The sequence below is a fragment of the Lichenostomus cassidix genome, chromosome 3 (assembly GCF_008360975.1).
Source record: "Lichenostomus cassidix isolate B80296 chromosome 3, HeHo_3.0, whole genome shotgun sequence".
In the NCBI taxonomy this organism is placed as follows: domain Eukaryota; kingdom Metazoa; phylum Chordata; class Aves; order Passeriformes; family Meliphagidae; genus Lichenostomus; species Lichenostomus cassidix.
Window position 1 is genome coordinate 40282173 of NC_139483.1, and position 144179 is coordinate 40426351.

Genomic DNA, 144179 nt, shown 5'->3' on the forward strand with positions numbered 1-144179 from the left:
CAATTAAAGCTCAGCTGTTATTGAGGATGTTTCCCAATACATTTCCACACTGGAAGAACAAACACAAATACCCAGTGTCTTACCAGCAGCAGAGGAAGCATTTGCAAGCAAAGCTTGGCACACTAGGCTGAAAGTCTTTTTGGTTATCCCAACACATGGTGGTATGATAAAGGAAGTCACGTGTTCAGTAACTGAAACAAATGGGGTTTTTTCCATCCCATTTAGACCTGCCCATTCCAGTGACAGTGAAGTCATCTTGGGTGAAAAGTACCATAACTGGGCCTTCGTTAGCCTTGGGCTGCTGATAGAACTTTCGTCTTTTATGTTCTATCACTCTGTCTCTTCCCTAAGAGAGCAGTGGGGAACCAGCCCAGACAGTGGGTTGTATGCCAAGTCAGCTGTTTGCTAGAAGACTTCAGGTATCCTCCTGAAGCATCCCAAGCTGAGGACTGTTCTGGATCCAGGTGTCCACAGTGTCAAAAAGCAATCTTTTATCAAAGCACTTGGTTAGCAGACAGGTGAACCACTTTAATTCCTCAAAAAGAGCTCTTGAACACTGTGTCAGGGAATCCCAGTGTGGGTTTCTGTCTGGATATGAGATCACAGTTTCTTTATAACTCATCAAAAAACTGGCCTCATGCCACCAACATTGTCAACTGTCCTTATCACTTTAACCAGGATGGGCTAAAATATGCAAAGAGCCTCTGTTCAGCCTCTCTCTGCAGTGGTCACCCACCTTTTCAAGCATTTCAGGAACACGTTAAGTCATTCTAGACAAGCTTTGCTATGCAGCTAAACAAATGACCCTTTCTGAGCATCAAGCAAAATAAGGGCTTGGGAACAATTGGAGGAAGTGAACCAAGCAGACGTTCCTGCAGTAATTATCATCATTCACTCTGGGAAGAGGGGGAGCAGGGGAGCACCCTAGCTAGGACCACCCTCTCCTCTGAGGCTGGGGTCTGCTCCCATTGTTCTCACCAGGAGCCATACCACCGCCTCCAGCAGGAGCAGGACCAGGTCTTTTAATCCCCATTTCCTCTTGGCCGAATGAACTGCAGTGTATGCCAGTGACAGCTAAATGAAGGATTCCTTTTTCCAGAGGACCGGCAACAGCTTTAAACTCATAAACTCAAGGTAATTGACATTACAAACAAGCCTTACCCAGAGGGACCCCAAAGCAGTCAACAATTGTGTTTTAATGAGTAGGAAGGGAGAAGGGGGGAAGTCTTTACACACTGCAGTAGGACATTCTAAGAAAAGCTCTTTCCCTTTTCCAGGCAAGGCAATGATTAAAGTCTATGCATGAAACCTAGCAAGGAGGGAGGCCTTGCTGAAAACGCCTTTCTTCCTGGCTTTCCTGTGGAAAAACAAGGGGGATGAAAAACAGTTATCGGGACTTAAGAAGGACAACAGTAGCCGGTTAACAAACCCAAACAATAAAAGAGGAAGCCAAGCTCAGATGAAAAAAGTTGAAAATCCCAGAACTGTGGAGTTTTGCACACAAACAGAATTCAAACACTGGTACAAGTTGCCACAGAAAGGCAGAGAGTGGGGTGGAAGTAGCTAGGGCTGATGTAACACCACTACCTTGCTAGCATTGTGCTTTAAATACAGTAAACCTGTGCAGGACAAATCAGAGACAAATTTTCAGTGTACAGACAGTTGTACTGACTGTGAATAAAACTGACTGAATTACCTAGGCCGGTAATATCATTTTGCTTGAGACCTCAAACTGAACCCAGACCACGTTCCCAACTTTGAAAGGCCAGTGCATTATCTGCTAAGCCACCCATCTACTGGAAAATCTTCTCCATGTTCATACAAAAGGAAAATAAAACCCAGGCTGCTCTGGGCTCTAAGCCAAGTCTGAACACAACACACACACTCCCCAACAGTCAGGGGAAGTGTTGCACCAAGGTTTGGCAATTAGGAACAGGCACCAATAGCTGCAAACTAGGTTTTGCCACTAAAGTCTTTATGCTGACAGCCTTGAGTATGCTCAGTTGTTTGTAAGCTGCAGGTACATTTCTTTACTAGTGCTATTGCATTCTTCCTAGAAGGGAAGGCAAGGCTGGAGTATGCTAGCCCTCAGTAGAGGAGAGCTATTTACAAAGAGACTCTTGAAATGCAGAGCACCGTCTTGTTTGTTCTTTGCCCTTCTACACTGTAAGCACCTTTGTTTTACCAGGACAGGCACAGAGAACAGCTAGGCACTCAGAACAAGATTTTCTCATATCTTATTCTTTGCTTTGAAATCTCTAGTCACTGCAGTCTCCTGTGAAAGCTGTGTCCTACATTCCATGACAGAAGCTTTCACCTAGCTGATATTCAGTTACTCTTCAAGAACATACCCCATGGGAGGTTCCATCACAGTGTGGGTCTGTTGCTACTTACACTTTAACAATTTATTGTTTTGTTCCGTATCAAAGCAAGGGACCATTTATTACTCTTTATCTACATGCCAAACGCCCCTTGAGGTGACTGAAAATGTGCCTATATTCAGGTGGTATATTGCAAATAAGCTGATAGAGCACCAATGCTTTGGTTATTGGTTCATAGTGCTAGGCTGGCACTCACAGCAATGGATTCTGAGGAAGGTCCCTGACTTTACTAGTTAATCCCCAAGTGGGAAGCTGAGGACTGACTTAATATCAAACAACAGCTGTGTTAACAGCCCAAACTGCAAGAACAAGGTAAATAATGCAGATCCACCCCAGAGTTAGGCATGAGGGTCATCATGGCTGGCAACATGGGTTTTAGTCTTCACATGAAGGTTAATGCAGGTATGTGAAGATGCCATTGTTCATCCCTGTCAGTACAAACACGGAGTCCCACAGCAACATCAAAGACCAGTTTCCCCAGGAAAAGTGACAGTTTACCAGCAGATGTGACATGCTAGGAGTCCATTTCCAAGGGTTATTACTGGATATTAATAAGGGATTCCCCCCCATTCTGCTTCAGAAAAACCAGGCCCCTTGCCTTTTCTAGTGTTATGTTCAAGGAAAACAGATGCAATGCTGGGAGGTGGCAACACTCCTGCAGGATAGTGCGGTGCATGGCACTAGGCTGAAGGCAGAGCTCTGCAAATGAACTTCTCCACTGGCACTAGGGGATACCCTCTTCAAGGTCACACAGCTACTTCTGATGGGACATTTTTATTATGGAAAGGCTTTTCCAAAAAATAAATGAGATGTATACACAGTGCTGTCAGGGAGCCTGACAGCATTACAAAAGACAGGACAGAGGGGTTATTTTTTGGATATATGAGTAAAGGCCAATAGAGACATGGAAAGAGCAGGAGCTATCCATGTCTTTGAAAGAACTGCAATGGTATTTCAAATTCATTATATTTACATTTATGCAGCACAGACATCCTTTGAGTCTTGAAAATTCATGTACAACATTGCACATTGCATATCAAGAAAGCTATGGAGCTGAAGTCAAAGTGCATGCAGCCAACAAGCCTGATTCAGAGAAAAGGAAATTTATTCAGAGTCCTTCTGAGTAAACCTCTACTTTCATAAGAAACACCATGAACTGCATGACTCAGCCACTTCTGCATAGCAAACTGCTCGGTTTATCTGTTTCAGAGTGGCTTAAGGCAGTATCAGTTTTGCCTAGATTTGTATCTACAGTTCCAGAGTACGGAGATAAAATAAATTTGTCTTTAGACCATGAAGCCAATACCCCTACTCCCTTACCAGGGTTCTTTTTATGGATCTTTTACTATTTAGGCATTGCATGAAAGAGATAAACTGACACTAGTTCACAGAATCACAGAATGGGTCAGGCTGGAAGGGACCACAGGCAGTCATCTGGCTCAACCTCCCTGCTCAAGCAGAGCCATCCTAGAGCACATGGCACAGCATTGTGTTCAGGCAGTTCTTGAATATCTCCAGTGAAGGACACTCCACAACCTCAATGGTTCAGAAACCATTAAAATGCACATTAGTACACAAGTGAGCATTATCACTGAGGCTGCAATTGTGGACTCCTGGGTCATACCAAAGGACCAATGTGGTGCTTTAAAACTTGCCAGGTGATGTGAGGTGCTTCCCAGACACTTATGCTTGGAAGGGGAGTGAGTTTGCACTTGGCAGAGTGAAAACCCTCCTAAGCCCTGGCATTTGGAAACACTGACCCCCAACCAGATTTCTGCTCTACACTGAGAAATCATTCATAGCCATGGGAATTGCCACAAACTACTCCCCTGAAGTTCAGTTACCATTGGGAGTGGTACCTTATTTGAATTTTTTCCGCCTTGGAGATGAAGTGTGCTATGAATGAAACTCATGTGGCCTTCCTCTAGCCACCAAATCTGCTTGGGCTGGGCATGAGTCCAACATGGATGCTCTGGGGTTTGAAGTAGCCTATAGCCCTTTGCCCCTGCCAAATCCCCATTCAGTGCCTCCCTCAGCCAGGCCAAGCTGTCATCCTGTTCCTGAAGGTACAGCAAGTGCTGCAAGCTGCTATGCCACTTGCATGTGCCTCCAGCCAGGCTTGAAAACAGTACCAACCCTACTGTGATCCAGCAACAGACTGCTGTAGATGGACATGCCTGTAAGAGAGGGCTCCCTTCCTTCTCCAAAATGTGGCTTGTTCCATGAGACCACAGGCAGGTTCACAAGACCACACATGAGACCACAAAGCAAGTTCCTCATCTTCCTAAGTGATTCTGTGGCTTCGTTTTCCCAGACCCACTGAATAGGCTCAGTGTCTGCTCTGAGTAATGGGAGCTGTAGGCACTCAGCATCTGAAACATGCGGATTTAGGAGCCTTTATTCCCCCTGATCAATCATTTTAACCCCTCTATGGTGTTCAGACTTAGCTGGAGGGGCATGTAGCAACCAGGGATCAGACTTCTGCGGACTGTAGCCACGTAAAGTTCTCATCAGCTGTGTAAAACTGATGCAGGCATTTGGAGAAAAAGAGAGCTGTTTGGGAAAAGCATCTTCCACTGGCCCAGCTGGCCCAGCACAGCCCTGGTGCACACCCTGCCGCCGCCCCAGCAGCCACGAGACGCACACGCTGCCCGCAGCAGCAACTGCTATTCATAAAGATGGAAGGAGCCATTTTTTTGTCATTAACAAAAGGCAGTGTCTATTAAAAAATAAAAGGCGTCACAAAACAAACAAAATGATTCATTGGGATTTTAGAACTCACCTCCAGACACAGCGGGAGGGGAAGAGCTTGCCATTACCCATTCTGGCTGCAGAATGGGATCAGCCCAAGAAAAAGCATGTTCCCACAGTACACAGTTTGAGCTTGTTTTGTCAGACACTGAGGTTCAAATGACCTTTCTTTTTTGGCACAAGGATTTTGGCAGCCTGGAGAATGCTGGTGCTAAATAACAGTAACACCAGCTTTTTCCTGGTACCACATACAGTAAACAATGCAAACAGTGTTTCAGGGGCTTGGTGGGCCTGAGCTGCCGACTGGGATGCAGAGACAGATCAAACTTTGGTTAGAGAACGAATAGCTCCTATTTACTTGCAATCTCCACCTAGGTGGGAGACACAGACATGCATGTGAGAGCAACTCCTTCTTCAAAAAGATTTTTCACCTTTCTTGTCTCTGTTCTCTGATTCTTCAAATATCTTCTTGGATGTCATCTTGTCAGCTAATGCATTATGCAGAAAAGGTGCCCAGTCACAGGAAGAGTATTGAGAAGAAAATGTACAGCATTAACAGCTAAAGAAAAAACAAACATAATCCTGAACTGCAGGTTTTCTACTTCAAGTTACCTTTTAATTCAGCTATTTGTGAATTTATGTCAATTTTTTGTTTAAAAACTATTGAATTCATAGGACAATTTCAATTAATTTTGGCAGAGGGATAGGGATATTTTGTACTTCACCTTCTAAAAAAGTTTGTGAAAGGCTTTATGAGGAAAGAATCCCTCTTAAGTTCTGATACAGAAGGACCCTGCTGTCTGGAATCTCTCAGTCATTATTAGACATCAAAGAATCCAAGCAGAGGCCAGATTCCTTCTCCAGACCTGTCTGGTCTGCATCTTACTGAACTGGACTCCACTCCAAAAGAGTGAGCATGCAGGTATCTACAGCTCCCTCCAAATTCCTACCAGGAGCAGACTTCTCAGAAGGGCAACAGAAGGCAAGACCAGGCATCCCAGTTGGGAAAAAAAAGCAATCCAAAAAGCTAAGTGTCATTATCTTTTGATCAGCTTAGCTCTAGATTCACTCTAGGCAGAAAGGTTTGCTGGGAATTCTCAAAGACACAAGAAAGGTATTGCATGGCTCAGTATTACGTGCAAATGTTTGATTTATTTCCTGAAGACACTGACACTCTCAAACGCTCCAGCAACTTTACTTTCTGTCTGGCTGGTTTTCCACTGCTCCACTCTTGACCTTGCTGCTAAAAAACATCTTTCAAAGTAAGTGTTTTACACATTACTACAACATTTAAATGCATCCAGGTGGTAGTTCTCAAAGAAGCTGAAAGTAGAAAGTCAGCCCCTCATTTCCTTTTAGAACTTTTGAAGATCCCATCTTCAACTTCAATCCCAACTCCCTGCAGCAGGGTGTGCAGCAGTTCACACAAGAAGGACATGCAGGGAGGGTGCAGTCACCCAGCAGCCCAAAAGATGGGCTGAGCTGGTGGTCATTATTCTCTCAGAAGGGGCTCAGCTGTGGTATCCACTTGGCAGGGAGCGACATCCGCTGCAGTCACCAGAAAGGATGCAGTGATGCAGACTGAGCTCCCACAAAAACATACAGCTGTCCAGGTCTCAGGCTGCAGGAAGTGCCAGAGTCTGGCACTGGAACTGGATGACAGCAGAGACAAAAGCTGTGTGAAATGAGACCAGGCAGATGATCTGCTCATCATGGTGGCAGAGCTAAGAGAGGAGGTGGAAAGGTTAAGAAGCATAAGGGACCCTGAGGAGATTAACTGGTGGAGCCACTCTACACCATCCCTGTGGAAAACGCACCAGCCGGCTGCATCACAAGAAGCAGAGGATCCCCTACCATCTCACCATATCAGGCAGAAGAAGGGGACCTCAGAGATGGGGGAGGGAATAGAAACACGTCCCTGCTAGAGGCAGCAGGTGAATACCCTCCCACAGACAAAGCTGGTGTGACAGTTCTTTGAAAGTGAAACTGCTTTTTGTATTGACCTGAAATATACTGAAAAACATCAGGAGGTATTTCCCTTCCTCTGGAAACTGATTATATTAGTTTTTTCACAGAAAGAACATAAATGTGATATTCCTTTTGATCTGTTCAAGTATAACAAATACTGCCTTAACCTCATGGCAACAAAGAATTTAAGATTGAGTGAAGAAAACCTTGCACAGGATCAAACCCTACTACATGCCAATTAACATCTATTCCTAAGAAAGGTACTTATCTTGCAATATGAAACCATTGCTCCTTTTCATAACAAAAACTATTTTTCTGAAAATGGTGGATGCTTGGAATTTCTTTCTAATCTAACTACAGATTATTTTTCAGTATATCTGTCTGTCTGTCCATCTACTTCTGTTCTCTCCACAGAGATACCTGTAACACCTCAAATGTAAAGAACTTCAATCTCCTCAGACAGGTAGGAGCAACACATGCTCTTGGTGAGGAATACCACTTTCTCACCAAGCAGGTGAGGTGGAGCACTGAACAGAAGCATCCTGGGGTCCCACTGTCAGTGGGAATCAGAACAGAGCTACATTAAAGAAAATAATTACATTTTTTCCTATTTGTTCAAAAGAATGCAGAAAAAGGAAAGGCCAGAGGCTATCTACAGGACCAGCACGGATCAACACAGCTAACAACAGGCATTTGATCACCTTAAGTAGAAATAAGTCATTTATATTTAGAAATATAAGCAAAAGTATCATCTGCTCAGAAAATATTTCCCTTATCTAGCTGTGGTGCAGACAATGTATCCACATAGATGCCACTGGCACAAATCCTATTTGCTTGTGTCTGGTCAGATGAGTCAGGAGTATGAACAGCAGATTTTCAGGACCAAAGGGGTCTTGGAAGTGGCTTGCTCAGCTACCTGAGTATTGTCACAGCCAATCCAAATTACAAGGGAGCTGTTAAATATTGCTTCCATTAAACTCAACCAACTGCTTTCCCCATGGGCAGATGGCCATACCACCCAAACCCAGCCTGATCCCTCCTGCAGCCCTTATACCCAGCCCTGTCCACACATCCCAGGCCTTTCCTTCCTCCCAAAGTTAGAGTTCTGCCTCTCTGCTTCAGCCTCAGCCCAAGGCAGACTGCCTGGCTGCTGCCAGTGAAGCTCCGAGACTGGAGTAGATGGCAACTAGAGCTCCTTTCTGCTTCTGCACTCCTGGGATGAAATGCCCTATTTTCAAATTCAGACAATGAAGTTCAGCACCCTGACCCTGCACCACGTTCCTCAAGTGTCTTTCACATTAGTAAAACAGGTATTTAGGGACCAGTGCACTCATTTGAATGTTCAGACACAGTAATTTGGCACCTGGTCCTGATTTGAAAACTGGGTCAACTGTTTGTTTCTGCTCTGATCTGCTTCCTTTCACTGGTGATAGTCAGCAAAGACTACTTTTGTAATCTGAGTTAGTCTTACAGATTTATATGGCAGAATATTAGCACCTACGTTGGAGAATTATCATCTATGGGGCTGCAAAACTATGTGATTCATCCTACTGACAAGGAAGGATCTCAGCAGCCTTTGCAGAATTACATCCTGAGAGGTAGTACAATTCTTCCAACAAACGGATGTGTCCAATGTGAGAGAGCTTTAATATGTCTTCAGTCCTTGAAAAACTTCCATTGGGTGATGTTGTGAACATGTTCAGCAGGCATAATTTGCAGCTTCCCCAGAGCAGATGCTCAGGCAAAAGACTATGTGAAGGGCAGCTGGAAGGACTGAACAGGGGACTGATTGTGAAAAACATATTCTATAGCCTGAGTGCATACTGACTTTATGTCAGTTTCACTTCTGGTTACCTATGCACTGACACACAGGGGCTTGCTGCTTACTTCTCCCTTTTTTAGTATTTTGTTGTGTCAATCCTGTACACAGAACTGCCCACAACCAGAAAGCTTGGGGTGCTATCTATTTCAATATAGAAATTGAGCTGTTGACCTCAAGCTTTCTGTTCACAAAACACACAAAACCAAAAGGCTGCAAATCCACCTTAACTCACTTGGATCAACTACACAGGAAAACCATGAAAAGACTGGGCTCAGCGTTTTACTAGGCTGTGCCACTCCTGGACCTCAGCCTGCTCTGTGGAGCCTGTGAGAAGGGATGACTGAGGCAGGAAAGCAAATCACAGAATCAGAGTCTAAATGCCTTTCCATTGGAGAGATCATGGTACCCCCACAGGCCAGCTTTTCTCACCTGAAGTTGCCACAGTCCTGGGTGAACACACAAGCACCATCACTATGCCCAGGTGGGGTCTTCAACACAGAGGCTACCTGGGAACTCAAGATGCAGCCTTATATCTAGTGACATCTTTTCAGCCTGACTCATAAATCACACTTCCTATACACCATAATTGTGGGAGTGATATAATTGTATCCAGCCTCTCTGGTTGTTGTCTGTAGCCTATCATTCCCTCTGTGTCATCTCGTGTGAACTTCTGCCAGTTAACCTTCATCCCAGCCCAAACCTTCTGTAAATATTAGATCATCCTTTCCACCACACCAGCAACACCAACTGTGGTGAAAACATCCCACTAGGTTTCAGCCCTAGTTGGTGCTGCATAAACCACCCTTGGTGTGTGCTAGCTCACCCTCAGGAACTGGACACTTGAAACCTCTGGGATCTCCCAAGGGAAAGAGATGGAGGTGATCAGCTCTTGATTGGCTTGATTGTAGCTTTGGGTGCTGCCATGATCTGCTTGCAGTGCCCTTGCCCTGGCTTCCGTTATTCTCAGCATGCTGGACACACTTTAATTCACATTCTCATTTATACTTGGTGTTTCAGTATAACCCTGCAAAATTCAAGTTCCTGTTTTGAGCAGCATGCTGCATGTTTATGGTGATAAGTCCAAAGACACTCATCAACAGATGCCTGCTGCTCATGCTGACAAATGATGCCTGAGATCATATACTGTATTTTGGCTATGTGTTTTTTTTAAGTTTCAATTCAAGACAATTTTTTGCCAGTTTCAAAGCACAGCTGAACTACCAGAGGGACTCACGCTTAGCTTGGATGTATTTACTATCGAGTGTATCATTACAGCACTCCTTTTTCTAATTTGACTGACCCTGTGCATTTCCCTTGTGACTATTTTGAAAGTGATGCTCAGGGGGAACGGGAGTTCCTCAGTGCTCTAGTGAGACTGATCCATCTCCAAGCCCTCTTACAAAAAACTTACCCTGAAGACTCTTGTGGTATTGGCATAGGCCGGCCCCAGCCATTCTCTCCCAATGACCAGGGCCAAAGCAGGGAGCTGTGAGTTCCAGCTGCATGGCCAAGAACTTTCAGCTGGTCACATCCAGCTAGTCACATTCCAGCCACACATAAAACTGGAAAATTAACAAAACATTGCATCAGCGTAGAGAATGCTTAAGTCTTCCAGAAAGTTTGTTTAATTTTATGATTCTGCTAATAAAACACAGGGAGGCTGACCTACTTCACATTGTTTCTTCTTTTCCTTACTGTTCTTCTATAATTTTCTTATCAGTTGTTCTTCCCATAAATGCTGTTGCTGAAGCAATGACGTTTTTCCATTAAAAAAAAATTCACTATAATTTCTACAGCCTGACCAGGCTCCTCTCTTTGTTACACCATGCCCCACTAGGAAGTGGGAGGATGAACTCTACGGCAGGACTCCCACTTTGAAGGCACCGGGATGCGCGTGTGCATGAGTGTGTGCGTGTGTGCAGAAAGGGAATGCGAGACAGAGAGAATGTGTGTGTCCCCAGTTTAATTAGAAAATTTAATTGGATGGAGTTTGGGTCATTTTTTCCCCCCCTTTCGAGCTGGCTACAATAAACAGACTTTTCTCTTTCCCTTTCATCCTTCAGTGGTTTGTAGTTCTGCATCTGCTCTGCTGGCATTGTCTCTGCTAACGGCCATACCGATCAGGAAGCCAGAGCCAGGAGGCAAATGAAGGGACTGCATTGATACCGCTGATCACTGAGCCCCACATAACTGGCAACTGTTTCTGTCTTTTACCTCTGGAGATGAGTTGAACAGATTGTGTAAAATTTGGTGGCTTCCAAAAAAGAAAGGGGGGTGGGGGAAGAGGGAGGGACATCTTACTGCCTCGGCCCTCTTGCTACCTGGTACCCAGGGGTCTGTTCAAACAACATCCTCAGCACAGGAAGCAAAAGTGAAAAATTCGTGGAAGTGAGCAAATCCGCTGATTTCAGGGAATGTTTGTACAAAAGAGTGAGAGACTAAACACAGTGCTCCTTTTTCTCTGTGGGCGGGTGCTACAGGCTTGAGTCCTGCCACAGAGCTCTCCACCCCTCAGCTTTGGCTCTGCTGTGGCAAGAGAGTAGGCAAAGCCTTGCACCATATGCTTGGGAAAGTGCTCAGCTCGGACACCAAGGAACCAGTGCCAGGAACAGTGACTAACATTCGAGAGAGTCTGACCATGTGGGACACTTCTCACAGATGCTGGCTTCCATTGCTCAGCAGCATCTCATCACACAGGATATGGGCCACAGTCATAAGGTGAGATGGGTATTTGTCATCTCTACCCAGAAAAAATGGCCTGGGCAAACTGACTGGTTTCTTGTTCTCCTCAGTTTGACTTTCAAGCAAGGTAGTAAAGATCTCCCTTACCATGTTCTGCCACCTTTCTGCATGTTAGCAGCTCTCTGGATGTTTGCTGTGTGTTTGACAATGCAGATTGTTTACATGGAGGTGGATGTTTGCCCATCCAGTATAGAGCACGATTATGACAAAATAAACCTCTAACAGAGGACAAATTTTGATGCAAACAGTTCCTTTCTCTGAATTTTAAGACGAAAGGGACAAGGTGGGCCCCCACCGTATCATCCTGCTGGTTCCTCAGGTGGATCAAGTTCAAACACAGGCATTATATGGTCCACACACCCTATAATCTCTCTTTTTCTTCTTGCTTTCCCCGCCCCCGCCCACCACATTACACAGTCAGGCTAGGATCAAATTCAGCTTACTTGAATGTATATAATTTCCAAGTTGAAGTCTAATCTGCAGCCTTGTCCCCAGTGAGATACTCAATTTACCACTCCTGTAACTAAAGCTCATTGTTACGGCTATAATAATCAAATGTATCACTTTCCTAAAGGATACTTCTGGTCAACATTTTGCATTTTTTAGAAAGTTCTCTATAAAACTCTTCTCTTTGTTATGTCACACGTAGGCTTCCTGCTCCATTCAACCTTTCTTTTGCTTTCTGTGTCCCATTCATTACACCAATGTAGAGACAAAAAAAAAAATTATATTTCCCTTGAAAGAATCAGAACAGTTCATGTCTATGAAAGAATAATAGCACAACCAGGGGACTACAGATCAATGTTATCCAGATCAGCACTTAAATGGAAATCACTCTGCATGAAAAATTCACGATGCCCTCTATCCTTTACATGGATAATGGGGACATCTGGTTACAGCAGACAGAATCATTTTACGTACATATATATATACATATACATATGTGTGTGTGTGATATACAGAATTGTGGGTTTTCAGTGTAATCCACACAATGACTGACATTGCCACAATTAGTTATTTTGTAACTATTTTGAGGAGACTAATAGACCTTCCTCTAATGAACACAAGTTCCTAATAGTAGCATTATCTAGACAAGCCAACGGGCTAGATAAGAACATTGATGAGATCCCGTGATACCTGCAGGCTTTACCTGCTTCTATTTTTTAACTGAAATTTTTCATATGGATAAAAGGAATGGTGGCCAATCTTCTTGTCCATTCATTTCTCCTTCTTTGGCCTCAGCCCTGGTGAGGTTTCTGCAGCCCTTGGACTCTTGGCAACACCTGCATTAAGAAGGAGGAAGTGTAGAGCCCCTCCACACTCCAGGCACTTTGCACACTTTTTGCCCACAGGTGTCCAAAGCAGTCTATGCCACGATGAACTCTTGGAGCAGCTAGGGGAAAACTGTGTCTTAAATCCCCGACCACCCTACTAAGGATTGTACAAACCACATGCTTACCTACCACCCTGGCTCCCCTTCTAAAGGCTAATGCCTCAATGCTTTATGTCCCAGGACTGAACAGGACTTTCGTAGCCTTTAAACACAGCTGGAGGACAAATGTCAGCAGCTCCTCTGGCCTTCTGATGTGGTGCACTTGGATTAGGAACACCCTTCTAGGAAGTGGAAAACCCAGCTTGGTCCCCTCCTCCACAGGACTTGATGCCATGCCTGCGGAGGGAAAGTCTTGAGGAAGAGGCTGGGAATGGGTGAGCAGAGAGGCAATGCCTCTGTCTCTTCTCCTACAAGAGGCCACTGCATGAAGACTTTAAGGGCTAGAAGGAGAAGCAGTGTTAAACAGAGCCCTGTGCTGCAGTCTTCACATTTAAAGGCATACATGAGTCTCAATTTCTCAGCCTTACTCCGCTGTGGATTTATACTTAACATGATCTGGTCTTTGGACAGAAGTTGCTCGTTTTGATTTGTAATGGGGATATCTCTGTCTTTAGTTAGGCTTTTGAAAAGAACATTAGGCCTATATTATATTTCTTCTCACAGAACTCTCACAGCTGCTTCAGTTTTGCCTGAAAACACATCAGAAGTTTAAAGAAATCAGTGAGCCTCCCTCCTCTTTCTTGGGAAAGCCAAGGGTCAGTGTGCAGCGTTGCACAGCACCCCACAGCCCACAGGGTGCATCTCCTGTCTGTGCCCACTGGCAGCCAAGAACAGAGGACAGGAGGGCAAGTCTGGGGTCCAGGAAGGAACACAGCAGCACCTCATCAGTGTGCAGTAACATGAAGGAAGGAAAAGTGGGCAGCAGTGCTGCTCTTAATTGCTGGGCATGAAATATAAAGGCAGAGGCCAGCATGGAGAGAAGACTGACCCAAATGATTCCAGGATATGCATACACAGAGGTGCACATATGTTAGCATTTGAGATTAATACTTGGAGATTAATACCTTATTTTATACCTGGAGAAAAGACATGAATAAAAGACACACAAGCTCAGCAATCCAGAGACAGAAATGATAACAGATGAATCAAGATTATCTTCCACCATAGAGGAAAATCAAATAGTATATTAGTTGTTCAAGTTAATGATATATCAGCATATGTTTTTATTATCTATATATATTTAGCTGTCTTGGATAACATAATCAGTTTAGATCAGCAGAAGAGGATCCCATACTACGCATTTATGTCCTAATAAATATGCACGAGAACTACTTCACAGGCTGCTCAGAAGCTGCTCTCTCCATTGCCATTAATATTGATTGGTGTTTAAGTGGAACTCACTGTCAGTCCATTGCACCAGCTCTAATGTGACAGCCATGGTTAGTGCAATTTCTAACACAGACCTTAACCTTCCTGCACTTTCTGATTCCCTCAGTACTCACTGTCTCCTCAGGTGCTGCCTCAATCAAATGAAGGCCCAAGATGTGGCTTACATTGAGGAGAATTTTTCATATATTAAGAGCATGAATTTTTTTCCCATCACTCAACACAATTTTAAACATTCAAATGAGGAAATTAGTGTTGAGTGGTACAGACTAGATCTAATCTCATTAATCCAACAATAATTGAAATACAGAACTTCCCCTGAGGCCATGGATTAATGACCAGCTAGGTGGAGCTGCTGATATGAAGCACAGCCAAGTGCCATTAACCCCAGCCAGGCACTATTTAATCCCAGAGGAAATGTCCTGTGCAAAACTTATTAGCTCTTGGGCAAGAGGAAGAGGGAGGAGAAAGGTGCACGTGGGCTGGGTGCGTGGAGGGCACCCTTCCGGCTGTCGCGCACGGGGCATCCCTGCAGACTCCCATGTGTCTCCCACGTCTCTGCCACGTCTGCCCCAACCCACGCTGACCAGTGGACACATAATTAAAATGAATTAATGATCTGAAGCAGAAACTGTGTTTAATGAAGCCCCACTCAGACTGGTGTGCTAATGCCAGCCCTGTTTGCAGACAAATATTTACTAACCCTCTGCACATAAAGTGACAGGCCACCTGTTCTCCCCTCTGTCTCCCTAAGTCTAAAGGTAGCACCGCCTGGTTAGACCTAAAACATTCAAGCCACTTCAGAGGCTCATAATCGTCTTCAACAAAGCTGAGCCAGATCTGCCAAGCTCTATTTGTTTCAGCCAGCCTCCCTCTTTTTTAACTCCAGCTATTGTACACTCCCTAGATGCAAACTCAACTAAATGTTGTTGCCTCTTTTAGCATAAGAGGTAATTTCCTGGCTAAAGATGCCCACCACATAATTTCTGTCTTCTCATCCAGGAACTGGAAATCCTTTAATCTTAATAGGCTGCTCCCAGCCTCTACAAAGAGCTCCAAAGATAAAAGCAATAAGCAATGTCATATTATTAGTTGTAATAAAAATAAGATACTAGCAATACTAATAGATGTAGAAGACATCATAGTCATGGCAGTGGCATTTAGCATCATTGTAATGTAATTAATAACAGTAATGGTTTAAGAGTCTACTCTTGTTTTCATTGAAATAGTTGGGAGTTTTGGGATTTACTTCAATGGGAACAGGGTCAGATCCTAAACAAGCAAGGGTTATCCTATAAAAAAAAAAAAAAAGGAAGCAGTATAGGATTAAGTCTCCCTCCCCTTTCCACTCCAAGTAAAAGAAAACCAGGAAAGATTAGAAAGCTGTCAGGGAGACAGACAAGCAAGAGACAAGCAGAGGTTAAAAAGCAAACAAAGCTGCATGCATGGCACTGGGTGGTGCCTCTATTCACACCAGCAGGAGAATGTTCACCTGAGCAGTCCCTTACCAACAGGAATGAGGGACTCCATACACAATTCCTCTGGAGGAATTAAAATGTGCCTCACATTTCACCTCTCTGCTCAGTGGTTTATGTTTTGATGCTGCACTAAGGGCTCCTACATGCTCGGGCTGCCCGCCCACCCCAACACCCAAGCGTGTGAAGTTCTAGGACCCATGGGAGGAGACAATCTTCCCTCACAGGCAGGTAACTCTCCTCCTTTGGCACACAGGATGGAGGTTGCTGCACACAGACAAGCCGACACACTGGGGTGAGCAACTGCAGCTTGGACATTCAAGTGACACCAAACACGTGTTTCTTTATAGCATGCAAAGTCTGAGCTCACAAGAGCCAAAGCTGAACCAAAATGTACTCTGTCAAAGGCCAGGCAAAAGAGCCCTACAGGCAGTCCTGCTCACGCTGCACTGTGTTCAGCACAGTTTTTGGTAAGCTAGACCCAGAGGGGCAGCTCTGGCCCTGAAGGTAGGCTGAATCATGCACTCCTGGTGGGACAAGGAAGAGTGGTTGTGAGCACAGATGCACACGACAGCTTTTTTCCACCTCTGCCTCCTCTGATGTGCCATCAGCCACAAAACTTTCTGTTTCACATCTGTATTTTTCTGGGAATGGCATGACACAAAGCAAAGCCCCACAGTATTACAAAGTCATGAAAAAAAGGCAACAAAAAAACCAAAACAAAACAAAAAAAAGAAGGTAGTGCCTGCTTGTTCCTCCATCTCACCACAGCCAAACATTAACAACTGAGTGTTCCTTTGTAGATAGTTGACTGCTTCCAGCCCTGACACGTGCAATTGCTTTCTGCTGTCCCACCCAACAAAGCACAGTGTGAAAGGATCTACACATGAAAGCTAGGGTAAATTCAAAAACATCAGTCCCAGGCTGCAAGGGAGCTGAATTCAGTATTAACAAAACATACAGGAATGGACAATATATAATGGAAGTGGAGGGGGACAGAAGGGAGGGTGTGCAGGGGGAGGGGATGACGTAAACATTCACGCATGAAAATATTAGATGATTCTTGTTGCACAGTGACTTGAATTCAAAGTATTTATGTGGTCATTTCCATTTCTTTTCCCAAGAGGGTGCTGGGACTGGCATGGCTGTCAGAGGAGTGTGAGAAGATGCCAGCACAGGCAAGCAGTTTCCAAGGCAGAACTACAGCAATGCCTGATATTGTATTAATGTGAGTGCTGGCCATCTGGCCATTAGGGACAAGCTGCTGCCAGGGTGTCTCTCTTTTTCCATCTCATTTCAGAAGCTCTGGAGCCTGGGACTGAGACCCCTAGGGAGATTCTGGCTAAAGATCATTCCAGCATCCACTCAGATGTTGTAGAGAAAGGGCCAGAGAGCTGATAAGGCAGGAGAATGTGCTCACACCCACACAGGAAAAAAAAAAGCCAACAGAGAATAACACTGAATGGGGGGGCTAAAGGCAGAAAGAAAATGAGAGCAGATGAACAGGGGAATGGTTTAAACAAATAAGAGGGAGGAAGCAGGAAAAGGAAAAGAAAAATAAGAGGCACAGCACTTACTCAAAGGAGCCTTTAAAGGAGGGGAGAGGAACAGAGAAGAAAAGGAATAAAAAGGGTTCAATAAGGAGAAATGGCTATCATTAAGGCGCAGGGGCTATGAAAGGACTACTAGCACAATGCACCTTTTTGGATTTTAACTACTCAGAGCTGAAGTAAGGGCTTTCAGTCTGCCCTCTTGAACAGTACCTTGTCCCAGGAGCCTGCTGAAGCCAGTGCTCGGGTTAACGGATTAGGGAGTGTGGGTAAAGGTGCCAAAACTTTGTCTTGTCAAAATAAATGCTCCTCCTTATGCTTGTTTATCTACTTTTTAATCACCATGGGAGCTGCTTAGACCAGGCATTTTTTCAGTGTATAGAAAGACAAGTACAAAGTTGGTTGTCACTATTTTATATCAGTATGGAAGGTTGCATTCCTGGAAATGTCAGTGGCTTTACCTGATTGCTGCTAAATCAGAAAACTGAAAGAAAGAAATGTGGGCACTCAATTCTTCTGTAAAGTACAGCAAAACATCACCCTGTAAAATAAATCTTGGCTAATGGGCAAGAAAATGTAATGGAAAATTGAGAGCACTAGAATGACAGCCTGTGAAACCTCACTTCCTGCAAAAACTGCTAAAGAACCAGCATTACAGCATGATTTCCTGAGTAAATTACTGAAAAGTAGGCATCATGTGCAACTGTTTCTTTGTTACTATTATTACTACACTACTATTATTTTGGTCCAAAAGGATCTGCAGGCAGGACAGGAAGTCTGAAAACAGGATCCTTTCTGAGATTTCCGATGCGTCTTCATTATAACTTATGTCTGTCTGATGGCATTTAAATTATCTTCTTCAAAAAGATGCTTTTGGCATGAAAACTGAGGCATTAACTCCACACAGAGGAGCCTAAGTCCATCTCTGGATCATGCCAACCTAGGAGAGGTAATCTGAACTGCACTGTGACACAAAGGACATTCAGGTCTCGGTGGTGAGTCTGGTGTGGGTCTCACAGTTTGGGGTTACCAGTAGGTCCAGAGGACATGGATTACAAGACAGGGGAGCTGAGAGGAGAATGCTTTTCATTGACATGGGGTCTCCCACATCAGGAGACCGACTGCAAGAGTGGTCAAAGAGGATATTGGTGTTCTGTGGGGCCTCTGGATTAATCTGGTTGAACAAAGCAAATGCAGAGCCCAGGATGAGAAATCAAGGTGTTCTCCCTGCAGATCAAGTGGAGAAGCACAATTTTCCCGCACCTCTGAGAAGCCTGTGACCATTACTAATTTCCCAGGGAGGTGACTTGGGGCACAGCCTGTCCTGGAGTAGGAGAATAGGGGATCCCTGTATCGTTCAGAGAGGTAGCACTCAGCAGAAGGCTTCCTTGGGGCACCACCTGCACAGGTGCACTCATGGTACTGCTGCTCATTCTGAGGCCAGGAGGCAGCCACCACTGCTCTGTGGCAATAGTCACACAGCTGGGGCACGGATACAGCTATTGGTTTTGCCAGGAGCACAAGCTCTTGCAGCTGTGGAGATGTCTTGCCTCATCTGCTTGAGACAGTGAGTGAAGTAGCACAGAAATGAGTAGAAGTGAGATGGAGGCAAAAGTCTGGGAAATCAGAGCAGGATACAGCCAGCACTGCCAAAACAGGAGTTTGCAATGGGCATTTCACAGAGCAACCTTAGAAATGATCATAAAACTGTTATCAGTGTGGTTCAGTGATCTTGGCTGGACAGAGAAGTGATGACACAGAAATCAATGACAAAGTTTCCCACAGTGTCAGTTACATCAGGTTCACAGCACAGGGGAAAGCTGAAGATCAGTCTGCAGGAAAGCACAAACCTCTATATAACAAGTAGTGTTGAGCCCAGCTTTAAAATATTTAGACCCTGTGATTATGATACTCCCTGGCTGGGAGAACAACTAGCTAGCAATAATGGATTACATGCACTGCTTGGGATTTGATTTTGCCCTGCCCTGTGAAGGCAGAAAAACTATGAAGGACTTATTATTCAGAAATAATATCATTCACACTCCAGAAAAATCAAATCCTAATGCAAACATTTAAAAATAAATATGGCCTTTTTCATAATATGCATTTAACATTAGAACATAACCTTGGCATGTCCTGATAGATCAAGTTCTTCCAAAACTAAAGGTTCTCATTACCTTTCAGGACCAGCCCTTTAACCTCAGTCTCTCCTTAATGTTCATACAGAACTTTTTTCCCTTTTTGGGCTTATTTTTGTTTTTAACCAAGAGCCAATTAGACAGATTTTGAATAAGGTCGGAGGACTTTTTGTTCAAATGAGAAATTTTTAGTCCCTTGAAGTGTAATGGGTTTTCAATAGAAATCCTCTCCTGCTGTGCATTGATCAGCTATTGATTGGTGAGGGTTTAAACTAAATTATCACTGCCAAATAAAAGACTTTCAGGATGAAGGAACTGAGCTGAGCACAGTGCTATATGAAAAGTAAGCCAATCTTTTGTGACGGAATCGAAAGGCGCTGGTCACTCTTGAAGAAAAAAAATGTTAATTGAAAAATTCCTTAAATAGGTAACAGCTCTGAAAGTCTGCTTTACATAAAAGATATGAAATCACAATCAGCCGGCAGAGAGAAAAGGATCCTGCAGCTCAAGTGGTTTTTCTCTCTAAATGGTGCTGATTACTTTCCCATTCATGGATGACATGAAGTGATGGAAATTAGTCATTTCAGAAGAAAGGACTAATGACAGCTGAACTTGTGGGCACTGGGGGAAGTTTGACGATTGGCTCCTTGAGACAGAAAGTTAAAACAAAAGAACTTCCTATTGGGTGGAAAGATTTATCCCAAACCTAGCAGGAAAACAAATATGCAAGCTTGGTCAGGCCTCAAAAGATCTGGAATTTAATTTCTGCTTTCATCAGCAATCACAGGAGTTTCAAACTCTGTGGAAGGAGCAAGGGAAAAAAATTGAGTTGACCACAAACAATTAGCTATTAAAAAAATAGTTCTCAAACAAGCCTTTTTCTTTACAATTTGGAAATCACAATAATGGATCTTGCAGATCACCTCAGATGGGTGTGGGAGGTCAGAGCTTTATCCAGCTGTTAGAACTTCAATCAAAGATGCGATCTACAAAGGCACTAAAAAGCTTCTGGTAACATCCGTGTTAGTTAAAAGGGACCTCAGTATTCTTAAAGTGAGGCCAGAGGAAAGATCTCTAAGGCGGTAACTCTAGATACCTGTATCTCAACATGGATTGCACTCTGCCAGAGTCACAGGAGCACTGCAGTCGCTCCAAAGTCTCCAAAGCTGCATCCCAATATTCTCGCTGGAGCATGGACGTCTTGCCTTGCTTACACCCATGACTACATTCAGCTCTGTTTCTGTGCTGCAAAGCCCACTAGCACCACCCTGGACATGGCTCTGCCTTCTTTGCTGAGAAATGTCTTTGCTGCAAGTCCCCAACATGTCTTTTCATGGGCCAGGTAGCATGTACTTAACACTGAACATTTTTCTTATCATATCAAAGGGTAATACAGAATAGGATCATTTAGTCAACACATTTAAGCGTGTCATTTTATCACAAGTGATAATTCAGCAGAACAAATCTATAACCCTGTTTGCAAGATTTCAGTACCTCAAAGTCCAGGATTCAGAACAATTTTTTTCCAATTTCTGAACAGTTGGCTCCACAACTCAATGTGAATTCCAAAACATCATCATTCAAATTTGTATTTACAGGTCTCTGTAGTGTCTGGTTTAGGGATTAGTTTAGTTTGTTATCCATGCCTCTGGAAGAGATAGGTCTGGTTCAGATTCCACAAAAATTCACTTTCAGTCTGGCACTTTGTGCAACAAAATCATGTGCATTTCAAGACTTCGAAGGTGTCAGAGCCAATATGGTTGCTCAGTTTCTTTTAGTCAGAGGAACCATATCTATCTGGTGAAAGCACTGTCTTTGATTATGCTACTCTGTAGATGTTTAGCTGCTGGTAGCTGCAAACTGAGTGCTTGCACAGATTGTAATACAAATATTTCCTCCAATAAGATCCCGTAGAGACCTGCCATATAGCAGGATATCTCAGCAAGTAACAGAATAAGTATTTCTCTCTCATAACTTTGCCAGTATTATAAATACAGTGGCCAAAGCCAGAGCCTTCAAAAGAATAATAAAATGTGTCATAAAGCCCTCAATATTGTAGCTGTCAATACCACAGAAGAGCCTTATCATTCATAATCAAAGACTGGATAACATTCATGTAGGTAATATTTCTATCCATGCAGGTCTCTACTGCTTTTTATTTATTTTATTTCTTAATATCCCAAAGCTGAGAATTTAATCAGATGATCACCTCTGCGTCAGGAGAGCACAAGCTGTGCTTTAGGTAAGCATGCATTCAACCAGGCTTGAGAGAAAGGTAACTGGAAAAAATGTAATCTTTTGTGATAAACAGGAGGTCAAACTAAATTTTCTAGTTGTCCCATCTGGCCCACAGCTCTGTGAAACAATTTAGCATAAAAAATTATTCCCTTCTGTTCATTTTACACCCTCTGCCTTTTAACAGAGAGAATTCATTTTTCATGTACCCTGTGTGCTAAAGTAAGTAGGAAGTAACATCTATTTCCAGTGCAATCTCCTGTTCAAAACACAGAATTCCCCCATTTTTTGCTAAATAATTACAACAGAAGAGTATACTGGATAATGAAAGCTCCATTTTTCTACCATTTTAGTAGTGATGAGTCACCTGGCCTTAGCAGGAGTAGACCCTGAGGCAAATTAATTTGATGATGCCGAAGATAGCAGTCTGGGAGAAGGAAAACATATGAAAAGGAGACAGCAAATATTTTCTTCCCCTTCTGGGCACAAAATATCTCCTTCTTTCTTGCTCATCCCAGCATATTTATGCAACAGACAGATTAATAAATTAAATTGTGCCTCCCTAATCTCCTGTCTATCCCCAGCATGGATAGGATGACTTTTAGAATTAAAATTAAAAGAACAACCTCTAATGAGGATGCAGGAGTTTATCATTCACATAGGAAATATCGACCAAATCATGTCAAGTTAAATCCAATCTTTTTTATTGGAGGACCTGATTTGACCCACAACTCATTGCCAGAAACCCTGTTATGTCTCTAGGGAATCAATGCTTTGGGTGGCCAGAAAGGTCCACTGGCCTGGAAAGTCAGGGTGCTGCAGCAATGCTGGGTGTCTTCCCAGAACACTCCACACAAGCCAAGGGCCAGAGTTTCAGAGAAGAAATTCAATAAAGGGAAGTCAGCTCTCACCTCTCCTGCACCTTGAATTTCAGAACCTACATTTTATGTGTCAAAGTTTCAGATTACAAACGCCTTGCTGTCAGACTTTGGCATCTGACACAACATGCCTACTGGGCATGTTTTTCAGACTCCAGAAACTCACTGGGCAAATGAAGAATAATTTGTTTAACCATCCACACTACTCCTTTGATGCGGGTATAATGAAAATGTCAATTTCACAACAGAGAAAACTGAGGAATGGAAAAAATATCACCTACCTAAGGTGAGGAAACCAGCATCACAGACAATGCTAGAATGCAGATCCTGTAATTACTGAACTGTGTTCCTCTAATTGCCAAATAAACCCACAACCCTAGTACTGGAATGATTACGCCGTCATCACCATCCTGTTTACTCAACAGTAATAAAGCAATGACTGGGAGAATATATACTTTGGTTTTGAAAAATTATCTCAGAGGTTTGACAAGTCCTCATGCAGAGACCTGTAATGAGTTCAAACCACTCTTAAAATAAAACTAAAATCTGAAACAAGCTTCTGAAAAGGAATCTGTGTCACTTTCTGAAATGAACTGTTCATTTGCATTCCTTTAATGATCTGACTGTATTGAACCCAATGCACTGAGCAACCCATGCAAGAAAGCTCATTTACACTTCCAACTTTGTTTTTCCAAGGGAGTTGTATTATTTACCTCCTCATTTCCTTTGGAGCATTTACAATGGGAGCTATAAGCTAAATGTTTCGAGCAATACATGGAAGATGAAAGGTGACCAAATATATTCAAACGGATAATAAACAGAGAGCATTTGTAGGTGAAAACAACCAGCTTGGCACGAGAGAGAGGGAGAGTGAGAGAGGGAGATAATGCAGTGGGTTTAATAGGAGGCTTTTAACGTTTCCTGTTCAGGATTGGCTGGCTTATTAATGATTTAAGCACAAATTGAATTAACCAAATATTGAACATATGTTCTTTTAAACTCTCTTAAATCTACCAGAGCCTTGCACGAGAGAGCTATGTGGCCATGCTGTTCAAGAGGGGGGAGGATGACAAGAGGGTATTGAGGGTGACTGGGTAAGTAAAACATAACCTGAAGGTGGTCAATTTAATGCTGTGTTAGTGGCCTGAACTTTCAGTTCCCAAAGGGAAAGGATGATTAATGCCACTACCAAATGTATACCCATACCTGACCCTGATCTCATCAAATCCTGCTGCCACCATCTGCTGTTTTTAATTCCTCTGCAATATTTGTATTTGCTACCTCCCTCCTACAAAGAGAGGGAGGAAAAAAAATGTTCCCTGCTTATGAATGGTGTGATCTGGTTGTACTGGCTGAACGCTGGCCAGGAGGCATCTGTTGCTTATAGTCCTGACAGCATCTGCTACTATTTCTCACTTTTCCCAGCATGCTGTGAGATATGGTTTCTCCCAAAGGTGGCCTTTGTATGCACCATTGTCAATTCCATCATTGTCTGCTTCAGCCTGTTCCCACGATGCAGTGGTAGTTATTACCACGCTGCAAAACCTTTTCTTGCAGGCTATCTGTAATCTAAGATATTGTGTGATTGAGTTATACAATTAACCCTTTTCCTATGCATCAAACCATTAAAATAAAAAGAAACACACTGGACCATTTTTGGTAGGAAAAGCTCCAGAGCTTGCAATGGATGGAAAAATGAAACTGACCCTTTTTTTTGCTTGTTGTTGTTTCGGTTTGAGGGGGTTTTTTTGGGTTGGTTTTTTTTTGCTTGTAAATTAATTACAGTTTGGCATTAAGTCAAGGTTTAAAAACAAACAAAGATACAAAAAGCAAAAAAATGTCCCAACTAGCAGTTTTAATTCCTTAAAAAATACTATAAAGGATGCATTGTTTTTTCTCCTGATTCCTGATACGGCTATTAAGCATTGTAACCAAATGTGTGTGAATGCTATTATTTATGTGTCTGATCTTTAAATACCCTCTGCTAGTGGGATACAGACTGAGACTTCTGATGGACATAGGCGTCCCAAGCTGTCATCTTGCCTTGTCCTTCTGTCAAACAGTTAGTGTGTCAAGCGCTTCTCCTGGGAACTTTTAGAGTAAGAGACTGGAAGCGCAGAATGGTCTCGTCTCCAGAGAGCCACTTTTAACTCACGACAATATCCTTGGTGTCAGCTCAGAATAGCCCACTATGGGGCAAGGAGAAAGAAAGAGCAACAGATGTTACTAGTAAAACCATGTTTCCAATTCTGTAAAGTTATTGCCCTTATGTACCTTCTGACCAAAACTCACTTAAAAGACAGCCAGGTTCCTAACGGTCGGATTTTTTAAGTCAATTCTGTTCAAATATATCTTCACATAGAGAATTGGTGCTATTAAAATAGACATCACATCTCTCACGCATATGTGTGTCACTCCCATTCCCCTTGAATCATCTGTTATGTGGACCTTCAAATAACCTAGTTATCACTTGCATCTGTATTTATGGCAATTTCTATATCCACATAAACCTCGTAAATATGTCTCCCTATAATACATAAATCACAAGTGATGTTTTATCTCTGCAAATGCATCCATGCATCTTTTTTGCTCTTTTTTTTCCTCTTCTTTTTAACTTTTCATTAATTTGGAGCTACTTATTACATATAAATTCACACCTAAATCCCCTCAGAAGTACTTTTAAAATTTCATAGTAGTTAGAGAGTAAGCAAGGTGGCCAGCCCTGGAAGTAGTAACAATAATTAGCCGAATTTTCAAATCCATTTTAGTGCTGACCAAAATAATGGAGAGGGAGGGGAAAAAACAGCTATGGAACTTGTGAAGAAGGCTTTTAAAACTAAGCCACTGACTCCCCAGATCATCATCTCTCCTTCTACTTAGTCTCAAGGAACTCTTAGGCAGTGCAATACAGCACATGGTGACAAAGCAGGTATTAGAGAAGCATTTACAAGACTACATTTGGCTACTGCTTCCATTAGTCTCATTTGTATTATATTTTGCATCACCTGTATTACATTTTTGGGGGGAAAATATACTGATGAAAGGAAAAATTGTGGCATTTAGTATCTCTATGATTCCATTTTAAATGAGGACTCGTGCTATTTCAACAGTGTTTTACACTGCCAGCTCCAATAAGGCCAACTGCAGCACCAGCATGGAAGGAATGTAAAGAACAAGTACTGCACAGACATACAACTCTTTTTAGCACCAGTTCACCTTGCATTCAAATATTTGCAAGTTATTTATGGTCCATTTTCAGTTTTATGATAAATTTAAATGAGGACTTCTGATTTAAAACTGGCTTGTTCTCTCTGTGCATATACAAAGGTAGGGAGAATAAGAGCACTTTACAGGCTAAGCCAGGTATGATGTTAGACAACAGATCTGCTGAGTTGCTGCTGGTTAAGACCATTTAAAATACATTGCTGAATCCATGATCAAGGTCCTCTCTGCAGCCTGAAATCCTTTTTCCAGAGACAACAGATAATAGAAGGAAAACCATGTCTGGGTAACTCGCAGCTTTTCTACCACTGAAATAAGATGAGCTTGGGGAAGAACTGAGTATCTAGAGCTGAACTTCTGAACTTTGAGTATCTAGTCTCCACAATGGTTACAACATCTGAACGGGCTCATTTGCTCTAACGAATGAAGAAATTCATTATTTCCTTTTTAAAAATGAAGACTGAGAAAGCATGCATGTGAAAGAATCCATAGGTACAAACTGTGTATGATCCACTTTTATAAAATTTTATATCCATAGGCAGAAAGCAATAAAATTATCTTAGCAGCCAGAAAACATGACTTGTGACATTGAGCAGGATTATAACATACGAATGCTCCAAATGACACACTTCAAGCTGCAGATTCTTCCCAGGCTGGCTGTGAAAGCTCAGTTGCTGCAAACCTAGCACCCAGCATTTCTGAGTCTGTAGTTCCCTGAGGCACGACTGTAACCTTTGCTATTGACATCAAGATACAGGATCCTTTACTGACAGCTTTTTTGCAGGAGGACCTGTGTGTTTATTATTTCCTGTAACAAGGTGAACCAGGGTAAAACCTACCATGAAGGGCACCATGACCTTCCCGAGATCTTCAACATAGTAAACCCCAGGTGTGATGTGAGGGGGCACATAAGCACTGCTTTCAATAGAAAGAGATTTGCACCCTAATGACATAACATGGCTTCAGTGAGCCTCACTGGTTATTTTTTCTAGTTTCAGGCCAACCAGACAAGACTCTGATGTTCTTCATTTTCACCACTCTCTGCTCCTGCCTGAAGTCAGGACATGGCTCCTATGAGAGGTGCCAGCCAGGGGCACAAGCCCCACCTGAGCTAGCATCAGTCAGCCTGCCAGCAGCTCCCCTGAGTGAGGAGCAGCACTGGCACATTTACAGAAAAGCCTGTATATAAATGTTTCCTTTGTATCAGGAAATATTGCAGGGAGGCAGCAGTGATTTTTTTCCCTGTTGTTCCAGCAGCAGGAACAAGTATGGACAAAATTCTTTTTAGGATGGGTGTGCAGGGTATTTAGGTGAGGAGCTGTTGTCTCTCCTCCCCCCTGCAGCATTACTGCCAGCAGATCGGTTTGCAAACTAGCAGAAGGCCCCTGCTGTGTGCAGGCAGGTTTGGATGGTAAGCGTGAGCTGCTGGCTGCCCCTGCTCACCCGCTCTCTGCTTGGTGTGGCTTTAGCCAAGCAGCTCCAGCTCCCTGGCTAACAGAGCTGGAAACAGCATAGCAGAGGCAGGAGAGGCCTGTACTAGATTGGGAAGGGGTCCCAAGAGGAGCACATCACGGGTGACCGGCCACCCCACCTCGCCCAGCTGCTCGCCCCAGGTCTCAGGGCCACAAGCGACGTCTTTGCCATTGCCCATGAGGCGTCAGCCCGCGGCCTCCGCCCGGCCACTGCCCCAGCGCCCAGCAGCAGGGCCACCTGGGATCCTATCCCCGCTGGGATCCTATCTCCGGCCTCCTTCAGCCTCCTCTGGCCTTTCCCGGACTTCCCTGGCCTGTCCCCGGCCTTCCTTGCCCGGCAACAGCGGGGCGGCAGCCAATGGGGCCATGGCGGGTCAGGGCGGCCCGGTGGCGGTGGCGCGGCGCGGGCCTTTGTGCGGGGTGGCAGGTGACCACGGCGGGGGAACAAAGCGGGGTCAGGGCGGGAGCCGGGGCCCTTTTCTCAGGCCCATGTTCTCCACTCCTCACAATCTGTCTGAATTTAACTTGCCATTGAGGGCCCTGCCTGTAGAAAACAGCTTTATGTCGACTAATCCAGGCAGAAGTAAGGGTAGATAGACACAGAGACAGGTTTGAAGGCGGGGACGTAGCTATTCTGCTGCCTCTTTTTTTTTTTTTTTCCCTCCCCCCTCCCTTCCCCACTGCCTCCAGTGAAAAGTTTTCTGAACAAAAAAAAAAAAAAGTGACAAGATTAATCAGCCCGTGGAGCTGAAACACATGCTTGACTTAAACAACCTCTTTGCTGTTATTAACAACTGCTCCAGCATTTCTCTTGTTATGCTAATGGTACAGATTAGAGTAAAATCTATTCCTTCTTTGCTGAACAGGCCAATTGATAGAGGCTGATCTATTTTCCTCCCCCGTTTTAATTCTTTTTTTCTCCAGGCACAAGTGTTTGCAGCAGCAAGAACAACAGAACATGAAAAAAAATCCTAAAAAGCAAAACTGCTCACAAGAGTGACTAGCCCTCACATTCACTGAAATAATTAATAAATACAAATCTATATCATTCTCCACTACAGCCTGGAAATAATGTCTGAGTGTTGTAAGATACTGACCACCAAAGACAGGATATTCAACATCATGTCTGATGTTCTGCCTTTAACACATTCTTTTTTTTTTAACTTGTAGACACTGAGTGCTTGCTAAAGGAGATGGCTTTGATTAGTTTTAATACATTCATTGGGTGAAAAATGAAGGAGAAGGGAGTGTTGCTGGCAAGTCCTGGAGAGGGCAGCTTGACTCAACACTACACCATGTGCTGGAGTGTCATTCGGATGGAAGGAAGCAATCCTGTTGCCAGCATAAGTTGCAAGGCCATTTGCTCTGTGGCATCAAGGGGAGCAGGTAGGAGCCGGCGTGTCAGTCTAGGCTTGGTGGTTTGTGCCTCCTCTTTGCTTGGGCCTGACCCTTAGTCCTTCTTAGTTTTACAATATTTCCCCCCACAGCTTTTTCATAATCAAAGACTGGGATCTGTGTCACAGGTAACAGCAAAGATGACATTGTAATCTATGAGTCTACAATACGGTAAATATTTAAAAGGTTAATATGTGTGACATGTTAGAGAGGAGCATTCAGCGGGTAATAGCTGCTGAATTTGGATGCACCATCAACTTCCACGTGCAGCATGTATAGTATTTATACTAAACCCTTCATCACTTCCTCTGGATTTGAATTGCTCCTATTTAAATTAGTGGAAATATCATGATCCTGATTTGGCATAAAGCAATGAGACTCCTCCCACTGATCTTGCTGATTTCTAGATTTGGCCTACCACTGTCTCTATCTGTATACAGTCACTGCCAAAAGGTAAACATCTGCTGCTGCCTACCTCCTTATTCAGCCTCCCCAGACCCAGTCACAGCTAGTAGATACTGTAAATTTATTCAATTTCAACATTCCATTACCTCAGTGAGTCCATCCGCTTGTGATACCTACATATATACCCTACAGTACCACCAGGCAGATCTGCCTGGGTCCAAAGACATTAAAGACAGTCCTGGGCTAAGCCTAAATTTGCAGGTCTGCACTTTGCTAGCACTAAATTTGATCAGACAGATTTCATAATTGCACAGATTCAAAGACCACAGGGATTTTCAAATCATCTGCTCTGACTTGCTTCATACCATATGTCATCATATTTTTCCCAGTTATTCCCATATTGAGCCTAATTACCTGTACTTGATTAAAACAGATCACCCATCCTGCTTTAATGAGAAGAAATTAAAAAAAAATAAAAAACCCAACCAAGCAAAAAACAAACAATAAAAAAACTAACAAAAAACAAACAAACAAACAAACAAAAAAAACCAACCTGCTACGTCCTGTGGTAGTTCGTGCCAGTATTTTAACAATTTTAAGTTTCAAAAACACATACCTAATCTCTCATTTGAGTGGGCCTTGCTTCCATGTCCATTTTTGCCTGACATGGCCTTCCTGAACCTGACATTTTCACCTTGTGAAAGTATGTAGATTTCTTTGCAAACCTGTGCCTATTTGTAATTTTTTTTTTTACAATATAAACTGGTTGAACTCCTTAAGGTGTTCAGTGAAAGCCACTACCTTGATCTTTCTTGGCTATTAAGTGAGGATTCACTACTGTTACTTGCAAATCCTGTGCAGGCACCCAAGGACTGCTTTGACCCCTTTACCGTAGTGGTGCTCAAGCAGCTTCTCCACTGTAAGTGCCACCCCTCTCCAAAATTGCCACATTCCAGAAGGAAAACCCACTTTTTCCAGGAGTGGCCCACCTACTTTGCTCCTAAGTATGCACCATTTTGCAGTTTTAAAGACATTTTGTTTGTCTGACACAGTCATGTTTCTCCATATGAATTGCTGTGTCCTCAAGCATTTTACTGATCTTTTTATGTCAGTTTATATTTAGAAGGGCAGTTTTTTACTCCAAGATGAGCAAGATGAGGCTTGCATCTGGCTGTTGTCAAGAACACTAGGAACAATCTCATTGAAAGGTAATTACCCACAGACACCTTTTCCATACAGGCCAATATCTAGCTATTAATCTGTCTATCACATGATCTATTGTGATATTTTAAAGTACTTTAGTCTTATTTAGTGTCCCATAGCATGAATGCTGTATGAAATATATTGTATTTCCATAGTTATCTTTAACAGTTGAACTTCATATCTCATTAAAGGAGTTCGCAGTTATCTGGCAAGTTCAGCTTTCTTTGGCGTCATTAGTCCAAAAAATATTTTCATCATCTAATTTTTTATTGATTAAAATCTTTACCAGATTATTTCCCCTCAGATAAATGGTAGGTTAATTGGGTCACTGTTCCTCAGATCATCCTACTTGCTCTCTTTGAATATTTTGCACTCTTTACAGCTGGAGTATCCTTGGTACTCTGAGGTGAATTTAAACTGAATGTCAACAAACTGAAGATTTTGTCGGTCAGTGGTTTCTGAATTTCTGGATGTAAGTTACTGATCCCTGATGTTTCATAAATGATTATCACTGAAAGATGTTGCTTTGTTTTTCTTCCAGTAATTCAGTGTCTGAAAGGAACTTCTATGAAAATGGGACTACATCAAGGAAAAAAAAAAGCTGTGAAATACCTATTATTCCACATCCATGTAATGCATTTTTTAAATCTTCATCTAATATTTTATCACATCATTAGGATTTCTTTTGTTCCTACTGTAGTTAAAAAATTCCTGTTCATTGTCTTTAGCAATTCCAGATACTGATTTACTGAACTTTGGCTTTCCCTTATCAGTTTTCTAAATTTTATCCCTTATAGCATCCTTCAGAAGAAGCTATTCGATTTTAAGGAGTCACCACATTGTTCAGCACTAATGCCTCTTATAGCAAAAAATTGCAACCCAACATAGTATTATAAAAAGGGACAAAGACAACTATTGTTGCAAATCAATGAGGAAAGAGCAAAAGTGGCTAGAGCTGTATATATTAGTTATATAATAATACTATTATTACTACTATTATTATTGCTATTATTATGTGTCATTTTTATTCCTAAAGCTTCAGCCAGAGACAGTGAACTTCCTCTCAGGAAGTTCCTCTCACTCTTCCTATCAGCAGACAGTCAGGAAAGCTGAGCAAAACTACAACATTTACCAGCATTCATACAATTTGCTTTGGTCAACATACCATGCAATCCCTGGTTTACCCAAAAATATCTTGTAGGCAGAATCTGTGCCTACAAATAAGCCAGCAAGGGAACTAAACGCAATAATAAAGAGACTTTGGTGATATGTGTACATTTTTCAAAGAATTGCACAAAATCTAGCAATAAACATTTTTTTCAGGCTTGAATTACTCCATCATTAGTTGTGTTGTGCACTGCCTCCTGTGTTTTTTATGTTTCTGTAGCACTACAGAGTCCTATTTGTGGACCCATTATATTCAGGCATCAGTACTCTGTTGAACAATACCAGATTTTGTGGTCTTGCAAACCAGCTACTGGTTGAAGAAGAAGTAATACAGAGTTGGGAGATTTTCTCTGTGTGGATGTTATCAGGCTTTCTGGATCAGAGACTTCTGACAGCCATTCACATTTCTGTCTGTCAGGAGATAACCTTAAACATTCACCTTTTAACTCAATGCACTCCAAAGGGAATATTGTCCATAAACTAGCTCCTTGGACAGCTGACAGTGTACTGTGCTCAGGCTGGGAAACAACTGGTTAGGCAGTATTTCATAAAAGCTCCAGGGGACAGAGTTTTTGAAATGAATCAGAACATATTAAAGAAATGCCTAGACTCTGCATCACTGTCTTACGGTTTGGCTGCAAAAACCTTTGTAGGCTGACACAAGCTCGCTCTGCCCACACTCCAGGCAAGCACAAACTCTTTCCACCCTAGTCAAAACCAAGGAAACTTTGTTCTGTTCTGTATCAGTGCTGCATGGATCCAAGGTGGTTTCTCCTGCATCTCTCAACAGGACTTCCAGGCAAATGCTCAGCATCCCTATAGCCACAGATTTCAGCTGGGGTCTGCCATGGATCCATTTACCTCATTGAACAAGCAGATTATCACACAGCACCATGCAATAGTGTATTCTGTACACTCTCGTGTGCATAAGAGATGGGCAAATAATACTCAAAAGTCCATTGCCTAAGACCTCTCAGCAAAAAATGTTACTGTAAAATTCATAAAAAACCTTGTTTCTAGAATTTGTTCTGGTTAGACAAAAACAGGTCAAAATCTTCTAATCTAGAAGAGAATTCTCCAGGAAAGAGGCAAAAATACCTCGTCTAGCAGTTTTTCAAGGGCAGAATAGTGTTCTTCCCCAGAAAAACACATGGTAAAGCCACAGGTACAGGCCCCATGCCAGGACTGTGCCAGACTGCAGTTGTTGTACACTCTGAATGAATGATGCCACTGCTGTATATTTGGCTCATATAAGAAGATATTCTGTCTATTTTCATAAATATATGTAATTTGATAATATATCTTCTATGCTATACATATATATTGACTTTACAGCAGGTTTTGTCAGTGTGTGACAGTCCTGTACTTAGATCACCCTTGGTGCTCTGTGCAAATTTGAGCTGTTGAAGCAAGATGCAAAGAAATGGGAGGAAACACAAAGAAGATGAGAGAAGGCTGAACAATTTTGGCTCATCATATTCAGAAAAGTCCAATTGCCACTAGGATAAGAGTCTTCAAATATGCAAAAGGTGTCCAGTAAAGAAGAGAATAACCTGCTGTCCCTATCCACAAGCTTATTCAGGCATTAGGAAAACTTTCTCAAAGTCATGATAGTGAAGCACCCAACTGGATCACTGGGAGTGGTTGCAGAATCTGTGTCACTAAAAGTCTGAAAGAAGCAGATAGAAAATATCTCTCAGGAAGGGAGATGATCCTGCCTTGCTATGGTACAGTGCTATGCTCTTGAAGACCTCCCAGGGTGCCTTCTGGGACTACTTTTCTGGTGTCTGTGTTTTCAGTATTACCACCCGAATGTAAAGGGCTGAGTCTCCATAAAAGAGCAAGAATTCTCCCTCTAAAGACCCAAAGACCAGTGTTAGCAAGCTCCAGCTTGTAAGTGCTAAAAGCTTCTGCTAGTGCGAGCAGATTTCTGTGGGAAAAATGAAAGTGTCTGGAGGAATTAACTACTGCTCATTCCTGGTTCTCAACCATCACCCATGTGCTGGAAATGCAACTGCAGACATGACAAAGAAGCAATTATCCCAACAAAATCAGTTATTACCAGTGATTCATATGGTAATTATGGTGGTGAGGATGATGATGGTACTGCTGAACTGTAGCGAGGATGATAATAACCAGTGTTTTAGGGGACGGATTACAGGTTTAATCAAAATGAATAGTTTATCACAGATAATGAATTTTACAGGGGAATATGGTCCTAGTAAAATGCCTTGTTCTGAATGCCTGAAAATTACATTGATTTAAGTAGTGGGCTACCATATTTGCACTATTCATTTAGGAGAAGAGAGAATGTAGCATTTTTATGTAGATATTTTTTGCCATCCTTAAAAAATGGGTATTAATGTCATGATCATAGCAAGGAGGATGACTGCAGAGTTCCACATCTTTATTGGGATCACTTTTGTAAGATCTAAAATTTTACTTGAGTCCCATTATTTGTTTTGTCCGTGACATGGAAAAAGAAAAAAACTATCAATGTGCTAACATAAAACTAAGATTTATGAGCATCTTGTGAATTTCATAAGCAACAATTCAGGAGAATGTTGAGGCTCCTATTATTACAGTGTGACTTAAGCACAAGCACAGATGAGAGGGAAGTTCTTTCTAACAAAGAATGAATGGAGAAGGTCTGGAACAGTATATTATCGCTAAAAAATTTCATTTCATCATTTCCCAGCATATGTCCTGTTTTCTAATAAAAAAGGAAGGTTAGAAACTTCATTTATATGTTGTAGGGGAAGGCTTAAGGAACGAAAAATGAGAGAGAATGGTGTGATAAAATAAAGAGTTGCCCATATTTTAAAAATGGATAGAGACATTTCAGATCCAAGAGAACATTGCTTTATTCACCATCAGAAGCAGGTCTGGGCTACTAGCATATCTCCTGTCCCATTCATTTAACTTTTCCTTGTGTAGTTTGCATGTTGAAGTCTCCGTAAGACTGGTCCTGATTCTTGTTCATGCTGTTTTGCTACCGTTGTTGATTTCAGACTAGGCTCTGCTTTACTTCACCAAGTACCCTCCAAATTCAAACAAGCTGCAGAAATGCTGAAATCAATACAAGCCTCTTGAAGGATAGATCTTTTGTAACACAAAGGGGAGAATGACTAATAGATTACTGAAGCCTTAACAAAACCTCAACAGATCCCCATATGGTGCATTGCAATTAAAAGAGTAGAGGATGGATTTCTAATTTTTTGGGTGGAGAAAAGAAAAAGAAAAGAAAGCGTTTTGGACAAGAAAATGAGTGAGATGGAGACAGAAGCGATGTGTGACCATACATCAGATAGAAACCCTTCTTTCTGAGCCTTTAATCTCCGGGTCACTGGTTCCAATCGAGCCCAGGTCGATAGCGAACAAAAATCATTTTAATCTGATGGCTGTTTGCTGACCTATGTGAAATGAACTGGTTGTGTCAGTCCACTTCCCAGCTGACAGCTCTCCCCATCATCAAGGCCATTGCTACAGGTGGCAGTAATTGGTGCTTTTTTGAGGCCAGCTCAGCTAAAAGGCTGAAGAATGGAAAAATCAGTAGGGCTGAACCACCTCCTCCTCTTGTTCAGCTGCTCCCTCCAGGTGAGTGCTGGGGGAAGCTGGCACTGCTGTTGCCTGCACCACATCTGCTCTTTGAGCCAACAAAAGACTTCAGGGCAAAGGGGAGTCCTCTGAAGTGGTAAAGACCTCTTGTCAACACAGATTTCTTGGGGATGCTGAGGGGTAGTAAGGCCCCAGGCCTGTAGTTCCCTGCAGGTGGACACCATTGTTTGTTTGTGGCCCCAGGAGAGTGTTGGTGTAAGCTGAAAGGACCTGTCAGGCTATCAAGCCCAGTCCCCAGGGCCTGAGGGTCTATAGTTACACTTCTGCCTGCAAAACGGGACCAAGGCTCAAGTTAACTTTGGCTGATGTCAGTGGAAAGACATCAGGGCTCACATGCAGATGTGTCCAATGAACTTTAGTAAGCTCATATGAGGAGTCATCTGACAAAGTAAGCTGAATCTAAGATGTCAAAATAATATAGGAAGAAATAAAAGATGAACTTCGAGAGTTTAATAAAAAACAATGCCCTGGAGAGGACAGCTTTAATCTTTACTTTTATCAGTGTTTCTCTGAGCAGCTGCTACCTCCCCTGTCATGAAGAGATAAAGTACTACAAAGAGGATATTATGAGGAGGACTTTCAATTACGCTGTAAGCTACAGCCACCTACCTTGTGAACCGCAGGTGCCTTCTGGGAATGGTGATTTTGCCATGGGACATAAGAGACGGCAGGATGGTCTGGCTAACTGGGGCACCAACAGCTGCTCCAAAGCCTGCCCACATGGTGCTGGCCAGTGATGTTTTCTATGAGGTACCTCTGTGCCTGCCCCACTGCAGACAAGAGGGAATGGGGTGAAGGGTGTCAGAACTGCCAGCAAAGCTGTGAAATGAAACCTCAGAAAGTGGGAAATCCATCTTGTAAGTATCTGTTTTCCCTTTCAGGGATACATATGGAAGTATTAGAGGGTGAGCTCCCATCAGGCAGTCTCCAAGTGGAAGGATCCATGCTGCAAGTGGATTACCTGACAACTGAATAAGCTACTCCCAACATTGCACTTCACAAGAAGATTGCATGATAGTACAGCTTTTAGACATAGATACATGGGACAGGGACAAGGAAGGAAAGAAGCTTTAAAAGATTAAGAGGAATCTGTCATTTATGCATCATGCCTTGTGCAAGTAAATCTTTACCATAAATGCTCCACTCACCTATACACAAATGTCCTTTTGAGCACCCACATCAAGCATCACTGTAAATTAGCAGACTAGGTACTAAGGAAAGCAGCACCTCAGTTCTCACAGTAGATTAAAAAAAAAAAAAAAAGGTTGTCCTTCATGTGGTATGCTCCTGAGCTCCCACGGTTCCCTTTCCATCATCAGATGGACTGTCACTAGAGGCAATTCCTGTGGAAGGCTGGAAGTGATCCTCACTGGCACATGTAATCTCTACTGCATTTCTCTAGAGCTGGAGAGAAGTAAGTCATATATCTGCATGGAAGATATACCTTTTCAGTTTTCATTGGTGATCCCTCATATTTCTGTCAAGAAAACTCCTGGAAACTTTCAGCAACTTCAGTCTGGACACTAATGAACAAGGACCACTAGCAAAGCTGTCTGTGCACACTGCATTCTCTTGTAGCTCACAGTCCAAAGAGTGGGAATTCTCAGGATATTCCCAAAATCTAAAAGAAAGCTGTTGCTTTCCTGCTAGCTGAAATTATTTGGAAGGCCACAGGAAGAGGTAGTGGTTTAGTAGGCACTGGTCACACCTGGGCCCGAGTCCATCTTTAGGCAGGAGATGAAGACCAAGAACTTAGAAGACTGCAAGTGAGAGATGCATGTGATGACAGCTGGGCTATCTGGGCTTTGGCTAGAGTCTTGTACTTTCTAGGATCCTTTCTCTGTTTAAGTGAAGTTAAGCTCACTTTGCTCAGAGGTTTACCAGTAGGGTAGGTGCAAAGCTAGTTTTGCTGCCATGGATAAAGAGTTGAAATCAATATTTCCTGCCATGGGCAAGGAAGAGAAATGGCAGAGCCAGGATGTAGAGTTTGTAGGATGAGCCCATCTCCACAGTATGCTATGAGATACAAGGTCTGTGATTCATAAAATTGTCAGGATTTATATTAAGAGGAATGTCATTCATATATCATCAATGGGTAAACTAAACTATGCGCTGCATGTTATATGCTAGACTTCATCTCTTAGAATACAAACAAGAAAAAATATTCAGAGGCAGATATAAACATTGTCCAGAGGTGAATTGCACCTCTGAGGTTTTTGACCACCCTCCAAGTAATTTGATCTATTCATAAGTTAGATCAGTACTGGAATAAATAGGCTGCAAATGGAAGAATGCTGTTTCAGTTGGAAACAGAGAAATTTCCACAGTGTCTCAGACCACTGGTCCATTTAATTCAGTATCCCAGTGGAGTCACCAGCACATGCTTCTGCAGAAGCTGCTATGCCCCTGTAATAGCCAGTTCTGTGAAGATACACCTGTTTTGAGCTGTTTATGTCTAAATATTGCAATATTATCAGCTCTTCAGAATTTGGGTGAGCCTCAGTGAATATTCATAACTTGTAAGCTATGGGGTTCAAGACATTGGAGTTTTGCAGTAATTGGGAATTACATGAGACCACCTACTTCATTAAAACAAAATGAAAGACAGAGTCAAAGCCAGGCCTGCAAAGGTAAACAGTGCATGAATTCACTGCCTCCATATTTAAAGCCTTCAAAGCCTTTCAGTTAAAATCCTTTTCCGCTCTGGATCTCAGCATGAGTCTGGCTGCAGGGAGGTTTTGTGTGGTGGCCTGTCAGCTTCCATCTCCAACACAGTGAAATTCAACTAATTGTAAGTGCACATTGCTTCAGGCGTACACTGCACGCTGCCACTTGGGCCATGCACATGCGCTGTGACCCCGTCCACCTACTGCAGAATGTGGTATTTTCTCCCCACACACACACACTTTTCTTTTTTGTTACTTGCAATCACTGAAAAGATGACAGGCCAGAGCAAGGAGCAGAGATCCCTCTTGTGTTTCTACAAAAAATCAGTATGGAGGGATTTAGTCCCACAACTGCATATGTGCCAAGAATTGCAGCAATCCTTGGATTGTGCCTCCATTAATGAAAATGGGTTGGCCGGAGAGCACAGTGTGAGGCTGTGCCTGCCTTTGGGCTTTGATCTTACCTGCTGAAGCTGACCTCACTGCAATGTCAGACTCTCTGCATTGCAGCTGAGGATCAGAAAGCATCAAGAGAAAAAGAGGAATAGAAAAATTGGATATACCTCACAGTTGAAAACCCTCCATGACCCAAAATAGTCTCTGTTAGTGCTAATCCTGAGTTGCTTGTAAGGTTCTGTAAGGTTCATAGGAATAGTATATTCACAGATTACTGGCAAACTGTCCCCAGCAGTTTTTTCAGCACATTCTAATTCTTCAGATTTTTCCATCTGAACTTCACAGAACTTGTAGGTGTTTGTTTCTATTTCTAGTTTGGATAGGCCAGTCTTTAGTTCTGTCAAAGCAGGATTTCTTTTCTCACTCCTTAAACAGGAATCTTTTTCAACTATTCAATTTGGCTGTTCAATTTGGCTATCAGCTTGACCATCGCAGAATATGGGTGATGAACTGCTTGCATGAATGCCGTCATCTTCAACTGGACTCTCAGGGGTACAATGTAGGACTAGGTTTGCCTTCCTCCCCACTAAATTTCCTGTTTGTCCAGCCAAGAGGATCATTTGCATCACTTCTGCTGTGGCCAGTTTATCAGCAAACTAAGAAGGCTGCAAACCATACATTTTGTCCTTTGCTCACATTTTGTCTTTGTGTGCTAGGTAAGTTAAGCAATCACCCACTCCACCCCACCTGGCATTCTTTGTACAGGCTTCCATGTTTTGGGGTGCAGTAAGATCCAGACACACCCCAAGATCAGCCCCATTAGGGTTCTCAGACAGAGCATAGATGTCTCCAAAGTTCAGTGAGCTTGGCCTGGAGGCAAGCGCCTGCCCTCAGAATCATAAAGCTCCTGTAGCAATGGGGGAATTTTAGGGAGCTTGGTGATCCAAAGCTCAGAAGCTGAATCATACTAAGTGTCTCCCCAGCAATGGGGAACTGGGTTTCTGAATCAATCCCTTTGTGCCTCAGTCTTGTTTAGCTCTTGTAAAAAGTCCAGGAAGGGGTCATTTCAATCCCACCCTATGCCTTTACTGTATGTTAGTATCTGATCTTTCACTGGTGACTCAAGATGCTACAGTTGAATGAGTCATGTAAATAAGGTTAATATTTGGTTGTTATCGCAACTTTCAGACTGATCCTCATAAAGTTCAGTTCTGAGCAGCCTTGCTGATGTGACTAGCTTTTATTCTTTTCTGTTACTCTACTGCAGAAATATTTCTTATCCTTCAGATCATCTGATAGCCCTGTTCTCATATTCGACCTATGATACTCTGTAATTCAATTCGGCTTCAGTGACAAAAACATTGAAAATGAACCACAAAAGAGCAACAGTTTAAATAAATAGTTCTGACTGCTCTAAAAGAACTCATAATCCAAAAGGTTTTCACTGCCACTCATCACTGAACCTCACCACTTATGCTCACCTAATTATCCAACACTTTTCTTCCCAAGCCATTGCACCTGAAGTGCTGATTATACTGTACTTGGAGTGATGTATGCTCTCTGAAGGGCTGTATGCCATCTCTGTGAGGCTGCTTCTTACTTCCCAACAGACATTATACCATTGCTATTTCTACTTTGTTTTGGGGGGAATAACTGAAGTGGTAATGTTCGGGAATGCTTCCACAACACTGCAAGAAGTACAAGTACAACAATTCCCTTTCTGGAGATGGCAAACTGGAGCACAGCACTTAGTCCAAAATCTTGTCCTCCTTTTAATGTTAGAACTATGATTCAGAAGTCCTAAACCCCTCTCCTGACTGTGAGAAAACCTTTGTCCAGAAATAAATGCTAGTTGTGGAGCTCTGAGAAAGATAATAGCTGCCAGTAGCTCCATCGGAAATTCACTGAAGATAAGACAGTCTTAAAAATATTTGAAGGAACAATTTAATTTCATTAAATAAATTTTTAAATCTCTGAGGAGTTCACAGAGAAAACAGAATATGGTGATGTGTTTGGGGTGTGTGTGTGCATGTGTGTCAGAGACGTGGATACAGATAAAGATATATATGTGTAGGAAAAATATATATATATAGTCTCTCCCTAACTAAAATATTCTCCCTAGTTTTATTGCTCCATTTCTTTATTTCTAGGTGTTTTGATAAATTAGTTTTCTAAGTAATTCTAAATACAAGAGTCAAGAATAATTTTTCTTGAACCTTTTGATGTTGATATGGAATATACTGTTTCTATAAGATTTTTCTTATAGAGCAAAGACAGCCTCTGCAATACAGACAGAAGAAACTAGGGTGCCAGTGGATTCTTGTTTTGAATAGTTAAATACTAGGGACTTACGGCTTTTTACTAATCTTCTGCAAGACATGAGTTTCATGCACAAGGTTTCACAAGGTAAAAAGTGGCACTATTGCAAACTGGAGATACAAGTATACCTCTTCTCACTTGGCCTTAAATGTCTTACCCATCTGAACTCACATTTCTGAAAAGAGATTACAATTGGGAAGAGGCAGATTAGATAGAATTGAGTGGCTCAGCTGATCTTCACATGTGTTCTGATAGGTTTTGTGTTTCTGGAAGTGGCAATTCAAAAGTTACAGCTCCTTCTTATAAAGGAGACTCTAGGTCTATCATACCAAATGGGTTCTCTCAGAACACCTCATGCACATTGTGGGCAGGGAGCTAGCTTCTAACACCAAAGAGCAGAGGAAAATGTAGGAAGCACAGTTCGAAAGAATGAAGAAAATAAATCGTGTGTCCTCACATGCCCTGCTATACACAGGTTCTCAAGAAGGGCCAGACCCACTGTTCCCACAGATTTCTCAGAGTCCTGACTCTCATCTCCTGCATTAACACTGTTTTCTGCAAAAGACTATTAATTTTTTAAAACCAGCAAACTCTCAAAGGACATCTTCTGACAGCCGAGCTAATGAAGGGGGGCAAATGGCTTTTCATACTTTAAATTCACAGATCATCTGCCTATTGTCAAGCCTGGATTTTTCCTAAAGCCTTTTGGATATGAAGGCAAAGCATTTTCTCGCAACATGGCAAATTCACTTGCCTGTTCCTCCCTGCAGTTACCCTATGGTTTCTCTGAGAAGCCAGAAATTACTAGAGTGATTGCTAGTATGGGTGATTTTTGCCATGTTTACAATAAGTTGTAGTCATTAGTAAGCAAATACTGAATTCCCCATGTTGTAACTTTTTCTTTCATCTTAAAGACATTTTTCATATCTCTCTTTCTTGTCGTGCTCCTTCTAAGATATCCATAGGGTACAAAACTCACAATTAGTCTTCCACTCTTCTAATCTTAATAAGCAATATTTTTAAAGAGTTAGTGACAAGTCAGGAGAGCTGCTGGTTTGAGGTGCAGCAGAAAATCATTAACCTTCAGCTAGTCAATAATCCCCAGGAAATGTCCACCCTGCAGATATTACTGCTCTGATGATGAAAAAGTGTTACATAAAAACAGACTATAATTATGAGATGGGAAGCAGGGGGAAATGTTGTTTTTCTGAGAGTAAGTGCATTCCAAATTTTATTTGGTTTTGATTTCCTTTTCCTAATAGTATTAAGTGTAAGCAGAATGAGCAATGGGCTGCTTTAAACCATTGCTTCACTCATATATAAACCAGTTTGTATAGGCAAGGGGGTGTGGGTTGTTGGGTTTTTTTTTTGGTTTGGGGGTTTTTTTGTGGGTTGGTTTATTTTGTTTTGTTTCTCTGAATACTGTTTATTTAAGTAATTGTTGGCTCTTTTCCTGTCCTTTGTTGACCCCAGGAAACAACTTTTTTTATGTGTTTCCATTCTGGGATTTCTATTATCTACTGAGTTCTGCTGGGTGTACCTCAGTGAACAGGCCCAAAAGACAAGGAGAGAGCTGAAGTTCCTATTGAACTGAAGCCAACTTGTCCTCCAGTTTGAGGCCCAAGAAAACCATCACTTGAATCAAAGCACTTAGAAGGTAGTTTACAAGTCTACTTCCCAAGAACAAACCAGGATGCAGTGTTATCATCTTCATGAAGTTAAAGGAGATAGTTTTACAATTTAGTGGAGAGAAGCCATGCTGTTAATTAGTCACACTGATTTGACAAAAAAGTGGGGGAGGGTGAAAAGGGGAAAGGAAGTTAGGAAAGAAAAACAGAACAGAAGGGAAAAAATCTTTATGATGAGGTGCTTGGCAGGATGAAGGAACAAAAGGAAGGCTTTCTGCCTGTCTCCTGATATTTTCCAACTCAGCAAAAAAATCCATTGTGTAGCTTAAGGGGGAAAAAAAAGTTAAAGTTGAAAGCTTAGTGTGTGAAAGCAACTGCTCAACCATTGTGTAATATGGGCTAATGTAATGTCACTGTTTCCCCATGATGTAAGTTGCAATTTTTGTTCCAGTTGCTGTGGTCAATGTTATCGCTTTCACTTTTCAAAAGGGGGCAAGGGGGTGCATGGAGATGGTATTTCTCTTTACCCCCACTACCCCTTCCCCACTCCCAAACAAATACTTCTGTTAGGACATATCAGTGCTGACCAGATGTCACTGATTTTTTTTTTTTTTTTGCATGTGTCCCTTAACAGCTGGCAAGAATATCAGCTCAAATTATTCACCACAAGCACACTCTTTCTGTTTGTCTCCAGATAAAGGGATTTGAAATCCTGGTTGTCAGAGAGGGATGCTGAAAACTGTGGAATGGATTTCTTTGGGCAGAAGGAATACTTCTTGAAGAACTCTTAACCAGTTGAGGATGGTCATGACTAGCGTGCAAATCCAAAGAGATCCCTTAGGGTTTACACTTCATGTTTTCAGAAACTATTTTAAGTGCAGGATGTTCTCTTGGAACCCCTATGAAGTGGTTTGTTCATAGCAATCAGTAATTGTAAATGTAGAGAGGCTTTTTGTTTTGGTCATGCCAGCTAAAAAAAAAAATCTTAGATGTGGTTATAGATGAGAAATACAATGGGTGGATGGCAGATAGAGACCACTGTGCATGGATGTTCTGGAATTGCTCAGGACCCTATCACTGTGTGTTTGCTCCATTGACCTGTAATCTCTCCATCTTGCAAATGGTCTGAGGGCACAAGCCAGTGCTAGATTTGCAGTGACACACACAGCCCTGGTGTCACAGCTCTCGGGAGGTGGCAGTGTGACGCGGCAAGTGGCACTACATCTGGAACCACACTCAGTGGGCACCATGGTGCACAGCATACAGCAGGGGCTGATTAATCCTCACAGATCATTAGCTAATGGCCCTTGTCATTCATGTCATTACCTTCTACCTAGCCATAACCTTCTCCTCCTCCCATCATATCTACAGTTATATCTGCTTTTCTCTTCAAAACTGTCATAAGTAATTGGTGTTACATAGAACAGTGTTCTACCCCAGTTATGGTTCTGTTGCAAAACAAGTGTGTTTTCCTTATGTGTGCAAAGATAATTAAGTGGCTCTGTAAATGGAAGTCATGGCTTGACAGCATTTTTAACATTATCTTCAGATGAGAGAAAAAAAACAAGATCAAACGAAGATAACTCAGAGTTTCTGAATACTCATAGACAGTGAGGATGCAAATCAAAACTCTTCAGCTCTGTCTCTAAACTGAAACAAATCACTGTGTTTATTTCATACCACATCTTGTCTTCGGTGATGTTTTTAAATAACCACATTAAAAGAAAGAGACAAAGAATTTTAATGAACGGTAAGGACAGACGCTCACCTAGGAAGAGTATGTAACACATGACATGCCCCAGGTATGGTAATGTTGTGCTGCAGCATAGCAAAGTCAGCATAGCAAGGTTTGTATTCTATTACTTATCATCTCTACTGTTGCTGTAGAGAGCCTCACTGGTTCTGATGAACAAGAAGGCTTTTCTCAAGCATGCTAAGCTCTTGAAATTGTTCTTATTGTTCATATTTACTTACACTTTAGTGAGGAAACCCTAACATTTTATTATAACATGGAAACCTTTCCCCATGCCTCACCACCTCCACCAGTCCCTGAAGTCCATTCGGTTATAAGCCCACCTGCTTTGAAATGCAGAGGTGGGAACTGCCTGTGGATTCTGTCCATTTTAGGATGCAGATGAGACTCTAGAGATGGGGCTCTAGACTACTGGGCAGGCAGTCTTGAGTGACCTAGATTTCTGTAAGAAATTCTGTCTCCATCGAGTCAATACCAGCCTTGCCATTGATTTCAAAGGGGCCAGGATAGCAGCCCCTGTGCCATTTTTGCTAAAAATGAGATATTATGGTACTTGTCATTATTTCTGAAGTGGTTTTAGATGCAAATATAATAAAATTATTAAACAGGAATTAATTCTAATTATTACTGTATTTCCATATTGTTTTTCATCACACTGTTTTGTGTCTCTGATGGCCCCAGGGCACAGAGCAGATGCTTTCACTGAGCTGTCCTCAGTGACTTTTAAATTACTTCACCACTGAAAAATGGCAACAGTGCCAGTCTTTCTTGTGACATTAAATCTCATCATCCTTCATACGCCTATAAGAAAACCAACTTCAGGGCCAATTATACACAGCACTGGAACCACCAGTTCCAGATACCTCAGGTAAAAAGAAAGAGGCATGGAGGGGGAAAGGGGAGGGGGAGAGCAGGGGGAACAAAAAGAGCGAGAGAAAACAAGAAGGAAATTGGCAGAAAGAAAGAAATTAAAGAAAGCAAGTAATTTGTGTAATTGAGAAGCATTATGGTTTGAATTCTCCTCAATTATTGATGGCCTGAAACTCAAATATTAATTTAGCTTGAATCTGTTTAGCCTTAGAAATAATTAGGGAGCACATTATTAGAAAAAGGAAAAAAACCTTCCTCCACTGTCTTACTATGGAGTATTACTGAAAACTTCTGATTCCCCCAACAGAAAACCTACTTTAAAAAAGACAAGTCATTAATCAGTAACAGCTGCTCCCAGCACCTGTTATTTATCCCCATCATTAACACTTCCTTTAGCATTTCTGACAGAAATGGGTATCTTTTTTAACTGATAGAAAAGTGATCTTTGGAACATCCCCAGAACTTGGTGGCTACATTTGATCTACAATGTGTGTTTACAGCTTATTGCAGCTTTTCTTTTCACTTGTGGGTTCTTTCTTTCTTTTAAATGTAGATTTTAAAAGCACTGAACATACCATATCTTTTGTTGAATATTTGTGCAGCCTCTAATTTTTGGTATGCACTGGTTAAGTGGTCACAGAGGCAGGGGCAGACAGTGAGTGTGGGGTGTGTACAGGTGCCAAAGGATTCCCAACCAACATGGCCCCTGCAGTGCCCAATTCTTATTGTGGTAAATGGAAATGCAGAGAGCATCCACACTGGGGGTTCAGTGCTGCAGGTGTTGCAACATTTCTGTGTCAGTTTTGTCCTGTGTCGGAGCCTCCATCTACCTGCTCAGATCAAGCATAGCCAGGGTATGCCACAGAGCTGCAGAGGAGGTTCCTCACCTGCGTTCCCCGACCCTGACACTGTCTGGAGGAGCAGGGTTCCCCAGGCAAAACCATGTCCTGCCTTACCTCTTCCTACAACAACCCTCGGCTGCCTCCTGCCCTTTTCCTTCCCAATGCAGGAGGTATCCAAACCTGGTGTATCAGGAGAAAACAGGAAATCAAACCGCAACAAGCATTGTTTAGAGGCACTTTCCTTTATGTCCGTTACCTGTAGACTTCCAGCTAGCAAAGCAAGCCTGGCTTAAAAACCTAGGGTAATTTATAGTATAAAATAACATATAAAAGATGTGTAGATGTGGCATCTGGGGCAATGGTTTAGTGGTGGATTTGGCAGTGCTGGGTTAACAGTTGGACTTGATGATATTAAGGGTCTTTTCCGGCCTAAATGACTCTATGATTCTATATTTCTGTGCTTAGTTAAACACAGCACCAGTGAAGAAATGTAAGCATACATATAATACTACTGCTCTTTGTCACCTTTTTCTTTTTCTAGCTCTCTCTTTTTGCTTAATAAATGTCTGTCAAATCTGTTTCATGCTTATTCACAGTTAAAACACAGAGATTTGTAGTGGTTTCCTAGCACCTTTAGATAATTATTTTCATCTAAAAGCCACTGTTTTCATTTAAGACTGTTGAAGTTGTGGCAACATTTCTGTTAGTCTTGGGGTTTATAATGTTGTTTTAGTAAAAAGTATGCATGGGGTTGGATTTAGGAGAACATTGTTTCTTTAATACAGATAGATAAAGAAAGCAGTGTATTGTATTTATCAAAAGGAAATGTCAGCAGAACTTTATAGTCTGGTAATTAGATAACACAGATAAGTCTGCTGAGTTTGTGTGCTCACAACTGCCATTCCAGATAACACTTCCTGAAGTCAATTAGAAGAACTTACACAACATTATACATTTTTCACGGTTCCTTTCTTTAAACTGATACAGAAAGAAAGAAAGAAAGAAAGAAAATTAAGATACAGGCTGTGACAAGCACAATATGTAGTCGTTCCATGTTAGTTTTTGCTCTGCACAATCCTGCTCACTTTGACCAAGAGTAACGAGCATCTGACTTTTCCAAAGACGCCCACAATCACAGAAGCAGCAGCTGTGCTAAACCATCACCACTGCAGGGCAATGGAGAATTCCATGGGCTCTTTGATTTACACTAAGGTAAAACCAGTCTGAAGTGAGAGGCTTACATTTTTCAGACAGGTGGCCTTTGTAAACACCCCCGTTTGCATGTATGGAAAACCTTGTAAAGGAAAATCTCTTTGTGCCTTAAAAAGGAAAGCACACAATTAATAGCCAAATCATCTTGGATGCAGAACTTGGATCATGTGGAAGGCCTCATTTTCCTCTGTGCAATTTTTATTTCAAATGTAGATGAGGTATTTTCACTTTATGCCTGTTGAAAACATTCTGAATTATTTATACTAATGGTAAGGTATTATGCTAAAGGTTCATACCTCATAACAGTTTGTGCCTCATGTAATTAGTTGTTCTTGAGGATACCAGTTTTTCCTTATCCAGGCTAGCATTAAAAGTATTTTCTGATATATGGCCAAAAATGCAGTTTGCTTATATGAAATACAATCCTCCTCAGGACACTGAAGTGCTACTTTGGGCCAAAAATGGGATAAGAGGGAGAACTTATCTTTAAAGATGTTCACATTCTAAAGCAAATCAGAAGTAAAGTATACAGCTTTTTAATGAGACAAATTTCCCAGATCAGTTCTATTTTTGGGGAAAAAAAAAAAAAGAAAAAGAAAGGAAGTTTACAGATAATTTTTTGTTTGCTGGGAAACACTTGTCATTTTGCTATCTCACTTCATGAAGAAAATGAAACTCATAAAAGGTTTTCAAGAGGGTATTTCAGTTTACCATAGCAGAAAAACAGTTTCCCCACTGAAAGTCTCCTATGTAAAAATGTTGACTTGTAGGTGTTATGGAAAAATATAGTTTTCTGGTAGGTAAAATTTATGATTAGAAATGGCCCTCAGCTGTTTCCAGCATCTTGGCAATGGCAGGATCAGAAATGGCTTTGCAGCACATCCTCCCTGCAATAAGGGCTGGTCAGATTTGTCTATCTGCTGTGTTCTTTCCCACAGAAAGTGCTGTCCTCACAAAGTTCCAGTTTCATGTTATGAGAAAGAACACAGGCCAGTTCTGATCTTTTCTCCTGCTGAGCCTCCAGCACCATGGGAAATTACCATGTAGTAATTACACTAACTTGCTGTAAGCACTCAAACCTTGTCCGAACAGCCATCTTTTTTTGAATTATATTTGCTTCTTTATAGCTGCACAGACATGCTCTGGAGAGCACAATGGTACAAACTTGCTTTTATTTGATAAATAAACAAGGGAGGGGTCGGTATCTGCACAGATATACGTGACCTTTTTTCAATATAGCTGCATCTACACTGGTTGTTCAGATGGTATAGTTTCATACCATTAAAAAAAAATTGCCCTAGTCATATGTAACACACAAAAAAGCAGGCTTTAAAGAAAGCAATGCCAGTTTATATAGTTGCCCTAGCAGGTGAAATGGATCTTCACTGACCCTCAGAGTTACTCCCACAGCTGACAGACAGTGTTCCTCATCTGTGCCAAGGAGTAAGGCATTCCTGAATGTGTCATTAAGATGCTCCGGATTCGCCTGTCCTGGGAAACATAGCAGCTCCTGATCTCTAGAATACAATCATTAGTATGGTTGCATAGCTATGGTGGACCGTGCCAAGCTTTTGCCTCCACAGTTATGAGAGTCCCAGGCTGTTGTAAACACAAAGCAGGAGCCATCCCTCACAGACAGTGTGGATGTGAGCAGTCAATTTGGTGGAGTAAGACAGTTTAAAACTATGGATGCAGACTGATCCATACTGGCTGGCTACAGGGCCAGAGAGCAGCCCTAGTAGTGTTGAATTTATTGCTGCAGGAGATGAGGCAGCAGCAGCCAGAGAAAAGACCAAGGATGTTTCTTCCTAAGGAAAAAACCCAACCTGTCATGAGAATCCTGTGACCTCCATTCCCACCTCCCACACCATCCTGCCCACTGACCTAGGCAGCAAGCCCCAGCAATAAGCCCCCACATGGCAGTGGGTCTGTCATCCACCTCTGCGTCACCGAGAGCAGCAGGATCAGCTGTCATGTTGTCACAGCAGTAGGCTCCATGTTTCATCTGAAAATCTGCCTCATGATACATGTTGAGTCTTTTCCGGCCAGGCTCTTGATTTCTCTGATTTGCATAGCAGGTAACACAAACACAGGCAGAAAGCCAGCTCTTAAAAGCCAGGTGAAAAATGTACCTCCCAAGGAGGGAAGGGAACAGAGAGGCTCCTTATTCTTCTAATACAAGTAGAATTCAAGTGTCAGAAGTGACTGCTTCTCAGGTTGGGATTTGGCCTAGAAATAGTTCTCAGATAATTTTGTTTGAAGTACACGACTTTGGAAGTTAGGCTATAACAACAGGGAAGTGTCCCAGTATCTGTCAGTAAAGAATTCCCATGTGTATAATTTCTGCAGCTTTCCTCCTTGACTCTCATATTTCCAAGCTGAGTTTAATCTGTATCTCTACCTGCAAAACTATTTTGCTGTAAAAAAGCCTTCCATTGCAGAGACATGACTACAGACCTTGATTGCAGGTGCTGATCTGAAAGAAGAGGCTGATGGCACTGTGGCCACCCATGTCAACACTGTGGTGTGTGACATCCTTTCTGGGCCATGGACACACAGCTGTATCACATTCCCCCTGCACACACTCTGCACACACACCACCACAGCTGCCTCCCTCCCCCTACCAGTTTGGCTACTCACTGCCAGTGCCGGGTTTGCGTATTCTCTCTGAGATGATGGATGTTTCAATTGTGATAGGGGTCTCTATTCCATGCGAGCATCTGAAAGCGCTTTGCAAAAATAGCTCACCACCTCACAGACAAGCCATCTGATGTGTAGAAATAGGAAGTAGCCTTACTTGCCTTGAAGGGTGTTTTTAACATTCCCCACCACCACAGTATCCTCTCACAAGCACAAATGACCTTCTCCCTATTAGAACAACCAGGAGGGCCCCCTTCTATTTCCAGCACTCCCTCCAGACTTCCTGTGCAACCTTGGACCTGTGTCACTTAATCTTTCCAGGACCTTAGAAAAATGGGGGCCTCCTGGTTGTCCCTCCACAGTGCCTTGACCACAAGATCATCCTTCCTCTCCCAAGGTTACACATCAGGTCTGTGGTGGAGCCAGGAATAGCACCCAAGTTTCCTGACACACAAACTTTCCTGCACTGTGTACAAAGTAAGCACAAATATAAATTTAAATCCATTCATAAAGCCATGTCTTGCTATTAAACCTAAGACTGCTGTCTGAACCCAAAGTTTTCTATGTAATGAAAGATATGACTCAAGAAATCCCTTTCTACAACCAGGGCAGCTAATACCTCCCAGATGCTAACCTCTCCTGCTTCTTCAGTGCTTCAAATTTCCTGACATGTCCTGTCTGCGCCAACAATGCAAATGCCACTTGACCCAGAGACACAGGTTTGCTGGCAGAGGTGTGGACTTACAGGTGCTCTCTCTGGCCACCCTGTTGAGAACTGGTCCCAAACAAGGAGGCCAAGTCCTCCCTGGCTGCTCCTGGATGGAGAGGAGGGGACTTTGTAGGTCGAAATATGGAGATGAAGGAACAGAGCCACAGTGACAGCCTGCCAAAGGACCCCAGACTCCCAAAATCCTGCCACAGCATGTGGGCTGGCACCAGGGGGATGAGTGCCCAGGGGACAGACCTGGCTAGGCCAACCACAGGCTTTCATATCCACCACCCGGGGGGACACGCGCTGCATCAGTACATGCAGCTTCCCTGGGGAGAGACAGGGATGTGCTGTATCAGGAGGGGCACAGTGCCATGTGTCCCTGCAGTTTGCTGGAACATTTCCATTAATTTAATGGGCTTTGGATCGGGCCCTGAATTCTCAGCTGCTCTGGCTAAATGGACTCCCCAGGCAGGCTCTCATCTCATTTTAGAATGAGGAGGCCTTTCAGAGACCCTGCTGACCAGGAGGTTCCTGCTGTTCTTTGGCAGCAGAGCTCCCATCCTGGAGAGAGCACAGCCCCATCACTGCCCCTTGGCCACAGTGTGCACCACCTGCACACATGGCTCCACACCTGCATCTGCCATTCTGTCTCTCAAGCAAAGACATGCACTACTTCCACCACCTACCACATGCCAGTAGGGCCCAAGCACTACAGGTGAGGAGTGTGGAACCAATGTTCCACACTAGATACTTTAACTTGCTCTGTTCACTGAGAGCCGTTTATACACACACACCCCAGACTGGGGGACCTAGTAATCCTGTAGAAGAGATAAAACCTGTGTGATTTTAGCCCCAGCCCTGCTCAAGACAGAAGTGGAAGAAGCTGTTGGGTTGATCTGTGCGGCCACTATTTCAGGAGGTGCTTCAGAAGGACAGGACCATGCCCTTCCCTTTGCCTACAGTACATCTTCTGTCACTCACCAAGCTCAGCACTGCTGATAGCACACTTGGACAAACTGAGATTTCCAAAGCTGTTTTATTTTTAAGCAGATGATAGGTAGATGCCAATGCTGTGCATCTTCACAAGAGCAAGAAGCTGTGTGCTTTTCCGGACCTTTACCTGATAGTAAATTAAAGTAGTTCTTGCTGTAGCACCAAAGACCTGATGTTACAGAAGTACTCAACCACTGATGGCCTTCCTTTTGTTACTGCTATTTCTACAGAAGAAGCATTAATAACACCTAGCCAAGACCATGGCACTGACTATGCAAAGTGCAGTACATTGTAAGAGATGAGCCTCTTCCATAAATCTTGGGAAGAAAAGGAAATACAGAGAAATAAAGTGATTTGGCCAAGGCTGAAAAACAAATGAGCAACAAAGATGGCAATAACACCTTCCAAGGCTCGCTTGTCTGTCCAATCTGTGAGATTATGTTGCACTGAGCACCTGCTGCTATACACACCATCATGCCTCATTTAATATATGATGCACTGACTGGTTATTGGCAGGTTGTTATTTTACTGCTCAAATTGAAACTGCTGTTCAGACCATCACTGACAGGCTGGTTTCAACACCTCACATCATGCTTCTCATGAAAATTCTCCTTAAAAGGATGCTTTGGGATAGATGAAGAAGATAACCATATCAGGTCACTTCTTGAGAAGTGAGCCTATGTGCCTTGCCTAAGGTCTCGCTTAGCAAAAAGGCCTCATAGACAGACAAGCCTCTGCAGTCAGTGTGAGTTTTCCACTGACCTCACACCAAAGTAGAGTTAGTGGTTCATGTATTTATGCACACTAAAACAAGAGGAATACATAGAGATCATCAGCTGCAATAATTGCTTGATTATATCTGCTATGCCACTCTTTGTGTTTAGGACAGCAATCCCCTCCTCTGAAGTGAGTGGAAACAGAGGATTTTCCCTGTCTTCGCAAAGTTGCAGAAGGTGGCCCACAATGATTGGGGATCATCTTTAATGGAGCAAAAATGAAGTTATTGCCTAGATTTTCCTTATTTTCCTGAAGTCGAATACTTTGGCTGTTTCTGAAGGGTCTCTGCTGATTAACATGCAGCACAACGTGAAGGCAAGCTTGTTGGAGCAAACAAAATTGGGGAAATTGCCTGAGCATTCACAGCCAAGCCAGGGGGTGGTATCACACTCTGTCCCACCATGAAGGCAGCAGGCACCAGGGGCAGAGCAGAAACCAAAATGCAACTGGTAGTTCAGACAGGCGTCACAGTCGGGAGAGTTGTGGCCACCAGTCAGTTAATTGCTACCATTTCCTGGAGAGGGAAGTGCCACCACCTGGCTGGGATGACTGGGGGAATGCACAGCCCACGGATGCACATCAAGAACCTGAGCTAGGGGCCCTCCCTCACTGGTGTGTCCCAAACTCCCCTGGACTCCAGGCAAGTGTTTGAGCTTGCAAGAAATGAGGGGTTGAGTCATGACAAGCCCCATGTCTGGGTTGTAATGGAGCGCACTCAACTCTTCCTCCTTCCTCAGGAAGTGACTCCATATGTGTTTATATAAACACACAACCCAACATGACTGAGCAAATATTACTTAAGGTTTTGCTGTTTGCCTTTGGGGTAAGACTGAGCAGAGGTGTGGGGTCACCAGGTCAGAAAGTTAGGAGGGGAAAGATGGAGGGTCTACACTCAACAAGTTCTCTCCAGTCTCTGTAATAAGTCTCATTGCTACTCAAAGCACCCATGAGTCCACAGAAGCCTGTCGATGCCTGGTTGCAAAGTTTGGTCAGTTCATCATTGGATATGGAATAAACATAGCACTCTGGTTATCATTAATAATATTTATTTTGGAAAAATATTTTAAAAATGAATTTCTTCATTAACAAAACGGTAAAAAAAATCAAATAACATTTGCACAATATTCCATAAATACATTTATATACAAAAAAATATAGTCACATAGACCCGAAGTGCCTTTGTACATATTTACCAAAAAATTTAAATTATAAAAAAATGAACATCACAAAATACTCAAGCTTTACAATTATCATGAAAATATTTTTACAGATTCAAAAAAATAACACACTTTTTCTCACCTAGTAAAAACACATTTTAGTATCAAAAAAGACAATAAAGGCAGTGTTTGTGTCTCTAATTCAAGAAAAGACTGGCTCATAATAATCCAAAATATACACTTCAGGCAGTGCATGCTTCTTATGTAGTAATTAAGTCCATTTATTTAAATATATATAGAAAAGCAACTGACCATAGTGCAATGATAAAGTTCATAAAAGGCAGTGCAACAGTAATCCTTGAACACAGACCCTTGCCTGGTGTCCATCTTGTTTCTTTATTTTGCAGTCACTTTGCTAACTTCAGTAGAGAACCAGCTCAAGCCTGAATTTAGTATCTCAGCAGCAGTCAGTGAAGGAATCTATCTCCCATTCCTCTTTCAGCAGCATTCATCGGGGCACGTCTCCTCTGAAATTGTTCTGAACAACCACCTTGCCATATCACCTCTGGTTTACACCTGGTAAGACAAAACACAAGCAGAGATCAGGAGAGGTTAATGAAACATATGAAGAGGGCTGTGAGGCTGCAGAGGGTCAGGACTCTGCATGAAGCACACCAAGGGGTGTGTCAGCACACCTCAATCACACTACCATTGTACCCTAGTCTACAAAACTTGTCAAACCCACAACATCCAGAGCATCAAGTCACTGAGCTTGTCTTTACAACATCCACAGCATCACAAACTCAAGCTGGCTGGATTTCAACAGGTACAAACCACTGTGGCATCGTGAAAAAGAGTTTATCTGCCCTGGCATGTACTGGATGAGATGCAGACCAGGACTTTTCTCTGCTGTTCCAACCCTACTAACCTCAGTTGCTATGATGCACTCATCTTTCTCTTCTGATATGACATACACCGACTGGTACTTTGTGTCCTTTGAAGTGGAATATACTGAATCTGGTCGCTTTCTTTCAGAAGTATCACTATTGAAGACAAAAAGAGAAAGAACAGGTCAGATGGCTGTTGCTTAATGCTACCTATAAGATATACACTCCCCCTTCAAAGTCAAGCTGCCCCCTGCACCCAGATGTGAGATACCTCTTTAGCTGTACTGCACTTTTCTCCTCTGCCTCTGAATCATACGTTTCACACTTGGCTTCACATTTGCTGTGCTCCTCCTTAACTGAGTCCTCATTCTTGAGTTCATGCACCAAATTGTAATCCACTGATGGGTATCTGACTTTGTAGCCATTTTTATCAGAGTTATCGCTGTGAAAGTCTACTTTCTTATTTGTGTTTTTAATCTGAGTGGCACCAATCACACTTATGGAAATGTCCTTCTCGCGCTGGCAGTTTGCCAGGTTATTCATAGTCTCAGTCTCACTCCTGCAGGCATCAGGCTGGTGGTGCCTCTTCTGCACTCTGAGCCTGACGCAGACGACCACAGCAGCACACCCCAGCAGCAGCATGAGGACCAGAATAATCCCGGCGCAGACGGCGATCCAGGGGAACTGGGAGCTCTGGCCTTCCGTGTACTTCTCAGTGAAGTCAACAATGACGGGTCCCTGAGGCGGCTCGGGGAGCAGAAACTGGCAGTTGAGCCCGCCGTAGCCCCGGGCACACTCACACACATAGCGGTTGTTTCTCTCATGGCAGGTGGCCCCATTGTGGCAAGGGTTGTGTTCGCATCTGCTCACCGGGGTGCTGCAGTTCTTCCCGTTGTATCCTGGGGGGCAGGTGCAGGAATAGTCATTGATGCCATCCTGGCAGGTCCCTCCGTTGACACAGGGGAAGGAGGCGCAGTCGTCCACGTTGTCATCACAGTGTCTCCCAGTGAAGCCAGCCTGGCACTGGCATATGTAGGAGTTCCCCAGATCGACACACTGCGCTCCTGCAAGACATGAAGGGGGACGAGCTGAGTGCTGGGCAGCCAGACTCAATAGCCTCCCACTCACTGCTCTCAGGGCAACTGGCACAACTGGCAGCTGAGGAAAGCTTTCTTTTTGAGAGGTTAGCTCAACCTTTGCCAAGTTTGATCCACCATAACAATTCCTTTTTTTTTAAGAAGGATTTTTGTTAAGCGGATTTATATTTCATTCTCAATCATACTCCTATTTTAACATTTCATTCAGCTCGGACAAGAATACTAGTCTAGGTCAGGTTAACACCACATCTCATGTTACAGAGTTTCAGTGGCAATGAATAAGGAGGACTACAGTAAACAAAGTCTTCACTACTTTAATCAGAACAGGAAGATTACTGTTACCAGATTACAAGTAATAATATTTACCACTCATATGGTATTTGCATCCACAGACCCCTAAGACTCTTTGCAAAGGATTTGCAAGTATAATCTTCCATGTTTTCCTGCATGAAGCTTCAGACCAAGTTACTTGGCGCCAGGCACCCCATGAGAAAATGCAATCTGCAGCAGTGGCCCAAGCCACACCGTTGCTTTCTCAGTACAGATCCTCCACCAACTCAACTATTGACATGCAAAGGTCCTTTTTACAGGAGAATGTAGTGATATGACAAGGGGAAATTGCTTTAAACTGAAAAAGAACAGGTTTAGATTAGAGATTGTGAAAAAGTTCTTTACTGTGAGGGTGGTAAGGCACTGGAACAAGTTGCCCAGACAAGTGGTGGATGTTACTCCCTAGGAGTGTTCAAGGCCAGACTGGATGAGGCTTTAAACAACCTGAATTAATGATAGGTGAGCTTGCCCATGGCAGGGGTTTGGAACTAAACGATCTTTAAGGTCACTTCCAACCCAGACCATTCTGTGATTCTAGGATTGATCAGTGTGCCTTATTATGAACTCCAGATCAGAAGCCAAAGTAAGTGTATGGTCTCCTTTTAGAAGACCACTGTAGCGTGTTTGGCCTTACCATTTGCACAAGGGCTGGAACTGCAGTAATCGATTTTCTTTTCACAGTTGAACCCAGAATAGCCCAGTGGGCAGCGGCAGCTGTAACCCCCGTCGGGGTTGTCGGTGCATCGCCCACCATTGAAGCACGGTCCGTCAGCACAAGTCATTGCGCTCAGCTCACAGTTTTTCCCATAGAAGCCTGGGGGGCAGGTACAGGAATAGCTGTTCTCGAGATCCTGGGGGGAGGAAACAAGAAATTATCAAAATTTTGCATGAACTTGCTTGGAAGTCCAAAAAGGGATTTTGAAAGTTAGTAAAACTGACATTAACTCCTCTCTTGGAGTTTCAGAAGACACAAGCAACTTGAACTTACAGTGCAGCTTCCACCATTCTTGCAAGGGTTGGCGTCACATTCATTGATCTCAATCTCACAATTGGAGCCTGTGTACCCAGGTCGGCATGAACAAGTGTAGCTCCCCTGACCAGTATTGGTGCACGTGGCACCATTCTTGCAGGGCTTGTGGTGGGTGCAGTAGTTCAGGTCTGTAAAAGATATATTTGCTTTTTTTAAAAGGGAGCAGCCAAAATGCTTGCTATTTCGCAAGGCTAGTACAGGATGGGTGAGCTGAAAATAGTTGCTTGCTTTCTGCATTTTAAGACAGATGCTCAGGCAAGGACTGAGAACTCACCCTGGTTGCAAAAAAGGCCACCCCAGCCTTCCTGGCAGTTGCACTGCCACGGCTGCTGACAGGTACCATGAAGGCAGCCGGGGTACCGGATGCACTCATCACAATATCGCCCCTGCCAGCCCACTCTGCATCTGAGAAAAAAAAGACAACAAAGTCTCATCAGATTTAGACTTCTCACAGTTGGAAACCCTATCACAAACTCTGCACACACACTGATGCCTAAAAGCCCTCAGTGATCCTTCATGTGAGAAAGTCACCAAGTCCAACCGTAGCATCAGCCTTCATCAGTCCTAGCTATTTCTTCCACTTCCTTAGACAGACCCATGGTTCCAGATAGTTAACTTGTTTACTCTAATAACAAAGAGCAAAACCTTACACACAGCACTGTAAACTCATTAGGTTAATATTAATGGCACTGATGTTTGACTTATAGAATAATACTTTGATCTGGAATCACCTGGATTTTTCAAATTTCCACCTAATATGAAGAAAGGCCTTTAAACCAACCCTTCAAATGTCCAATGGCTTATTTAACACTAGAGCATCAACACTGACAGACAAAGAAGGAAGCAGGAAGGGAGTGGAAAACTTACTTGCATTCTCCAGGCTTGTCACAAAAGCCGTGTTGCTCATCACATCCAGGCAAACAAATCGCTGTAAACAAACCAAGCAGGGAAAGACATCAGCACTGGTGCCAAAACAACTCTCTTTTACAAGTCTGGTTCTGAGAGCACCTTGCGGATGGGGAGCGAGTCCCTTTTACTAGGTCGGGGCAGTTAAGCGCAGCTGAATTAATCTCTGGAGTCTGCAGGAGTATTGATCTCACCCCGTAACTGGGCACTTTACTTATCACCGGGGATGAGCATTCTTCTTAATACAGTTGCACACAGACAAAAGAGGGCTCACAATTGCTCCCTTCCCCACAGCCCCTCACCCCCCTTCCCTTCCCAGTGAGGGTCAGAAGTCCTTTTTTCCAATTCTATGCACACAGCTCCACCTCTTAATATCCCCCGAAAGTGTGTGTGCAGATAAGAGTGGACAGCTGGTGTGCAGGGTGCCAGTGCAAGACAGCTGCTCTATTGTCTATTCTCTCCCAGCAGCTGCCCCACTGCAACAATACCCCGGCCCCGGAGCCAATGGGGCCGGCGGCCGGCGACCGGGCAGCCTATCCCTGCCCACAGCTAATCTATGGCACGCGCGTGATTTCGCTGCAAAAAAACTTTTTTTTCTTATTCAAATAAATAAGTCTAAAGTTCTTCCTCCCTCCTTCCCCCCTCCGCCCTGCTTCGAAAAGGGGCGGGCGGGTGGGTGCAGCCCTGGTAAAAGAGGTAAGCGGGCCAGCGGGAGGGAGGATGAGAGAAGGGAAAAAAGGGACTTCTGCTCATTACTTTGCCTGGTTATGGAACTCATTAAGCAGGCACTGCAAAGTTTTAATTCAACAAAGCCAGCCGGAGACAATGGCATGCGAGGGGAAGGAGGGGGGAAGAAAAAGAAAGAAAGAATCAGCGCTGATAATCAGATCGCCTCCAAGTTAGAAAGAATGGAGCTGGGGGCAAGGCGATGGGAAGCAATCTGCAACTGGCAGCTCCACTCACTAACGGCAAAACATTCTTTTTGCATGCACACATAAACACATCTCCCCTGCCTAGTAGGTTTGTGTCAGTGTTATAAGCTGGTTTTTTCTGAGAGGGAAAACACAGCGTACAGTGCACGTAATGAGTCAAGAAAGATGGACAGCCTTCTGCTTCGCTGTGGGAATAGCAGAGATGTACAGGCATTCGAAAGTGCTGACAGCCTCGAAAGAGCTCATTATCAAAATGCTTCCTTTTTCCCCACCCCTCGACACAACTGGGCTAGGCAGTTTTGATCACTGGAAAGGTTGTAGCTCCTATTTAAAACACTGTCAAAGAAAATGTGAATCCCTTTGCCTGCTGTTTATTGTGCAACATTGCACCGTGAACTGCTAAAAGCATCCTAACAGTCACTAACAGTGTGAATAATCAATCAGGGATCATTTGATAGCAGCTCAGCTGAGACCACAGTGTAGGTGGGTTTAAACAGAAACAAAAACACAACAAGAAGAAAGCTGAGAGGCTGCTTTACAGCCTGGAACTGTTTTCTTCCTGCCTGCCTGGCCTTTTGATGACTGCAGAGGAGTACTCGCCCAGTACGTCATCTGCCAGCATATTTCAGATCCGTGTATACACACAAACAGAGAATGCCATCACACGCTGCAGCAGGGGCTCTGTGTGCACGTTTGGGTGTACACCGCTATAGATCTACAAAGGGCGGAATCTTGTACAACCGGAAAGTATCTGACATCCTGGACTATCCTGTCTGTGATCTGCTTACTGTCCCAGCTTTTCCTGCTGTGTCAACACACAATGTTCCTCAAAAACTTCGAGCTCAAGGGTATATTTCATGTCCCTCACTACTTTATTAGTAGCAATAATCATAGCAATGGCACAGAAGAGAGCTGGGGAAGAACTCAAATATTCTTGGGGCCCAGGTTGAGCAATCTCTGTCAGTGGCAGCATGTGAGGACCCCAAATGAGAAATGTACAATCTAGAAGCCACAGAGAGTATCTTGGACTTCTCAATACAAGGTTGCAATTGATCAGACCATGGCAAGCCTACCAATAAGCCTGTCACATGGATGTTGCCAAAGCTTAGCTCCCTCCCCTGAAGCCCAGTACCCTGTAGATGAGGATATCAAAGTAACATCGTTGGAGAGGTGGATAGGTATAAAAAGTAGTCCTGAAATATTTTAATAAATCCTCAAGCAACTGCTGAACATTCTGCTACCAGTTTTGATGGTCTAAAGCAAATGAGCAAGAGTGTAGTATTGGCACTGACATTCTGTTGGCTTGAGAAGGGGCTCTCTGCATTAACTTTCTGTGGCAATGCTGAGGAATCTCCCATCCCTCACATTGGTAAGTCCTTGGCACAGAATGAGACACCTACTCACCATTGCTGAGTTCCCCCTCCCCACGGGGCCTGATATCAGAGAAACACCCTTCTGCCAACCCCAAGAGCTCAGGGGGCACTGCTGCAACTGGCACCCAAGGAGACAAGAAGGTGGATACTCACGCTCGGTGCAATACTGGCCTTTCCAGCCAGGGTTGCAGACTTTCTCGCCACGCTCTCCACAGGTGAAGTGACCAAAGGCATCATCCCGGGGGCGGCAGAAAACAGAGCAGCCTTCTCCGTAGTAGTGCTCGTCACACACAAAGCGATAGGAGTACTTGAGGTCAGTGCGGCCACTGCTGTGCAGGTCTTGGGACCACTCTTCACCCACTGCCAAGTGTCTTTGGGTGGCCAGGCGGCTGATGAGGCGCTCAGGGTTTTCTGTGTGAAAGTGGAGAGGAAAAGAGTGATTAGGGAGCCCAAAGCAGGCAGGGCATTGGAAGACCCTTAGCTGGGGGTCTCTGGTGGGAGGGGAACTGCAGAAGCAGGATGACATGGCTGCATGCCAACGGGTTGGCCTCTCTTGCCACGGGCCTACCATAGAGGAGAATGTGCTGCACACTGCAGAGAAGGGGGCCAAGTAGGGCTGCAGGACTGGGATTATTATGGGGAAAAGTGAGTTTCAGGACACCCACCTGTGGTGAGGTCATCAGGTGAGTCCGTATGTAGAGCTTCAATGATGAGCGAGAAGGTGCCCTGTGGAAAGAAGGAGCAGACACAACCCACAAGGAGAGCATGAGAGCAGGTAGGCCCAAGAGGCAGTGCCACCAGTCCCCAGGAGTTACCAGTCGTCCCCCTCCCATCTTGACACTTCAAGGGGATTGGTGGCTTCTTGGAAAGGCACGGGACAGGACGGATGGATATGTGCCACCCCCTCCAGCATCGCCCCCCACTTACGGGCCAGGTGAAGCCGAAGGGGAAGCGGATGGGGTTGCTGAAGGCGGGGTCTGCGCCGCCCGCGCCGTCGGGGACGCTGAAGGAGTTGGCGCCGAGGACGGGGGTGATGGCGCTGCCGTAGGTGCAGGGCGGCTCGGGGGACACGCTGGCCTGGTAGTGCTTGAGGCAGACGCGGAAGAAGGTCTTGCAGTCGCACTGCTGGAGCCCGCCGGCGCCGGGGCCGCCCCCGCGGCAGCAGTTGCGGTTGCTGAGCAGCCCCTTCTTATTGACAAACTCCTGCAGCTTCAGCTCGAAGACCCCGGAGGAGCCGACCTGCGGGGCGGGGACAGCGGCCGTCAGCCCGCCGAGCAGCCCGCTCCTCCGCCCGACCCCAACCCCTACCCCGGCCCGGCCGGGCAGCGGCGGCACCGGCACCCCCTCCCCGCTCGTCACGGCTGCAACAGGCAGCGACAGTCCCCGGCATCCCCCGTGGGACCCCCCCGCTGCAGGGACCCCCCTCTGCAGGGACTCCCAGCTGCAGGGACCCCCCGCTGCAGGCATTCCTGTCCCCCGCCCCGCGGGCACTTACCTGGCAGCGGCTCAGCAGCACCGAGAGGACGGCGAGCGTCAGCAGGAACCGTCCTCCCATTTTGGAGGTGCAGCTCTGGTGCCCTCGCTTTCCTCCCCCTTCTCGTCAGAGGGAAAAGGGGAAAGTGTCTCTCGGGGTAAGGGAAAAAACACAGCGGCTAAAGCCGCTCGTCCCAGCAGAGCTGGAAGAGTTAGTGTCACGGTCTCCTTCTTTCAGGAGTGTCTCTGACTTTTTTTCCCCTTTTGTCGATACCTCTAGATGTAGCCTGTCGGCACTGACAGCTCTTTCGGATGGCAAAAGAAAAAGAGATGAAAAAAGGACGGGGGAAAAAAAGATGTTAAGATTTATCTGTTAAACTCTTTTTCTTTCGCAATCCACGACGCTCCTCCTTTTCTCCAGGAAGAAAAAAATAAAAATAATTAAATAAAAACAACTTAATTCCCAACAGAGGCAGAGAAAAGGCTTCCCAAGGAAGATTAAAAATTGGCGATCTGGAAATCCCTGCAGAGGCAGCGGCGGAGACAGCGGTGATAATTCCCGGTGCGGTGCGATTCGGGAGCGGCTCTGCGCGGCTGCGCTCGCCCTGCGCACGTCGGGGCTGGTGGGTGTCAAACAGCAGCGGTGGCGGGCAGGTCACGTCGGAGCCTTGATCCCCTTTTTTCTTTTTTTTTCTTTTTTTTTGTTGGTTTTTTGGGGGTTTTGTTTTTTTCAAAGGAAGCGAAGCTCTCTTTCCTTGTTGTGGGTTTACTTTTGTTTCTAGAGGAATCCCAGCCAAGAAAAATAAGCTCGTGTCTCAACAGCAGCGAACAGAGCGTGTCCGGGTGTGCTCCTACGGGGGAGGGGGGTGCCTGCTCTGCTCTGCTCCGCTCCGTGCCGCGGCTCGGCTCGGCGGCTCTCTCCGAGGGTGAAGCGCTAAGGATCTGCCTCTCCTTGGGCGCCTGCTGCCCTTATATCCCGCCGGCCGACTGCATGCCTAATGAGATGCAAATGAGCAGCCCCCCAATCTGGCTAGAGCTGTCACAAAGGAGCCACTTTTCCAAACCCTCCTCTCAATGGATCGCCAAATGGTCAGTGAGCTGTAAAATGTGCAACCCTCCTCCCCCTCCCCTTCGCGCTCACAAAACGTGTTCATTTACATTCCTGCAAATTTGGTAACCGCAAGAATCCCCCTTCTGCTCCGGGGAGAGGGTAACACCCCCTCTGCACCGGGGAGAGGCAGTGCAACACGCTCCGGCTAGAGAGCAGCCCCGGGGACGGCGGGCAGTAATTGCCTCTTGGAACGTGCGGAGCAGCCGCCGTGACCCCAAAAAGTGACTCGGTGATCGTGACCACTCCAAGGGGCACCTCCGGCGTAAAAGGGACGAGGGAGGTGGGAGCCAGCGAGCCACAACGAGGGGAGTCCCATCCCATGAAATTCACACTGCATCTACCCTGGCATAACCGGGGTAATTGGGGAGGGGGGCAACGAATGTGGACGAAGTGACCCGGGGCTCGCGCTTCCCTTGGCTCCGCTCACGGTGCGCCATCCCGCCGGCGGAGGCACAGGGGATCCCCGGGGGTCCGGCGGCGAGGGAACGCGGGGGCGGGTTGGCGGCGGGGACTCGTGGAGGGAACCCGTTTGCGGGGCTCCGCGGGTCCCGTCCCCGCCACTGCCGCTGCCGGAGAGAGCCACTCGCTGCGCCCGGGTACCGCATCCCTCTATGATTATTATCATCATCACCAGCAACCTCTCCCACTCTCTCCCTCTCTCTCTCTCTCCCTCTCTTTTTTCCTCCTTCAGCTTAGTAAAAAGTGAGTTTGGTGTGTGTCGTTCGCGTGGCTGTCATTAAGGCCGTTTGTTATTGTGTGAGGGCTGAATCAGTTAGCTCTTTGTGCTCTCAGCTGTATGGTAATGTAGACAGCACCTGCTCCCTGCACAATGCGAGGGAGAGAAAGAGCTCCCCTCGGCGCACGCTACTGCCTCTACAACAATGTCCGCACATTTTTTAAAGAAACCCCTTCCAGCACTTCCCCCCTCCGTAACACACACACACACACACACACACACACACGTACAAAATAAACCAGCCCAAATTTACACCAACCGTCCCCTTTATTTTTTTTTTTTACATATCCATCAGACAGTACAACTTTTGTTTTGATCTTCAAAACATGGAAAGAAGTTCACTGGTGCGGTGAAAAAGGGATAGAGACTATTACCATTTGAGCAGTTTCTTAATGATGGATGGAAGCAGAGGATAAAAGTTGGAGGGAGACTCTGGCATGTCATTCGAAGCAGGGTTTTCCACTTTGTTTGGGCCCTCTGTTTAAACACCTTTGGTAGGCGCAGGCGAATTCATTAGGATGCAAGGTGTAACTGTCTCTGTAAATGTCATTTTAATTGTAACAGATCATTTCAGCACAGATTAAGCTTGTGTGCGAAAGGAGAGGATTTGGCTACAATAACCTCACTGTAGGTATGCCGTGCTAAAAGCCTTATTATGGCGACTTTATTGGGTTGAAACGTGCATTTGCATGGCAAAATGTGACTTCCATTGAAGCAGATGTCTTGATCACAAATTATCCTACAATGCGCTAGGAAAAAAAAATCTTAAAGACTTCTTAAAGTAAAAGCATTGAGTAATACCAATTAAAAGAAAATCACTAATGAGTTCATTCACTCCAGCTCTTCTCGACTGTTCCAGGACTGTAGCTGCCCACGTTCATTTACTGGGGGTTTGTGGCACCTACCCCAAACACAGGCCACCTACCCAACCCTCGATACAAGCGTCCAGATCTTTGCAACGTTTTGCCACTCCACATGTATCCTTTACGCCTAATCGTGGTCGAACGAACTATCTACATCCCAGGTGCTCTTCTCCCCTTTCCCTTCTCCCCGCCCCTCGACGAACAAGCAAAAGTTTAAATGTACAGGAATGTTTGGGTTTGGGTTTTTGGCTTTTTTTTCCCCCGGAGTTGCGTCTGGGCAGAGAGGGTACCAGCGATCCCGCAGGCACCGTGCGAGGACGTAGGGAAGGCGGCCCGGGAGAGAGCGGAGCGGGCGGCGGTCCCCGGAGGCTCGCCCGCCCGCCCCCGCCGTGCCCAGCCTCGGCAGCGGGGAACGGGGGGCGCATCCCGTAGCAGCTCCGGTTTTCACTGCACATTACTTTTGCCACCTAGCGTCAACATCTTTTCAAGTGGCTTGTCGCTGCTTCGCAAACTTTGCTGCGGTGTTATCCCCGGGAAAAAGAGAGAGAGGGGGAAAACATCACTTCGTATGGGGTTTACTTAGCGAGCGGGGCGGGGGGGCGAGGGTGAGCGGCAATATCTGTCTTGAAGTTTGGGTGGTGGCCCGTCGGTGGAAGCGAGAAGTGATACATTACCGCGGATCTTTTAATCTACGAGAGATAGAAAGTTGATCCATTAGCATCCCCTTGCTTAAAAAAGTGGAAATAAAAAGTTACACGCGCGAGGGCTTTAACCTAGCGATAGGGGGAAAAAAATACCAAACCGAAAAAACTTGCCCCCAAATCCTTAACAACCCCCCTTCGGTACCGGGTATTTGTTAAATTGACGTGGCACAGATTTCTCGATTACCGCTGCTGAGCGTGACTGAAAGGCGCCGTGAGAGCCGGCAGGATCCTGCCCACGGCGCTCATTCTTCTCCGGCTTAATTTATGCCACGCGATTCTGTATTGGGGAAATCAAGCAGAAAGCTCCTTTTTCTGCTTTTTTCCCCCCTCTCCCTCTCTCTTTCAGATGCTGGACTAACGGGGAGACTGTTTAACTTAAGTGTTTCTATAGGAGGCTGTTGTAGTTTAACTCCTGCCCACCAGTAGCTGAGGCGAACAAAGGAGGGACTCGAGGTCTAACTATTCATCCATTCTCTGCACTTTAATTTTCATTGATTTCGAAGACAAGGGGAGCCCTTAGGGATTCTCGCTGAAGGGGGATGACACGCCTTTAGACGCGATCAGCCCCCCAGCCAGCCATCTGCTCCCAACCAAATGGCGCTTTTTCGCTCCCAACCGCGTGTCTCCGCACCGCGCTCGCCCGCCGCCCCCCGCCGCCCCCGCGCTGTTAGCCGTGCCCGCGCACCGCCACCGGCCCCCGCTGCCGGGCACGGACGAGCGGCCGCTCCCGTCCCGTCCCGTCCCGTCTCGTCCCGTCCGGTCCCTCCCGACGCCCTGCCCGGCCGCAACCGCCCCGCCGGTGAGCCGGCAGCGGGACCCCCGGGGGGCGGGCGCGGGACCCGGGGCCCCGCCACGGCGCGGTGACCCCGCACGGCCGGGACGCGGTGGGCCCGGCTCCGCCTGCCAGCGGCTCGCTGGGGCTGGTGGGGCATTGTGCTCTCCCTCCCTGCCCCTAATTGATACCCTTCCCGCAACGCCGGCCCCCTCCCCTGCTCCGGCGACTATTTACAGTCGCGCCGCGCACAAGCGCGGCCGAGCGCTCCCCATCAGCCTCAGCTTTTCTTTCTAAGCGAGCCCAGATTATGGGAAAAGTCACCGAAAAAGGGGGGTGGGAGAGATATGTGCGTGTGTTAATTAGGGCGACGCGCTGCCATCGTTGGCGTGCAACCGTGATTTTTCCCGGGACGGACGGCTCCGGGCATATGGCGAACGGTGCGTCGGCGGAGGGACGTGTACGTGTGGAGCTATGTGTAGCCGAGTGTGCATAATATTTTAATTAGGTCTATAGTCCCTACGGAGGTATGTGTGCGCGGCTGCTCCTCCGCCGCACGCCCCCTTCACCTGTTCCTCCGGGCCGGGCCGGGCCGAGCTAGGCCGGACCGGGCGGGAGGGGATGGGAAGCAGGGGGAGGGCAGGCGGGGCTCTGGGGCTCTGGCTGGGCCGGGGCTCTGGTTCCCCCGCTGGCCCCAGGCTCGGCGGCGTGACCGGGGTGCCGGGGCTGCCCCGAGCCTCGCCGCCGGGCGCCCTGGCCCTAGGCGGGTGCGGGACGGGCGCGGAGGTGCCTCGGGCGCCGGAGGGGCGCTCCGCCGCCCTTGCCGTGTGCGGGGAGGAGGATTAAGAAGTTTAGCGTGTAGGTTAGCCCAAAGTTGCAAAGGCATGTGCTGATTAGAATAAGAAAGGGCAGTCGCGTGGCTCAGCTGGCACACAGCGAGGCCAGATGATAGATAAGCAGCTCTGGGTTTTCCCTTCCCCCCAGCCCCCTTTTTCAAATAGCAAATCATCTGCTCCGGCCCTATCCTAGCCCCTCATTTTCATTACAATGGTTGTGTGTTTACCTGTGATCCTGGGACGGGGCATTCCTTTGTCTCCCGAGGAGATTACCGCAGCCAGCTGCTCTCCAACCCTTCCCTGGGCAAATCCCGAAGTGGCCCCTATATGTGTTTTACTGATTGCACACGAGGAGAAAGCGAGATACCCCCTCCCCCCGCCCCGGCCCCGTTTCCCTGCGCTACTTGTTTGTTTGGGTTTGCTCCCTGGCTCGCTTCCGACGGGATTTTGCTTGTGGGAAACTAAAAGGGATCATACTGGTCACTCGTGTGCGTGAGCTGCCGTTGCTCCCAAAGTCGGAAGGGTGAAGGGCTGCTTGCCTTCGCCTAGGGGGCAGAACCGCGAGGTACCCCCGGGAACGACGGGACATCAAGGGCTCGCGGGAAGAAGACTTCCCCCCATACCTTGCTCTCCCTCGGGTTCCCCCCCGCCCCAGGTCTGGGACATCACTTTGCCTGAAACCTCCCGTGAGTGCCCTGAGCCAGGCAAGTCACATTCCTTTCCCTGGCCCCTGCTCTGGGACATGCAGTTTCAAATGGTCTCCCTGCCTGTGCCCCTTTTGGGAGCACCACGGCCTTGCATTTGGAGTAATGGCATCTTTGCCCACCTTTATGTTCAAGGATACTCAAGAACTTCACTACATTAGAAACCACATACCACATTTGAACTAGAAAACTTTCTAAAGTGCCTTACCACACAAAATATCCCATGATCTTGGTATTCACCCTGTGCCCCAGCACCCCATTTGCCCTATCAAGCAAGCCCAGTGTAACTCCACGCAGTGCTGACGCCTGGCTTGTCTTGGCAGGGGTGTTACAGAAAGGGAGGGTGTGTGATAGGGCTCAGATCATGTATTGGGGATAAAAAATGTGACAACACTTCTCAAAAAAATGTTCTGTATTCTGGCTTGGAGATTTCGCTGGATGGCTTAAAAATTCCCTTCTGCTACCAACTTCAGTAGCAATATTCACTGCCTTCACCAGGCAGTGAATATTGCTGCTGAAGTTGGTAGCAGAAGGGTTCTCATGGGGGAGTTCTCATGGGGGAACTCCCTCTTTTGCCCAGCATTATTAATCGTCATCTTAAGCCAGAACTCTAAATAGTAGCTGCAAACTACCACTCCAGACAGTAGCTGCACAGGCCGCTCTCTAGAGCCCTGTGACAGCACAGCGTGCTGCTGTACTGCACTGCATTTCATGCATGACGGGTTTTTCTGTTCCCCTATGGCCTGCAGCCCCCTGTGCACAGTGTGTGCATCTCGAGCATTGTATGCTGGCTGCAGCGCAAAGCCTGCCGCTAATAAACTTTGGGGGAGGAGAGGGGGCAGCAGTTTGATTATATGCTTCCAGGGCTTTCCAAGCCACTTCCAATTTGCGCAGTTTTTATTTCTGCATCTCTCCACGTTCAGGGAAGGCGGGGGGTGGGAGAAGGTGGGGGAAAAAACTCCTCTGCAGAAGGTGATTATGAGAAAGAGGATGGGTATGGATGGGGCGGGCCTGAGCTTTTGGAAATGCTCTCCCCTTTTCTGAGAGCATCTGCCCGGAGACGAACAGATGTGGGCACCTGCGGTGACAGGCCACATATGCTCCATCCTATTCACAGGCATTCAGACACGGCTACAATGGTGAGGCTTTGTGCACACGGAGTCACCAAATATATTAATCTGCACTCCCCAGAGCACCGCTCTGTTTAATTTTTCACCGGCAATAACATCTGATCTAATCTTCCCATGGGCTCCCCCGTGTCCCTGTTCCCCCTCCCGGCAAGATGTGAAGTTATTCAGGTCCCCACCTGTTGCCGGCGGGCTGGCAGTGGGTTTCGCTCCCGGCGCGCAGCCAGGCCGTCATGCCGGGATATGATATGCGGCCCGGGGCAAAGGGGGATCCCCTCCGCCGGCAATCGCCAAAGCGAACCCACGCCTGCCCTCCCGCCAAAGGTCGCGCTGCCCAACGGGGACGTCAATCTCCCGAGTGCGACTCGGAGGGGTTTGAAGCGATTTCGGTGCGCTACGCTTTCACGACCCCCGCCCCGACCCGCGTCCCGGCCGGGTTTGTTCGGGGGCACAGTGGCCCCTCGGGCCCCATCGTGGCCGTACAAAGCCAGGCACCGCAGCCCGCGGGCGGGACAGCGCGGCCGCCACCAGCCCGGCCCCTCAGCGGGACAGCCCCGCCCCGCCGCAGGGCGCAGGCGCGGCGCGGCCCGCGGGAAGCGGAAGCGGCGCTCGGGTCAGTGCCGGGCGGCGGGCCGGGCCGGGCCGGGCAGGGGGATCCCCGGGGCGGGGCGGGGCGGCCGCAGCCCGGTGTGCGCGGGCAGCGCGGCCTGGGCGCCGCACGGACCCCGGGGCGGCGGGCTCCATCGTGCCGGGGCTGAGCGCAGCGGCCCCCGCGCCTTGCGAGCTCCTTAAAGGCCCCTTCCAAACCAAATAGTGATCAACGAGCGTGCTATTCAGAGCTCTGTCTTTAACTAACAGGATTTGGGAATGCTTTTAAAATCTGTCTATTCACCATGCTTTGTAAACTCACCTTCCTTTCTTTCCCTTTTTAATACCATAAGCACGTATAATTTTAATAAAAAAAAATCCATCCGTGTTTTTCTAGTATCGTGTACTTTTCTATACGCTATTAATGTGGAATCTCCCTGACCGGAGATGTGCAAGAACCGTCCGAACACAATCGTGTGCCATGTGCTCTAGGGTGACCCTGCTGGAGCAGGGAGGCTGGACCAGGTGATGCCCCTGGGGTTCCTTCCAACCTGACCCAGTCAGTGATTCTGTGACGTTTTTGTCATATTTTTGAAAATCTTTTGATATTTACATTTTTCAGTGATACAAAACCCATAAGTGGAAGGGAAAATGAATGAGTACTTACATTCGGGTTGCTGATGGGAAGTACGCTGTTTAAAATTGTTAAAAGCCAGGATAAGGCAATGAGCTATCAGCAAAAGCAGAAAAATAACAGTTCCATTTCCAAGCGGCTTTATTTATTTTTATTGAAGAATTTCACTGTTTCTCAGTATTGCAATTTAGAATGTTGTTTTTATTTTTCTTCTTTCAGACTGCTGTGAGTTTCGGAGATCAGCCATGGGTGTTAAAGGTTTGCAGGGATTTGTGGCAAGAGTTTGCCCTGATGCATGCAAAACGGTAGATCTGAGAGAAATGGCAGAAAAGCATCTCCTTGATCATCCCGATTCCCCACCTGTTATCGTAGTAGATGCCATGAGTTGCGTTAGACACTGGTACACACCAGAATCCTGGGTGTGTGGTGGCCAGTGGCAGGAGTACCTTGCCATTTTAGCGGATTTTATAAAAGTTTTTATGGCAGCTGGTATCAAGTTGGTGTTTTACTTTGACGGAGTGGTAGAAGAGAAAAAGAGAGAGGAGTGGATCAAACGGAGGATGAAGAATACTGAGGAAATAGCCAGATTATTCCGGTTTATCAAGACTCACAGGAAACAACCAGGGAGAGAAATGTTTGTTCTTCCTTCAGCTCTGCCTACTTTTACACGTTATGCCCTGAAATCACTTGGTCAAGAAACAGTTTGCACATTGCAAGAGGCAGACTTTGAGGTGGCTGCATATGGTTTGCAACACAACTGTATGGGAATTCTGGGGCAAGATAGTGACTACCTCATCTATAATACATGCCCTTACTTTTCCATTGAGAACCTCCGTTTGGACAGACTGGTCACTGTTATGTACTCTCGAGAAGTTCTTTGCCATGTGCTGGGTATTAGTTTGACACACCTTCCTCTGTTTGCGTGCTTGCTTGGCAATGATGTTGTTCCAGAAAGCCTGTTGGAAGGCTTTTGGCGCAAATGTTTAAACACCAGTCCCCACAGGAACAGCAGCTACAACAGAAGAACAAATATACTGCTATCTGTAGCAAATTACATCTCAAAAATTCCATGCTCGTACAGCAGCCTGAAACACTTGGAAGAGATACTACCTCTGGGATCAGACAAGACCTTGCTTTACAGAGGAGTGAGCTCCTATCTTTTGCCTGGGCAGCAGTCTCCATGGATTCCTCCCAATGTAACAAGCTGTCAAATGTTATCCCTTCAACAACAATCAGATCTCTGTCAAGATAAAGAAATCTTTCAGGTAACTTGTTTTTTAAAGCTTAATGATCACTTTATTGCCATGACCACTTAGTCGAAGTTAGTAATGAGTACATCAATCTTATTGATTTGAATTCACTTGTGCAAAAATCTTTTGTCTGTTAAGTAGAGATTGGGATTGTCCCTACCCAAGTGTAGGGTCTTGTACTTGGCCCTGTTGAAATTGATGAGGTTCACACAGGCCACCTCTCAAACCTGCCCAGATTCCTCTGGGTGGATCCCTTCCCTCCTGCTTGTCGATGGCACCTCACAGCCTGGTGTGACCAGCAAACTTGCCAAAGGAGCACGCCATCCCGCTGCCCATGGGATGTTAAAGATGTTAAACAGTTCTCGTCGTGGTAGTGACCCCTGAGGACACCACTTGTCACGCTCTCCACTTGCACATTGAGCCATTGACCACAACTGCTTTAGTGCAGCTATCCAACTAATCCCTCATTCACCAAGAGGCCCATCTGTCAAATCCATGCCTCTCCAGTTCAGGGACAAGGATGTTGTGCAGGACAGTGTCAAATACTGTAAGTCTGTATTTTGTGATTTTTGGTTCAGGTTAAATTGCCCTTGTTTTCATTGTCCCAAACACATTTCAATGGGCTTATTAATTCCCAAAGGGCAGGTCTGCAGTAGCAAGTTTTACTTATGGCTTCTCATGCAGACAGGGATGCACTGGGGTTCGGGTGAGATATGGTATGTCAGATTGAGTCACTCTGGGAAATTGGATATATCAGCTTAGGGTGGCCTACCTGGCTAATAGAAAATGGGCTACCTTGCGTCAGAGTTTATGGAACAGTATTAAGTCTAGAGTACAATTCTGTAAATTCATGGCAATTAAGATAACATATTGAGATTTTTTAAAAAATCTATACAAGGAAGTGTATTTTAGACCCAATATTAGCCATCTGTTACTCCTTATTTTATTAGGTCCCTATAGACTTCAAACACAGAACCCTTTTTTCTTTCTCTTGCTTATCTTTAGCATTTTCTTTAAAACTATTTTTTGTTTTCTCATATTATTCTAAAGTAATCATATAATTCGCATTTTCCTTTCTAAAAAGACTATAAAAATTTTATAACTACGTTGTAACCTATGCAATACTCATTTCAGCTAAACTTTAGATATATTTGGGCTTTTATATTAACCACACATATCACAATATGTAATTGTTAATATGTATTAAGCACAATACATATAACTTTTGATTGTTGTAGTTAAATAGAATATATTTTAAAAAATCAGCAGCCATGCATCATAATAAGGTGTTGAAAAATACTCTTAATGCTTGAAGTGCAAGGAAAAAATAGACAGAATGCAATGATCTGTGTTGGATTATGGCCAGGACAATAGTGGCAATATCCTTATTCCTTAAGAGAATGTACCACATGATCTTTATGACAAGTGGTCATTATTTCCTGGTTTGGTCTTTAATTTGAAGGGTTGAAGTTCTGAAGCATCCTGCTGAGCTACTGCTCTAATAAAATAATAATGTTTAGAAACTCCATTGAAGAATGTCTCACTATTGCTGCATGAATCCTACGTTAAACCAGTCCCCGGGCCAAGGAGATTATAGTCAAAATATTAGACATGTTAATTTCTCTTTTGTTTTTGTTACAAGTGTTCAAATATTTGTATATGTAATGTGTGTGTTTGATTCATATTTTGAAACCCGTAAGTTCTGCTTACCTTGCGCATTGTCTGAACTGCATGTAAATGACACACACAGCTCAATGCCAGCCATGAGGACATAGCCTCATGTTGCTGTTTCTCTCTCAGAAGAGTGTAACTTTCTAGCTGAGTGTAGGTGTGAATCAGAAATGTTCTTCAAGATAGAGACATTGAATACAGCCATACTTTTGAAATGAGCTTGTAGTTTTTTCAGTACATAAGGATGGGTAGATTAGTGGCAAATTGCAATAAACTAGTGTTGTTGATGATCTCATATCTGTGACTGGTTTCTATTAAATAGTGCTTCATTCAAATCATGCTTATACTTGACACTGTGTTTATTTTATAGAAAAGTATACTTGGGGGATTACATTGTTTACATATATTAGGAATACTGAAGTATTTCTTGCAGGGAAACCATTAATTTGTTGTATAAGTGCTCTGTTGATTGGCACTGTACACAGAAAGTATGACATTTTAGTAGAATACGTTTTGATCAGTAATGACCCAGTGACTGACTGCAGCTTTGACCTGCTGAGTTCCCAGGTTTGCAGATACTGGAATTCTGCAGAAACGGTGAATTTGGTTCTGGCCAGTGGTCTTGTAGCTCAGAGTGAAAGAGTCTGTGATAGCTGCATGGATGGCACAATCCAAATAACACAGATAGCATGACATATGCAGGGAATGCAGAGCAGAGAAACATCAGTGCCTGCTCACCATATGGCACAGGTCCTGGAGAATTTATTAGTTGCACCCCGTGGAAATAATTCACTCTGCTCAGCTGTTCGAACACCCCCAGAGTTTTGGTCTGAGGTTGTGAAGTAGAAAATCTGTCTGGCTCTGCACTTGGCCAGTCCAGATTGCAAGTGTTGCTGGTTGGAATTCTGTGCTGCCTGGGAGCTGCTTTGTTGCTTTCTCATCTAGGCTGTTCCAGACCAGCAGACCCTGTTGGTAATGAGGCTGCTTGTAGCCAGCTGTTGTAGCCAGATGTGGCTGCATCCAGTGCGTGGTTAATGTGCAGCCTGGGTGATCCTGTTAATTCTGCTTTTCAGCAACATGCCTGCAGACCTAGATTGAATTTCTTCAAAATTGCTATTGCAAAGTAAAAGTGTGGTGAAGTTAGGTATTCTAATTTTACCAGAATGTGAACTACACCAAGTCAGGTTGGGAAAGAGATGCAGCTGTCTTTTATAGTTCATCTTGCAATAAAATTAAAAGTTTGCATTTTGTCATGCCTTCACTCACTGTTTAAAGAGAGAAGATACATTTTTAGGTGACCAAAGGAGGGCAGCTGTGTTGGAATTCAGAATTAATTTTAAGAATAATTACTCTCTAGAAAACTGTCTTTCAAGCTCCCAAGTTTTAAGAATTAAAGGAGGGGCTAATAAAGGTAATGATGGTTTTCCTGGGGATTCCTGGCCACAAAAAGATGGATGTCTGAAAATATGCTTATACTGGTGTTATTTGAAAAAGCACTTGTTCCCTCCCTGGCTGTTCTCTCCATTTCTACTGATAGAGAAATATCTATTTCCTCAAACAGTGAATACATTTGGTTACTTTTTGATTCTTCTTCATTTTGGAGATAATTCCTTCTTCCTTCTTTGAACAAACAGTTAGCTAAAGAACAGCATATCCAATCTGAAAATTATTCAGTCTTCAATATCCTGAGTACTGGAGTGATTGAGTGCAGCAACTCCTTGGAAGATGACTCTGACACAGAGATTCCTGGACAGTCACTTATCTACCGCCCTGCTCGTCAGCATATTTATTCTATCTTGTTGGAATCTGGAAAAGGTAAGGATTAAACTACTTACACCATTATTCAAGTACACTTTCAATTTTGAAATATGAAATCTTGAATTCATTGCTTCAATGGCTACATCAGCATTTAGGATAGAAAATGCATTTAGGATAAAAACTCGGAGCAACTGAAATGTACTTCTTATGGAAGTATGAGAAAATGTGCGAGTGAAATTGTGGGCTTTTTCTACATGCTGTTCCATTTCAGTGCATTTAAAGTGATCTTTGAAAAGTGGAGGTTTTTTCCCTCCTAAATGGGAAGTTGTAAAAGTTGCTAATGATCAGAAGATTGAGCAAAACAATGATCTTTAGGAGATTTTTGAAAGTTTGAGATGAGAGCATGTGAAACCTTATGTTGCTTATATAAATGTGTCTCCAGATGAGTTAGTGAGTTGTAATACACTTTTACAGAACAATAATGCACTGTTAAACTTTCACCTTCTGTTGATTTTAAGTCTGCAATTTTCAGAACAGTCAAATATAGTTACTGTAATAATACAAATGCAAGTAGTCATGCCAGTGATTATTAGTTCTTTCATCCAAGTGCAAGAAAATACGATTTCCTTATCCAGTGGTATAAACAGATTCGGTAGCAGGTACTTACATCTGTGCTTGCATTCATCTCCTTGAAGACAGAGAGTTCTTTATTCACATCCTTGGACCAGTTTCATGTTCTCAAGACTTCCATTAGTTAAATGTTATCTTTACAGTGTCTTTCAGCCAGTGAGTTGAAAATTAAAAGTATATTGAACTTTTATTCTTTTGAAAGTGTTGATTTCTCCGTGGTAATCGCTTTACATTTTATTGATGAAAGTGCACCGCCATCAAACCTAATATTCAAACTATTTGCTTAGAAAGGCACAAAAAGGTAATTAAGTCCATGACTTCCTTCAGCAGCCAGAGGCTGAAGGTGTGCCGTAACAGGAAAACCTGAATCAGAGTTTACAAAGCAATTTAGAGAGAACAACAAAAATCTCAGCAGTAATCATGCACATCTGTCATTTTTCATTTTTTGGTGTACTGCTTCTAAATTTTGTAGATAATTATAACTTGGTTGGGTTTTAGTTATTCATCTAAGCAGCAGGATATTCATTGATGTTTTCAGAAACACCCAGACCAAAATTCCTAATTAACGATTGTTGCTGCAAGATGGCATTGTAGTAGGCAGCTTTGCATTTGTGTTACAGTGGTTTTAGTGCTCAAAGGAGATTAGAACTGAAATACAGAAACATTTCTTTAGAGTCATATTGAAAATGAAATTTTAATGTGAAAGTTGTCTTCTTTTAAGTAGTGATTTTAGAGTAAAAGCACATATAACATGTGTTATTTATTCTCAGTTCAGGCTTCCAATTCCAGAGATAATTTTCTGAAGTAAATCATAGTACACTCTCAATTTTTAACCCTTCCAGAAACGTAGGTAGATTGTGTCTGCATGTGTGCCTCTGTTAAATCTGCATTTTCAGTGCATACGTCTACCTCTAACTGCTTTAACCATATCACTTCCTAGTAGCTCATGGGTTGTTTTTTTATTCCAGTGTATAGTTGCTTCAAAATCAAGAGTGTAGATCATTACTCACAGTTTGTATTGGAATGCATAAGTATGTGTGAGCATTATTTTTTTATGGATTCACTGCTAGACCTACAAGGAAGTTTTGTTCTTTACAAAGTAAGTAGAATCCCTTGCCAGTTTTCCTCAGAGGAGGTCAAGTTGACTGGTTTTTGTAATTTGATAAGGGATAGGATGGGAAGAAGTATTCTACACTGTATGTAGGTTGTAGTATAATGTAGAGTCACTTTGGATTAGCATTAAAAAAAGAGCTTACTGGAACAAGACAACCAATTAAATTAGTCTATGTGGAGTCTGCTGCCATTATACAGCTGCTGATGTAGCACATTTGAAGCTAACTCAACTAACTCTACACGATGTTCCAGTTTGCAGTGGTGATGTGTGTGTTAATGATCCTCTTTTTACTCCTTAATATTGTCATTTAAAATGTGGTGGAAACTAACTTCTTTGTAGTTTGCAGATCTGCTCATTTATTGTTAATTGGCAAAGCAGCCATTTAGAAAAAGCAGTGGTTACAGTTTTAGTAAGAGCAGGTTAAAACTAATGTAAACTGTTTCCCCTACTCTGAAACAAGACAGTTAATTTTGAATGTCTAGATTGAGATTTCCATGGGTGCCTAAGAGACCCACAATCCATAGGACCAGGATGTCATATCCTTTGAAACCATTGGCCCATACCAGGCCACTTTGCCTGAAGCCATAGTGGGATAAGTGTTTCTTTTGCCATCAGTGCCACTTTAAATAATTCTCTTGCACAGCCACTCATTTCAGTCCCTGTGCATCATCTCAGCTGTGCTGGTGCAGCTGTTTGTGCAGCTGTGTGGTGGCCTAATTTGAGAAACTGAAAATAGCCTCTGTCTCTCTTCCCTGCCTTTCTTGTAGTCAGGTAACTAACCTGGTTCTGTTTCCTTATCTGGCTCTGTGTAGCCACAAACAGCTGTGATGAAATACCCCGAGGGAATGGCAGGGAGTGGGGAATGAGCAAATCAGTACCTGCCTGTAAAAGATAGCAGTGCTGCTTAAAGAATTTCTTATATAACATTGCCTTTGGTATAGTTTGGTGTATGGTAAGCATGTGTGTACCTTTACTCATGGAAATGTTGGAGAATCACAGCCTTCTTTTTGACCCTACAGAAATAAATAGTGGCTTGATGGTGATTCTGATAACACAGCATTTGTTGCCTATGTATTTCAAAAGTGCATTTATAATTAATTGAGCTTTTTCTGATCAATATGTGAAATATTACATACAGTTATATAAATTGTCAACTCTTTAGCATCATTCTGAGAAAAAATACCTTTGGAAAAATTCAGGTAGGAGGGGAAAATAACAGTAAATAATACACCCTGATAGGCCAGCCAAGTTTTTTCTTATGTGTGCAAAGAGTTCAGAACAAAGCCAGCAGGTTTTGGCACTAGCACAGCCCATGGAAATACCTGCACCTGCATGGCCTTTGCCAATTAGGAGGTTATGTAATGTAGCCTGAGCCCGTGGCCAGCTCCTCGAAGTCCTGGCATCACTCCCAGTTCTAACATTAGCAGGCCAGACTGATCCTTGCTTTGACAATGTCAAAACCAGTCCATTAGCAGAATTTTTGCCAGTTATCACCAGTGACCACTCAGGAGAGCTGGCATTGTTGCAGGTGTAGAGGAACACACATAACAACATTTTCCAACTGTCTTGTGTTTTACACATAGTTGAAGCTTTCCTTTGGCTGCCTAAGCAGTGCTTTCACAGGTCATTCAGAATCTGTTTAAACAAAAGAACTGCTATTTTTAAAATTTCATTGGTGATACTCTTCCTATGCATTGTGGGGAAATAAGTTTGCAAAATTACTGGGTTTTTTTTCCCAAAACATTTCAATGCAGAAAGGGTTGACATTTAGTAATCATACCTCCATTTTGTTCTTGGTATGTTAATGTGCTGTCAGTTTGCAGGACCTCACTTTCAGCTGTATTTATTTATCTGGTTTTGTGAACAGTAATAAACTTCTGTTACTAATGGACTACAGTAGTGAAAAGCACTCAGCTGATGTGCTGCTATGTCCTGTTCCTACATTCACAAACATTAAAAGAATGAAACTGTAAACTTCCTATTGACTTCTCTTTTCCTGAGTTCAATGATTGTTGTAAAAAATAATCTCTCACTGGTATTTAGAATCAAGGCACATTTTGCTAAGTTTTTCTGTGAGTTGTGGAGCTCATAAAGAGCTATGCTCCCCACCAGCTTCCTCTCACCAAAGCTTTTCTATTTCTATGCTTCTTTATAGCGTCTTAACTTCTCATGTCCTTGACCACTCCCTCCTGCAATATACAGTGTTCCTAAGCATGTTCCCTACTGCCTCCTGCTCTTCCCAAATCCCATCTACCTTTTTTCACAGCTCTAGCTCTTCTACAGCTGTTTGTATATTGGTTTGCCATTTGGTCTGTTTGGATACAACAGGTAAGCTGACTTTCCTGCCTTTCTTTCAGTTGGTGCCCTTGTAGGATCCCTGTGTCAGCTGAGTCTCCAGTTTCACAAAATGTCCAGGACTTTAATCCGTTTGAAATCACTTCTTCTGTGTCAGATTTAGTTGAAACAGAGCAGTGCATCCATGAATTAATTATAAGACAGATGTCCTAATTGTGTTAGGTTTGCCTCCTTATGAAGCCAGGCTAAAATTTAGGAATCTGAGTGAGCTGAATAAATTGAATAAAGCAGAGTAATTACATACTAAATCTTAAAGCCAAATGCTAAAACATCAGAATGTTTCTGAAAGTGACTTTGGGTTATTTCATTGGAGGGTTTTGTTCATGAAATAGCATTATCACAGACAATGATTTATAATCAAAACGTGAGACTATTCAGCTACTGGAATGTACAGTTTAAGGCTTTCTTTCCCCCTAGTGTAGGCATTTTTGATTTTATTTTTAATGTCATCAGTTTTTGAACAATGAAGCATGGCAGGCCAAGTGTAATACTGTCCCTCTTAGTCCATGTGTTGGTTCTTCAGTCTCTCATCTTTATTGGGAGTTTGTGCTGCAGGTCCATGTGGAAGGAAGGAAGGAAGAAGCAGGGTTGTAAAACAGATTTTGTCATGTTCTTTTCCCCTTCTCTTATCCCTAACACTAGAAATCCATCTGAGGAATTTCTGCCCTTGCACTATAGCACACTACTCATTCATTCATGCCAACAGTTATCTCCAGCATTGAGCTGTGAATGAGGTCAGGAAATCAATGTGACAAAACATTTTTGGGTGGAGAAGGAAAGACAGTGTTGGAGAGATTTGTGTAGTGTGGTTTAATCTAAGGGAGGTTTTTGATTAGGGTTCCCAATGTGGCATCAGAAATACTTGTGCAGTAAATTTCAGGGAGATTTGAATAGGGGATAGAAAGCAGGAATTTTTAAGAATAGTGGCTTCAGTACTGGGTGAGAGCTGGAAGAAATTAGAGATGCAGTTCTGTGAATCTGGAAAAGGACAAGAGGAGGAAAAAAAAGAAAAGAAATTGAAAACACCACTCCAAGTGCCCAGGACTAGCTAAACTTCTTTAATTCCTACTGTTTACCAGACTACAGAAAGTGGCAGTTAAGGACACTATGACATGGTTACCATAGGCAAAAATCTGGACAGAATGCAAAAGCACCATTCATAGTAACACTGATTCTACGCTTCTTTGATGTTTTGGTTTTTTTTTTATGAAGACTTGCATTGGAATTATTTTGAGCTGACTATTGTAAATTGGATAGTCTGCATTTCAAAAATTCTTAAATGCTTGGGTTTTTTGCTGAGGGTTGGTTTGTTTGGGGTTTTTTTAAGCATCAAGTGGTTAAATGCACAATTCCTGTAATGAGATTTTTAATTTAAGGGGCACCTTACTCTTTAGGGGGGCTGAGCAGGGTTGAGGTTAGGGACTAGGAAAGCCACTTGAGCTATTATTTATAAACAATTGTTTTATGCTTGATAAAAGGTCTGGAGCAATAGGCTGTAAAAGTTCTGCATCTGACAGTGGGATGACTCCACTGCTGTCAGCTTTCAAATGGCCATCCCTATAAAGATGCCTCCCTATAAAGATTTTGGCTCAAACCCTGACACAGGAAATGTCATGGCAAGTTGGGAGGTGAATCATATTAAGCACTGCCTACATATGTGACAGTGTGACAATCTTAAGAGACTGAGGTAGCTCATGTAGGTCCCTAAGCTATGCCAGATGCCTCCAGAGCTTCCTCAACTGCCCTGGAGTGGGAAAGCCTAACCCTGTTTTCCACAGACTCTTGTACATAGATTTTTGGTTGCAGTTCTCCACTTCAAACTCATGTTTATAGTCCATAATTGAAACTCTCTTTATTTGTTCTGATGATTTGTCATAAAGATACTAAAACTATTATTCTTGGTTTGTCTAAAGAAGCTGAGCAAACAAGTCATCATGAAGTGCCTTTTATTACTTGGGAGTCCCAATCACAGCTGATTCCAGCTGTTACACTAGTGTCAATCCTTGCATTTGACTTACTGATCCAATTCTGTCTTTTTTAGGTGGAGCCTGTCCTTTGGTAAAAGAGTGGTTTGTCTATTTTGGGAATCCTCTCAAGCAGCCGGAGCTGATACAGCCTGTACAACCTTCTGTTACAGGTAGAATAAAAATGTGTTTAAATCTAAACTGAAAGAATGACTTCACTAAAATGAGGTTAGACAATCCATTGTATATTTGATACAGAATCCAGGATGACTGTGGAGAACTAGTAGCTAAAGTGCTGCATGCTTGTAATTACTTTGCAATTATAATAGGATTCAGCTTTGGGATACTTGTTATTGCTGTGTCTTGTTAAACCCAGTGCTAATTCAAACATCAGTTCCAAAATGCAAAGAATTTCTTAGAGGTTTGCTCTGAGGCCAGGATAAGTGGTGCATAGGGCCGTACTAAAACTCATCCATTCAGGTGTTTGACAGAATATGTTAAAGAGAATAGTGGAGAATGTAAAAGAGTAATTTTTAGATCACCTCTGACAACTCAGAAAGAGATTCCAGCTTTCAATAAAAAAAAAATCAAAATCAGGCTATCTGTTTCTGTGAAGCTGTTTCTACTCTCTTAAGCCTGAAGTGTTTTGTGTGGTTTTGTCTTCTTCCCTTTGGTAAAAAACACATTAATGAGCATTCTTAGTGAAACTGGGGTTATGAGAAATGTGTTACACTTATGAGGAGGTATCATGCACTTCAGTGAAAAGATTGAGCACTGTATATGTCACTAAGTTGTATCGTGCAATACAAGTTTAGGATGGGAAGTAAACAGTATTGTATCAATTTTGTTATTCCAGGGGGAAGATTGCTAGAAGTGTTCATTTGCCCATGCTGTTGTAGTCATCTTTGCTCTCACAGCTTTCTCTCTCTCTCTCTAGTCATCTGCTATCAAATGGATCAACAGCTCAGATGTTTTTCTCGTCTTTCATATGAAATGTATTTGTTCCATTGAAATACAATACCATTGATACCTTGTTAAGGAAAGTTACTATCTACTCGTCTTTTTGAGAGTAATTACCAGCACATTTTCCCTCAGTGTCCAGAGCTTTCTGTAGTTGTCCTTACGCTGATCTGGTCTAAGTTGGAATTCAGAAGTTGAAATGCAGGCACTTTTTTGTAAATTTACAGTAAATTTTGGTTTTAGGTATCCAAAGATTGCACATTTATCTTCATATTTGAAACTCATATATTTAATGAGAGTCTTTGAATTCAAAGATAAAGGAAACTCAGTTGCTTTTTAGATACGAGCCTTTTCAAAATAGTTTTTGAAGGACTGTTTGAAGTGAGTTATATCAACAAAATACAAATGAGTTTTCATTTGATATGCAGTAATTTCACTGTGCTTTACCCCTGACACAGTATTAGGAGAGTGATTTTCTAATTGGCTTTATGATAGCATGAAATTGCTGTGAAATTTTCCAATGGAATATGAATATGTAGAGTAAAAACTGATCAGTCTGTCCTGTGCAACTATTTTATTTCAGCATGTGATGGTCTGGGAACCTGATGCAAAACAGGGAAACAAAACTCAACAAAGTATAAACCATACCTATGTAGTTACATATGAAATTGTCCAGCAAATATACTGTATTTATTGCTGTGAAATTTCCCATCCCAGATAGTATACTTCCTTCCTCCCTTTCTGGAGGGGAATCCACTTAATCTCATGTGTTTTGGTTCTATAGCTCTGCAAACATGCAACACATAGAATCCACCTTCATGTTGACAATAAACAGGATTTTAAGTGTTTGTTTATAGCAGCCACATAAATGGAGTTTATAAAAACAGAATCTTCTCAGATACAATCTTTACTAACTCAGTAATGAAAGGCTGTTCAAGCAGACTATTAAAAAATGGGAGGAGGACTTTTAGTGTTTATTTTTAGTGCTCTGTTGTCATTCCTTCAGCAGACAAATATTTTTCTAAAATTTTTGCAGTCCATATTTGTATGCCTTACATTCGCTCATGCATCTTTGATTTTCCACAGCATGACTTTCTAATTCACCAAATAAGGTTCTCAACAGCACATCACATTTTTCAGACAGGGATCATATTTAGAGCTAAATTTAAAGTTGTTATAGGAAGTTAGACTTCAAGGCTGTCCATCAAGATCAGGTTACTTAAAAAGACAAAAAAAATTTTACCAAAAACCTACTTGAAACTTTAAAAGTGCAATTAATTTGGGAAGGCTCTTTGTTTTATCTTTTTTTGGAAAAACTGATAACCTGATCATCAAAAGTACTTTAGAGCTGTACTGAGAATATATGGAAAATCCTGACTCTTTTCAATTTGATTTAAAATAAAAAGTCCAAAGAAACAATGAACTTTGAACTGTAGTGTACATAATAATAAATATTTTAAATTTTGCATTGATATTAAAAAAAAAAGGAATTCCTCCTAACTTTTTGTGTGTGTATAAAAACCAGCAGAACTGCCTTGCATCTGGAAAGGTTGCAGGTGATAGATTGAATGTTAGCTTTTTTAAAAAATGAAATATTGAATTCTAAAGGCAGGATGGTAAGTAAGATGTTAAAATATGTTTAAAATATCGTATGTATTAGGTTTGGTTTTGGTGGTTTGTTTTTTTGAGAGACAGTCTTCTGAGTTAGCATCTGTGCCTGCTTGCATTGTCTGTGCCTCTTTCTTCCTTCTGGGATGTTTCTTTTCAGTTGAGTGAATATGATCATAATGTTTTACACACATTGACAGAGCAGTGCTTACATTGCTAAAAGGTGTCACTGGCAAATCAATTTTGTTAGAAGATCCATGATCCAGGAAAATACTGTTTAACATCCATATGTTGTGAACACAACAGCTATATTTGATATGTGGGTAGTTTATATGGAACAGAAAAAGTTCTAAAGTCTTTGCTGGAAAATGTATAGATTCTGCTGTTCATTTTATTTCTGAAAATGCATAGGATGTTGCAGCAAAACATACCACAGAGTTTGGATGTACTTTCAGTATTCTAATAATTGCATCTTCCATGAATATGCTGTGAATATGCTTAAGTTCAAAATGCTGTCTCTGTCTTTAATGGTCAGATTTAATTGGCATTTGAGTTTATTGGCTTAATAAACTGTTGGCTTAATAAACAGAAGTTACTGTTGAGTGTTCCTCACAAGTACATTTTTATAAACTTATCTTTATTACTTGGTATTTACATGAGCATGTAAAGTAGTAAAGTAAAGGTTCTGTTACTGGCGTTATAAAATGAAATTTCAATAGTCGTTACTTCAAATGTACATGAACAGTTACTATTATACATTAACATCTGTATGCACAGATGGTATACATAAAGCTGGTATGAATGTGAGGATCACCTTTGTTTAAGTGTTGAGTTAAATGATATCACAGAATTAATGCATTCCACAACTTTTGCATGTATTTCATATCCATAAATCAATTATTGAAATTCAAACAAGTTACATAAGTGTTTATGTAGTCCCTTGAAGTGCTTCTGTTTCTCATGCTGCTTTCTATATGACAATGCCATTAAATGTGTGAGTATAAAGGAAAAAAGGTAAAAAGCTATTTGGTTCATGCTTTTTCTTTTAGCTTGTGGGTAGTCTGGTTTTGTGGTTAGGCAAGTAGTATCTGACCTCCGTGGAGGTCTTTTTAAATCTCCTTTTCTTGAGGTTTCTGAGGACTGCAGTTCACAAAGTGCTGAATATGGTTTTCACGGAGTTTTGTGCATGTTAAGAATAGCTATGTTTGCATATGTTTGAGTAATACATGGGAACTTGTGGTTCCTACAGTCCCAATAGATAATTTTATCATTACTAGTCTTTATAGTAAAGATGTTTCAATTACATAAAAGTATGTTTTGGTGTGTTTTCCTTTTGTTACTCAGTTTTGGTTGGTTTTTAGGTTAATTTAGTAAATAAATAGAAATGTTCAGAAAGTAAAATATTGCCTACCCAAGTAAAATATTTCTATTACAGAAATGTTTTCTAATTACTCTAAATTATGTTGTGAGAATGCACCTAAAGCAGAGAATAGTTTGAGGGTCTACTGTAAATGAATCTTAGATCTGCTGCGGACTGCATGTATGATGGGAGAGTCATTAAACTTCAGTGTAGTTGTTTCTTTGTTTTACTTATCTTTCATTTGATAGAATAGATTAGTCTTGGGTATTACATGGAATTTTATTACTTGAAGAAGAGATCCTTTCATTAAAAAAGCACCTTTCATTGGTGTGTTGCAAACGGAGACAGCATCAAGTTCCCTTTCCCAGAGTTAACTCATGATCTATCAGTACCTCTTCTTCCCAGGCGCAAGTAGATGTTTCTGAAAGTGTAAGAAACTGTTTATGGAAGAGATGTCTTGAATTTTTCGTTGAGCTCTCTCAATATAGATCTATAATCCTGAATATTGATGTAGTTAATGGTTTTACTCTGAAGAAAGAAGGATTTCTATTATTAGGTAAACCCCTGGATGCAAAAGAGAACTTTACCGATTCTTGGCATATCTCTTTGTATGCAGAAACCATCAAAACTATTTGAGTTTACCCTTGTACAGATTGTAGGAGAAGTTGGCTTTTTTTTGGGTTTGTGCATGTTATATTTGATTTTCTTCCTGGAAGTCAGTCTCTGCTGTTCTTTTTTTTCTTAAGGCAGCAATTACCAATATCAAAACCAGTAATGTGAGTCTTACTGGGCTGTCTGTACTACCCTGCTCACTGCCAATATTTGTGTTATCTCTTACCTGCATTTCTGCCTCCAGTCAAGCAACTGGTATTTTTTCTTAATAATACATTTCCCATAGAAACAAGAAAACTTATGAGAAACTTATGGACTGTATAATAGTAATTCTTTATATGGTTAAAACTTTTGACAGGAGGCTTAGTCTTAAAAAAAGTAAAAGAAAGGTCTTTTACTCCCTATACTAGGGAGATAAAGAAAGTAAATACTAACTTCTCTTCTAGTGTCCCCCCTCTCCAAAGAATTAATACCATTTGGTTAATGGGTTTTCCTGGTTAAATAAACACCATCTATGTAGATTTCAGCACCTTGTCACTTTAACCATTTATTATCACCAAGTGTTCCTAACTGGTCTGCAGCTGCTGCATGTCACATAAAAAAGGAAAAGGTGTTACCAAATGTAGCTTAATTAGTCCACATTGAAAATTCACACCTCATTTTATTTAACTACAGAAGCAGCCGTACTTTATGGCACAATTCTGTCTTTTATTGAGATTCTCAGGCATAACCAGTTGCCTGTTCTGTTATTTCACGTGCATTAGTGTTTATTTTGATAACAGATTAAATGTAATTTAAATGAGGAGCAAATTTTGCATTAGCTCACATGTGTCACAAGTTGGGAGATGGCAGCATGGGGTAAATATTAAGGATTTAGAGACAAGCGTGAATGATAGAAAGTCTGAAAAGATACATCATTCATAACTGATGACAGTTCTTTTGTGTATATTTGCAACAGTGTTTCAGACAGTAGCCTAAGAAGTGAAAAATACCAGATTGCCTTGGTTTTTGTTCCCAAACTGGAACGGGCTGCAGAAGAGTCATCTCCACACTGTGCCATGTGAAGGATGCATGTTTACCCCCAAGTGGCATAGGTGACCAGGGTGTTCATTAAAACAGGTAATCGGAAGGGAGACGTTGTGAGGATCCTTCAGGGACCCCTGATGTGTTAACTCTAGGAGAGGGAGAGAGGAGAAACAGATCTGCTCTTTTTCTGCTGAATCACTGTTTTGTGATGAAGTGAACCTCATTTAATCTTGTGCATCCCCAAGGGAAAGAGCACGCTTGAAGGCAAACTTTGCTCTTGCATAGGTTAAATGCCTGCTGTCTCAAGGTTGTCTATGTTATTGTAAGAACTGAATTCAGTCCACTCTGCTTAAACATGCTTGTATTCAATAAATTTTGTTTAAATTACAGGACACATTTTTTTGTTAAATTTTTTTTTTTCAAATGCAAGTTTTGTCAAATACATTGTATTTTCGACTCTGTGGTCCTTGCAAGTGCCAGGAGCAGATCAGTCATTTCCTTTCAGATTGTAATGAGTTAGACATGTTTTATCTTGTTGCTGCCAAAATAAAATAATGGATTTCTTTTGTAGGTGGAACACCTAATTTGAAAACACTGTGGCTTGCCAAAGGGCCTGATGTGGAAAAGCAACGGTATAGTACATTTCTGGCATGCTTTCACCTTCAAGATGCAATGGAAGAACTCCAGGCTCTAGAAGCACCTGTTGCAGGATTCTGCTGCTTGCTGGCCTATCTTATGATGCAGGTAAGAGGGACAGTGGCTTTTTCCTCAGCTGTCAGTCCTGATAGATTCGAAGGACTAACAAACTGGTTTTTGCTAGCCTATGCTGGGTATTTCTCTTAATCCTTACTGTAGGCATAGCTGATCAAATATAATAGTACTGCATTACAGTATTTGTAATTACTCCACTTAACGTGCACCATCCTGTTAGAAATACTTGGGGGTTTTAGTAGCTAATCATAACTCTCACATGCCCATGACAAAACCCCTTGGGCAGTCTAGGAGAGAGTGTATAAACTGAGGGATTTCCCCTGTTCTTTGGGACCTGTTTGCAAATTAAGGTTGCTCCTTTTGGGTTTCCTTTGTGTCACCAAAAGGACACATTCCCTCAGGTGACTATGCAGAGTGTGCAGACAATATAAATATATAGTCAGCTCTCACTACTTTTTCACACTGTCTTTTCAGTCTACTAATTTTCAAGCCAGAGTTGAGGATATGGTTCTTCTCATTAAATTCTGAGTAATAGGGGATCATTAGGTAGCACTTCTATTATAATTCCAAATACTTGGCAGCCTGCAGACTGCCTTAATTGTAACAAAAAGGGACACATGATTAAATACAATATTGCTTCATTATTTACTTTTCGCTTAGGTATTTAATATATTGTCTGTACTTGCCACATTTCAAATGGTGATCTCACAAGCAGATTTTCCTCTCTGAGGATGAGCAAATTATGCTTTTATCTAATCTGATAAGTTCAGCTTCACTTGTACTTAAACTGAACTGCATTTTGTCTATTTTTTTTTTCTTTTTTAGACTTCATTTTCCTCATTAAGAGATTTATACTGGTGTGTGATACATGAAAACAACTTCTCCCTGACTTTTCCTTTCATTTCCCTTCATGTGTTTACTCAAACTTAGGTGACCCATTAAGGAAGTACATACGGGAATTACACAAATGATCCATATAGGTCTTTTTTTTTCTTTAATTTTTGTAGAACAGAATCCAAATTGAAACATTTTTGAAGATAAAACTGAATGAACATCGTTTCATGTCTTGCAGTTTCATGTCAGTAAGATATATATCATGTACCTTTTAATGTACTTGAAGTGTTTTTCCTGTTTGGATATGAAAATGCAGTTTCATTTATTACCATTTCATTTATTATTGAGCTATTCTGTGCACCCTTTCACAGCATGATAACTAAATTTTTTGAGAAGAGTTTTTTTAGTGGGATTAAGAAGAGGAGTAACAGGATGGAACACCTACAGAAATGTGGATTTACTGAACCTTGATCACAGCATATTAGTAAAAAGGAAAAAATGCTTGTCAGGAAAATGGGTTTCAGGGCTTATTATCCAATGGCTACTGTTCTATACAGAGATGAAAACAGATTTACAGCTCTTGCTTTCAACAGGAATAACAGCAGAGACATCATGCAAAGGCCTCAGTTTGATGGAAGGTTTTTCAAGGCAGTACCAAGAACTACCCTATTTTCCTTATTCTTTTCTGCCCTCTGAGTTGCACTGATACAATCTACCCTGTGAACCAGACTAGGGAATCAGTTTGGAGTAAAATGTTTTTCATTGCTGAGTTATTTTAAGCTTTGGTTATTTCTCTGATGTTGTCTGTTTGTTCTCTCAGGATGTTTGAGAGGAAAACAAGAGGACAAGAGTGTCAGTAGCCATGCTTTGAGGTGGCTATATTGCTTCCATTTGTTTTATAGCTGAGAAAACAAGGCTTGTCTAACTGTGATCTGATTCTTGTCTTTACTTTACGCTTTGGTCTTAAATTTGTATTAGAGAAGGAAGGTGAATTGTTTCCTCAGAAATTATTTAAATTGAGAAGATTGTAGGTTGCCTTGAAGGAGACCTCAAGTTTTCCTTCAGCTCATGTGAGGGAGAATGAACTTCTTAAAAATGTCATTACTCATCCTTTAATCTAAACTGAAAATGAGGGTTTTGCAGGAACCAGCATACTGACTAACCCATGTGGCTTCCTCAAAATGTAAGTGCAAGTGAAAATAAAAATGAAAACTTCAGTTGCATTTTTTTAAAGTAAGACAAGAATTCCAATAAAGAAACCTTAATTTTGTAAAAAAAAAGTGTTGATATGAAAATATTTTTTTCAAGGGTACTTTTCAAATAGTCTCCAAATTAAGACCAAAAATAGTAAAAAATTTACAAAATAAGAGGTCTGTCTTTAAGGTTGGGAAAGGAGTGAATGAGTTCAAATATCTAACTGTGAAGCCTCCAGAGAAAGGGGGAAATTCTCTTTCGATCTCTAACAGTTTTGGAATAAATCTGACAGTGGAATTGTGATAACTCACCAACTTTGATTACTGAATAAAATACTTCTCCAAAGAAGTGTTTTTACATTCATAAGCATTTTTGGCTGATCTGCTCTGCTAGGGGCATTTTCTTGCTGTTGTACTTGCAAGCTATCTTTGATTACCTTCTCTTAGGACAAAATTGTGCAAGTGTTAAGATTGTTTTGTAGATAAAAGTCTATCTGTTAACTTCGATGTATAAAATGTGCAGGTTTAGTAAACCTCTCTTGTTGCCATATACACAAAGGTGACACCTGACTTGAATTACAGGGTAAAGTAGGGCCATTATCAGATCCTAGCAGACAGGTGAAGTTAATGAATACCAAGGACCTTTTTGAAAGCTTAAAATGTTTCTGATATCCCTCACATTCTTGTGCTTTATGCAAGATTTAACAGCTTCATAGAGGGTAAAGTATTTTACCGTGGGACAAGCAGCAGGACCTAATTTTTAAAAAATTATTTCTGAATAGTGGTTGAATGATTTTTATCCTGAGGAGCAAAGAATGGGCTACTCCATCTAAGCAAATAAATAAATAAATGACATAATTATAGATGGCTTCTTAGTGGGATATTTTTCCTGTGTTAGTTTACATCAGTACTTTGTTAATTTTTCACTCCATTTTATCTGTCACTAAATAGAAACTCTTACTGGATTGAAATGGAATATACCAACATTCCCCCAAATCAAGCTGCTAAAACAAAGGCAATGCAGAGTTTTAGGCAGCCTCTTAAGTGTTCTGTAAGCCCACAATGCACATTTCCACATTTTGCAAGAGAAACCTTTCCTCAAGTTCCAACTGATAAGGAATTGTAATGCTTTGTGGATCTCGCTTGGGAGCTGTCTGTGTATCCCCAACAGCCACAACAGATATGTGGTCTTGGTGCACATGTATGATCTATAGTGTTTTATAAGAGGAAGGAAAGGATTAGAACTCGACTGGTACTGTTGTGGAATCATCCCAGCTGGTCTCAAGGTGCTGTCTTTTTTCTGAGGTGATCATGTGCCTCTGTAAAATCTCAAAACACTTTTTCACGGCAGATAAAGCCCCCATTCCCCCTTGACTGATAGGAGTGAACTGTTATATAAATTCAGGATTGTCATTTCTGTTTCTCCAATTGAACATTTTATGTTTTAGTTTTGAGTTTTCCCTGCTTCCATATGTAGCCTTAAATTTGGAAAGAAATCAAATATGTTTTGATAAATCCTGAAATTTAGGTTAAAATAGGTAATTGAAATCTTTTAGAATATTTTTAAAATTTCTAACAGATAAATGTGTAAGCATTTGAAAAAAACCTAATGGTCATCATATATGTGGCCCATTGAGGTGGTTTTTATCCTGTATCTTGATTATAAAGTAATTTTTTTTAAATCTTTTTTTTTTTTTTTGTATGCTCAATAGCAAAGAGATGGAAAAATTTCCTGTTGTTAAAAATCTTGAAGGGAAGTGGAGAAGGGAATAAATGAAGGGTGGGCATTTTGTTTAGCATGTGGAAATCCATGTGTACACACGATACACGAGTGTTGGGGTATGCACTTCATTCAAGCAGTGAAAGAAAGTATTTTGTTCCCTGTGTGTTTGCCTGGGTGATACATTCATGGTGGTCATAATTACATGAGGTCACTGATCTAAGTTTGATGAGCTTGGGCAAGAGGATTCAATTTTCAGAAAGCTCCTCTTCAGAGCCTTCAAATAATGTGTTATTTTTTTTGTCTATCTTAGGTCAGTAGCCTCTCTCTGGAGGACTTAAATGCATTTGTGGCACTCATTCTCTGCCTCAAAGGGAAGTCAGCAGCTCAACTGACAGGACTGCAGGTATGGACTGGAATAATTGTGTAGCATAAAATAATCATGGTAACATTGTGATAAATATTTTTGAGGAAAATCATTCTACATTATTTTTTTTTCAGATATGGGAATTAAGGGTCATGGTAATTATACACATTTTTTATGTGCTATCCTTCATGGGAATATTTACATTGGTTAATCATGCAAGAAATTAAAATGGAAGGGACATTTTCTAGTGGTTACAGTCTTAGGGTAAGTGAATTAGTCTCAGATTTCTTCCTTCCTTGGCTTCTAAACTTCCATCTGATGAAAAATTGGTAGTGGTGAATCCTGTCTTACAACATTGCTTCATTCTTTTTTACTGAGGAGGATTTTGGTTTTGGACATAGGTTGTATGACAATCGCTACATTAAATTAAATTTTGGTATTACTACTTGAGGGAGAATGTAAACAGTATAAACCTAACCAGAAAAACGTTACTTAATGTGAATCACTACAGTGAAAACCATTTGTATTGCACTGTTCTGTAACTGTTTGGAAGCTGTTTTAAATATTTTATATATACTCCATGCAAATCTGTTTTTTTCCCTTTCTTATCTTCTGCCTTTCCACATGTGGATTGATGGTTCCTATATGGTTATTGCAGAAGAACCATTTAAATAGTTCTTCCTATATCTAGAATTATGCAAGAGTATTTTCAATTTCATAGCCTGAAATCGTAATCAAAATATTAGCAATGTACAGCACAGAGTCCACATGTTAATGGCTATTTGAGTTGTGGGTTTACATAAAAGTAAGTGGGAAAGGGTTAGAAGTGGTTAAACGTTAACATACCGTCATTCTGGAAATCTGGCTTATATTTCCAATAAATTTCCTGTTTCTTTGAACAGTCCATGAGAGAATTTTGAATTAGTTTTTGTTGATCTCAAGGTAACACTCCTGTCACTATCCATTTATTTCTAGTGCACAGGTACCAAAATAACAAAACCAATGTGATTCCAGTTCCATTATTTGATTCTTTATAACAAATTAAGTCCAGGCTCCTATAAGTTTTTTCAAATTCGTCACAAATTTGTTTTGTAGCTGATCAAGTATTAGATCTGTGTAACAAAAAGGAAGCAAGGAAATGAAGGCAATATGGAAAACAGAAGAGATGTAGGATTTATTTCTGTCAGACACATTACTGCACGTAGTGTTGCAGTCAGCATTGGGAGGATCAGTACTTCATTAAGTCTGCGTGGCAGTCATTCAGCAAAAGCTTACAGGAAACCAAGTCTAAGCAGGAAGTGTTGAAATAATTTGTTTATAAATGCACTTACAGGGATTGTTACATAAGTTTCTAAAGTGCTTCGAAGTTTATTCTGCTTGAATTAGAAGTCTTTGTGTGATTCATTTGTGTTGTGGCTCTTTGAAAATGTTAATCTGCATCCAAACACATAATATTTATCAATGTATGTGACTTATGAGCATTGTACTGATTCAAAGTTGTTCCCAACATTTTGTTATTTACCCACAAAGCTTATGGCAGTTGTGCACACAAAAGTGCATGCAGTGTGAGGCTGGCCTTACACTGTGTCCTGTGTCACTCTCTGAAGTGGACAGCATGTTGTTGGAATTGACTCCTGCGTGCCATCGGCAAGTCCTCTCCAGAGTTATGTCACTCTGCTGCTTATATAAGCACTTCATGCACTGTCCCACAATGCCTTCTGCTGTGCTAAAAACTAACAAAATATTTTTATAATGTAGCTGAAATTTTTTGTATCAGGCTACTTCATAGATCAGTTCCTAGTCTTATTCTGTCAAAATTCACAATAGTGCCTTTGGTAATAGTTTGAGACAGAATAAATCCCTGAATATTAGGGAATAGTGGAGGAAAGATTTTGGGAAGGGAATAGTGGGAAAAGATTTTGGTCTCTTTCTCTTCTGAGATTATGGATACATAAATAACAGTTTCAAAACTTTCCCTCATTGCCTTCAAATTAACCTCTTTTCCTGTGTTTTGATGACCTGAATTTCCCTGTGGAAAAAAGTTGCTGCTTCTCAGTTGCATGTGTATCTGTGTCTTGTCAAGCTGCATCAAGAATAGAGAACTTAATAATGCCCTGGGAATTTTCTCTTGAAAGGGCAGGAGACTAAATAAATAGAATGTCTTATACAAATATTCTAAGAATAATGATCAATAAAGCAAGCTTTCTGAGAATTATAATTCAAGCATCTAATTTTCAAGATCCCATCTCAGAATAGCTTAAACTGTTTTTACTCATTACTGTATTTAGTCATTTTACAAAACTGAGTTATGCTCAATATATTTACTGAGTTATTTTAATAGTAAATAGGGTATCAGTAGGTATTTAACAACTTCGTTTTCCATATATTTGTGTTTGAAATCAAAGGATCCAAATGCAATGCATTACACTAGTACACAATTAATAAATGGAGTTTGTAGTAGGAAATCAGAAATAATCTGTTTACCATACTTTTAATTTTCCATTGAAAGGTTAAAAGTAATCCCTAAGAACAACTTAATAACAGAGCTTTCAAGGATGTTATGGTAAAATTAGTCAGAATCCAAAATTTTATGAAAATATTTGCTCATTTACTATTTTGGACTTAACACTATTGTATTATTTAAATGTAGAAAAAAATGCGTATTTCTTGTAAACTGTTTTGTGAAGAACTGTAATTTGATTTTTTTAAAATTTCTCTCTTTCTGTAAAGAAGTCCAAGAGCAAATATGTTTTAGGAGAAGAATACTTAACTTCCACTATGAAATATGAGAGAAAATATAAATGGAGTCTGTTCTGATGGAATGAAGAGAGCCTTTCAGCCTTCACTTTCATATACTTTCTAGTATGCTGTCCATATTTCATCGTTAATGAGATCCATAAACCCACAAATCTATGGAACAGAAATGTCTATGGTTTGAATAAAGTGGGTTAAAGCCATAAAAAATATAGTTTATCTCATGCTGAAAGAAAGTGGGCTGTGGACATGTAACTACATTGTACATTAAATATTACTTTCTGAGAATAACATAATGTTTATACATGAAGATTTGATTATTTTTCAAGATCGATGGTTTCAAAATACCAAAATGTGCACATGATAGAAAAGACATTTTTCTGGTTAGATTTTTTCTAGTTTTCTTGTGCTGCCCCCCTTATATGGTAGATTAGCATTCTACTTTGCCCAAGCCTCCCATAGAGCTTATACATAAGGTCAGAATTAAATTTTGGACCCCAGGTTGTCTATTTCCCTTCTTTCTATTTTAATCTGGTGTGTGGTGTTGGCAAAAAGCCCAGAGAGCCATCAGTCTAACTTTGAGGGCATTGCAGAGAAAGAGGCACCAGCAGTTGTGCTTCTAGTCTTGTTTCTTAGATTGTGCTGGGCCTGGTTGTTTACAAGTGCAATTGCAGATCAGCTTTCAGCAGTAATGCATGTAAGATACTGCCCAAACAGGAAAAACCATAATGACTTACAAAAACAATTACAGTTCTTCTAAGATTTCTCTAAACACATGACTATGTGAAAAATTTGTATTGGAGGTGTAAAGCTGTGAATCACATCTCTTCTGAAAGTTGTAGCCAAAGTTGAGATGGGCAAATTTGGTTAAAAGGGAAATACAAACTGAATTTTGGGTCTTGATAAATGATTTTAAAAGTGAAATGTATGTCAGAAAATAGGAAATCAAAGTTAATCGCAGATGTATGGGTGGGCATACACATCACTGCAGGAATTCACAGCATTTGCAAACCTTTTATAGCTTTGCTCTAAAATGTCCCATTATGCCAGAATACCTGCTTAAGAGTAATTACACCTTTTGTACCACTTGTCAAAGGATCAGTTTGGATGTGCATGAGGTGTAGGACAGTCAAGCACTGGAGCATATTGCTTCAATTTTTTGAGTGCTGTTCATTATTTAAAATTATTACTGATATTAAATGAGCACAATCATTTTAGATCTGAACTTACAAGCTTCAGAGTGTCCTTGCAACTTGATTGCAAATGAACTTTCACAAAATATGTGTTAGGTATTATTTAATTAGCTTTTGGACTAATAATAGTAATAATGATAATAAATACTCAGCAAACTAGTTAACTAGCTTGAAAGCTGGAAATAGCTTTACCAAGAATTTGAGTTGCACAGAACCTTTGAGTATTTTTCATTGCATAGTGTCATGAAAGCAAAATTACTTTGGTAAGAATATTATACCAATATTACACAAGGTATTTTTCTCTGAATATTTTCTTGAGGGATACTTAGCCATATCCATTTAAAATAACAGTATGTTTTAGAGTCGTAGGTAGTAGTGTAGGTATCTTGGTTAGGATCCCTCACATTTAAAGAACAACATTGCTATATGTATTCTGTATTTTTTTTTTCTATGCCATGCAGACAGAAAAGCATAAATAATACCCAGATTCTGAACATTAGATAATTTCAGTCTCCTGATCTATTTGGCAAGCCAAGCTATTTCTGTCAACACCATTACACTGTTTCAAACAGACCCCAAACAGCCTTTGTGAGCTATCCATATTTTTCAAAACATGATTGTTGAAAAAAATTCTTTCCCTCCAGGGAGTGTATGTTTATTGTGTCTGTGTGGCTGTTTTCTAATTAATATTTGCTTGAAGTCTAATTGGATTGAGTAAAACATAAAATGCTAGTACGAATATTGTAAAGATCTAATGGATCTTTACCCCTCTGATATACAAAGGACCTGCTTCTGTCATGTACATGGGTATTAACTGAAATGGAATTTGAGTGCATTCCCAGATGCTTTACTGGATCAGGGCTTATATTCCCTCAAAATTTGCATCTGTCAAAAGTGTTTTAAAAATTGTAGGCAAGATTTTAAGTGGCATGGGGTGGAAAATAGGGGGGTTTGAGGTGATTTGCTGATCTTGGCATTGCTTTCCAGCCCATTTTCTCATCTGCACTCTTTAGGTTTTCTCAGTGTTCTGTGCTAATCTGGATCTAAAGTGCAGCAGTATGGGATGTGATTTCAAGTTGGGATTGGTTCAGTCCCTGTTCAAAATTAGAAATATTCTTCTCATATACTCAAGATAGTCTTAAATGAACTAATCCAAATAGAACAGTTCCAGTCCACTTACATGGATCAAGCATTAGTGCAAATACAATTGTATGTCAGGAGCTGAAGTTACTCACTGTATACAGCACTTTTCAATTACCCATGTCTAAATTTGTTGCTGTTTTCATAAGTGTCTTTGAAATTCTGAAGGAAGTTTTTGTAGTCCACTGACAACTGACTCTACCTTTTTTTGCTGCTGTTTGTTCATAAACACATCAAAAAGAAATCTTTGGCTAAACTAACCTATTCAACTTGCAGACAAGACTGGGGTTCTGCCCCACTCTCCCCATTTTCTTCTTGATGAAATTTGGTATATTTATTAGCATTACGAGAGTCTACTTCCCTGAAAATATTTTTGCAGTTGACATAAGCTCCAGTATCATAATTCACCCAACTGTATGAATTCTGTTGTATATCATTGGCACAAATACAAACCACAGCATAACTAGATCACGGAATTGTCAAGGTGGAAAGAGACTTCCAAGATCATCTAGTCCAACCGTCAACACAGCACCACCATATTCACCCATAAACAGCATCTCCAAGTGCCACCCTTGGATGCTGTTTGAACACTTCCAGAGATGGTGACTTCACCACCTCCCTGGGCAACTTATTCCAGTGCCTAACCACTCTCACAGTGAAAAAAAAATCTAATATCTAATCTGCATCTCTCCTCATGCAGCTTAAGGCCATTTTTCTCTTGTCCTTTCACTTGAGACATGGCAGAGGAGACCAACCCCCACCTCACTGCAGCCTCCTTTCAGGTACTTGTAGAGAGCTGACTTGTAGGTCATCTCTTCTGCCTTGTGAAAAAAATTCATTCATTTAGATGGATTCAGTTTCCACAGGGAGAAAATCTTGATTTTGAGCAAGGGTCTTAAAAAGAAAATTTTTATTCCTTTGTGGAAGATGGCCTTGCATTTTTCTGCATAATTGTGTAAGTTTGCTCTGCGTTTCTGTGAGTTTTCCCCTTTACTGTCCTGTAGTTCATTATTAGCAAGGTTTCAACAACATGGAAATAGCAGCAACGTTTCAGTCATAAATTGCTTTTAGACTGTATATAGCATAAAGAATATTTCAGGACACTTAAGGTAAAAGACACTCTGGAATTTCAGATAACAAAATTACTGTTAATTTTTAATCCATGCCAAATAATATTGCAGGAAGTGAAACACAGTTATTAGTAGTGAGAGTAATAAAGCTCTCCCAAAATATTAAGCAAACTGACAGCTTTGAAAAAGTCAGAGATAACTTATTACAGAGAAGGGAAGATAAATATTTCTGGTATCAACTGATGTTTTCCTGCCAAGTTTGTGTTGGTCAAAGTGTACATTTACTTCTGAGTTAAATAGTTCTCACTTCCTTGCATATTGTATGCTAGAAGGAGCAAGCAGTACGTGAGGGTGGTGTTTGCATGGCGTAGGTGGGGTTGATCCCCACTGCCTTTAAGCGCTGACCTGTGTCCCCCCAGGGCAGGTGACATGCAGGGGCTGGAGCCAGGGAGGGACAGGAGTGTGCTGTTGGGAGGCAGTGGCACACGTGCACCTGCCTGGCAGCTGCTCGGGCTGCCTGCACCTGCCTGCGCACCTCTGTCACGCCTCAGCAGGAATGCGAGCTGCACATCTGTCCAGGCTTTCCCGGCAGAAGCAGATGGCTGTGTGTAACTTCAGAGGCGCAAAAGGCTTTCTGAAATGAGCCACTCAGAGGTGGAGGCATTTATAGGCATATGGTTACTGTGCTTTGGTGGACGTGCTGGAGGTTTTCAAACCACTGTAGTAGAACCAGTGTAGACAAACCACTTGGTTCGTCTAGAAGATATCAGAGAAAGCAAGGCTAACCAAGAACTGATTTGTTCCCTTTATTCTCAAGTGTATTCTTGATAGACATGGTCATTGTCCAGGGGTTAAAAGTCAAAACAGTGTCCAGTTCTTATCTGTTGCTTCTTCTATGACTTTGGTCAAATTGTTCAGCTCTTTCTCATATTTTAGCTCTTGCTTGTAACAGTCATACACTACTCGTCTCAATAATATATTTTTTTAGCCAAAAGTGCTGTGTAAATGTGAACTTTCAATACATTAACATTAAGATGGGTGTTGTATATATATTCTCCTCCCCTTCACCTTGTCTTTTGGGGTTATTTCATTTGTTGTTCACTGAGCAATAGCAGAGATGTGGTTAAAGAAACTTTTTATAAAGAAATGAAGCTGTGTTAGAAGCAATAAAAGTACATTATACTATTCCTTACTAGCATTTTTTTAGCATCTCAATACATCATCACTTGTTAAGACATTCTAATCCCAGTCTTATATGTGTGGAAACAACACACAGGGACAATAAACACCAAATGTGTAAAGGTGGTTGTGTATTACCCCAAAAGAAAATTATTGATTTACGGAGAGATTTAGTTAATTGTTTAGTAACCTCATCAAGATATCTTGCGTCACACCGGCACTATGCATATTAACTAAACAGCTGTATTACATTCATCTAGACTCCTGATAGATTTAAAAGAAGAGACATTCAGTTGCTTGTCAAATACAAAGCTATATAGGTATTTGTTTTAGCAAAGACAGATAATGCATACCTAAGTATCTTTTCCTATTTAGCAATAGTTTTCTATATACTCTCTGTGTACAGAAGACACAAACACATCTTGGTAGAAAATATTTCTATGCAAGGACTTAAGTTCTATAAGTTCCTCAATGAGAGCCTTACTTCTGCATGTAATGAAAGCAGAGCAATACCAATACACTTTTAAAAACCCACCCCTCAACCTGCTTAGTGCATTTAACTTCCTAGCAAAATTATATGAATGTATGTTGTATTTGTACCCTGAGGCTTCAATACAACAGAGGAATAGTTCAGGCTAGGAGCAATGGTAAGTAATACTTTTCAGTTACAGGAGGCTGAAAGTGTAGTGGTGTTCTGCAGGAAGTTTATTTTGGCGCAGCACCTTCTGCATTAAAAAAAAAAAAAAGAAAAAAAAGAAAAAAAGGTACCTTTTGTTTTAAAATGGCTGTGGATCTGTTCCTGAGGCTGAAATGTTATCAGCAAAGTGCCTGCAGAGTCCAATGCTGGCTGAAGGGCTGAGATCCCAAAGTTTGCTTTATTACAGACCATACATTTTCCTTAAAACAGCATTCTTCTCTGTGTTCAGTGCATCTTTAAAAATGGCCAAGATACTCTCACATAAAGTCTTTCCCTGTTTATTTTTAATTTCCTCTGACATAGTGCCAGTACAAGAAAATGTAGAATACTGCATGTGAGTAATTTTATTTTCTTTGAAACCTTTATTTGTAATCACTTCTTGAATAGCTCAGAAGACCGTCTTTATGCAACAGCTGTGAGCATCAAAAAAGGATTCTCTAATTTCTCTGTATTCATTTAAACCACGGCACAGGGTTGGCATTCTAGTGCCAAAAGGCAGCAGCTTTCAAGTTGTGCATGGCAGTTTTCCATTTCAAAAGGAATAGGTGTTCTGGAAGTGGATACTCTATTGCAGCTTAGTTACAAATGAATTCCTGACATCTTGAACGTACCTGATCACAGGCTGCAGTTTGTCAGTTCCCTTCACAGGTCATCTGAAATGCTGCTGCGTGACTCATGGCTTGATTTGCCTTGGACCTTGGGATTGTCATGAAATAGAAGCAGACAAGTTCTTTTCTTCCTCAACCTGTGGACTTAACACCTAGAAAATTCCTTAGCCAGAACTGTTTACTGTGGACCATATCACTTCAAAGGGTGAACCGCAGTATCAACAATCTTACTGTGCAGCTGCTTTGCAATACAAAGAAGCCCGAGGAGGAAAAAAAACCAAACTACAAAACCTATATTGCACTGGCAAACAATATTTGCTCTACTGAAATTCTCTATACTAAGCATCTTGGTTCAATGACAGTTTTATTTGAAGAGCTTATGACATTAACAACAGTTGTGATAATGTTTCTGGAAGCTGCAGTGCTTCAGATATGCTAAATTTTGCCTGATCTAATTCTGCTGAAATTTGCTGATCTTTCTGTTGGTTTCAGTGGGAAATAAATTAGGCCCTTAAAAAGTATAAACTCAAAGATCTTAAGAGACGGGGTGGTCCTACATTGGGACAATTGAATAAAGCTTGAACTTCTGCTCTGAATCTAGGGAGGAAAAAAAAAGAAAACTAATATTTGAGCTTGGCTAATTAAGCCTGGGACAATTGTTGCAGTGAACTGAGCAGTTGCAGGCCTAACCATTCTGTAGTTTTTTTGTCATTTGTCAATTTAGTCTGAGTCTGTGGAAGGACACACTGCATTAGCAAAGGCAGCCAAGCATACTCTGCTGAGTAGTTCTGTTGGGGGCAGAATTTTTACTATAAAAATTTTGTTCCATGGACCAGTCCTATGATTAAACAAAGGGATAATGCTGGATTAAGGTATGGATAAGGACTTTAGATCAGGAGCATGGTCAGGATGAGGTAGCAGCAAATGAAGACCCTCATTTTGAAGAATTGGTAATGGAGCTAGACTGTGTAGAATAGAATACAGAAATATATAGTGAGTGTCAGAAAGTAAAGTAGTGGAAAAAGTTTGAAGTTTGAAGGCTTACAATGGAAAGTTACTGGGATGGAAGTGACCTTTTGCATACTTTTAAAATTTTTTCTCTGTGTCCCCTAATAACATTTGAATGTGTTGACCAATTTCAGCTGCATTTGACAGAGATGGAGGAGTCTGGGAGAGCAATACTTACTGGTGATTATTTTAAATAGAGAGCAGGGAAGATGGGGAAGACATTCTAAGTTGCCCAACGGGAGGAAACTTTAATGTGACATCTCTTTATTAGGGCATCCATGTGAAAGAGATACATCATTACAGATATGCAGGAAAAAATTCTAATTAACTGCTGAACCACTTTAGATGCCAGTGACACAGCACACTCAGGAGCTCATCAGTTCGTGGTGCAGATGTACCAGGAGTCTGCTGGCAGTTTGTCACCCATCAGGGGACAAACTTTATTAGTTGCAGGGCAGGTGGAGCTACTAATACTTTACCTTCTCATAATTCCACAACATTTAACTGTTGTATGGTTAAAAAAAAAAGGAAAAAAAATCAGACCACAAGAATTTTCAGTGTCCCAAGCAAATAAAGTACATTTTCCTACCAACTAAATTTAATATTATTTATGTGATGGAAAGGTGAGGAGGTTCAAGGATAAGTATGTCACCAAAAATATGAGCAAATATTTAGGGTGCTGGCTGGTCTACAGTCAGATGGTTAGCCTGATGACTGTAATTCAGAATTGATGTGAACATTCTGTAGATGTCACAGATGGTGATGTGATGAGGACTATCACTAGCACAGCAATTGTCTGGATCAGAGTTGAACAGTTGTGCCTAAAATAAGAGACATAATGTCATTTCAATCTTTCTGCAGGTGTTAATGTGCTGTCCATTGCAGAATTGAATAAATAAGCTGAGAGGACTAAACTTTTTAACTGTGAAATTCATTATCAGAGAAGTATCACTTATACTGGAGTTTGTTGTGGATATGACTAAGAGTTCTGATAAAGGTGACTGTTTCTGAAAATTAAACAAGAAATGAAATGTAATCTTTTTGGAACTGAAGGAGATTTTTTTCTGGTTGCAAATTGGTTAGCAGTAGTACTTTCGTGTTATTATTTGTAGAGTGCTTAATGGTAAAAGCAATTTTAGGGGTTTTTTAAGTTTACTTTAGTGGTGGTTTTGGTTTAATGTAAATAAGAGTGTTGTTCCACAGAGAGGTATCATTTTACATCAAAGTCCTGATAAAACCCAGTAAATAAACTTTCCTGAACATATAAATACTAAACAATTGGGTTGTTTACAGCTAAATATTTACTTCAAAGTCTTAGAAGTATTTAAAAACTGGTTTTTCTAGTTTCTGTTGCAGCCAATGCCCTCATACGATTTCTTTTCAATCCCCATTTTCCTTTGCACACATCTTGTTTAAGCAGGAAGAGCTTAATTTAAGCTGTAATCTTTTGTCAGAATAAACCTTAGTCTGTTTTCAAAATACTGGTGCTTCTCTCCCCTCTCAGTTTGACAGGTCTCAGTAGCTTATTGCTTAAAGCTGACTGATGCATAGTAAATGTACTGTTTCACCAGCCCACCTCTGTAGGGGGACACTCCTTAAATTTACCAATATTGCACCAGTTTAGGTTCTCTTTTTCTCAAGAACAGGGAATAGAGCTCCAGTACACAGGGACTTTTGCATCCTTTGACAACTCACACTGGGAATTTACATTAGTGTCTGAAGGCAGGAAGATCTGGTCTCTGTCTTTGGGTTGAAGTAATTTAGTGATGCTTTCCATTGCAGAGAATTTAACTTAAGTTGTCATCAGCTGGGTGTTCATATCTCTATATTTAGAACACAGTGTGCCTTAGTGCTCTCAGGCAAAGCTGAGCCTTACTGTTTTAATGACAAGTTCCTGAGATAGGATCTACCTGCTGCCTTTATTGCTCAAACATAAATTGCCTATGGTTAAATATTTGATCATTTAAGTTACAGGTGACTGCTGGGGAAGTTAATGAAAGAAGTAGCATACTGATGATGTACCAGCTGAGTTCAAATGGATCTGAAAGGAACTGGTTAAACTAGACAAGTACACAGATTTTGATCATTACCACTTGGATTCCAGCAATTTATCACATGGGGCAAATTACATTGATTTGTAACTTTTGTTATTGAATTGATTAATTTTAACCAGAAATCATCAAATACTAACTTGTCCTTGAGTGTTATGTTTTCCCTTCTATCACAAAAACAGGTGTGTTCTTTTGTAGGTGGATGGGGAAGGGAGGAGTGGGAGCAATGCCTGGTATAATTTTGAAGTTCTTTCTTTTTAAATTTATGTCTCAAAATGTTGGCCATAGTCATATCTTCTGTATTCAACTTCACCACAGGAAGAAGGTAACCGATTAGGGAAAAAGTGAACTTTAACCTAAATAGCAATTATTAATACAGATTTTTTACATTAAAAAAGAGCATGCCCAGAACGTTTTTGAGAATCCTACTAAAGGAACTGGCTTTTAAATGAAATGTCTTATTTAGTACATTGAGATACAGAGGACACATAAAGTAACACAAGTAAATAATTGTAAAATTATCATCATATCTTTCTCCTTGGTTCCTAGAAATCTGGGTAGTGAGATGGCTTTGTTGCTGTGTGTGGTTCTGGCCTTCCTTTGTGTCTGCTGACATCTGGCATGTTCAGATATTCACCCTCACATTTCAACTGTCCTAGAACCTATTTATCATTTTAACAGAATTTGAACCCTTTAAACTCCATTCACCTGAGGGGCAAAGGGTTTTTTTCAGTATTCTCCTGGAAACAGTTTGTGCAGCTTTCAAAATGCGTGGCATAAAGTTTACACCTCGATCAAAAAATCCCTTGTGAATCCACAAAGAAGACTCAGAGAGCTAATACTGTTTCCTTAAAACATAAAGGTATCTTTACATCCTGGTTATTTTTTTTAATCGTTATTTTGTTAGATGAAGTTTGAACTGGAAATCTGTATTTCATGTACAATATCCATGTCTTTTCCCTCCATGTGAGTTAAAACTGTTCAGCAGGATCTGCAGTCTCTCCTTCTAGATATGCAAAGTGCTTCTGTGAACAAACACCTTCCACCCTGCAATGGCTCTTTCTCTTTTCAGTGCACTGCACACAGCCACAGAGATCAGCCTGAACTCGGTGATATGAGGCTACTATGACAGCTCTTCCAGCAAAGAGGTTTCTCCAATTATTAGCAAAAAAACTTTATAGTGTTGTGGACGCTGCAGCATTTCTCTGATCTTTTCAAGTAGCTTACCTGGTTCAGATCAGGGCTCTGATATCAGTAATATCTGTTGCAATGATGCTGAGGACTTTTGAGTTCTCAGTCTTCAGATAATGCTGGAAAATAGGAAAAGTAATATTTTTCTCCGAATGCTGGGAGGATGGGGAGCTGCCATTGGTAGGCACAGCAGCAGGGGCACAGCACAGGCAGCTGGTGCAGGAGGAGCAGTTCTCACACATTCCCTGTCTCTCTCACACAAATGTCATCAGCTGTTGGTAGGAGCAGCAGCAGCGAGATCACAGGGGTGTATCTCACGTGGTTCACTGAGGTCCTGAGTTTATAGAAATAGTAAAAAAAGCAGGCTCAATTTCCGAAAGGAAGTCATCTCTAGGGTGTAATGCCCTGCAAGACAAGACTCCTTTTCTTTTGGAATTTTCCACTTCCCATCATGACGTCTTAACACTGCAGACACCAAGCAGTTGTGAGCATTCCCATGGCAAGGCAACTCTGTGGTTTGCCATGTGCACAGCCTCATTGTTACAGACTCACTGTGCTTTCATTTTCTTTGGTTTTCATTGCCAGACATGGATAATAGAAACTTACCCTTTAGTGAATGTATTTCCTGTCCCATTAAAATAAAGAAATCACTGTTGATGGCTCTTGCTTTGGTCTTGCTCATACTAATTTCCATTAAAACATCAAGCCTTACCTGATATCCATCACACACACACACACACCCCCTCCATAATACAGAGCTTTAGGAAAGTTCTGGACTGATATCCCTAGACAATAAAGTCTTCTACCTCTAAAGTGTGTTACCATCAACATTATTTTATCTTTTTGATCAATGTGTCTCAAGTCTAATTGAAAAGAGCACAGCTAGGGTTGTAAATGATGTGGACACAGGTCCTTAGCAGGTCTTAAGATTTGATCTGGTGATCAGAAACAATATGGTAAATTCAATGTAAGAATCTCTCAGCTGCAGCATGGTAAGTGACTGTGTACGCTCTTGCAGTTTAGTACAAATAATACTGTTTCACTTAAACCACATTCCTCTTTCAAGTACCCTTCAGCATTGTTAAACAATTTGCAAACCCCTGCTTTACTTGCCAGAGCAAGAGAGTTATGAGTGTGCATGTAGTTACTAGTCTCAGCTGGCAAAATGACAGCTTACATCTGGAGGCAATAACTTCCTGAAACTCGATGGCTTGATCCCCTACTGAAAATACTTTTATTTTAAAGGGAGGGTAGAGGAGAGTCTCCCTTGCTCAAATATGAAATATCGTGATCAGAAAGAGATAGACCTTTCATTTTCTAAATGACTGCTCAAATTCTAGTGGGAGGTGTCCCTGCCCACTGCAGGAGGCTTGAAACTAGATGATCTTTAAGGTCCCTTTCAACCCAAACCATTCTACAATTCTGAGAAATTAGTTTGTGTTGTCTGCATTTATCTGGATGACAGTGGTTGTCTCCAGTTGTCTGTGCTGGATGAATTTCAGCTACTGACTGTCATGTTGGGTCAGTGCCCTGGTGGCCAGCTTGATGCCTTTCCAGGAATCTCTAGAGACAGAAGAAGTTCTTCCCAGAGGGCTCTGGACCTCCCTGCCTGGCATCTTTTGCCTGCATCTTCATATCTGGGTCCTCTTTTGCTTTTACACCGTACAGAAAACAGCCCATGGAGATAACACCTCGTATTTTCAAGTTAGCTTAACAGAGCCCTGCTGACCATTGTCTGTGGTTAGGGGGATCCCCATCACAGAAGTCAGCTTCACCTAGTCCAATTATGCTACAGAATTCAGCCCAGTGAATAATAGTGGTGAAAACCTAACTCCTTATCCAGACTGTGGCTCTATTCTCCAAATGATTTGTGATTTTCATTTTTGGGAGAAGCTTCGTAGCTCTTTAGTGCTAGCAAAGGCTTCCTGATTTTGTTATGGGGACCCTAGGGAGGAAAAATTCTGATTCATTAGTACTACATTTCATGGGTTTTGCTATGACTTGTAATTTTTTAAATAACAGGGCACTGATGGTGTATGTCCATACCTTTAAGTCTTTTGGAGATCTTTCAAGATGTAAGATGTAGTAATAATGGGCCAACCCTTTCCATTGCATTTCAGACAAACAGTTCGCAGTTCTCCAGGAGCTAGGGCTATGACAATTTGAGTCACTTTTTACCCTTTCTGTTCTGGACTGTTTTGGAAACTATTCCATTTCTGGTATAATTATAATGTAAGGGTACAACAGCTACCACAGATTACAGTGTTGATGGCCACACTCTTACGAATCTCTTCTGATTCTAACAAACTGCTTTGGTACAGACTGTGGAAAAAGCGTTGCCCACTGAGGAGCTTTGTGCTGTTTAAACAATACTTAAAATCACAATTTTCCCCATATTGGATTCAAGGTTTTTGTATTTTGCTATGCTCTGCCACAACAGGATGTTAAATTCACTCACTGAGTTTATTTTGGCTGTGAGTTTTGTCTTGTTGAGTTTCTCTTTTTTCCTTTTCTAAATGTTGTCACAACATTCCAGTATTTCTTGTGGAGACATCCAGGTTGAAGTGAAATAATTTTACTTTCAGATTACAGTCAAAGGAATTTTTTTTAAAATAAAAACTTGGATACAATTAGCTTTCTTCTGTCAAATCCTGTAATTTAAATTATCTCTAAATGCTGTGACATTTCCGGGGTAAGCAAACTCTGGAAGTTCAGTGGATCATTGTACACATCAATTCATACTCCCTGTTCATGTTTTACATTCCACTAACAGAACTTTTTTTCCTGCAGATCTACTAATGCTTGAAAAATACTATGGAGAATAGCCATTTATTTTGTCTTTCCATTTTCATTTTGAATGTATTTGGCTTAAAAAATTGAGATGCTGTATTTGTTAAACTTCACTACTTTCACTTTATTGAATAAAACTAGACTCAGAACCCTCAGACAAATTCTGCTGTGCAGTTCAGAGCCATCATTGTCACAACTTTGGGACAGTTTATAATTTTCTCTGCTGTTTGCATGTTTATATGTGATGGTAAAATTGCCCATATTTCCTGATTTGTGAGGCCTGCCTTTGTGTGTTTGTTTGCAGCTTGCACAAGTAGACTCCAGGGCTGTACATCTGGGCGCTGTCTTCATCCGTGGCCTCACGACTTTGCTCATGGCCAACAGTGCCTGTGGCTTTCCATTCAGAATGGATGATCTGATGCCTTGGGCAGTGTTTGATGGAAAACTTTTTCAAGAAAAATACCAGAAGTCACACCGAGGTTGCTCTATGGAAGAACTTTTGGAAGGCAATGTAAGTAATCTCATCCTCTTAGATAGTTCTGTATTCTTTGTAAAAATGTGCCTGACCATTTTATTTGTTGTTTCAATATTCATGTTTACACTGTTCCCCTTTCTTTGTATTTTTCTTCTCTTACTCTTTTTCATTCTCACCACAAAAAAAAAACAATTTAAAAAAAAATACTGAGCCTATGAAGGTAGCTGTAATTTTACATTAATTTTGGCTCCCAGTACTCAGAAAATAATATAAGGAAATCATTGTAATTTTCGAAAAATGAAAATGCCCATAATGGGTTTCTAGTACTGAGATATTAATGAAATCTTCCCATAAGATTTTAGGCAACATATTAAGAACACCTTTAAAAAAACATACTGGGTAACTCTAATTTTTAAAATGTTTAAGAGTGATACTTTTAAAGCCGTTAAGGAACCTTAATTTTGAGATGAAGATTTGATAAATTCAGGGAGGAACTGGAAATCAGAAGAAGGTGTGTATTCAGGTATTTGTTTTAGAATCTCACCAGGTACCTTCCTGTAGTTTTAAGTGCTTATTTAGTTCTCAATCCCACTTTATCTTACAAATCTGGGTATTTATAAGATCTGCATGCTATGTTACCAAAAGACCAGAATGACTTCAAACATATCTGGGCAGGGAGGTACTATAGCCCTGCTGAGCACAGTGCATTGGAGTGGCATCATGTACAGGCTGCTGGGCTGAGTGAAAGACTCTGTTGATGCACTGGTGAAGCCTCAAACCAGACCTGCCTCGTGCTCCACCAGCACAGAATATGTGGAGAGATGCTTGGGTAGATCTGTACCCATCTGTGAAGGTAGCTTTAAAGACCTTCAATTCATGTGTCTCTTTTCAATGTGGAGCTGAAAAGCCTGTATCATTGAATTACTTTTGAAAATCTTGCCTTTGAAATGTTTTTACCTGCTACTGGATATATCACTTGAGGTCAAAGCAAAGTAATTACAGAGAAAAAAGGTTTCAGTTTCGATTTATTTTAATCTCTTGCATTCAATCTCACACCAGTTGTTGTATAACTGGTTTTCTTTTTTGATTTTATGTCCAATTACATACTATGCCAGTCTGGAGTGAGGAGTACAACTCTTGTGGGTGGGTGGAATGAACATGTTTTTAGCATGAAGGAGGAGAATAATCCTTTCCATATGTGTTCAATCATATGATTAGGACCATAGCCTGTGTCCAAATCCTGTGGTTCTTATTAATTGGTCTGTTGATTTCAGTAGATTTTGGATTGGGCCAATGGTTCATCCAGGAATTTCATGCAGGACTTCTGCAAAACAATAGAGGGTTTAAAGAATAAATGGGAAACTGTAAATATATCCGGATCTGTGTGACATTGATACTTGTTTTCCACTTGGGTAGAATTCAGGTTAGTGGATAACGTTGAAAATATATTTTTAAATGTGTACAAAATTTACATTAATTCATATAGGTATTTTAAAATATGTTATGTATTATGTTTTAGCCAGCATTTGAAAATCTTGGTGTGTTAATGTTAGGATTCTATTTTATCCTGTTTTATAATGAAGATGAAGAAAGATCTTACTTTCCTATAACAGAGTTAGAAATATGCTTGGTCAACTGAAATATCTAGGTTAGGGCTTTTAAAAGCCTGATGCTCTGTTTTAAACAAACCCCAGATAAACTGTTCTGTTTTGAGGAAAAATACTCTAGCTATGTGAACTTTTAGAGTGGTTTAAATATATTTTTCTTTTTTAGGTACAGTTTTATGGTACATATATGGCAGAGATATGTACCCAGACTAATAAAGTAGCTTTCCAGCTTATCAGTTTGAGGCAAGAATCTGTTTTGGGGAGAACTGCCAAGAGATGCCAGTTTAGCTGGGAACACTGGCAAGGCAACAAGTATATGTGATTGGTTTTTCCTATTATTATAAGTTTAATAAATAAAAATGGTACTTAGTTCCTGGCAGAGCTTAATGTACTGCTGGAAGCCAGTATCTTTCAGCACTTGTTTGTTAACAATCTAACCTTGAGCACCATAAATCTAATCTGGTGATAGTGACAGAACTATATTCAGACGAACGTTATTCTACATGGGATGTATCATTGTGGAAAAGAAAAATAATAGGAAAAGCACTTCTGTTGTTCAGTGCTTGTGTCCTAGCTCCTAGGATCCCTTCTCTATTATCTGGACAGTTGCATTACTTCAGGGACTTGAGGCAATCTCAGAATCAGTGTTGGTTTGGATATGATAGGCTTAAATACAGAAACAGGTTTCTGAAAATTACAGTGGAAATACAGTCATGGTTTAATATTTACATGTATATCATAAATTTTGAACATTTTAGAGTTTGCTTCCTACGGGTTCTTATACCAAAAGAAGAAGATATATACATTAAATACAGTTGACATTTTTGTGGATAAGTTTTTGTGTAGCTCAGCTCTTTGTAGCCTAACAGCTGTTCAAGATAAAAAATGGACAGCTTCTGATAAGAATAAAAATAGGGCCATCTTGTTTTTCTAAAAAAATTATGCTAAGCTGATATTATGCTAGTTCCCTGTTTTGCAAATCGGTAATCATATTAGTTTGTTTATCCACACAGAAAATTGACTATAATAGTCTCATAAAGAAGTGAGGCAATGATATTATCACTTTATTAGCCTTTTTACTGTGCTTCTCACTAATGAGTGTGTTCATGATCAATTTTTTAAAATTAAAACCAAATTATATAATAGGGCCAGCATAAATAATGTATTTTGTTCTTTCCTGATCTTTCTTTTCATTCCCCCATGAGCACATTCTGAATTTATTTCAGGTTTTTCCCATTAGAGGGTGTTTTTCACAGGCTGGACCCAGTTTGTGTTTTTAAAAAAAAAAAAAAAAAAAAAAAAAAAAGTGGGTTTTATGTAAGGCTCTGTAAAGAGGTTAGTTAACTCAAAAAATTTATTAGGAAAGTTCTCAGCAGGGTTCAGGGAGACAGGCTCTACCTGTGATTTAAGAAACCTCTCCAGTTACTGCAGTCTTGCTACCTATTAGATTTTTTGCCTTATCCTGTCATCTTCTCTCCTTCCTGCTCCTAGAAAAGGAATTGTCATCCTGTAAAAATCAGGTCAATTTTGTGAAAATCACAAATTATGCTATTGTTCTAAAATCCCTCTGTTCCTAATTCTCCTCATGGTGTACTAAATCCCACATGCCCGGTGCACATCAAGAAGAAAAGAAATACATTTTAAGATCTGTCACTTTTTCAAAGCTCAAAGAAATCACAGAAAGTTAAGGATATGTCCCATCTCTCAGTATTGCATCCTTGAATAGCTTCAGCTTGTCCTTTTGACAATAGATTTTTTTATCACACTACAAGGTAAACCCTTTTATTTAATTCCCCCATTTCTTTTTAGACTTAGGTTTTATCAGTCAGGAGTTGGGGCAGATGTATTACTGTTGGGTTAAGTTCTGTTTCTAATGATGAGATTAAGAGACTGATTTCAATTGGTGTATTTTCCACTTTTAATATTAAATGTTCAAACTTTTTTTCCTGGGAAAGTGTGAACCATGATCTACCACCTTAACATATGCACAAGTGTGGCTAAAACAAGTGTTACAGTTGCTGTATATGTGTTTAATATGTGCTACACATGAAGAAAGAAGAGCAGAACAGTCTTTGACTTTTAACTCTGTTGTCTGCAGGAGTCTTTGTATACACCCTTCCAGAATCTGAAGTCTCTCATTTGCAAGGTTTGCATGGCAAAGAACAGAAGGATACAGAGCAGACCAAGAGGGAATGGAGTTAACACAGGTTGGCATTGTGTTAATTTTCTCAGTAAAGTTAATATATTGGTGAGCTAAATTATCCTTCAACAGCAGCAGTAACTACACAGGCAGCCCATCAAGCTAAGTAAATTATAAGTTCTTTCTCCAAGAAGCCAATGAAGACAGCTAAGAAAATATTTCCCTTTTTAGCAATTTATGTGAATTTGATTAACCAAGTTTACATAGAATAATATTTCCATCTAGCTACATAGTTAGTGAGATATATGCAATAAGTATAATTCATGGACAGAAAAATCACTATTTATTCAGTAACTAAAGTTACTTTTACAGGAGGAATTAAATGACTCAGAACTTTTTCTTTCATTCCCTCAGGGGAGCTATTTTAACATTGATAGTTGAAGGTCTGAGTGAGGCATTGAAGATTGGACTCACTGACATATTTCAAAATAGAAGAGAGCTTTTGGGCACTTTGAAGAACTGTGCTTTTTTTAAAAAAGATCTTGCTTTTTTCCCTCAACTTTATGGCTCAGTTTGCTAAAGACATTTGTTTTCCTTACCTGATCTGCCTGACTTTTAGGGGAAAAAAAATCTGAAAGGTTTTTAACATCAGTCACAGATCAGCCTGAATGTTGAGGCTTTCGAGACTTTGAAACAATTTACACCAAATCATAGTGTTCATGCTAATATCATTTTTATTACTTACTTAATACCTGATCAATTATGTCTGTGAGAATAAAAGTTACCCCTTCAATTATGTCTGTGAGAATAAAAGTTACCCCGTCAGAATTCCTTGAGCAAATTACAACAGACAGAATGATTTTCTGCTGGTTTAGTACTTTGCATTATGTGGCAGCAATACTGCTGATGTAGCTCTACAGCATGCTCATGCTGGACACTCAAAATGGAGGATATCTGCTGGTGATTTATAATACCAGACCTTGGTAGCATCTGCTTTTCCTTGAGAGCTATATTTAACCATGTTAATTATGATTTGTGATTGCAATTTGGACAGAGATTTCTGTTTGTTTTAATGACTGCAGTCTCCAAATCTGTGTCATAAAATTTTGATCTGGTTTCTAAATACACTTGTTAACAGCTTGTAATCATGATGTGCATAGATGGAAATGAGGACAAGAGCCATGCTTGTTAGGCTGACTTTAGTTTGGAAAGATCGTAATTGTCCATGAGTATTTTGGCACAAATCTAAGAAATACTGTTTCCTGAAAAAGAATACACTGTCTCTTCTTTTCTTCATTTAATCTTGCATATTGTCAGAGTTGCTTAGTGAATACTGTTTTTCAGGAAGAGAACAAAGAGATTTTAATCCCAGGTTCCAACAACCACGCAGAAGTCATTTTGTTTCTCCATATCATAACCAGATGAGGGGGTTTGCACAGAGACGTCCTCAGTCACAAGGTACAAAATGTGTACATTTTGGGTTTGGAATTGTCCCTATCAACAGTATAACATCTCTGTGTCTATATGCAGTTCATGTTTATGTGTGCAGTTACCTGTGCCTACAGCAGTCAGCAACAAAACTTGCATCAGTTATATAGTTGAGTACTGCCACTTGCAAAAACTAGCTCTGCAGGGTGAGGTGGAGGGTAGCATTGTAATCTGTACTCATTTTTTTACTCACAGTGTTCTGGGAAAGAAGCTTTCATGTGGTATTTATAATTGTCATGCTTGGTCTCAGCTGAACTGTTTAAAATTGTAATAGTTCTAAAACAAATTGGCACAGCTGCACAGAAATGTGTCTGAAGTCTTTAGCTGCACGTCTTCATTCATACTTCAACAAAACACTCAAGCATATGAATAAAGTTAAACACATTCTTAAGTTATTTTCTTGATCAGGGACTCCACTTCCAGGTCACTGCCTAAGTGATACAAATGCAAGTTCTGTCTTGCCTTGGCATTAATCTGAAGTCATTCACCAGTCTCACTTCTTGAAAAGAACAGACATTTCAGTAAAACACCACTGAGGATAACACTGTTGAGCTGACATGATTCAGTTTTACTTCCTCGTTACTGTGAGTTGAAGCACAAAAACGTAGATTAAAGAAAATAAACAAAAGGAAGAGAAATGTCTAAGAAACATTATTTTATTAAGTCTGCATAGCCAGAATTTCTTTTAGGTTTCCAGGTGAGGTTTTCAAGGAAGATTGATATTCTGATTAGAGAAGATAAATAATAAATAGATACAGTGAAGTCTTTAATGTGTTTCAGCTGCCACTGTTGAATGCTTGGGAGTAAGATAGTAGTATTTGCTTCACAAATAATATTCTTCAATCCTGTACGTAAAACATAAGGCAAAAATATAGAGTACGTATGCTGACAATAAGCAAAACCAAAACTGTTCATTGTTACCACTTCTTGACCATCTCAAGAAACCTGATATTCAGGGGTCAGATCATGCCTGACCAGCTCCACAGATCTTATGGCTGGCGTATTCCACAAAGTACGTTCCACGGTAACTGTGTTACTGTGTTATAAATGTCTTTCAGTAGCATTATTTAAACATCTTGGCTTCTTCTATACTAGCCTTATTTCTTACCCTCAAGACACTCCTAAAACATGATCCCATAACTGCAGTTAAATTGCCTGTGCTGTAAGTAAAACAGGTTTTTTGGAAAAGTACATCTGTCCTTATAAAAGAGCCCTGCAATGTTTTAGAGGTCCTTTTAAACTGATCTGCCAACATGACTCATTTTGACAAAATTCTTTTCCTAAGTTTGCTGATATTAGCACAGGTATTTGGGTTGCTTCTCCCGGCAGCTGTTATCTCTGCTATATGTGAGTCTCACTGAAGAGAGAGAAAAAAAAACAAAAAAGTAGGCATTTTCTGTTCATGGTAGCTTATGTGATAAAACTTCCTAGTAATATTACTGATATCTCTCTATCCCATCTCTATTCCATGGTACACTGTTATGGTTCCTGCTGTTGCATTTTGTATATAAATCATTGGATTAAACGCAGTAAAAGTAATGGAACAGTAACCATGGGACCCATATCTTCTGTGTCAGGAGTGTACATAATGGTTAGGCAGCCTTTGCTCTCTCTTATCAGTTAATGTTTAAGAATTCCATGACAATGTCTCAACTCCACCAGTGGAGGAAAGAGTGCTTCCACCAAGAAAGCATCAACCTGATATTTCTCTGAGAGGCTGGCTTGAATCCCCTCAGGCAGAACAAGAACTGGACTGAACTGACCATCCTTCATTATATGGTCAATAGTAACCATTGAGCTGCTGTAATAAGCAGGTCATCCTCTAGCTCTATTTTGAGTGTAGGGACTTCAGCTGTGGGGTTTTTTTTTTTTGGTATTATTTTATTCATTTAACTTCTCTCCATAAACTTTTTGGCTGTGTGTTACAAGTGGATTAGAGTACATCCACGTAACTCAGAGCAGGACATCTAAGCCTCACAGGAGGGTAGATTTTCCCTTAACATTTCTCGTTTGACAATTCATGGATTTTAGGTTTGTGGCAGCAACACCACACCACAGCCCATATACCCTATTGGTAGACAAACTTCATTAATTAGAAGTTAAGACCACTAATACATTGCTTAACATCACAATGTTAACACACTCTATAAGAACCTAAAAATAAATTGAGTATTAAGAACTGTGAAAATCACTGTTAATTATCCATTTCTTCACAGAATGTAATTGCACCAGAAGGGTGCATTCACTTCAGTCTTAGCACACTGTAAAACACATAACTGATGATGATACCTGCAGCCTCTCATTTGCAAGATACTTAGTCAAGGCTTCCATACTGATGTTGTGTTCAAGCATGTTTCTGATTAATGGGACTGTAATGCAGATGGAACTTCAGTGCTGAAAAAAGATTTAATTTACAGTGTGAGTACTGCTTTGCTAATACAGAGTACTGCTCTGTAACTAAAGCAGGATTGTGCAAAGGCACATTTAAACCACTATGAAATTGTTTGTAAGTATAGCCTAAGTCTGGTTCTAAACAGTAGATTTTCCTTTCTTGAATTCACAGTCAGATCTACCAGCCCACAGTTATGATTCACTGTCCCAACACATTAATTTGACTTGGTTTAAAAGTTGCAGTCATCCAAGAGCTTTAAGAAGAGCCCCTATGGATTTTATCCTCCAGAATCTCAGAATTCTAGCCATAATCATACACCAACTGGATGGGGACATGTACTTTTTTAAGATATGTATAAGTGTAACTTTTCTTGCAGGCTATCTTAATAAGATCTTGTTTTCCTGCTTTAATGTTCATTGAACGTATTTAATTCCTCTCTTACTCACTCTAGGCAGAGGATCAGGACATCCATACTGAAGGAGATATCACCTTCCTCCTTGGAAAAAATTCATATCCACAAGTGGCAAACTGAGATGGTGGAATAATTATCACTGGGACAATTTTTGTTTATAAAAGCCTGTTTTTATCAACTTTGCAGAGTAACTGAACCATGTGACTGTGGAGGCAATCTCTCAAAGCTGAGGCTGTTCAGCTTGTTAATTAATCTCTTATGTTAGGTCTGAGCTTGTTATGAGACCAGAATCACTAAAACTTAATTTGTAGGTACCCGAGGCACAGTAGCAGCCCAGTATAGCTGCACTGTTTTGTCTGTTTGACCATGGAAAGTCTGAACTGTTTTTATACCATTGTGAGATATTCCTGATTGTAAATTTAAGACTTAAACTATAGTTTTTGCATATTTTTGTAAGAGTTGTTTATATTACAAGACTTTTCTCACCATGAATAATATGTCATGTCTATGCTGAATTGTGGTTTGTGTCTTGATTATGGATCTTATCTGTATCTGAAGGGTTATACCATTGTTACTGAAACCCTGAAAAATTTGAAACGTTACATCACTGATGAAAGCATAATCTGCCTGTGAAACAAAATGACCTTTTTGTAAAATATAACACTTTCTTACAAGGGACAAAAATTGCTTTTACATTTGATACTTTTAGTCAAGCAACTTTTTATATCTTTTTCAACTTAGGAGGGAAAGAATCTATCATGCTCTACTTCTATAATGAATAATACTTGTGAGAACTCAGTATTTCTCTTCTGTCCAGAATTCTAATTTAAAGACTTGCCTTCAAAAGTATTTCTTAAAAATGTGTATATTTCACTTTGTGATTCAATTTCAGTGATATATGTATGTGTTTAGTTCTGAAATCAAGGGAGGTGTCAAAAGAGGATCCAGGCTCTTCTCAGTGGTGCCAAGAAATAGGACAAGAGGCAACAGGCAGAAACTGATGTACAGGAAGTTCCCTCTGAGTAATAGGAAGAACTTCTTCATTGTGCAGGTGACCAAGCAGTGGAACAGATTTCCCACAGATGTTGTGGAGTTTTCCTCACTGAAGATGTTCAAGAACCATCTGGACACAATCCTGTGCTGTGTGCTCTGGGATGACCCTGCTTGAGCAGGGAGCTTGGACAAGAGGACACCCTGTGGTCCCTTCCAAACTGACCCATTCTGTGGTTATTTAGTCAATATTGTTTCTTGGGCTTGTGCAGGTAACTCCTTTGAGTCAACTGTCAGTGGGACTTCATTCCTGTTTGGTATCCGTGTTATGTCAAAGTGAGTAGCATTGTCAAACATACATAACTCCATACTAAATTTCCTCCTACATATTTTTCTATGTGTAACCCAATAAATATATTCTTTCATACTCTGTATACAGCAACAATCCAACCAAATAAATAAGCAATAAGGATCTCTAGTTCTATTAAAAGTTTGAGCAGACACCATTTTTATGGTGTCTTGATTTGCATTTCAGGAATCCTGTAATGACAGGGGTATTCCTGCTTCCTTTTTTGATTGATTTGTCACTGACTGTAATTGTACTATCATTTTTTTACTACAATTCTTATCTCTCCCCTCCAAACCTTTTGAAATAATGTGGTCCAAATTTTATGGGAAGTTCTCTTGTTTCAGGAGTCTCATGATGTATAATAGTGTATTGAAAAAGAATGTGATTGTGTGCCAGAATTTGTTGGTAATTCCACCTCCAGGCTTTGATATGAGAAAAGATTTCTGTTGTCCTCAATAAACAAAGTTAAATACAGTTAGAGTATGAGTTTTGCTGTGCTAGCTGTGGTATGAATTGTTGGTAATAATTACCCTGACTACTGAAGAATTGATAGTGTCTCTGTGAGGTTGTTTTTCTTCCTAATGTTAGACCATAAGCGGAAGCTGCTTATTATTATTATTTCGAAGCCAAAATATTTTTTCTACCAGGAATAGTAGAGGGAAAGCAGAAACATGAAGTTGAAACATAGAGGTGCTACTTTCCTGTCTTACTGAACTTTGAATTGTTCACAGTATCAAAAGCTTATGGACTCCAGAAGGAAATCATGTAGGAGAATATGACCATGAAGATTCCAGTTTAATAGTTTCCTTAATATGTGGAGTACAGGGTTGTTTTGAGTGGTTACAGGACAGAGGAAAAAAAGACGTGGATTTGAAGTGAAGGAATGTATGTTTGTGAAGAGTAGCATTCTAGTTCATCTGTGCTGCTTAGTCTTCTCTAGCCTGTGCACTGGGTAGCTAGCTGCCTTTCATCAAATATTCACTGAAATTGTCGATTGATTTATTAGCTTTATGTGTTCCCCTTCCAGAAGGGGATTCAGAGCACATTGTATAACATCAATAACTTAGTCAACAGTGACTCAGCAGAAACTGTGACATGGTCATTGTGAGACAGTGACTGACAGGAACACAACTATCAACTTTCCTCTTCATGTATCCTTCCTCTTACTTTACTTTGCTCATTTGTGACATCATCACACTGGGAATCTGAATCTGGACTGCAGAAAACACTGAAATTAGTTAATCTTAGGATACTGTGGCACTGCAATTATCAAAACACAGTTTATACCTCTTTTATAAATTAAGCTGTAGTTTTAATTGCTTTGCTGCCTTAGCAAGCGCTTTGCTGAGATGGATGGGAACAGCAGAGATTTTTCTGCTGTGCTCTCTGAGCAAAATTATAGGGATACTCCAACATATGGTATTATTTTGCAAAGGTGGTCTTTATTTAAATGTTGGGGAGTAAGATCAAAAGTTTATTTGTTTACATTTAAAGACTTGACTCCCCATTGGCAGCTAAACTGGGAGACAGGCTCATCTATGCTCCTTCAGTAAGAAGTTTGATGGGATATTCCTCTGTGGTGCACAGCCTCTTTCTTAGAGAGTATCTTCTGGTTGCATGGAAGCATGGTCAGCCCAGTAGATCAGCAGAAGCCTTGATATGTTTTTGCCATACAGGCATTTCATGCTTGAGAGCATAGGAGTGCCATGGGGTTTTGTGAGGCTGGTGAGGCTCCCTCTTGGGATCACACAGATGGCCTGGTAAGCTCCTTAGCATAGGTCATTCAGAATGGCTGAGGTTGCTCAGGACAGGGCTCAGTGGTGCTGAGTATACAAGCACCAAAGCTTCCTGGTGTCCCTGGTGCAGAGGTGACTGACAGCTCTATGCCTGCATCCCGAAGGCACTGCCATGCTCTCCTCCTGGTCCTTAAAGGGGTTTGACTACCTGCAGCTGAGTGACCTTGGATCCAGCTGGTCTGGGATGAAGTCCTGTGTGAGAGAGATTCCCACCTGTGGGAATTCTCATGGGAGTCATGAGACCCTTGACTCCAGAGCTGCTTTTAAGCCCAGGTCCTTGCACTTAGTGCTTGCCTGATCTACTTTGCAGGAATTCCATCCTGTGCCCAGCCTGTCTGATTCTGCCTTTGCCTTGATGATTTGGCTTCCTGGCTTGACATGGACATCCCTCATCCACACAGACTTGTCCAGTGATCACAGGACTGTAGTGTGAACCTGGTTACCACCATCAGAGCTGCTCTCCTGTTCTCCAGGTACCCTGGGACTGTGCCCTCACCACTCAGGTCAGTGCCCTATGTTGCCCCTCCACTGCTGGCTTGCCTTCCCTCATGGAGCAGGCCCCCCTTGCTGCTCCATGACAGCTTTAAGACCCTGACAGCACAGGGGGTCAGGAAGTTTGGATGAAACTATCATAGTCACTGGATGGTGTCAAAACAATAGATATGGCCTGTGGGCTGAAAACAGCTTGAAAAACTGTAATGGCTACAAACCAGTCAAGTGTCTTTGTGTATCCCTACAGAATTAGGACCTTGCTGTCATTGCTTTCCTAGACCTTTCAGATGACACCCAGACCTTCCTCACCCACAGCCAGGCTAATGGGTGCATTGTGTTTCAACAGTACCCACCACAAATGTGAAGCTGGTTCAGAACACAGAAGCTCATTTGTTAAAGGGTATGTTCTTGGAACTGATACTTGTAGAGCTGTCTGGCTTGTACAGGTTTTGGAGCTGAGGTCAGAGATCAGGCATTAAGTTTAGCCTACAGTTTTTACCTATAAGTATGGCATGGAGACAACACATGATGAGTTGCAGAGTTGCCTGTAAAAGACAGGGGCAGCTGGCAGGGTGTTCTGTCTGAGTGCTTGCCAGCCTAAATTTATTTAATCTTACTACAAGATTAAGGCCTAATGTTTGGTTTTGCTTGTGGCAACTGTGAAAATACATCTTTAGTGTATTAAAGCCCCTTGACCTCACAGTCTGGAATATTTGTTCAGGTAAGGAATCAAAACCAGTTACTGGCCCTGATCTCATACTGGGTGCTGCTCATTGCCTGGGTAGCATCTATGGTAGTGCACAGCTTAAAACTCACTAACATGCCTGAAATCAGAGCACAGGCAGCACATCAGCTGCAGCAATTGCAACTGCTACTTCCCTTATCTCTATAAACTACAAATACAAATATCCAGCACCAAGCCTGACAGAGCTCAAGAAGAATTTGGACAATGCCCTCAGGCCCTTGGTGTGGCTCCTGGGGATGGTGCTGTGCAGGGCCAGGAGCTGAACTCCATGATCCAATTTGGCATATTCTGGGATTCTGTGTGATTCTGGGAAATAGGGAGGTAGGCATTTCTTTGGGGCCAAAGAACTGCTCTGGGTGGAGAATTTCAGTCACACAGTGTTGTATTCTGCACTGTGTGTTTGTATTTGATATCAAAATCGTATCTTGCCAATAAGGATCATCAAGAGGCTCTCCTCATGGATGATATTTGTGACTACTGCTTACCATTCCTTCAGAGATGAAGGACTTGATTTGGTGATCATATACAATCACAACCCTGAAAATTACACAGGCTAGGGAAGCAAAGACAAGACAGAATGCAAGGGATAGGTGCATACAACATTTAATATTTTGAGGCTTTTTGTCTTTGTGTTGGTTCTTATTTTCCCTGAGTTAGTCATTAGATCACTTATCAAATGACCTTTTATTAGTAGTGGTCACATACATCAGGGGTATGTTAATTGTTAAGATAGTTCATCTAGGCATGATTTTTTTTTATATGAAATACATCGATATTTCAAATGTATTAAGATTCTCTTCTTCATGCTAGAAGACACAAGAAATACTAGGCACAGAAACTAATACTGCATGTAAGCTCTCTGAAAATGCTTGACAACTGCAGGTTTTTTAACAGAAAATAGTGCCCCCTGCCTCAAGAATTGGGGACCCAAGTCTGCAGCTGGGCTTTGGACTCAAAGAGCAAAACTGTACTGTAAAAGCTGTTCTGATATCAGATGTGTTTCCTAAATATGCTTTAGGTGGCTTAGAAATTCATTATTCAGTGGAAGCAATCAGTTTTCAGAAAAGTGATGAGAAACTTGCATGACATTTATGGTATTTGGGAAATTTAGGTTAAGGTAACCATTCAGGAGTTAACTTCATCACATTCAGCTTTATTTTAGGCAAGAGGTTGTTTGTTAAGCAGAAGACCAGCAGGTTCTGTATCTACTTCCTTATAATACTTTAATTTTCATTTGTGATCATGATGCAGCTCACCTAAAAGGGATGTAAGTGTATAATGTGCTGCCTTTTGCTAATCATATTTGCCCCCTAGTTTAATTACCAGTCAGGTCCTTCAGTCTTTCTGATCTGCTTTCTGCTGGAGGGTTTTCAATTTCAGTGAAGTTTATGGAGGTCTGAGGCATTCTGGTGACAAAGCCAGACCTGTTCTGACATAATACGCATATGAAAGATCACCACATTTAAATAGGGTGATAAGGCTGCCCCCAAATCCTCACCATCTTTGAGCAAATTGCAATACTTCTCTCTTCAACAAAGCTTTCATTTTGTTTGATTTAATTTCTACTCCACCTTTCCTATGCAGAGGGGGGATTTCACAAAGGAGCAAATAGGAGAATTTCAAACAAATCCACTATGACATTGCATTTCCAAACAAAAGAGGGAGAGCAGCTACATAGTTGATGTACAGTAGCACAGAGCATTTAGAAGGTGGCCAGTGCATCTAGCCCAAAACTTCAAGGTTTTAAAAAAAATCAGAAACCTTGGGCATGCTGGTTTGGAGTACATTCATTAATGCAGATCTGTTTGTGTTTTTTATTGACTACCAGCAGATCTAGGCTCATTTTGTAACTATGTGACACCACTGCAAGTCTAGGCAGTGATTGTGGTTTATGCTTTAAATAAATATTAGATTTTGCATTATTTCCTGAAGTTTTTGAACAAAAGAAATAATGAGCTGCAAATTCAACCTTCCTTTATTTTGAGGAGGGAATTCTTTTACTTCTTTGCATTACTGATTACTATATTAATTCTTGGCAGCAAATAATGCTTTAAGAAACTTTTGCTCCAAGCAAGTAAAAAAGTAGCATCAAAGAAAAAATACTAAGTGCTAACAGTTTGAGTATCTTAACACGTCCTCATTGGGGGTGGGAAAGAAATCCCAAATTTGTCACTGTGCATTTGTTTACACTAATGTGTTATTGCTTAATCACTCCACCATCCCTCTCCCCCATAAACACCCCCATCTGCCTGTAGAAAGAATCCAACCTATCAAGGCTGATAGGTTAGTATTTTAGAAATTAGGAATGGAGACGGGAGAGGAGAGGGTAAAAAGAAAAAAGAGAAAGAAAGCTTTTCTTCTGTCCTTACGGTCCAGGAGTGCAGGGATTCAGGGGGTTGTTAACTGCTCTGTGTAATGCTCACTAGGGGCTACAGCTGGTGCCAGCTCGCAGCATTTCGATTTTGAGAGGATGAGTGTCCAGCCTGCTGGAGAATAAGATGCCTCTCTGTGTGCTGGATATGATCTATCCTTCAAGGAGAAGTAGTTTCAATCTCAAAACAGTTGTACTTTTAGGTATGCGAGGGTAGTGTGTGTGAAGTGTCTGTAATAGACTCCCTAGAATTTTTCTCCCATACAAGAAGTTTTCTTGCTTTTTATATGACTTCAGTTAAATCCCTGAAGGGCCAGAGGGAGAGTTATTTTTTTTCCCTGAATTCTATTAGTTTTAGGTTAGGCCTCTCAGAAGAGAACATACACTAGTTTATAAGTAACTTTACAGAAGAAAAGCGGTTATGAGGCCAGAGTTGCTTGAAAAAGTAGAAATTAAAGGCTGTGCTTTGTCTTAGACAGCTTGTGCAACTTACTTCAGATTAACTGCATCCTTTTAGATGTGTTGGGCTGACAGTGCTGGGAAATTAGCCCAGGCCTCCTGACTTCTGGTAGTTTCCCTGACTGCTGGACTACAAACTGGCATGACAGATTGCATCCAGCACAGTAGGCTGCAGAAAGTAGTTAATGGAAAATGGACTGCTTTGATGTTCACTTCTGGTGGGCTGATCCTCTGGTTTAAAGCCTAAACATCTATTGTCCCCAGTAGGAGTTTTCTTTATGAAAAACTTTCACAAAATCTGTAATTTCCATTTTGTTTTCTGAGACTGTGGTTTGCTCTATTTCTACATTCAGTAGCCAGCAAATATTTCCAAGAGTGATTTGTAATTTTTGGGTCTCTAACTTCTAAATAAGGCCACAGACATGGCCTTATTTCTCAGAAATAAGCTAAGCATCTGTCCTCTTCTGCAAAAGCAGATGTCTCTAAAGTATTTCCATCAGAACACCAGAAACGAAGGCACCTAAACACACTGCCTACTCTGCTGAAAAATGGGGCTAAGCACTGCAGAGATGCACCTTAGAAAACAGGCTCAGCTAGAATTAAAATGGGGGGGAGGGCGAGGAGAGAGAGCAAATACAGTAACAGCCTATGATTAGAAATCTTAACAATGACAGTGAGTTCTGTTTAATTCCTAACTGCTTAAAAGCAGGCCTGGGGAAATGCTCTGCTTAGAAATGTCATGGAAAGTGCAGCTGGTCCATAGGCTTTATCTTGAAAAGCAAAGGATCTTTCCCATTTTGCAGTAACACTGCCATTTACTGGGCCATACCACTAGCAATTTGCAACAATGGGAGGGAAAAAAGCTGCCATTTGACCTAGAATGCAATTTTCAACTAATTAATAAAGTGACCATTAGTGCCCGAGGGGATAATAACAGGAATAAGAACAAATTACTGTGGGGTGCAAAGGAGGCTTGGGCATTGTATTGCAAATTTCTTATGGCACTATTCTTTTTTTTCCCCTCACTAATACTTTTAAAGTGCCCCCACTCAACACTTGCTCCTTGTAGGACCCTTGCAAACCACATAAGAATTAGCCCTTCAAAGATCAATCAGGATCTAATTGTTGTTAACAAAGTGCCACCTGGAGAGAAATGTTACAATATACCTTCATTACAAAGCATTCAATCTCTCTCACACTCACAAGTCCTGGCTACAGTACAGACAAAAAGAAGCAGTTGCTAGCATTAAGATCAGGCACCTGCAATTGCTTGTAAGACACTGCCAGTCCCTGCACAAATATGCTCCTAACATTGCATGAGCCTTGATAGAACTGCTCTGTTTATGCTTCCTCAGAGCAAGTTCTGCTGGGATGTCTCTATTTGCAACTCTCTAACGTGTCACTGGAGCCCTCATATTGGTGGGGATGTCAGGAGATGCAGCTACACCATTTGCCCTTCTTTTTCAGGATATGCTCTAGGATATGTTCCCACTAAAAACTCTTCTGTATTTTATGGCCCCTGCTCTCATGTGTCCCCCAGGCAAATGTTCAGGGAGCCTCTGGTGAATTGACAATACCCTGGTTTCATTTCTCTGCCCTGAACGAGATTTTACTTGTGGGTGTAGCAGATCTGCTGTAGGTCCTGCCTGTAGACAGAATTTGCAGCCTTAGTGGTTAAAACTGAAGACAAGACCCACCAGTGTCTGTCACTTAATCCTTGGACACGTTTGTAGCTGTGTGTCCACAGAAGTTGGAGTCAAACAATATTACTCTTGTCCATCCTAAAAATTTCCAGTGGACGGTTTTACAGCAAATTGAAAAGTACTGTCCACAGACTTGCTTTGCTCTTGCCTTGTTTACAAAATCAGGGAGTTGGCTTGACTGAAAGCTAACCTTCTCATGAAACTAACAATAAATGCTAGTTTTTGATCAGTTAATCTGTCTTTGTGGCCAGCACAAAGAAGGGACAGGCATGGGTAGCTGGAAGCAGGTGAAAGAACACAGGACCTTCCCTTCCCTTTAGGGGAAGGACTTGCTCCACATTAAGGTGAAACCAATCTCACTTCCCAAAAGCATTTTGGGAAATTTGTTTGGGGTTTTTTTTTCTTTTTTTAAGCAGTAAGAGATATAGAATCATAGAACAGCCCAGGTTTGAAGTGCTCTTGTAAAATCACCTGATCCAACCTTCCATGGGAGAAGGAGCCCAGATGAGATTATTTAGCACACTGTCTGATCTCATCTTGAAAACCACCAGTGATGAGGGCCCTAAAACATCCCTGCAGAGAATGATTCTCAGTGTAAAGAATTTATTCACTATATTGAGATGAAACTTTTCCTGATGTAACTTACACCCCTTGCCCCTTGTCTTCTCCACGTGGCTCCTTGTGATTGGAGAGCCTCTGTCCTCTTTGCAGCTGCCCATTAACTATTGGAATACTATAATGAGGTTCTCCCCTTTCCAAAGAGGGAAGTCTTCACTCCTTCAGCCTTTTCTTGTAGTGCAGGTTTCCAGCCTTTAGATGAACTTTATGAATTCCTTTGGATATTCTCCACTCTTTCAGTGAAAAGCTCCTTTTCTCTTTTTCTTGAACTATGAGGACCAGACCTCTAGGTGCTCTAGGTGTTCTGTGTAGGGTAGAATAACTGCATCTCTATCTCTGCTAGCAATGCACCTACAGATGCAGCCCAGGACCCAACTTGCCTTTTTTGCAAGTTGCAACTTTTGAAATTTTGCCTTTTTGCAACTCTACTGACTGCTGTTCAGCTTGCTGAACCCCCAGGTCCCTTCCAGCAAGGTTTCTCCTCAGCCACACCGATCCTGGCCTGTACAGGACACTTTGGTTGTGTTGTCCCAGGTGCAGTCCTTGGCTCTTCTGTTTGTTAAGCTTTGTACTGTTCTTGCTATCCCAGTTTTCCATTCTGTCCAGGTCTTTCTGTAAGATGTGTCTCCTGTCTGGCATGTCCATCTCACCCCCCAGTTTAGTGCTATCAGCAATACAGGTAACCTTTTGACAAGTAGGTGCCTTACATTAGGAATGGTGGCTGCAGGGAGTCAGAATGAAGGCAGTGCACAGGAGAGAGAGAGAACTTTTATTTTAGTAAACATGGATGTCCTGCTCATTCTAAGAGTCAGGAAGTTAGAGAGTGAAGAAGAGGGGGAAGCAATCTCCCCTCTTTCTATTCCTTGCTCAGATTACCCACCTCTTCAAGTCCTTATCCATCCTGCTTCAGAGAACTGAGGGACTCACAAGAAGGGAATACTCAGGTACCTTGGCCAGGTTGATTCTTCAACAGATGGGCATGGAAGCAGGAACTTCTGGAGATCTAGCAAATGTTAACAGCCTTTGGCTGCTGGTTTTCCTAGAAAAACTACCTCTGTCCAGAAGCAGCACCCTCAGGGCCTGTTTTGTTGGATAAATAATCCCAATGCCCCACTTGCCTCATATTTTGGAACATATGTAGTGCAAATAGAGATACAGATTTTTTTTTTTTTTTTTACTCATAAAAAGCACATTATACAAAACCAAACAAATACTTCTGGATCCTGAAAGACTTCATTTGTTAAATGTAATTCCAAATGTTCTTAACTGGCAGATACTTGGCTGAATGTGCTCACCCTGCAGCTGTTTGGTAAACAGTCAGATTATTGCGGCAATTAAAACACACACTTTGGATTTTTCATTTTGACTTTGGCTATAATTGACCATCTTCAACTTGATGATTGAAATACAGTCTTTGGTGTAATTGGGACAGTGAGGCTGCACCAAACTAGTAAGTATGTACAAGCTTTGGTTGTACAGGTAGTGGAGGAAAGGAACAAAGCATCCCCTATGACTGGAGGACCATTCCCCAAACAGCACTGAAAGAGATGGACTTCCAAGAGCACAATCCCAGACTCACAGATGCCTTTTTGATACTGAAAGTCATTCATGACATAAAGCATAATACAGCCCAGAGCATGAAATGGGCATCTCTCAGCAGTTTGGCATCCTTGTGCTTGAAGTTAATCAAGAAAGGCTCAGCTACTCAGTCTTTTCATGTTAAAAGTGTTCTTAAATGGTTTGCTAGAGTTGCAGTCTTTGCCTCTGGAAATTAGCAGCAAGAGCACATGCTTGGGACACCTTACTCCTTATGCAGCAATCTGCAGTTTGGGTGTGATTGTCTGTCCACTCACTGACACACATTGTTCTTTAGAGAATTCTCACTGAACACATGTTTTCAGAGTTGATGAGTATCTAATTTGTTCTGCTGTAAGAGGATTCTGTCTAATCATTACGATGGGGGTCAGAGTTAGTAAACCTGATTGATTCCCCTGCACCTTCCTAGATCTGTCATTTACTCTGTGACCTTGCTCAAGATATACCAAAATTTTGTGACACTCCTTTTCATCTGCTGGAGCACAGCCTGCCATCTTTAGAAGTTTCTAGGAAGCTTAGAGACATGGGAAGTGATTGCTGCAGTGCATAGCCAATAAATGTCTGGAATAATACTCCAATAAGTCTGTAATGCTGAGGCCAGGTACTGAGCTGTGCAAAACTAGGAGCCACTTGAAAATATCAGCAGTTGACTCCCTGTGCAGCTCTTTGCAAAAGAGCTGTATTTACCTCTCAGAGAGATTGAAGTTTGTAGGGCAGATCCTTGTGTGAATTGGGCTATACAACTGCATTGTATCTGGGTAAAGCTCCAGCGAAGAAACTGTGAATAAACAGGAGGATGTACAGGGGGTTATCCAGACTGCAAATCTCTGACCAAATTCATGCTCTCCAAAGAAAGGCACAAGGAACAGAGATGGAAGCATTTGCCATTTCCAAAACAGCTTGGCAGTCCCCCAGGACTGCAGACAGGCTTCACTGGAGGGTCTGTTCTTCTGCTGACACAAGAGATGGATGTACATACAAGTCCCATTAGCATTGAAGGGAGGTGCCTGCTAAACTTTCCCACGCACTAGCAGAGGAAAAAGCTTCTAAAGGTATCTCATGAGGTAACAGAAGGCTGTGGCTGCACATGTTGCCTTTCTTTAATATCTGCCTGTGATACAGCTGTACACTTACATCATTTGGATGTATCTACTTGACATCTTGCTGTCTGTCACAAAGAGGCACTTTGGAGCCCTGCAGCATGCTTGTCCATTATCCTCAGTGCAAGTCTATAAATATACAACTTGTGTGTAACCTGTTTGCATACTGATTCTCTGGGTCCCAGATCAATCTGCTGTTGATTCCAAGGACTACAGTCTCCTTTGATTCCTATTTTTTATTGAACGTTCATCAGCCAGAATACGTGTTTTGTTTTACTTTTTTTTTCCTTTTGTGGCTGTTCCTCTGTCTTTTTTAGCAAACATTAAAGTTTATTTTGGGCTGAGGAAAGTTATGCCCTTTGTGACAATGTGTTGTGGAGCTTTATTTAATCCTGTGGGGTATTTGGGTGCATTTTGTTGGGGGAGGGATGGAAGGAGTAAAAGAAAAAGCTGTAGAAATAGTGGAACTAGAGATCTAGACTCCTAGAAGGTGGCAATCTGTTAATTAGTGTTCTTGGGAAAACCTGTCTGTGATGAAAATAAAGCCCCATCGTTAAAACCCAGTGCATTTTCCTTTTCTGCCCCTGAATGTTGTTAACAATGTTGCACTCTGGTTAAGTAAAAATCTAAAACTGCAGTGAAGTGTTAGTAATCGGTTCCTGAGCAGATTCCCTAATGCTATTCACTTTTCCCTGCTAATCTTCCTGTGTGAGTTATAACAATGCAGCACCAAATGAGAAGGAAATGTCAGGTTATGTTTCAGGGCCAGCCTCCTGCCCACCCTCCATCTGTGCTGATGTCAGTGCTTATTGGAACATATGCTGCCTGTTGCTCACTGACCATCTGTTAGCTGAGCTGATGAAGTGTTCCCGTTGCTGGGACAACCCGGCCCTTGATTGCCAGTGGCACCGAAAACATTTTCTGCTCAGGTTTCACTTTTATCTGTGCTCTGGAATGGCAGCCCTGCCGTGGTACGGGTTACCCCATCCCTGCGTTTCCCCTCGACCTGGGTGGGGAGCGCAGGCAAAATTCAAGGTGCAAATTTTGGGGCAAACTAGTAAAAGGCTGCAGCAGAGCTAATGTGCCTGTGAATTAATTGTTGGCTTTACAGGCTGGGACACGGGGGCAGGCATGCTTTCCAATGGGAGCCCAGGGTCGAGGGAGAGTGTCTGGTAGTGGTTAGAAAGTTTTTGTGATGAGACTGTGACTGGCATCGTGCAGAAACACCCACAGCCCTGAAAACATGCAAGGCTACAGAGGGATTTTTGGAGCCAAGCAAAAGGCAAGGGATGGGCTACTTATCCCTTAGTTAAGAGCCACTTGTTCTGAGACTTCTGCGTGTTGTAGTTGTGCCTGACAGCCACAAATCTTTTGGACATAACTGAATCCAAATACAACAATTTTTTTATGGTTTGGGCATCAGTTTAAGCCATTGCAGTGATATGCATTTGCCTGCACACAGTGCATTTGCCTGCACACAGCCTTTTAGCAGCTCTGTCTGGTGAGCTTTCCCCCGCTCTTAAAAATGTCTGCAAACATTAATCAATCCTCATGACAAGCCTGTGGGGCTGGCAGGTGGTATTCCCACTTTACAGAGGGAGAAGCAAGTGTGAGAGCTGGCACGAGACGCGCGGCATGCCCACCTCCCAGCCTCGCCTGCTGAGATCACTAGACCAGATTGCCCTTCTTTACACCCCGAGAGCCCCAGCTCTGCCGTGGTGCCAAGAGGAGCTGCATTCCAGACACGAGGGCTGACGAGACTCTGTCCTGTAGTTCTTTTTCTCTTATATGTGAAGGGAATAGAGCAGCATCTGATAAATGAACGCTGTCAGTGAAGCTGATCACGATGGATACAGCCGTGAGGATACAGAAAGTCTGGATGCTTGGGAGTGTTAAACTCTCTGAAGCTGTGAAATGTCTTGGTCTTTTATTTTCTGTGTTGGTATTCCTCAGTGTTTTCCTCACTGACCCTGGGGTTTTAGTTCCTGGATGACAGCAGTCACCTCATCCCTCAGCCCCAACTTCGGAACTGAAGATTGTCCCTTCATCCTTCCATTTCTCTCACTTCCCTTCCACCCAGCCATGCCTCTTCCAGGTTTTCTGAAAATATTTTCTCAGATATATTGTCCCTTTGCTGTCCCTACCTTGCAAAAGCAAACTTTTTAGTCTTTCTCTCATCCAGCCTGGCTTTTCTGTTTCCTACCACAGCCCAGCCATTCCTGTATCCTGGCTAGTCAGCTGTACTCTGGCTGGTCCTTCTTCCAGTTCCCCTTGCTTCTCATGCTTCTAAAATTCTCTTTTCTTCTGTTCCTAGCACAAAAATCCTCTTCCCATTTTTTAATGCACCCTGTCAGGTATCTATACCATCTCTTCAAAACGCTAAGTTGTAAGCTTTTCAGGAAAAAAGGCTCTTCATTTTTCATCCTATGCATCAATTATTGTTTTAATTAAATGACTGAATAGCACAATAATGTTGTGTACTCAGAGCCTACATGACGTGTGGTAGAGCTGGATAAGATATGATCCATTCTGACGTAATCTTAGGTGTTAATAATAACGTACAATTTCAGCAAATGTTGCTATTTCAGGATGTTCTGGCAGAACAGGCTGGTTTTACTCACCCCAGGGACAAGCACATGAACAAATTACCACAAAGCCAGCAAGGGTGGGGATTTGCATTGCCTCATCTGCTTTGTGGTGAGTGCCTGAGTGTTGGGTCTTATTCTGTGGCACGTGTGAGGTAGTGCCCTGTGCTTGTGTCGAGCTGCAAGCCGGGTCTCTTACCTTGACTTTATTGTGGTTATGAATAAGGCATTTATCTGCAGCTTATCACAATTACCACAATGGAGCCTGAGCACTCTCAATTCAAACCCTTTCTTGTGGCAACTTGTTTCATGCCAGTCTGCTTTTAAATCCACTTTGGTGTCCTTGTTTTCTGCCAGGATGGTGCAAATGTGCCAGCATGTTGAAGAAAACTGGGCCAATCTTTTCTCCTCTCCAAGAACATCATATAGCTTAGGAGTTTTGGTATCTTTACAGACCTAGATAATTACGTGTTTTGAATCAAACTTAAGCAGACTTTAACACTTGGCTTCAAGATTTGACAACTTGATTGTCCCTCAGTCCAAAAATGTGAAGGAAAACTGATATCATAAGCCATTGTAAGTCCAGCCTCCAGCAGGATTTGTATTTCCCAACTGAAAGTGCTATTTTTACCCAGGGCAGGACTGCATGCTTTGTGCAGCTTTTAGGCCTAGATTAAATGGTGCCACTGCTTTCTACATGTGCTGAGAAGACAGATTATGCTGTGGCTTAACTGAGTGCTATTGGAACAGTGAGAGTGGTCCATTAAAGAGCTTTGAAACCTTGAGATGCTACTAACAAGGTGAGATGAGGCATACATGTGTGCTTTACCAGAAAAGTGCAATGTTCATGCATTTCTAGGGGAGTGTAGCAGCCAAGGGTCATGTTGAAACTCCAGACAGTGATTCCCTTGCTGCCATCGTGGGCACCTATGGAATGATTACCATCCTCACCTTAAGCAATGCTAGAGGTCTCTGGTACTGTGCCTGTTTACAACACTGAAGGCAAATTGTAGATGTCTTATTGCAAGCACACGTGCAGGGTCTGAGGTGCACTCAGAGCCTTGGCCTGAAAAAAGCAGAAAGGTGGTGATAAATTGCCTGTCTGATGGTGCTTAGACAGGTGTATCAGAGCCAGTTACAGAAGCGCTGTCAGGCTGCTAGGGAAATCATAAACTGGACAATGTTAACACCATTAGAAAAATAGTGATTTTTGCCATCCTGGTCTCTGCTGCGGCTGGAGTGTCAGACATTCAGAACTCTGTTTAATCACAGCTTCAACACATTTGCTGAATCTTGCCGTCTAGATCCTGTAAGAACAGTAAATGCCTGCACTTCTGTGCTCTAAGGTTGGTGATGAGGAGCTGTCGTGTGTGCTTTTGTGAAAAAATCCTGTCCTCACCACAGCACTGGGGGCAGACTGCCACCAATATCAGCAGCGCGAGGATTTGCTCTGAGCTGCCCAGGCTCTGGAGATCACTCTGTGCACAAATTAATTAAAAGATGCCTTAGGTAGGTGTCCAGCCGGCACAGAAGGAACCCAGCTCTGTTACTAGCCTGCAATCCCCAGTTTTCCAGCTGTCACTATGTAATACTGTCTCCCCCTCACGTAATTCCTTCCTGTAGCCCAATAGAAGTCCTTTAAAGAAGAAAAAAAGAAAGAAAGAGGAACAACAAGCAAGTAATCCTGTCATACGATCTGCCCCAGTAGTTTGGGGCCTGTTTCTCTTTCAGGGGCTGTGAGCATGCTTTGAGGTGCACAATAGAGATGCCTTCTCCATTGACTGGGGAGCTCAATGAGCCAAACTGGGCAGCAGCCCCGGGAACAGCAGCAGCAGCAGCAGTGGTGCAGCGCCGTAAAGAGCCCAACTGTTAACTGATTTAACACTCTGCCAGCTGCAGTCCCTGAGCTCTGAGAGGAGCGGCGGGCCTTTGAATATTACCTTTCAGCCAATTAGACATATGTCACTTCATAAACCTCTCGTGTGCACTCCCGTCGAGGGGAGGATCTGCTGGGGAGAAGGAGGGAGCTGCGTTACCTGCCTCCCTCCCAGGCACACCATGCCTCCCTCCAGGAGGAATTGCTAGTTGCTCCTGGTACTATTTTCAGCACTGGTGCGAGTGCCTGGAGAGGGGTATGAGGGGAAAAGAATGATTCTCGAAGCTCCAGGAGTTTTTCTAGGCTGCCTGGGAGAGTAGGCTTCTGCAGCAAATGTGGATTTGGATCATTAGATTGAAATGAGATCTCTTTCATCCCCTGAACTCTGAGATGTTTAACATCACCATGTGACTCTGCCTGAGTGCATTTTGCTTACCATGTGAAAAAATCCAAATCTGAAAGCAGCTTTGGATTGAGGTGGAGCAAATGAGTATGCAGATACCAGAGGACTGCAGGTGCTGAATGCAGAAGTTTGACCTAACAACCAATTTCACAAAAAAAAAAAAAAATGCACGTGAAGTCCTTATTAGTGAGTTGTAACTCAAGGAGAGCACTGGGAGCTGCGTGCTTTGTCCAGAGGAGCTACAGCAGAAGCCCCTGTACCACCGAGTCAGCAAACAGAGCCAGGGCATGCAGGGATGGGGAGCACATGGGACAGGAATGTCATGGATGCCTATTTTCAGAATCAGTGTGGAAGGAGAGAGTGTTCATCTAGGTAAAAGAAGAGATATACCACTTTTTACTCCTTGAGATTGATTGAATATTTTTATTTCAGTAAGGCTGAAATTCTTATTTCAGTTTCTTTATGCTCTTTGTAGTAAAACACTCAAAAATGTGATATTAAAAAGCATATTAAATCATGATAACATATGGCAGATTATGGTACGTTTTTAAAATAAAATATTTATTAAAATGTGTTTAAAATAATTTGATTACAAAAGCTGATTTACTTTAATAACATGTGAATTGAAGATAAGTTGTGACAAAGTTAATAATATTAAAAGTACAAGGATTTTTCTTTTCATTGCTGTGTAAAAATCAAAGCATCCTGGAGATGGGGGCTCTAATCGACAGAAAAACATTTACTTTAAAATCCTGACCTAAAACTTTCAAGCTGGCACTTGTTGCTGACACTGTTAGTGAACAGAAATGAGTGAGCCAGAGCTTCATGAAGAATGCTTGTTTTTCCCACTGAAGATGAGAGAGACCTTCATGGGTCTCTTTGCACACTATCAGAGCTCAACAAGAAACTGTGTGGCATGCAAGCAGAGAGGGAAATAGCGGGATGGTTTTGTTTCTGTAACTTGGGAGTGAAGTGCTGAAACTAAGTCAGTCAGTCAGGTTGGTCTCTGAATAACTGTGAGCAGTTTATTCAGCTTTGGCTTTTGGTTTTTGATTTTCTTCCTCAGAGTTTTCAATAATCTTTGCAGTAAACTTTGCTTTAAACTTTTGGTGCTCAGTAATCAGGCACTAGTGATTGTCAAGGGCAATGAGACAAGGTGGATTTTGGGGTGATCTAAATGTACAGTAGTCTTCAGGTATTCAGTCCTTTTCACACATGAAGAAAGGCTTGAGCTCACTCTTTGAAAAAGAAACTCTCTTTTCCAAAAAACTCTTCCCTCGCAATGTTTTGACCAGCATCAGGCGGTGATGACAGGATTATGGAGTGGTAATATATAAGCTGAAATGAGAAGCTATTTGGAGGATCTCAGGATTGCAGTCAGACAAATAATTTAAGCCAGCATAAGTTGTCGGTACTGATAAAAGCAGTAGATCCACACTTCCTCTGCTTCTGACTGCTTGTTCTCACCCCTGTGCTATTCTCTTCCTTCCACTGTAGTTTTGCTAGTTTAATGGTGAACTGGAGCAGATTCAGCTGGAGCTGGGAGAGGACAAGGTGTACCTGACTGCATTTTCCCCAGTTTGAATCACTGCATGAGTACACAAACCCTTGTTTCAGTAGGCAGGACATGGTACCACCAAGATGGACAGTGACATGCAGAACATGGAGAGAGCAGGACCACTTTTCCCTGGTGTTTGCACTGGCTTATTGTCTTCACTGATGTTTATTTTTCCATTTAATAAGGACAGTTTCCTCTTCTTAGCGTATCAATCACCTTTCAAAAGAGAGTTGAGGAAAACTTACAAAGCATGAGTGTCTCATCCAGATGACATCTGGTGAGCCAAGGTCAGGCATTGCTCTTGCTGATGGCTCCTGTGGTCAAAATTCTTCTGAAGCTCCTTGCAGGTGTTGCTACCTCTAGATTTTGGATGTGATATAACTTTCTCAGTGGGGCAGTTCAGTGCTGCTAAATATATTTTTGCTGACAAGCTTCACTTTATCAGAGTTCTTGGGAAAAAAGAGACTCTGAACACAAGTAGAGAACTGGTAATTTTAAATATAGAATAATAAACAACACTATATTATCCCCTCATGGAATCATGTCAGATATTTTCTTCACAGGTCTTGTATAACATGATTATTCTCTTTATCTTTCCCTGCCAAATCTTCACTGAAGTGGTCTTGCAAACTGTTCCTTTCTACCATCAGTCTTTTACTTGGTATAGCTTGGAACTTGCATATCTCTGTGCTTTTGAATCCATTACTAATGCATAAGCATTCATCAATTTGGCAGGAGTGGACATTAAACATCTGTAATTCATAAGCTTAAAGACAGTTTTGGGTGATGATGATTCAGGCATCCACCGAATGTCCAAATTCCCTTTGGCATCAGTTGTCCAGCCATAACTTGCTGGATCCAGCAGAGTGGGTTCACATTGCAGGAATCATCTCCAAATTCCTGCTTAATGGTTTGCATGCAGTTCATGCTGGAATAAGCAATCTTTGCATGGGGGAAGCTGGCTGGAGTCGATTTCATCCCTTTTGGCAGAGAAGGATTGATAATGGCATCAGTTGTTGCACTTTTAGGGACAAACAGATGGCATGTGAATTCTTGTAATTTCTGAAAGAAGCCTGATGAAAGCTCCCAGGGTTGTCCAAACACTGAGAAGTTATATCGATAATGGCATTTTCTTTGCATGAGTTCTAGGGCTCCCAGTTTTCCTTTGTCTGAAAAAAACACCAGCAGCATTGCATCCCCAGAAGACATGCAGGCCAATCAGTGCCCTGCATGCGTCAGTCCCGGGGGAGAACACTATTATGTTACTGTCAGTGAGTGATGCTTTGTGTCTGTTTTCTGACTTTCTCATGCATTAGCCAAGATCTATAATTCTGCTGGGTTTTACCCATTGTTAGAGCGTGCAGTGTAACACGCATCTTCCTTCTCTGAGAAGTCCTGTTTTCTTCCTTCTCTGATTAGGAAGAAGGAGAGGATCACAGTGGAATTGAGACATACTTTACCACTGTGATTTACACACACACCCCCCATGTTCAAAGCAAGAATTTGATGAGGTTTGACTTGCTGATCGGACAAGAGAAAAATTTGTCTCTAATTTGGATTTCATGTCCTGCAGTTGTGTCCTGGAAATAAATGCTGGTAGTGGATCCTCTTAGATTTCTTACTACCTTTTGTTGTTATTGTCTGGTAAATGCTTAACAATGTATTAACTTTATGACTTTCTGCACCTTCGTATAGTTCAAATGAGCAGAGATGCCTTGTTAACACCACTCAGCCTTTGGACAAGTCTTTGTTAATAACACAGACAGATGGGATAGTGATGGTTTATGGGGGGCTTTGGTGGATTGCTTTTTTTTTCCCATCTGACTAAATAAACTAAGTCTTAGTCAAAGAGGTTTATCCGTTGCTCTGTTCTTGCTGATGGGCTTAAGTCTTCCTTCTATCCTGTTAGCATTGTATGAAGAAGCCATGTGCGTTTGACTTAATTCAGATCTGAGGACTGAAAAGGCCACAGCTCACTCTCACTGTGTACTTTGATGTCTGCTGTCCTCTGTAAAACTGTTCTACACAGCACCACTCGGATGCCTATTGATTTTTACTTGGTTGCTTTCAGGTCTGTGTTCAGCACTAAATTATCTTTGGCAAGCATATCCATCAACGAGTTGTCTGGATACGTGATTTGGTTTCCCTTTGTCACCCTGGCTGATGCATACCTAGTGTCTCCTTCAAACCTGGTCCTTTGGGCTCCAAAGGTTTTGTTTCTCAGCTGAACTATTATTTATTGGTTTCTGGTTTTTCTCTTTCAATAAAACCACTCTTGCTTTGAGATAAAAATTGCTATCATATCTGGACCAACAAAGATATTTTGTGGAAAATGTAAAGATCACTTGGTATGCACAAGATTTTTCCTGTGAAATATTCAAAATTTGGATTATCCATCTGGTATTTTTCAGTGCTGTTATTTTGGCTGCCTTTGCTTGAAAGTAAAATAGCACCACCAGGAATTAGTGAACTCTTGCAGCTGCAGTTTCTCTATTGAAAATGGCAAAGATCTTGGCTCTTTGCAATGTGTCCTACTTGTGCACCAGCACGTGGTGTATTACATTTTACAGGTGATTGCTAGTCCTCTGTCTTCTCAAGTATTTGAGGTGGGGGGAATCTTTTGAGGTGTGTGGGTTTTAAGTTTGTGCTTCTTTTCTTTTTGAAGACAAATTCTTTCTACTTTCATGCAGCTCCTTTGCTTTTCTAGAAGTGTCTCCCTTTGCAGCCATTGCTGCTTTAACCCTTTGGCCCAATGACACCCCAAAAGATCTATTTTTGGCCATGGTTATTCACAATTTTCATAATCCTGAATAGGTGAGGCTTCACTTTTGTTCAAGCCTTGGGCAGCATCCTGAAACAGAATCTGGTTGCAGATTTAGGCAGCTTTCAAAACAGTGCTTTCAACTGAACAGTCAAATGTGACTTTAGCTTAGAGCTTGGCATTCCAAAACTGGGTGAAGTGTCTGCACTTTTTGTGTTGTTTCAGAAATTTTGACTCCTCCTCTCTCCACTGCTTACTTTCACTGATGTAACAAATTTGCAATAAATGATGTGTGTATCAGAGGCAGCAGCAAATTTCAGCATCATGTAAACATAAACAGAATGAGCACATGTAGAATGAAAACTGATATCATGGCATTCATTTTTCATTTATTTGGTTACCATCCTGGAAGTAGCTAACCAGATTGACAGCAGTAATTTGTCATCAAACTGCTAAAACACATAGGTAACAACAGCCAAACCAAAGAGATAATGAAAAGTCTGATGATTCATATAAGAATAAAACATAATAAATCCATCCTAACTCAAAATTTGGCCATTTAAATTATACCATTTTCATAGCAAGAGTAGAGGAACTGGAGGAGCATGATGTCTGCAGTATTTCTCCTTTGTGTTTGTATTCTCTGATGTTCAATAAAACATTGGCTCTAGTTGAGGATTTTCCCTGTGACTTAGAAATTTGTAATGTCTCCCCTACACATTCCCTGCACCTAGTAAGTTTTAGCATTTGCTAAGGACTTGTCTTCAATGAGGTTACAAACAGAACCACCTTACTCAACCCACTCATCCATTTACATGAGTCTTTTAGGAATTTAATGACTTGTGGAGTAATTTCAGTGTCCATCAAACCTGGTGGAGAGTGGCTAGCTAATTCAGAGGCCATTAAGAGAGCTGAGTGTACATGAAGATAGGCAAATGTGCAGAAAAATTATTGAACAAACCTTTTTTTTAAAGTAAACTTGGCTTAAAATGGTTGTTAAACAACAGGCTCTTATCTCTGTGCAGTAAGATTCTATCCTCCTAGTGCCTTTGTTGCAGTTGTGAATCCTGGATGCTTTGGGCAATTTCTTACCTGCTGATGTGTCCATTTAGGAATCTGATGTGAAGGTCACTTTTTCTAAGAGCTTATTTTCTTTAAAAATTTAGGGAGGAACAATGAACATGGACATAGGTCTCCAAATGGGAGGGTTTGTCCTATTTCAAACATTCTCTGCATGCTTGAAACTATTGGTTATTCCTGTCTTTTTTTTGCCCCCTATTCTTTGGAAAACTTGAGAGCCAGACACAGATACTATATCTGTCCTAGAGCAGAAGAATTAAGATAATTAGCCAAGGCAACTACTCAGTCCATGCAAAGCAGAGCTGAGGAAAACAGAAGGAATTTCTCACCATGAAAGAAGTAATTGAAGTTACCTCCGTACTCTCAGTAACTGCTGCCAGCTTGAGAATTTAACATGCAAACCAAAAAGAACAATGCCCAAGCAAAAGGAAAAGGGAAAACAAGGCATTTAAGACTATCCCAGAGGAGATTAGATGAAGATCCCACTACAGGAACTCTTGACACTCCAATCGAAAGATTAAGAGACTGCCTTGAATTAGACATGCCAAAAAGCAGAGCTGACAAAAACCACTGTGCCCAGCAGGCTGAGCCGTGCTCCCCGGGGGCCTCACAGTCCATCAGAAATTAGTCACTGGGACTGAGGAGGTGAAAGAAAGGGAGAGTCAGAAACTAAGACTGTCCTTCCATGGAGCCCTGCCAAGTCGAGTGAGCAACATGGGCAGGAGGGATTGCTGTGATAGCCCCTGTTCAGAGCAGGGCTATGAGGTAACTGCTGCCAGTAAGGTTTGTGACAGTATTTAAGATCTTATCTTCCACAAGAAAATACAGATGGTATTTTTATATAGATGTTTTGAAATAAATCATCTGAGGTGCTTAGAGATGATGGAATAAATGTCAAAATTATTTGGCTGTAGAGAAGCACTATGGCAGGAGTGAAGAGTAATATTTTGCACTTGTGGTTTTTGGGCCCTTTTTTCCCTCAATATTTCTGTGGTGGTGGCATTCAGACCATAACAGGACATGTTGGTGCCACTCCCACTCGTCCCTTTTGTGGGAGCCAGTGGCTGGTGGGACATGGATGTGATGGCTCTCTTGCCCCACAGCTGCTGCAGCTCAGGAAACACTTGGAGCAGGGTGTGCTGTGAGTCCTTGCTGGGGTTGAGGAATGGTGGAGACACTGCCTTAGGTTTAGAGTTCAAGTTCAGGGTATTCCTGGAGAACTCCTTGCAGGCAGTGTGCCATAACACCCTTAAACACACTTCTACCTGAGCTCACAAGAAAAAATGAGGAAACGGTTTAGAGCTGTGTATTTTCTAAAAGCTCCAGCTCTTAGCTCCTGAAGCTGTGTATTGGTAGTACAATGGGCTACTGATTCATCAGCGTGTTCAGCTGGGATGTCTGTGCAGGGAGGCTGGAGCAAAGCTCCTGCTAGCAGGGCTTGGTGGAATGTGTAACTCAGCCCATGAGTGTCCTCTTCAACAGAATCTGTTCTGCAGAGTGCTTTGTGTCACTCCTCTGACACACACCATGAGGCAACACTCAGGAGCAGATACCTCTTGTCATTAACTCCACCAGCTACTGGTTTTCTAACCCTTCCCTTCATCTAAGTGTCAGATTTTTCACTTGCAAATATCTCTTGAGCAAGCCCTCCCATCCAGAGGAAGCAGAGGGAAATTGCCCTCCTTAATGAGCACGGGCTAAAAAAGGAGGAATGCTTCCTGTCTTCTATGAACACAGTTCGGGTTCATCATAGATGCTGTTTGATGTGCCTGAACTTCTCCTTCAAACACACTGTAAAGCCAGGGTCCTGACTCTTTCTTCTGTTACTTTTCACAGCTGGCAAGTGCCAAATTGCACATTGCAGCTAAATTCCAGTTTGGAGTAACTGAACTTCTCCATCTTATCCACTTGGTTTCAGTTCTCCCCTGCAGGTGTTGCCCTGAACTGCTGGGTAGCACTTCATAGGCTAAACTGCTTCTTTGTGCCACGCTTGCCAAGGGAAGCCTCATTTCAAAAAAAAGTTTATTTTGCACAGCATTACCTACAGGCTGAATCCAATGGGGTCCTTACTCCAGCTGGTGCTTCCCTTGCTTTCGGTAGAAAAGCTGTGAAGAAAAGGTTAAAGTAAGGACTCCAAAATGCCTCCAGTCCTAGGTTTAAATTCAAGCAGTCTCTAGTGCCAGTATTGAACTTACTTCCTTCTCTTCAGCTCTGAGAGACTGAAAAGGCTGCTCTGTCAACAGCCAGGTGGAGCCATGGGGTCTGAGTCTGTATGTCCCTCACATAAAACAGTGCTATGGAATTCACAGAGTTAAAACAACCTGTATATTGATGGTGTCATCATTGTATGGTATTTTTAATAGGCTAATAGAAAGGCTGATGGGGAAAATCCTGGTGGGGCTTTTTTTTTTTTTTTTTTTTTTTTTGGTTGGTTGGTTTGGTTTGGCTCTTTTTTGTTTCTTTTGGGGGTTTTTTTGTTTTTTTTTAATGGCCAATAGGTCAGCTTTAAAAAAAAAGTTTGCAGGGTTTAAGTAAGAGCTCAAAAAGATCCTAGGAACAGAGGCACTTCTGAGAACTCCAAGTGTGAAGCTGTAAAGTCTTCATATGCTAAAAAAAAGGATCTTTAACACTTCAGCATTTGTCCTTTATTCAGCTATCTTGTGTTGTTGCAAATCCAGTAAGGGCTGAAAACAGGCAGCCTCTTCACAATGCCCTTTTTTTTTTGGCTGTTTAATAAACATACACTAGATACAAATTTAGCCAATAAAAGGTTCATGTAGTATGTATGTATGTATAATACATGCACAAAAGGGCTATTCAAAATGCATAGCAACCACTCTGCAGGGTTTAATTTTCCTTAACAGTTTTCCATTTTCCTTTAAATTTGAGATGGGAGTGGGGGGTAGCAATCAGAATCCTTGGCATAAATAGGATAATAATAAGGAAGTTCCTGGTATTGTTGATGTAACAGTTCTTAGCAAAGCATACAACTGAATTCAGATAAAAGAAAGTTTCTGATTAAAAGGGACTGCATGAATGAAAAATGTGAAAAGTTATTAGAAATTCCCCATAGCTGTTAAACATTGTTGTGTTTAATCATATGAGAAATGAAAACTAGCCAATATTTTTGTACCACATTTCTTAGTTCGGTTGACACTTTTAAAAATCTATTTTAAACACTATTAACATTCTGTATGATAGCACACATAAATTATGTCAGCCAAACAGTACAGCAGGTTACATCATTGCCTTCTGTGACATTTATGAAGCCAGCATCTGCTGTGCACGATGGGTTGGCTTTTTCCAAAGCCTATCCAAGGGGTTTACAGCTGGCTTTCCAAATATATGCCCTGCCATGTTCTTAAAGTGACACACACACAAACATGCACACACACCCTGGATCATTGGCAGGTTTAGATTTTCATCCACTTTTCCCACTTAGCAGAACCTGTTGGAGTGTCAGGTCTTGTGTGTCCTGGCAGGGAAGACCCAAGTGCTAAACAGATTTTTTTTACAATAATGCCTGGCTGCCCAGACTGAGATTGTAATTCCATTTTAGCACAAATGAAGAAATAGAAAGTTTTAGTAGTTGTTTGTGGTAACATAGTGCGAGGGACTGCTGAGCACTGTAAAACCTGAAAAATACAGAGGCAGGGGCTATTTTTAAGCTTTCATTGCCTAATGATAAATATAAGATTTCTTTTTCAGGAGAATCTAACCTTCTAACTGTCATTATAACCTGGTAGGTAGGTGCCTTCAGACACTGAATGGCTCAGGGGCTGGGCTCTTCTTAGGCACCTAAACAATCTAGCTTTTGCATTGTGCCAAGGGAAAGGCTGGGAATGTGTCTGCAGGGTTTTGTGGATGCAAGGAAGATAGGGTTTTAAAGAGCCTGGGATCTAGAATGATGCAAAATCAGGAGTAGTGATAAAATAGCATCAGTTCTGACAGTCTCAACAGAATTCTGTGCAAGTCAGACTGCCTGGTTTATTTTGACCTTTTAGGGTTTTTTGTTTGTTTTGCTTTCTGTATCAAGCAGCACAAGTCTCCTGTGATGTTATTAGTGAAATAGGTGAAAGAACCTCATCATGTCCCATTTGCTTCTTTGTCTTCCTCTGCTACAAAAATAACTTTTTCTTATCTAGATTGACAGAACAATCTTGTGACATATGGGTGCAGATACATGCATACCTGCATATGTGCATACTTGCTTGTGTGTCTGTGTGCATATATGCATATTAAGCATTTCATCCATAAGTCCTGAAATCAAAAGTCCTGAAATCTCAAAGCCTGAAACCCTTGCCGTGCACCAAATCCTCCTGCAGTTATGGTATGTGTGTAATGCAGGCCTCTAGTACTTCTTCCCCAAAAAGGTTTTCTGTGCCTCTCTGGTTTTCTGAGAAGCAAGCAGAAGTGAAAATCATGTTACCAAGAGGCATTCCAGTTTTCTCACCTGACTGAAGGGATCAGCTTCAGATTCCACTGCAAAACCCAACTGCAAAATGCAAAAGCTGCTACCTTGCCCTTCTTTTTTTACCCTTAAGCTCTTCAGTGGCCTGAGATACCTTTCCTTGGGGCAGCAGTTCTTGCAAAAATCGAGTGGTTTCATCAAAGCCCCAGACTCTGGAGAACATGGGCTGTGCCATCACAGGGCTGCTTTTCAAGGAGGCATCTGTGCTTAGCATATGGCAACTATTTATTATAGCTGTTGCATTGAGAAACAACAATTCCCATGATAATTGTTTCTCGTATATCAAGATGCTTCAATCTCTGTTTCCCACAACATTCTGCTTGTCTGGTATGTGTGTGCCAATGTCACCACAGCCCTAGCAGACAGTTGTCTACGTTTTGTCATTACTGAGGGTAAACAGACATGACTTGAGTGGGAAGGAGAGCGGGGGAAGTGGACTGCTAATTTAGTCTGTCTTTAGTACTGCACTGTGAAAGCAGCGCTGAATGATTTGCAGGCAATATTTACAAATCTCCCCTCCCTCAATGCATCCATCCCTTTTCTTCAAGCACACATTGTTTAAGGGCATTAATGCTTATTATTTGCCAGTGTGCAGTACAGATGATGCTTGCTTTTGCAAGGGGATGGGGTGAATTTTCCATCCCCCCAGTCATCTACTGCTCTCTTCATTATTCCAAAAGAAGCACTCCTGTGCTCCCTTGAAAATATATAGCATGTAGGGACATTTGCACACGCATTCACACTCTTTCATCATTACATAAAATATACGCCTTTTCTCCTTTTACATGAAGTAATTATATCCGTAACTTTCATATGCTAGATGTCAAAATCCAGGAAGGAAGGAAGGAAGGAAGGAAGGAAGGAAGGAAGGAAGGCAGGCAGGCTGGCTATAAGGCAGCCTCTTGTCACCCTCAAGACCTCAACTTTCACTGCCTGACCTGGCTGTGATGTTCTCTTTTGGGCTTTGAGTTTTGGAGAACATCACAGGGACATATTTTGGAACTGCAGCAGTTCAGTGTCTGGTCTTTTTGTTTGCATAAATCAGTGCAACTCCATAGACTTTCAACATCATGAAATCATACCATGACAGGCAGGATTTGGATCCACAACATATGATGATGCTTGCTTTTTTTATTGTTTTTTGTTGGTATGGTTGTTTGGGGAAAATAAGGGATAGGATTCACCTTTTATTAGTGAATGAAAGAGTATTATAACTGGAGATGGCTGAGCAGAATAAGCATCTGAGAGTTCTGTGCAACAGATAAACGTTGCACTCATTTCTGCAGATAGCCAGAGACACTCCTGAGAAGCTGAAAGCACTGAAAAGCATTATTTAATTTATATAAATGGTATTCAATATTTAAATTATATATAAGATGTAAGTTTGATGCAGCAGTCCAGACTTCTGTAGGAAAGGTGTTGACTCTTATAATGTTTTTACATAAGTCACACTACAGCAAAACTTAAGCATAACCAAGATTTGATCTCAGATCACTCTGTGAGTACTTAAGCAAAAAGAAGAATCTATTAGTTTTTGAGAAAATAGGGTCTGTTCAAAGCACAGCATTTCTCCCTTTTGAGGGTCACAAGCTCTTTGGGCCACGATGAGTGATACTCAGCATTTATGAATCTGACTCACATTCTTTTGTGTAGCACTCATGTGTTTACATTGACCACAGGACATTCACATCTACTTTGTTATTCGTAAGTTCCTCTGACTGTAACCAACTTCTGTGCTTTCATGTTAAAACCTCAGGTGAAACAATTTTGGTCATCACACAAGATGGTGCAACTCTTTCTGGAGTTACATGACTCTGCTGCTTTATACCCTGTTAACTGTGTCCTAACTGTATTTGCATCTAAAAGTCTGACTTCATAATGCTGCTTCATTTTTGGCTTGGTGCAAGCTGTTTCTAGTTGAATCAATAGCAAAACTGCTCCTTAAGGCAGATAAATATGTAATTAGTAGAAATAATGGAACAGTAGTCAGTCAGCTGCAAAACTGATGCTTCATCTAAATGTGTGTAAGGCACTTTATTTAGTTGGCATGTTGCTAACATCTATTAAGTTAAATTATGAGAAGTGTTTTGAGGCCTTTCACACAGAATGTGAAGCCTTTCATTCCTTATTTACATGTGTGAATATATATGCATGGAGATTTCAACCCATGAATTAACTCCAGAGGAAAACAAACCACCAGATAAACACAAAGCCTGGGGTTGTGTTTGTGTTTATTATTTTTTCCCTTTAGAAAGCAAAGAAGCATCCTTACAGAATTTTCTGATTAATTTATTCAAAGAACTTAATTGATGTATCACAACACAGTGCTATCATTTACATGGCATTAAAAATTGGAATTGCTTAGTTCATCACACTGACAGCAGCCAGCTGAGAGACTAGCAGGAAGTCAATCTTTGATGGTCATTTTTATGAATTTGAAACATGTGCTTTTATTTAGATCTGACCTCATGCTACTGGGTTTTCTAAACACAGAAATAGTATGCAGTGTTTTATTAACACCAGTTAACACTGGTAGCTCTGGGTGGATGAATGGATGATAGATAGATAGACAGACAGATAGATAGATAGATGATAGATAGATAGATAGATAGATAGATAGATAGATAGATAGATAGATAGATGATAGATAGTTCCAGATGCTGTTGGAAGTCACCATACATCTCAGAGT

General features: G+C 41.7%; 2 protein-coding genes and 2 long non-coding RNA genes across 5 annotated transcripts; 2 read left to right on the top strand and 2 right to left on the bottom strand.

Moving 5' to 3' along the window:
* The first annotated feature begins 27292 nt into the window (after positions 1 to 27292).
* On the top strand, positions 27293 to 31333 carry LOC146439524 (uncharacterized). 2 transcript variants are annotated; one of them, XR_014851271.1, is made up of 4 exons: positions 27293 to 27494; positions 28524 to 28739; positions 30277 to 30361; positions 30898 to 31333. It is a non-coding gene; the product is annotated as an uncharacterized LOC146439524 (long non-coding RNA). The 2 variants fall into 2 exon arrangements; XR_014851272.1 differs by having other exon boundaries at positions 27293 to 27455.
* A 21645-nt stretch (positions 31334 to 52978) lies between these two features.
* DLL1 (delta like canonical Notch ligand 1) lies at positions 52979 to 62065 on the bottom strand. Its single transcript, XM_085055414.1, has 11 exons — positions 61157 to 62065; positions 60589 to 60900; positions 60327 to 60387; positions 59815 to 60072; positions 57318 to 57378; positions 56725 to 56855; positions 56409 to 56578; positions 56055 to 56271; positions 54265 to 55057; positions 54035 to 54149; positions 52979 to 53682 (listed from the first exon to the last, which is right to left on the bottom strand). Exons 1-11 carry the CDS (start codon positions 61214 to 61216, stop codon positions 53677 to 53679), a joined length of 2184 nt encoding a protein of 727 aa, XP_084911540.1. The 5' UTR covers positions 61217 to 62065; the 3' UTR covers positions 52979 to 53676.
* A 1164-nt stretch (positions 62066 to 63229) lies between these two features.
* Positions 63230 to 66530, bottom strand: LOC146439526 (uncharacterized). The gene is made up of 2 exons (XR_014850823.1): positions 66384 to 66530; positions 63230 to 64533 (listed from the first exon to the last, which is right to left on the bottom strand). It is a non-coding gene; the product is annotated as an uncharacterized LOC146439526 (long non-coding RNA).
* A 2005-nt stretch (positions 66531 to 68535) lies between these two features.
* On the top strand, positions 68536 to 116350 carry FAM120B (family with sequence similarity 120 member B). The gene is made up of 10 exons (XM_085055416.1): positions 68536 to 68600; positions 69429 to 70474; positions 73765 to 73945; positions 80029 to 80124; positions 86089 to 86261; positions 90289 to 90381; positions 106328 to 106534; positions 110204 to 110312; positions 111590 to 111703; positions 114577 to 116350. The coding sequence occupies exons 2-10, from the start codon at positions 69455 to 69457 to the stop codon at positions 114600 to 114602; spliced, it is 2019 nt and encodes a 672-aa protein (XP_084911542.1). The 5' UTR covers positions 68536 to 68600; positions 69429 to 69454; the 3' UTR covers positions 114603 to 116350.
* The last annotated feature ends 27829 nt before the right edge of the window (positions 116351 to 144179 follow it).

Bases quoted from the DNA above. Each gene is read 5' to 3' on its own strand.
- DLL1 (XM_085055414.1), bottom strand. From the start codon at position 61,216: ATGGGAGGACGGTTCCTGCTGACGCTCGCCGTCCTCTCGGTGCTGCTG. The intron at 60,073-60,326 runs GTGGGTGTCCTG...ACTTTCACACAG, and splicing joins ACCTGATGACCTCACCACAG to AAAACCCTGAGCGCCTCATC. The intron at 56,272-56,408 runs GTAAGTTCAAGT...TCCTCCCCCCAG, and splicing joins AGAATGGTGGAAGCTGCACT to GATCTCGAGAACAGCTATTC.
- FAM120B (XM_085055416.1), top strand. From the start codon at position 69,455: ATGGGTGTTAAAGGTTTGCAGGGATTTGTGGCAAGAGTTTGCCCTGAT. The intron at 80,125-86,088 runs GTAGAATAAAAA...TTTCTTTTGTAG, and splicing joins TGTACAACCTTCTGTTACAG to GTGGAACACCTAATTTGAAA. The intron at 90,382-106,327 runs GTATGGACTGGA...GTTTGTTTGCAG, and splicing joins CTCAACTGACAGGACTGCAG to CTTGCACAAGTAGACTCCAG.